Source organism: Dermochelys coriacea, chromosome 25 (genome assembly GCF_009764565.3).
Source record: "Dermochelys coriacea isolate rDerCor1 chromosome 25, rDerCor1.pri.v4, whole genome shotgun sequence".
NCBI classification, from domain to species: domain Eukaryota; kingdom Metazoa; phylum Chordata; order Testudines; family Dermochelyidae; genus Dermochelys; species Dermochelys coriacea.
Genome location: NC_050092.1, coordinates 6292131 through 6435965, shown reverse-complemented (window position 1 = coordinate 6435965; position 143835 = coordinate 6292131). Strand labels below are relative to the sequence as shown.

Here is a 143835-nt window from a genome sequence, read left to right as displayed (position 1 = left end):
CAATAGAGGTCTGTGGAAAAGAAGAGACAACTCCTCCTGTGCTCTGAGGTAGTGTAGTAGTAGGAACACTAATTGAGGTTGTTTCTTCTAATGTTGTGCGACTAGTCATTGCTGTAATTTGAACTGGAGAAGCAGTCTCTAAAAGAGAGCTGAATGTCTGTCCGATGGTAGAGGTGGCCAAAGATGTACTCCCAGTTCTAGTGCTGATCAGAGGAGGAACTGTGGTTGTCTTTTCTACTGTAGTTGTAGGAGATAGTGCTGTAGTCTTTGCTGGAGAAGTGGTGTCTAGTGGCGCTGTGGTGGACTCTGGAATAGGAGAGGTAGCTATACCTTTGTTCTCAGTTAGTGAAGATGTAAAAAAGAGAAGCATGGTTGTATCTTCAATTCTGGTTGTACTATTTATAGCTGTATTTTCAGCTTTGGAAGTCATCTGTAGAAGATAGGTGGATGTTTCTCCTACTGTAGAGGTAGTTGCAGCTGTGGTTTCAGGTTGTGAAGTGCTAAGATGGGGAAGGGTGGTTGTCCCTTCTATTGTAGTAGTACTAATTACTGGGGTAGTCTCAGTTGGGGAAGTGGTCTCTTGCGGACCTGTGGTAGTTTCTGGAACAGTTGAGGTGGTTACAGCTGTGCTCCCAGTTAGTGTAGTCATAGGAATAAGAACAGTGGTTGTCCCCTCTATTGTAGTACTACTGGTTATTGCTGTAGTTTCAGCTGCAGAAATTGACTGTAGAGGAGAGGTGGATATTTCTCCTATTGTAGATGTGGCTGCTACTGTGCTTTCAGATTGGGAAGTTACAGGGAGGAAGAGTGTGGTTGTCTCTTCAACTATAGTGTTAGTAGTTACGCTTGTCATCTCTGTTGGGGATGTGGTCTCTACAGTTATAATGCTGGTAGGAGGAGGAACTATGGTTGTCTTCTGTACTGAAGTGGTAGTAGATATTCCTGTAAACTCTCTTGGGGAAGTGGTGTCTAGACGAGAAGTGGAGGTTTCTGGAATAGTTGCGGTGGCTATGCTCCCAGGTTCTGAAGTTGTAAGAAGGAGAAACATGGTTGTCTCTTCACTTCTAGTGTTACTAGTCATTGCTGTAGTTTCAGTTGCAGAAGTTGTCTGGAAAGGAGAGGTGGAAGTTATTCCTATGGTAGAGGTGGCTGCAGCTGTGGTTTCAGGTTGTGAAGTACTAAGAAGGGGAAGGGTGTTTGTTCCTTCTGTTTGAGTAGTATTAATCATTGGTGTAGTCTCAGTGGGGGAAGTGGTCTCTAGTGTAACTGTGGTGGTTTCTGGAGCAGTTGACGTGGCTATAGCTGTGCTCCCAGGTAGTGAGGACGTACGGATAGGAACAGTGGTTGTCACCTCTATTGTAGCAGTACTAGTTATTGCTGTAGTTTCAGCTAGAGAAGTTGTCTGGAGAGGAGAAGTGGATGTTTCTGCTGTGGCAAAGCTGGATGCAGCTGTGCTTTCAGGTTGTGAAGTTGCAAGGAGGGACAGTGTGGTTGTCTCTTCAGCTCCAGTGGTACTGATTATTGTTGTCCTCTCTGTTGGGGATGTGGTCTCTACAGGAGTTGGGGACGTCTCTGGAAAAGTCAAGGTGGGTATTGCTGTGCTCCCAGGTTCTGAAGTTGTAAGAAGGGGAAGCGTGGTTGTCTCTTCACTTCGAGTGGTACCAGTCATTGCTATAGTTTCAGCTGTAGAAGTCGCCTCTAGAGGAGAGGTGGAGGTTATTTCTATGGTAGGCATGGCTGCAGTTGTGGTTTCAGGTTGTGAAGTGCTAAGAAGGGAAAGGGTGGTTGACTCTTCTATTGTAGAAGTACTAATTATTGGTGTACTCTCAGCTGGTGAAGTGGTTTTTAGTGTAACTGTAGAGGTTTCTAGAGCAGTTGATGTGGCTGCAGCTGTGCTTTCAGGTTGTGAAGTTGGAGGGAGGGAGAATGTGGTTGTTTCTTCCAGTGTATTCATACTTGTTATTATTGTCATCTTTGTTGGAGATGTGGTCTCTGCAGGAAATGTGAATGTTTCTGGTAGGGTAATGGGGACTAGCGCTGTGCTCCCAGTTATTGTGCTGGCAGGAGGAAGAACTGTAGATGTCTTTTCCACTGTAGTGGTAGTAGATATTGCTTTAGTCTCTGCTGGGGAAGTCATCTCTAGCGCAGCTGTGGACGTCTCTGGAGTAGTAGAGAAGTCTATTGCTCTGCTCCCAGGTAGAGTAGTCAAAGGTAGAAGAACTGCGGTTTTCCCCTCCATTGTAGCAGTAGTAGTTATTGCGGTAATTTCAACTACAGATGTCATCTCCAGAGGAGAGGTGGATGTTTCTCCTATTGTAGAACGGGCTAAACGTGTGTTTTCAGGTTGTGAAGTGGTGGAAAGGGGAAGTGTGGTTGTCCCCTCGATTGTCGTAGCACTCATTATTGCTGTAGTCTCAGCTGCAGAAGTGTCCTCTAGAGGAGCTGTGGAGGTCTCTGGAATAGTTGAGGTGGCTCTAGCTGTGCTCCCAGGTAGTGTAATCGGAAGAGTAAATGTAGTTGTCCCCTCTATTGTAGGAGTACTAGTCATTGCTGTAGTTGCAGCTGCAGAAGTTGTCTCCAGAGGAGAGGTGGAGGTTATTCCTATGCTAGAGGTGGCTGCAGTTGTGCTTTCAGGTTGTGAAGTTGTAGGGATGGAAAGTCTCATTGTCTCTTCATTTGTAATGGTAGTAGTTATTGCTGTCATGTTAGCGGAAGGAATGGTCTCTATAGATCTGGATGTCTTTAGAATTGTAGAGGTGGCTGCAGCTGTGGTCCTAAGAAGTGTAGTTGTAGGAAGAGGAACTGTTGTTGTCTCTTCTGCTGTAGTGCTACTAGTTATGGCTGTAGTTTCAGCTGGAGAAGTCATCTCTAGAGGAGAGGTGGATGTTTCTTCTATAGTAGAGCTGGCTGCAGCTGTGCTTTCAGGTTGTGTAATTGTACGGAGGGGAAATGTGGTTGTCTCTTCAACCATAGTGGTACTAGTTATTGCTGTAGTTTGAGGTGCAGATCTGGTCTCTACACGAGATGTGGAGGTCTCTGGTTTAGTTGAGGTGGCTACAGCTGTGCTCCCAGGTTGTGAAGTTGTAAGAAAGGGAAGTTTGGTTGTCTCTTCAATTGTAGTAGAACTAGTTATTGCTGTAGTTTCTGCTGAAGAAATCATCTCTAGAGGAGAGGGAGATGTTATTCCGATAATTGTGGTGGCTACAGCTGTGCTTTCAGGTTGTGAACTTGCAGAAAGGGAAAGGCTTGTTGTCTCTTCAGTTGTAGTGGTACTAGTTATTGCTGTCGTCTCAGCTGGAGAAACGGTTTCTGGAGGAGATGTGGATGTCTCTTCCATAGTAAAGGTGGCTACAGCTGTGCTGTGAAGTAGTGAAGTGGTAGGATGCGCAACAAGGGTTGTCCCCCCTACCATCCTGTTACTAGGCAACGCTGTAGTCTCACCTGGGAAATTGGTCTGTAGAGGAGATGTGGGCGTTTCTGCTGTTGCAGAGGTGGCTTCAACGGTCATAACAGATGTTGAACTAGGTGGCAGAGTGACTGTGGTTGGCTCTGATATGGAAGTGCTAATTAGTGCTGTGGGCTCAGCTAGGGCGGAGGCTGGACGAGCAGAAGTGGATGTCTCTACTAACATAGAGGTAGCTGAAGTTTTAGTCTCAGCTGTGGAAGTGGTCACTGAAGCTGCAGTGATGGCTTCTGTTCCTGTTGTGAGATATGTTGCTGTGGTCTCAGGTTTGTTTGGGATCATGAGAGATGCTGCTTTGATGGTACTCTCTAATGTTGTACTTTTGGTGGTGGTGGTGGTGGTTTTAATCACAGGAGTTGTCTGTGTTGTTGAGACATTATTATCTTTATTTTGTTCCAATGGCTTAACTGTTTTCTGGTAGATTATTTCAGTTATTTCATGATCTGTGTAGAGAAATGTATCCCAAGTATACTATTATATATATATATATATATATATATATATATATATATATATATATATATGTTCTTACACCACATATTGAGTGTGTATCCAAGGACCTAAATATTTTACTGAATTGGGGCCTTAGTACTTAATATTTCTATATCAAGCTTTCAAGATAGTTTTGCAAATGGGAAATAACTACCAAGAAAAATTCAGAGAATTCCTGTTTCAATACCGTATTTGTCAGTTTGTATCCCCCTTCCTCCCATATTTATTTATGTTCATTAATAACTTTCAAGAAGATCATTTAACTTCAGTTAAGCAGGCAACATTATTATAAGACACTCCCATATGTTCTATTAATTCTTTCTTTTATGTTCATATCTCCTTGTTTTCTATACCCATGGAAAGTCTATATTTTGCCACCTCTATCCCAAATAATATTCAGTTACTCTAGGTAGCATGAAACCTTCATTTTTTTATCCATAAAATATCTCCATTCTAATAGCATAAACACTAAGAAAAATGGTTTCTTTTAATATGTGACTTCAAAAGGATGACAACCCAGACTCCTCCAGCTTAAAATGGGTCTGGACTCACGGGGAAGCAAATTCTGCAATGACAAAGGATACGCAAGAGGAAAACAATGCCCCTTACTTGTCAAAGCAGTAGTGGTAGGTGAAAGCGATGTTGTGGTTGTCACAGACATGGCTGCTGTTGTCTCCCCTCTGAAAGAGACGCCCAAAGCAGTTGTGGTCTCAGCTGGGGAAGTGGTCACTGGAGCTGCGGTGATGGATTCTGCTCCTGTTGTGAAATACGTTGCCATGGTCCCAGGTTTGTTTGGGATCACAGGAGCTGCTGCTTTGGTGGTATTCTCTAATGTTGTACTTTTGGCGGTGGTGGTGGTGGTATTAAGCACAGGAGTTGTCTGTGTAGTTGTGATATTACTATCTTTATTTTGTTCCACTGGCTTAACAGTCTTCTGGTAGATTATTTCAGTTATTTCATGATCTGTGTAGAGAAATATATTTCCATTAAGGTATTTTACATAGGTGCTTATACCAGCTAGTGAGTGGAAATCCACAGAATATGCATATCAATAATATATTGTCATTGTGAAGAAAACCACACTGTTTTAGCTTAAACATTCCAACAATTTTTTCCCAGTTGTGAATTTCTTCTATGTTTATCACAATTTACATATAGAATGCAGGAGAGATTCACTGCAGAGGTAAAATATCCTGAGCATGCCTCCCAGAGCAGGCCACTCAGGTAAGTTCACCCAAAACAGCTTCGGAGGGAAAGGAGGAGGAAGAGGAGGTCCTCCCTCATAGCTTTTAGTCCAGTGGTTCGGGTCCCCACTTGGGACATGGAAGACTGACTGTTGCACTGTGGATAAATAATAAAAGAAACATTTGTGCAGGGGATCTGGGTCCTGAATCTCCCACGTCCCGGGTGAGTGCTCTAATGAAAAAGATATAGAATCACTCTTACGCATTCTCTCTCTCTCCTCCTCATAAGCTTTCATGAGCTACAGCTCACTTCTTCGGAAAGCTTATGCTCAAATAAATTTGTTAGTCTCTAAGGTGCCACAAGTCCTCCTTTTCTTTTTGCGAATACAGAGTAACACGGCTGCTACTCTGAAACCTGTTTCAATACTGTTTTTGTCCATTTGTATCCCCTTTCCTCCTATATTTATTTATGTTCATTAATAACTTTCAAGAAGATTATTTAACTTCAGTTAAGCAGACAACATTATTATAATAAGACACTCCCATATGTTCTATTTATTCTTTCTTTTATGTTCATATGTTCTATGTTCAGAAAAATGGTTTCTTTTAATATGTGACTTCAAAACGATGACAACCCAGACCTCTCCTGCTTAAAATGGGTCTGGACACATGCGAAAACAAATTCTGCGACTACAAAGAATACGCAAGATGAAAACAATGCCCTTACTTGTCAAAGCAGCTGCGGTAGGTGAAAGTGATGTTGTGATTGTCACAGCTGCTGTTGTCTCTCCTCTGATCGGTATGCCTAGAGCGGTTGTGGTCTCAGCTGGGGAAGTTGTAAAAAGGGCAGGTGTGGTTGTTCCCTGTCTTGTAGTGGAGGTGTAAGTTGTTGTGGTCTCAGCAAGGGTAATATTGATCGGAGCCGCTGTGCTTCTCTCTGCTGCTGTAGCAATGGGTGATGTTTTAGTAGTCTCAGCTAGAACAGCGGTGACAGGGGATGCTGTGAGTGTCCCCCGTTCTGTGGTGGTGCCCAAAGCCTTTGGGATCTCAGCTGAGGAACTGGTCTCCAGAGCAGATGTGGATGTTTTAGGACCTGCTGTGGTGGAAGTCAGTGTCACTGTGGTCTCACCAGAAGAAGTTACCGTAACAGCAACTGTGGATGTCTCTGCTAAAGAGGAGGTGACTGCACTTGTGGTTGCAGTGGGATAAGTGACAAGAAGGGCAGCTGTGGTTGTCTCAACTTCTGTAGAGGTGCTGGGAATTTTTGTGGTCTCAGAGGGAAAACTTGTCTCAGGACTGACCGTGGATGTCAACGGTAAAATAGAAGTGACTCCAGTTGTGGTCTCAGTGAGGGATGTGGCCACAGGGGCTGGTGTGGTGATAGCCAGAGTGGTGGGTGTTTCAACTGGGGAAGTAGTAGGAAAGGCAACTGTGGCAGTAGTTCCTGCTGTCATCTCTGAGGAACCGGTCTGTAAAGGAGATGTGAATGTTTCTGCTATGGTAGAAGTGGTTATAGCTGTGCTCTTATGGGTTGAAGAGGTGGAAAGGGCAACCGTGGTTGTCTCTATTGCTATAGTCATATTAGTTATTTCTGTAGTCTCAGGCAGGGAAGTGGACTCCCGAGCAGCTGTGGAGATCTCTCGAATAAGAGAAGAGGCTACTGTTGTGCTTTCAGGAAGAGAAGTGGTAGGAAAGGCAACTGTGCTCGTCTCTTCTAGTGTAGTGGCATTAGCTTTTGCTGCAGTCTCAGCTAGGGAAGTGGTCTCTAGAAGGGCTGTGAGGGTCTTTTGCATAACAGAAGTGGTTGAAGCAGTAATCCCAGGTAGTGAAGCAGTAGGAAACGGAACTGTGGTTGTCTCTTCTGCTGTGCTGGTACTAGATATTTCTGTAGTCTTAGCTACAGAAGTGGTCTCTACAGGAGAGGTGGAGGTCTCTGGTCTACTAGAGGTGGCTATAACTTTGCTTTCATAGGGTGAAGTTGTAGGAAGAGTAATTGTGGTTGTCTCACCTACTGCAGTTGTACCAGTTACTGCTGTAGTCTCATTTGGGGAAGAGGTCTCCAGAGCACCAGTGGAGGTCTCTGAAGTAGTAGAGGTGGCTGCCGCTGTGGTCCTAAGAAGTGCAGTGGTAGGAAGAGGAGGTGTTGTTGACTCTTCTACTCTAGTGCTACTAGTTATTGCTGTAGTTTCAGCTGCAGAAGTCATCTCTGGAGGAGAGGTGGATGTTTCTCCAGTGGTTCTGGTGGATACAACTGTGCTTTGAGGTTGTGAAATTGTAGAAATGGAAAGTGTGGTTGTCTCCTCTATTGTAGTAGCACTAATTATTGCTGTAGTCTCAGCTGGGGATGTGGTCTGTAGAAGAGCTGTGGAGGTCTCTAGAATAGTTGAGGTGGCTCTAGCTGTGCTCCCAGGTAGTGCACTTGTAGAAAGAGGTACTGCGGTTGTCCCCTCTGTTGTAGTAATACTAACTATTGCTGTAGTTTCAGCTGCAGAAGTTGTCTCTAGAGGAGAGGTGGATGTTTCTCCTTCGGTAGAGGTGGCTGCAGCTGTGCTTTCAGATAGTGAACTTGCAGAAAGGGGAAGTCTCGTTATCTCTTCAGTTGCAGAGGGACTAGTTATTGCTGTTGTCTCAGCTGGAGATATGGACTCTGCAGGGGATGTGGAGGTCTCTAGTATACTGGAGGTGGCTGCAGCTGTGCTCCCTGGTGTTGTAATGAGAGGAAGAGGAATGGTGCTTTTCTTTTCTACTGAAGTGGTGGTCATTATTGCTGTAGTCTCAGCTGTGGATGTGGTCTGTAGAGGACTCGTAGAGGTCACTGGTGTAGTAGAAGTGACTGCTGCTATGGTCTCATAGAGTGAACTGCTTGGGAGGACAATTGTGGTTCCCTCTTTGACTGTGTTAGTAGTTATTGCTGTTGTCTCCATTGGAGAAGTGGTGTCTGGAGAAAATGTGGATGTCTCTTCCCTAGCAGAGGTGGCTGCAGCTGTGCTCTGAGGTAGTGAAGTGGTAGGATGTGCAACAATGGTTGTCCCCTCTACTGTCCTGTTACCGAGCAATGCTGTAGTCTCACCTGGGAAATTGCTCTGGAGAGGAGATGTGGACGTTTCTGCTGTTGCAGAGGTGGCTGCAATGGTCATAACAGATGTTGAACTAGCAGGAAGAGCAATTGTGGTTGGCTCTGATGTGGAAGTGCTAATTAGTGCTTTGGGCTCAGCTGGGGAGGAGGTTGGACGAGGAGAAGTGGATGTCTCTGCTAACGTAGAGATAGCTGCAGTTTTAGTCTCAGCTGTGGAAGTGGTCACTGGGGTTGCGGTGATGGCTTCTACTCCTGTTGTGAGATATGTTGCTGTTGTCTCAGGTTTGTTTGGGATCATGGGAGATGCTGCTTTGGTGGTACTCTCTAATGTTGTACTTTTGGTGGTGGTGGTGGTTTTAACCACAGGAGTTGTCTGTGTTGTTGTGACATTATTATCTTTATTTTGTTCCACTGGCTTAACTGTTTTCTGGTAGATTACTTCAGTTATTTCATGATCTGTGTAGAGAAATGTATCTCGAGTATACTATATATATATAAGTTCTTATGCCACATATTGAGGACTATATATATGGATAATATATCATCAGTTTTAACATACAGAGTTTGCTTTACCTTTGAAAATTGTGACATTTTCTCTCCAGTTCTGAATTTTTTCCATCTGCATTTCTCGTTGAACATATATAAGAGAGTCATTCTATAGTTTGCTCTTCAATACTTTTTCCATTTCCTACTCTCTGGACCTCATTCTCAGTTACACTAACAAATCTATACACTACTCTTGTAGTGGTTGTAACTCTAATTTGCGCTCTCATTCATAGCTTCATAGATTGCAAGGTCAGAGATGACCACTGTGATCATCTAGTCTGACCTCCTGTAGGCCACAGAACTCCTCCAGAATAATTCCTTTTGAAATAGAGAATAACTTTTAAAAAAAAATCTAACCTTGATTTTAAAATTGGCAATGTCGTTGTAGCCACCACAGCTCTTGCTAAATTTTTCCAAAGGCTAATTATTCTCATTTTTTAAAATGTACACATTTTTTCCTGTCTGAATTTGTCTAGGTTCAGCTAACAGCTGCTGGATCTTGTGATACTTTCATTCGCTATAGAGCCCTTTATCAAATATTTGTTCCCAAGGCAGGTCCTTACAGATTGAGGGATGACTTGACCACAACCTTTTCTTTGTTAAGCTGAATAGATTTTGTACGTTGAGTCTATCATACTAAGGCATGTTTTCTAATTTTTAATCATTCTCTGGGCTTTTCTCTGACCCCTCTCCGATTTATCAACATCCTTCTTGAATTGTGGGCACCAGAACTGGACACAATATTCCAGCAACAGTTGCACTAATACAAAAGTAAAATAACCTGAGCATGCCTCCTGGACTGGGCCCCTCGGGTGCATTCACACAAAACAGTTCTTGCTGGGGAGAATAGGTGGTCCTCCCTCATGACTTTATAGCTCTGTGGTTAGGTCACTGACCGGGGATGTGGGAGACATACTGTTGTCCTCTGGATAAATAATTAAAGAGTCATCTGGGCCCAGAGACTGCATCCTGGGTCTTCCCCATCCTGGCTAGTGACTCACTCTCATGTGTGCACTTGCACTTGCGTGCTCTCAATCTTCCTATCTCTCTCTGAGTTATTTGGGCCGCAGAAAGAGAGAAAGCACACGAGAACAACTCTATAGCCTGGTGGATATTATTCTACGGAACCTCTCTCCCCTCATTCATTATATAACAGCTTAGGTATCTAACTCAGGCTTTGTGAATCTCAGTGACTTTCTAACTGCCTAAAGGTTAGGTGCTGTGACGCTCAGCCTCACCACGCCTAACTCCTTTTGTGCATTCAGACCATATTTTTTTAAGCATGAGTAGTCCCACTGACATCAGCGAGACTACGCACTTGCTTCAGTGCTTTGCTGAAAAGGGATAGACTTAATCATATGCTTAATCTTAAACACATACTCCATTTCAAGCTTACAAGCAATTACTGTAAATGAGAAAAAGGTACCAAGAAAAATTGGGACATTTGCCATTCCAATCCCTTTTTTATATCAGTTTGTATCCTCTCCCCCTCACATTATTTCTGTTAACTAAAAACCTGAAAGACTGGTTGAGTTGAGCAGACGCCTTCATTAAAATAAGATACTCCCATCTGTTCTATTTATTTTTTCTTTTAAGTTCACATTTCTCTTGTTTCCTATATATATGAAAATTCTAAATTTCACTAAAAATATATCTCAGATAATATCTGCCTGGAACCTTCGATTTTGCTGTCTTCAAAATACCTCCATTCTAACAGGATAATAACACTCAGAAACAATTTGTTTCATTAAATCGGAAAGGATAAACAAGAGGAAAATAATGCCCTTACTTGTCAATGCAGCTGTGGTAGGTGAAAGCGATGTTGTGATCATCACAGAGACGGCTGCCATTGTTTCTCCTCCGATAAGGACGCCCAGAGAGGTTGTGGTCTCAGCCGGAGAACTTGTAAAAAGGGCAGATGTGGTTGTTCCCTCTGCTCTAGTGGAGGTGAAAGTTGTTGTGGTCTCAGCAGGGGTAGTGGTGATCGGAGCCGCTGTGCTTCTCTCTGCTGCTGTAGCAATGGGTGATGTTTTAGTAGTCTCAGCTAGAACTGTGGTGACAGGGGATCCTGTGAGTGTCCCCAGTTCTGTGGTAGTGCCCAAAGATATTGGGATCTCAGATGAGGAATTGGTCTCCAGAGCAGATGTGGATGTTTTAGGACCTGCTGTGGTGGGAGTCAGTGTCACTGTGGTCTCAGCTGGAGAAGTCATCGTAACAGCAACCGTGGATGTCTCTGCTAAAGAGGAGGTGACTGCACTTGTGGTTGCAGTGGGATAAGTGACAAGAAGGGCAGCTGTGGTTGTCTCAACTTCTGTAGAGGTGCTGGGAATTCTTGTGCTCTCAGAGGGCAAAACTGTCTCAAGACGGACCATGGATATCAATGGTAAAATAGAAGTGACTCTAGTTGTGGTCTCAGTGACGGAAGTTGCCACAGGAGATGGGGTGGTGATAGCCAGAGAATTTGTAATTTCGACTGGGAAAGTACTTGGAAGGGCAACTGTGGTTTTCTCCTCCGCTGTAGTGGTTCTAGGTAATTCTGAAATCTCAGCTAGGGGAGTGGTCTCTAGAGAAGCAATAGAGGTCTGTGGAAAAGAAGAGGCAACTCCTGCTGTGCTCTGAGGTAGTGTAGTAGTAGGAAGACTAATTGTGGTTGTTTCTTCTAATGTAGTGTGACTAGTCATTGCTGTAATATGAACTGGAGAAGCAGTCTCTAAAAGAGAGCTGAATGTCTGTCCGATGGTAGAGGTGGCCAAAGATGTGCTCCCACTTATTCGGCTGGTAGGAAAAGGAACTGTGGTTGCCTTTTCTCCTCTACTGGTAGTAGATATTGCTGTAGTCTGTGCTGGAGAAGTGGTCCCTAGTGGAGCTGTAGAGGTCACTGGAAAAGTCGAGGTGCATATAGCTGTGCTCCCAGGGTGTGAAGTTGTAAGAAGGCAAAGCGTGGTTGTCTCTTCAGCTCCAGTGGTACTAGTTATTGTTGGCCTCTCTGTTGGGGATGTGATCTCTACAGGACTTGTGGAGGTGTCTAGAATAGGTGAGCTGGCTATAGCTGTACTCCCAGGTACTGTACTCACAGAAACAGGAATAGTGGTTGTCACCTCGAATAAAGAAGTTGAGGTGGCGGCAGCTGTGCTTTCAGATTGTGAAGTTGGAGGGAGGGAGAAAGTGGTTGTCTCCTCCACTCTACTCGTGGTAGTTATTATTGTCGTTTCTGTTGGGGATGTGGTATCTACAGGAGATGTGGATGTCACTGGTATAGTAGATGTAGTTACACCTGTGCTCCCAATAATATTGCTGGTAGGAGGAGGAACTGTGGTGGTCTTTTCTACTGTAGTGGTAGGAGATATTCCTGTAGACTGTACTGGGGAAGAGGTCTCTAATGTATCTGTGGTGGTTTCTGGAGCAGTTGACGTGGCTATAGCTGTGCTCCCAGTTTCTAAAGTTGTAAGAAGGGGAAGCGTGGTTGTCTCTTCACTTCTTGTGGTGCTAGTCAGTGCAGTAGTTTCAGCTGCAGAAGTTGTCTGGAAAGGAGAGGTGGGTGTTATTCCTATGGTAGAGCTGGCTGCAACTGTGGTTTCAGGTTGTGAAGTGCTAAGAAGGGGAAGGGTGGTTGACCCTTCTATTATAGAAGAACTAATCATTGGTGTAGTCTCAGCTGGGGAAGTGGTCTTTATCGTAACTGTAGTGGTTTCTGGAGCAGTTGAGGTGGCTATAGCTGTGCTCCTGGGTAGTGAGGACGTAGGGATAGGAACAGTGGTTGTCACCTCTATTGTAGGAGTACTAGTTATTGCTGTAGTTTCAGCTGCAGAAGTTGTCTGGAGAGGAGAAGTGGATGTTTCTCTTGTGCCATAGCTGGCTGCAGGTGTGCTTTCTGATTGTGAAGTTGCAAGGAGGGACAGTGTGGTTGTCTCTTCAGCTCCAGTGGTACTGGTTATTGTTGTCCTCTCTGTTGGGGATGTGGTCTCTACAGGAGTTGTGGAGGTCTCTGGTGCAGTTGACATGGTTGCAGCTGTGCTTTCAGGTTGTGAAGTTTGAGGGAGGGAGAATGTGGTTGTCTCTTCCACTCTACTTGTACTAGTTATTATTGTTGTTTCTGTTGGGGATGTGGTCTCTACAGGAGACGTGGATGTCACTGGTATAGTAGATGTGGCTACAGATGTGCTCTCAGTTATAGTGCTGATAGGAGGAGGAACGGTGGTTGTCTTTTCTACTGTAGCGGTAGTAGATATTGATGAAGACTGCACTGGGGAAGTGGTGTCTCGCAGAGCTGTGGAGGTCTCTTGTATAGCTGAGGTGGCTATAGCTGTGCTCCCAGGTAGTGAAGCTGTAAACAGGGGAAGCGTGGTTGTCTTCTCAATTGTAGTGCTAATACTTATTGTTGTAATCTCTGTTTTAGATGTGGTGTCTGTAGGAGATGTGGATGTGTAAGGTATAGTTGAGGCGTCTAAAACTGTGTTTCTAGGAACTGTGTTTGTCTCTGAAACTGTCGTTCTAGTTATTGCTGTAGGTTCTGCTACGGAAGCTGTCTTTAATGTAGTAATGTTGATCTCTGTAGTCGCCAAACTCTCTGCAGCCTGGAACTCTGGCAATACAATAAGAATAGGAGTTATTATGCTTGTAGTCTCTATTGAAAGAGAGAGACTGTAAAAAAAAAAGGAAAAATTAAAAAGTGGGGAAAAAATAAAGCTCTAGACAGCCTTCATTCTATTTTATTCAGTGGTGAACAAGTGGAAAGAGATGGAAAACAAATATTTATTATTCAAAAATAATTCAATTTTTACAAGAAAAAATACATTTAATAAAAAATCTTCCTATGTCCATTTTTCATTCAGAAAACAGGCAGTTTTAAATTTTTTAACTGAAAATTTTTTGAACAAAACATTTCAACTTGCTCTCGTTCTATAGCATTTTCCACAAAACAAACAATACATGAGAGAACTGTAATGATGAATATGGGGGATACTATATCTACAAGCAGTGAATTAAGAAAGATGGGTACTGAGAAGGTCTTGGTCACCGTATGAAACTTGTGCTTTTTATTGGAATTGTATGTTTTTCAGAATGTGCCATTAATAAAGTGGAGATATTTAATGCAAAGTTTTTTGGTAGCCTATTGGTTGCTTGGAATCTAGCAGTTATTTAAGATTAACTGATGAAATGTACTATATAAGGCTAGGTATTATTTATTATTAATTGCACTATCATTATTTATTATATATTTGTATTACATAGCACTCAAAGATAGACATGGATCAAGGTTTATGCTTATGGGGTGAAATTGCCCACCCCTACACTCTCATCTGAAAGGTCATTACATTGCTTAAGCATCATGGAAAGTCCCCCTTAAGTCCTTCAGAGAGTGGCATCTAGACTTTGAGTTGGAGTGAGGATCTGTTTAACCAATTGTGCTTATGTTTTATGGACAAGTAGAAGTTATTTTCTGGAGCCACAAACACCTGTTCACTCCATCCACTTTCTGTTCCCCTCCCCACTCAGAAGTGTTATATAATCAGACTTGAATATGACAAATGTGACAGTTGCAAAGGGTGACCATGAGTCCCATTTCTTCCTCTTGCTGCGTGAATGCCTCCGCTCAACTCCATTTTTATTGTTGTGCATTAAGATCATAATTTAAAATGCAAACAGAGAGGGTTCTCTTCAAAGATCTGTGTCATGTGTCATCATGAACCTTCTGGGCCACCACAGCTATTCAGATAAAAGGGCTGAGTCCCCATTGGAATGTTATTGTCGGAAAGGGCATCTAATAGGTGTTAACTATTTTAGATTTCAGAGTAGACTAAGACTAAGTGCTCAGCAAAAGGTTTGGGTTATCCTCTGCAGATTATTTTGTTGTGAATTTGGTGTCCAAGACAATAAGGGGACCCTTTACGACACGAGATTTAAAGTCAATTGGACTGCTCATGCACTTAAAGTTAAGCAGCTGCTTAATTGACTTGACAGATCAAGTCCAGAATGCTTAGTACACTTACAAGATCAAGCCTTTATACTACACTAGAGCTGCTACAGGAAATCTGTGGTGGAGTAGAGAATCGAACCTGGCTTTTACAAGCCCTAGGCTACCACCCTAACCCCGAGACCATCCTTCCTCTCAGGCCCTTTAACCTTCCTGCAGCTTTGTCTTTCCATCATTCAAACAGAAATGATAATTTACCACCTCTCTAAAGCACTTTGACCCCAGTTCAGCATAAGTATATGCTTAACTCTAAGCAGGCTACATTCCAATGACATCAATGGGATTTAAGCACATGCATAAGTGTTTTGCTGAATTGGGACTTTTGAGAGCTATCTAGCCATCTAATTTCCTACAGGAAAACAAGTTTTCCATAACTTCTTTCCCCCTAGAAAATGTCAGTTTGTCAAAACTGATTAAACTGTCCATGAGAAAGAACTGGTTTCAACAAATCTCCCAATTTGAAAAAAATTTGGAAAAAAATATTTCAAAATTATCAGAACATCCCATTTCGACATTTCCAAAATGCAAAGTTTTATTTTTTGAGTCAAAATGAATTTTTGTTTTGAAATTTTAGTTAATTTATACTAAAAAAAAATCAAAAATAAGAAGGTCAAAATCAAAATGAAACATTTTGCAATTATCCAAACAAAATGTGTTGATCAATCTGACCGATTTGAATTTTGGGGGGATATCTGTTCAAGAAAATTCACAAGATTTTCACTTTGTCCTATTTTAGGAGGGGGAAAATGTTGAAATCTTGAAAAAATCTCATGAGACAGGAAAACTGTTTCCTGCTCTCCTCTAGTCATTAATATCTGCTATTGCTGTAAAAACTCAGGATCCAAAACTTAGACGTAGTCAAGAAGTGATTTGTTCTGACATATAAATGACACTTGACATTTTAGGGCCTGATTTTAAAACCTGGCTTCCTGTTTTGTGCCTGCAATTCAGTGCCTCCAGATGGTAGCCGTTAGGTATCTAGCTTCTTGGTGGTCTTCACAGACATTCTGCTACTATCAGCTGTGCCTGAAATTTATGACAGTTACCACTTGAGCCCGCAAAACTGAATCTGCTGTTTGTGCAGGTGCAAAAAGGAGATCTATTGGTTTAAATGAAAGCCTTAAAGCCGAATGTAGAGATACTGTGTTAGGCTGAGTGTCGCCGCAGAATAGGGGCCCTGAACAGCACTTAGGCCTTATGCAGAGCTATGTAGGGGCAGGGGCTGCAGACAGAAGGTAGGGGAAGCCCTCCTCTACACCCCGAAATGCTATCAATTCAGGATCTTCATACCTGTTTGGCATGGAGTCTGGAATGCGGAGGAGCGGTTACTGGGCTTTTGAGTGGCTGGTAACCCTGCATACAGGACGCAGAGGAGTTGTGGCTTCATTTTGACTTCCCTGGCTTCTGGAGCAGGGGCGTATTTTTAGGACTGATTTACAGTGGGTATGTCTAGCGTACAATAATCCATGGAATTTTTGGCTGATGAATACTACAGTGGGCTGAAAGCTGTGCTTACAAGAAACAATTGTGCTGGGGAAGCAGGGAAGGCTAAGTTAGTGCTTGCAGCTGATGGTGGTATACATGTTAGCCATCCTGGGAGCCGGAGATGCCAGTCTCTTGGTACTGGCCAGCATGTTATCTGGTCACCTCCCCTAGCACTTCCTTGAGCCCAGCAGGGAGATTCTGCCCTGCTGCTTGTGACAAGGTATATGTACAAATTTAAGATGACCGCTTATCTCCTTCGCCTCTACTGACGTCACCAGTTGCGACAGAGTCTAGTCCTGCGTGTTTTAAATAACATCTGCTTTGAATGCAGTTGTCAATCAAATTGTAACTTGTCTTTGGGAAGGAGGATTAGGCCGGAATGCACAGCTTTGCACCTGCCTGCCATGCACCTCTATTCACCCAGCCCGCTGCAACCTGCACCCTGCACTCTGCCCAGGTGTTGTGCCTTCTCCCCCACTCCCCATCATGCCTGGACTGTCCTTTTTGATCCTTCCAGCCCCTCCTCCAAACTCTCCTTTTTCCACCATTACCTAAACAGCTACCCTTTAATTCTCCGTACATTGTAACCAGGATGGGTGTGCCACCCTTTCTCCTGCTCTTTCGTCTGTATCTTGTCGTTTTAGATTAATTTCTCTAGGGCAAGGCTCTGCCTTTTTACATATTTTTTTGACAAGGGTGTGGCATGCTTTGGGACACTAAAAATAACAAATACAGTAACCATAATAAAAGGACATGCCGTTACTAGGCCAGCAGGTGCAAATCTCTTGAGTATGAGCAGCAACTTCTGCTTTAGAGGGAGAAGTTAACCTTCTGTTCTGACCCAGCCAGATCTATGTGCCCTGTGTTAAAGGGCTGACTCCCGCCCTTACCTGGAACAAATTCAACATATCTACTATGTTTTTCTAAAGACCACATGAATAGGTATTCATTTCACATCTTGATTCTCTATCTGTGGTCTCCTCTACTACCATAGTATCTGCATGCCACAGAATTTTTAATGTATTTACCCTCACTGTGCAGTAGGGCAGTGCTATTAGCTCCATTTTACAGATAAAAAAGAAAAGGAGTACTTGTGGCACCTTAGAGACTAACAAATTTATTTGAGCATAAGCTTTCGTGAGCTACAGCTCACTTCATCGGATGCATTCGGTGGAAAATCTCCCCACTCTATTTTCCACCGAATGCATCCGATGAAGTGAGCTGTAGCTCACGAAAGCTTATGCTCAAATAAATTTGTTTATCTCTAAGGTGCCACAAGTACTCCTTTTCTTTTTTGTGAATACAGACTAACACAGCTGCTACTCTGAAACAGTTTATAGATAGGAAACTTAGCCCCAGGGAGACTAAGTGACTTGCCCAAGGTCACACAAGGAATCTGTGGCAGAGCTAGGAATTGAAACCAAGTCTCTGAGTAACCTCCTGCGCAGTGGACCATCCTGATTTGCTTATTACTGGCTTTAAGCAATCAGTGGTAGCAGGCTGTTTGAAAGGACCAGCTGCACTTATGCATAAGATATCATGAAACACTGAGATTCAATACTGAAATACATGACTATGAGCTTGATTTACTATGTTTGCTACGCAGCAGTATTCACACAGAACTCAATAAACTCTCAACATCTTGTCTTAGCATATACTGGGCTATGCGATGGATTTTCTGGGGTCAGTTGTTCCAACGTCCTGAGCAGGAATTTGGAGTGGATAACCCTAGCACATTATAATGCCATTTTTCATGTAAATTAAAGCTGTCTTTCTGCTGCTTGTGGGCAAATCTATCTGTGGGCTGAGATCTTTTCTGCCAAGTTTCAGCCTGGAGCAGATTTTTATAGACCAGCTATGAAACCTCTGAAGAGATCAAAACAAAAAACTACCAGGAAAGATCTAAGCCAACACCATCTTTGCAGCGTGCTATTTTAGGTTTACAGGAGTCTCTGTGTCCTTTTCAGAAACTTAGCCAGTAATATGAAATCTTACTACAGGATGGATTGCAAAACTGATAATAAAAGGCAGTTGCTGAAAACATGAAATATCAAGAGACCTTTCTAGGAAAAGAGAGACACTTTCCCAGAGGAGCATTCAAGCTTACGAGTGGTAACTGCTTAGAAAGTGCAAATAACCCAACTGGTAGCATGCACTATCAGCAGCATTGTCCACCTAATTCCTACCCACTTTACCAGCCTGGGGATATTCAGTCCCAGATTAGAGGCACCTGTGCGGCTCCATGGGCATTTGCCAAACATTTCTCTGACATTTCCTAGCATTCAGAAGGTCATGTGGAAATCCACATACCTGTTGAGTGTGCAAGGCTTGTGGCACACAAGTAGTTCATCCTTTGGCCATTTATTTTCATAATATTGGTCAGTGAGATCTCCACAGATCTGAAGATCTGCACCAGGGCATCGGGGGGATTCAGGCAGGTGAGCAAAGTGAGGAGTGGGTAGGTGGGTGGGGGTCAGAGTGAGGGCATGGTTATGTGTATTTTCCCCCTCCCTTTGTTGGTGCTATGTAGAGTCGTCTGGAAGTGTGATTCAGAGAGAAGCTATTACATTTCTGCACCCCCATCACACCTATTTAAGACAGGTCTCAGGGGCAATTGTGGCCAGTGTCTTGAATAGAGATATAGCCTTTTGTCCCTTGTGGATCCACAGGCTTTGAGGGCTAGACCTTTGCTTCCTTCCATGGGAGGTAGACAGGTTAGACAAGCCCTGCTCCTGGTGGCAGAATGTAGAGGACATTCTGCAAGGGAAAATTCACCAACTTCCCTGCCCCCTATGCAGGTTTACTTACAGTGCATGGGTGGGATCTAGTCTATTGCTGGTTAAAATCTCATCAGACACTCCCCAGTGAATACAGTATGCAATTTTATACACATGTCAGTGCAGTGCAGCTTGAATTGATGCCCAGGATATATTGCCTTTCATACACCCTTGATGCATATTGTACTAGATATCTAGGCCAGATTCTTATTTCGGTTACACCAGCAAGAAAACAGAGAGCAGTATCTCCTACTGCAAAAAATACTGTAGGGTTTTACATCTGCAAATAAAACTCAGTGTTGGAAAGACACTTTTATAATTACCTACAACGTCCTGGGTCTAAATTCTTCTTGGTCTGCTTTGTAGAACTATAGAACGGTTGGGCTGGAAGGGTCCTTGAGAGGTCATCAAGTCCAACCCGCAGGACTGAGCCAGGACCAAATAAACCTAGAGCATCCCTGGCAGGTGCTTGTCCAACCTGGTCTTAAAAGCCTTCAATAACGGGAATTCCACAACCTCCCTTGGAAGCCTGGTCCAGAGCTTAACTATCCTTATAGTTAGAAAACTTTTCCTAATATCTAACCTAAATCTTCCTTGCTGCAGACTAAGTCCATTACTTCTTACCCTACCTTCAGTGGACATGGAGAACAATTGATCAGAGTCCTCTTTATAACAGCCCTTAGCATTTTGAAGACTGTTACCAGGTTCCCCCCTCATTCGTCTTTTCTCAAGACTAAACATGCCCAGGTTTTTTAAACTTTCCTCACAGGTCCAGTTCTCTAAACCTTTGATCATTTTTATTACTCTCTTCTGAACTCTCTCCAGTTTATCCACATCTTTCCTAAAGTGTTTCCTGGACACAGTACTCCAGCTGAGGCCTCACCAGTGCTGAGTAGAGCAGGACAGTGAAGTGAGCTGTAGCTCACGAAAGCTTATGCTCTAATAAATTTGTTAGTCTCTAAGGTGCCACAAGTACTCCTTTTCTAGTTACCTCCAGTGTCTTACATACAACACTCCTGTTAATATAGGATTTCTCCTGGAGTATTAAACACACATCTAACGGAGAATATTGACTGCGATTTTCAAAGGAGTGCAGATGTGTTAGATCCTCAACTCCCATGGGATGGGGGCATCGAATGCCATTAAACTCCTTTGAAAATCCCAACTGTATGCCTGGAAACAGACTTTTTAAAATATAGCCAAAGACCAAGCTTAAAAGCATACTTATATTTCTGCTAAAAAGGCTGTCACAAATTCCCTGGTTGTTGCCCTCAAACAAAATAAGAGATGTCACATTCTCACTGTAGCCATTCTGACTGCATTAGCAGCATGACCGCAGTGTATTAGCTTAAACCTTATTCTTATGACGAGCTGAATCATAATGTATCTCTTAATTGATCTTAATCAATATAGTAGTATAATCTCCAAAAAACTAAGCATAAAGAAAAAGGGATGTAATTTTCAAAAGTGCCTAAATGACTAAGTATTTAGTGCTTTAGTCATGTTTGAAAATGAGACTTAGGGTAAAATTTTCAACATCATTTATGTGATTTAGGAGCTTAAGTCTTATTTTCAAAGGCAATTTATGGCCAGATTTTTAAAGGAATTTATGCACCTAGTGGGATTTTCAAAAGCAGCTAGGCACCTATTTGCATTTTGGTGCCTGAATGCCTTTACAAATCAGGTCCTTAGGTGCTTAAGTCCCATTTATGTCACATTTTCAAAGTGACTTAGGCATGTAAGTGATTTAGGCTCCTGATTCACTTAGATGCCTTTGATAAGTTTATCTTTAGGATCCCAAGACACTTGGGTGCTTTTAAAAAATTTACCCAGATTGAAAAATTTGTAATTGAAGATACCTTTCATTAAATCTTCAAACAAATGTAATATTTCTCAACAACGTGATTTTTCCTATATGCCATTTTTAAAAAACTTTCATCATTATAAAGATACTGAAGGATTAAATTAATGAGCAGTTCAATATACAGGTGTGTCATGGGATTTGCTAAATGAAATGCAATTAATTCAGTTCAACCTGTTATAAAATTTGTTTGCTCTTTAAATAACTTCCTTACAAAAGTTTGGAGAAGAAATTCCTCTCTATTATCCTATCAAAGTAGATGATGAAAGCTTGATTTGAGTTGTGTGCTCTAAAATGACATTGTGATAATCAAGATACAATGCCCCTTATGAAAATCCTAAGGCTAATTATTTTTAGTCAGAGGTAAATCCTGAGTAATTTCATGGAAATAAGTGGAATTACCTTTGGATTTACACTGACAAAAGAACAAAATTTGGTCCCTTGCCTGTAGTTTTTGGTAATGACAGTAATTTCATTTTTTTTCAAAAATCTAAGCCTTTAAAATATATATCCACAAATTTTGTCTCCTGTCAAAATAGTAAATAAATAAAACTTACCTGAAACACAGCATAGTACCAGGATTATACATATATTCTGCAGTTTACTCCGAGGAAAATGTAATATACAGTCCATCTCTATTTTTATGGAATTAGAGTTTTACTAATTTAGTCCAAAATTCCCTTTCTCTGTTGCTGTACTCTTTATGATAAGAGAATAACTCTGACAACTAGCAAAGAGGAGGACTCCGACAACCAAGATATAGTATTGTTAACCTATAGTATCTTGCATAATGCTTGCACTTTGAGTTTGGTGACATGACACACCCAGCTTCACCTCACAGCACGGGAGTTTTAAAATGAGAATAACATACCTTCCCGCTAGGTAAGGAAAATAAGAAACTGGTGCCTTGAAAAGGTGAATGTGCAGTATTCAAACATTAAATCATGACAGAGAATAGTGGCTAATCAACATTTTTAAGGAGGGTACAATCATACATTCATCTACTAGATATTTAAGTGCAGTGGACTCTTCTAGCTAAGACAGGCAAACTTTTGGGTGTCAGGTTTTGTGAAAGTTTCGGTTCAAATAATATAGCTTTTTATGATTATACAGAAAAATATTGTGTGATGCTATTTGGTGTAAAACTTTGAGAAAAACTATTTTAGGAAGCAATACAGGCTCCAATTCAACTGAATATTGAAGCATGTGCTTAGTTTTAAGCCTGGGAGTAGTCAGTAGATTTTTTTAAAATTCTTCTGTGCTTAAAAGTTAAGCATATGCTTAAGTGCTTACTTGGATTAGAGCCACAAAGCCACTCTAATTAAACAAAGTTAATCTTCTGAGTAATGAAAAAATAAATACAAACAATTAAAAAAACACAGTTTGGCCTTTCGATCCCTGAACATCCCCATTCATCATGGGTGTCCTGGATCCAATTACTGCCTGATTCCAACTAAAGGCCCAATGGCCGTATGATTCTCTCAGTCTCACCACTGTAACTGTGAGAAGGGGATTTTCCTGGTATCTGTCGGCTTTGGGGCTGTTTTTCAGTGGGCTGGGGGGAAGGAGAGGATGGAGACAGGGGATGTGCAGGAGTAAGTGGAATGAAGGAATGGAGCAATCAGGAAAATTAGGAACCAGAAGAATACGGGAGTGAAGAGACTGTTTAGAGATGAGGGAGATGAATGAGTGAAAAAGAGAATGTGTAGCAGAGAGGGGAATGAGGGAATGATTCAAAGAATTTGTAGAAGTAAGGGGACTACTACTAAGATCAGATACTATGACACTCAAACACCCCATGCCGCCATGTACCACTGTAAGAAGACAGCTGGATGGATGACAGTGGGTGGAGGAGTGAGATGATGCGGTGACCATATACAGCCAGATAAGCAAGGTTATTAAATGTTCAAATAACTAACCCCACAAATGGGTAAAAAGCAGCAAGCAAAGGCTGTGAGGATGTCAGGAGCTCTGTGGGGACACAGAAACCCAGACTGAAAGAGAAGCTGGCAAAACAAAACAAATTTAACTGCTGCTACCGCTAGATCCCCCAGGCAATGAAGACAAATAGGAAGGACTCTCTTAAAATCAGTGAGTTAAGAAAGTTAGCTAAGCTATGCTTGGACACAGCCGTAACTATTTAAGTTTGAGATGATCTCCATGGCTATTGATAGCTTTACCATGGTTAATCTGGTTTCTCCTCCAAATTTAGAAGAATAAATTACAGCTCAGACAATATTTGGACTCAGTTTCCCCTCTTCAGACCTCCCCTCACTACATATACTTTCACAGCCCTAATTCCCTTCTCTCTGACACTTCCCTGAGAAACTAAAGCTACTTGTCCCACATAGGCCCAGTGAAATTCACAAATTGTCTGAACCCATGCATAAGAGGCTGATTAAAGACTTTTATTAAGGCATTTGGGAAAGGTAAGGGAGTGGTACCTACATCCATTTCACTCCCAGCTCCCTATATAGGAGTTTCATTGTCCAAGACACGAGTTGGTCCCTTGCACTGTCAATTATGTCTTTATATAACCCATTCCTAGCATTACAAGGTCTGCTTGCAAACAGTTATTAGTAATGTCCCTCAGAGGGTAGGAGTCAGGGTGCATTGGTGGGAAGAATCTCTAATTACTCGGATATATTGATAGCCCAAGCATCTAATTTCTGCCCACAGATGAAATAATTCAGGTAAGAATACAAATAATGAAAAACAAAGAAGAAACTGCATGGGTATTTGCTACAAGATCCCCCCAAGCCTGGAGAGGCGTGAGAATGAAATATCTTGGACTATCTAAAAGCAAACAATGAAAAGGGTACTCATGCAGAATCTCTAAAAAAAACCACGAGAAGTTTACCTTTCAATGTTATCTAACTAAACCATATTCTTTCTCAGTTAGTAGATCTGGAATTTATCTGCTATTTAGGATTACTCACCAAATCATTTCAGCCAATAATTTTGTCATTTGCTGGCAAGAATCCAAAATCCTAAATTTGATCTCTGCTGGCTAGTTTTGATTGGACCCATAGGTCTCATGGTATTGTTTCTATTCTGTGCCTGGCTGAGTGTAGTTCTGGTGCGAATAGATACATTTCCAAGTTCAAAATTCACTTTATGCATATATTTGAGAATATTCCCATAAAAACTGCTCTTTCCACAGACCTTCCTACTTGTAAACTTGTTGGCTAGAATATTAATAGAGAGCAAACACAAAAGGGGCACCATCAAAGCCAAAGTGAATTCAATTTTATTATTAAAGCAATTAGGGGAAATTGGTGGTCTATTTACTCATTAATTTCAATGTTATTTTTCTTTAAAAGCCAGTTTCCATTGTTTTCATACAAAATTTTATGGTTCCAAATGTTTGAAAAATCATACATTTTCTTTTAATTGTTGGCCATTGGTTGGGTAACAAATAAAGCTAAAAAGAATATCAAAGAAGTTCCTACGAGGACAAACGTCATGGTTCAGAGACAGTTAGTGTCTGATTCCTGCCTGGATATGCAAGGCATGGGAGAAGCTGTAAAGAGCCTCTTTGGTCTTTCAGCAAACGCCACCAAGGTCAGAACAATCATTCAAAAAGGGCTAGATGCATGGGGAAGAAGAAAGAAAACTTGCAGGGAAATGTAAACTAGGACATCTTGTGCAAATGATCTGCAACCTATCGGCGTCCCTGCAAAAACGACAAGGTGACATAAGCCACTCCACCCAGAAGTGAACATCAAGAAGCTGACTTGCTTTCCCCAGTTACTACCATCTACAGTACACAGCATGGGCGTGTATTTCATTGGGATTCATTCACTGGGCCAGATCCTGGCCCCTCCTGCAGTGGCTTTATGCCAGTCTGCCAGCATAAAGCAAGTTGGGGTAAGTGGCTTACGTAAGTAGAACCCTGCAGGGGGAGAATCCTCCGATGACATAAGGCGAGCATAGCTGCTCTGATACTTCAGCCCTTCCAGCTGCTGGTGTAGGGGATGTAGCTAGACCAGGAGTGGGGGAACAATGTGTATAGCGGGGTTGCTGAGAGCCATTGAATCAAACTGTAAACCCTGTATATGATGGAAACCACTTCAAGCCAGGGGGTGCGGCAGCACCCATAGTTCCAGCACCTATGGCTGGGACAAGGGAATGTGGCCAGGGAAGCCAGTACTTCTGGCCAATCCCTGGCATCTAGAATGGCCTCTTGAAAGCCATTACTAACTGGTGCAATTTAGCACAGCTTCGATCCCCAGAATAAAGCAGGCATAAAGTGGACGATGAGACAACTTGCATGCTAAAAGTTAATCAGGTCTGTAAATGTTTTGCCCTATGGGGATCACAGTGCTAAGCAATTTGCCCATGCTATTTTTGAGCCAGTACTGTAGATGGCAGTAACTGTGGAAAGCAGGTCAGCCTCCTTGATGTTCACCTCTGGGTGGAGTGGCATGTGTCACCTTATCTTTTTGCAGGTACGCTGATAGGGTGCACATCATTTGTGAGCCCCGTAAAGGTCATTCAAATGTCACAAAAATTTTGCATGAGCATTGTTGACTAAGCTAGTAAATGTAGAGCTAATATCTTTCAGTTGAAATGAGCTGTGGCCTGAAATGAAAGAAATGTGGTCTTTTCTAGCCTGAAAGATTTGTGATTTCCGGGTCAGACCACCTTCATGCCAAGTAATCCTCTTTGTTGTGATATTTTCATTTTTCCAAGTATCATCCGTTATGTGTAAAGGGAATTCTTATGTTTTAGAAATTAAGAAAAAGACAGACAACCCTTGTCCAATAAATGCTGCCTGCCACAAAATAACACGCACATGCTGTAGCATGTATAACATACAATTGCCTGTAGCTATATTAAATATGGAGAGAAGTTAACAGAATCTGAAGAGTATCCTATCTAGTGTTCCTTAAATAGAAGGCTAGTGGCTGTGAAAAGGAGCCTCACAAATTAAAGTACAGATTAAATAAGAGCAGAACCTTGGAGCTTTCTTAGAGATCCAGAAAACCTCACATCTCCTGTGTGAGGAAATGGCCTTCTAGATCTCTTCTGGGAAGTGGGAAGATGTATTTGCAAGGGGGCTGGGACAATTTGTATAATGGGGGTGCTGAGAGCCATTGAACCAAACTGTAAACCTTGTATACAATGGAAATCACTTCAAGACAAGGGGTGGAAGTGCACCCCTAGCATCCCTAGTTCCAGCACCTATGTGTATGTGTGTGATTTCTTTGAGTATCTGGGGATAGGTTCAGCATGTGTAGAAACATGGAAACACAATTAGCAAAACGTGTTTGAATGTTGAAGTTGCGCCTGTTTCCCAGGGTTCACAGTGGAATGATTTTTTTTGTTTTGTTTTTTTTCTAATTTTTTTGTGAATTATTTTAAAAAATGTTCATCTTTTCAAAATTTCAGATTTCTTTTTCTCCCTACTCCTTTTTTAAAAAGACTGATTCCAGTGCATTGTATAGTGTGCAGGATTTTTTTTACCTCAACTTCTTCCCCACCAACTTCTGCACAGTTGAGGAAGTTTTGAAAAAGTTATAGAGCAGAGAAAAGCAAAAAAGAAGAAGAAAAAAGCAAGTGGGGTAACCTGGATCTCTTTCATGTGATTAAAGGCAGTGGCAAATAAAAAGGATAAAAAGCAGAAGGGAAAAATACAAAACTTTGAACAAATTTTAGCTGCTGAAAACAAAACCAAATTTCGGTTTGACATGAAACAAAATAAAAACATTTGTTTAATTAGTTTCAAATTCCCCCCCCCCCAACTGCTGGATTTTGTTGTTTTTGTTTTATTTTGCTTTGCTTTGCTTTCTAGGAAACTCCATTTTTCTGTGGGTGAAAATATTTCAGTCACAAAATGTGGACCATCCCTTTTCATCCTTAATGTGTCCTTCATAGCTCACAAAGGAGGACTGGGAAAATTATATCTCATACTTCAACTTGCTGCACTGTCACTCCCTGCCTCGATTTCTCCATTCCTCCAGAGAGTCATTAAGCAAAAGGATAGGTGTAATATAATATAAAGAACAAGCAGAAAAACACATTCAGAAACAAAGCAATTAGTCTTTCACATATCTTTGTGAATCCTGAAGGGGTATGAAATGGCACATGCAAACCTCTCCCACCCCCAGATTTTCTTCTGTTGTTCACATTTATGGCCAGTCCAAATATAGCCCCCTACCCTTCATTCTGGGAGAATCTGTTTATCATTTCTATTTCCTGCACACCCAAATCCCAAAAGACAAGCAGGAGAGTTATACACAATCCTAAGAGGTAGAACTGCAGCTAAAAGAATCAGCCAGCAAATTCCTCGCAAGGAATTGCTACCTAATTACAAACCCATTTCCACCAACTTCAAGTGCATCACCTGCTGCATGCAATGAACCTGGAATCCCTCAACACAGGAAATGAGAATCCAAAAGTGGCTTGTGTTCTTGGTCTCTTCTCTGTTAACATTTGCATTCATGCAGGCACTAGTATTGTGTAATTGAGTACACCAGTGTTTGCACCTGCAATGTATGGGCACATGTATAGAAAGATTGTAGAGAAACTGGAAAGGATCCAGAGGCAAGCGACAAAGATGATCAAAGGGATGGAATGCAAGCCATATGAGCAAGGGCTGACGGAACTGGGTATATTTAATTTGGAAAAGAGAAGATTGAGAGGGGATATGACAGCGGTCTTCAAAAACTTGAAAGGCTGCCATAAAAACAATGGAGAAAAATTGTTCTCTCTTGCCACAGAGGGCAGTACAAGAGGCAAAGGGTTCAAACGACAGTAGAGCAGATTTAGATTAAATCTCAGGAAAAGCTTCCTAACTATAAGAACAGTCGGCCAATGGAACAGACCGCCTGAGGAAGTTGTGGAAACTCCTTCACTGGAGGTTACAAAGGAGGCTAGATAGCCATCTGTCTGGATGGTTTAAACACAACAAATCCTGCATTTTGGCAGGGGGTTAGCCTAGATGACTATTCTAACCCTATGGTTCTATGATTCTATGTAAGTCTGTGCACAATTTTTAATGCGTAGAAATGAACGTCAAGCAAAGGCCCACCCCATAAGGGACAGAACTCTTCAGAAATCGTTCAATATCTGTAACTTTGACTTGGAACAAATTTGGATGTAAGTCCCGGAACACAAATATTTCATGCAGTTTTGCCAGTTTGGAAAAAAATCTTTACAGGAAATGACGAATAACATATATTGCAAACCAACTGAAAAGTAATTCACCTTGCGTTTCACTGCTTGCTGTGAAGACTCCCTCTGATTTGCTATCATTTTGTTTGGCATCGCTTTCAGGGGGCTATTAGTGACTAAATACTCCCATCTGCTGGTCTCATTGGGGAACTACATTTTCCATGCAGATGACATAAAGTTTAGTGGGAGTGATTAAGACGGGGTGGCCAACCTGACCTTGAGAAGGAGCCAGAATTTAGCAATGAACATTGCCAAAAAGCCACAGTAACATGAGCAGCCCCTCGTCAGATCCCCACCACTGCCCCCAGTGTTTCCCACTTGCCAGCAACACCGCCGATCAGCCCCTAACCCTGCGCCTCTCACCCACTGCGATCAGCTGTTTTGTGGTGTGCAGGAGGCTCGGGGGGGGGGGGGGGGGGGGGGCGAGGAGGAGGAGCAAGGGCATGGCAGACTCAGGGGAAGGGTTAGGGGCCTTGGAGGAAGGGGTGGAGTGGGGGCTGGGGCCTGGGACAGAGCCAGGGGTTGAGCAGTGAGCACCCCCCGGCACATTGGAAAGTTGGCACCTGTAGCTCCAGCCCCGGAGTTGGTGCCTAGACAAGGAGCCACATATTAACCTCTGAAGAGCTGCATGTGGCTTCGGAGCCACAGGTTGGCCACCTCTGGATTAAGATAATCCCCAGTAGTGCCGTGTGCAATCTCCCGGTTACTTCAGTGAGGCTCATCCAGGCATTAAGGTCCGCCCCGCACTGATCCTTTTACAGGGTTGACCCTGAGACTGTGTGTGATTTTATTATTATTTAATATCTGCTTCATTATTAAAGGACCAAAAGGCACCTTAAATGCTAATCCCATTTATGCTACTATGTGTCTGTGACCACATCACTGAAATCCTCTCTTTACACATCTGTAAAATGGGGATAATAATACCTAGCTACTTCCAATGGTAGGTCATGAGGACTCAGCTAAGGAGTGTTCAGTGCTTCGGGAATATAAAGAGCTATACTGACTCCCCCCTTTAATTTGATAAAAATATTGCTTTAGGCAAAGGTGGTTCTCTGGCATGTCCAGGAAGCCTGGCACACTGGATGCAAGGTATCTTCTCAATCCCCTGCACCCACAAACTACATCTCAGACCATAGAGCAGTGAGGAAAGCCTTCACAGATCTGCCTAACCGCCTCCACATCCCTCGCATAGGTGAGCATGGAATTAACATGCTTTTGACTCCACCCTCCAAAATATTGTCCAATTCAGCAGAGCAAACACAGTAGAAGAAATCTCTTACTAGTGCACACCATGCGAACTACGGGCATGATCCAGAGTTTCCTGCAAATCATACTTCTTGTCTTACCTGGGGGACTGGTGACAGAGGAAGATGTAATCAGCTCTTCTGCATTATGGGTGCCGATCGTAGTTGATATCTCAGCTACAGTACTCGTAACAGAGGAGCTTCCAGTTTTCTCAGCTGGTGAAGTAATGCTGCCAGTTCTCCTCAAAGGAATTTGGGGAACATTTGTCAGAGAATTCGCCAGTTCTGCTCTAATGGGATCTGTAACAGCGACTATGGTCCCTAGAGATAAAGGAGTAAAAAAGAAAGTTGTTAGAATATCTTGAGATTTAGCCATATAATATGAACTTCAGGCTGGAGATACGGTATATGATATCAGAATGGAATGACTCGGGCAGAAGAACGTACCGCTTTCTGATGCTGAAGTAGCTGTCTTCGTGCCATTAGCAGAGAGATCTGAGCTAACAGTGACATCAGGTGAAGTAAAAGGCACTTCCGTTGTTACAGTACTGCGTAGAATTGTTGATGTTTCTTTACTGAGGGGGTTAGTTACAGAACCAGTTGTGGCCTGGGAAGATGGGGAGCTTCCAGCCATCTCTGTGGTTTCTGCCAAAGTTCTAGGTAGGCAAGTATTTGGGCTTGTGCCTCTGCCAGTGGTGCTGCGCACCGTGTTTGTTGTCGTCTGAGATGCAGTGCTGGTGTGTGGGCCAGCAGGAGATGTCTCTGTAGCTATGATGCCTCTCTCAGGGAAAGGAGTGCTCCCTTCAGACATTGGCCTTGATCCAGCTGCTGAACAGCTGGCCATGGCTAAAGTGTCTTGGACTGAGCTTGTGGCAAGAGAGGCCCTCGTCTTCTCAGCAGTAGCACTTGTGCCCGTTCCTGTGGATTCAGTTGTTGCACTAGAAGGAAAGAATTTTGGGGTTGTCTTTGCTACTGTAGTGATTGAAGAAATAGTGCTCGTCTCACTAAGGCTTAAAGAAGTGGGCATCTCCACTGTTACACTACTGCCTTCAGAAGTGCTAGTCTCTGCTAGAGGAGAGGTAGTAGGGTTTGACATTTCCACCGTACTCTGTGCTATGGTGGCTGTGCTCCCCTCTGTAGTAGCGGGGAGAGGAGCAAAAGTGGTGGGAACAGATGTTCTTCCGGACATCTCTGTGGACCTGGCTGATGGAATTACAGGAGAGATACTTGTGGTTTCTTCTTTTGCACTACTGCTGCCCAGCGACTCAGCCGTTACCTGGGGAGTCCTGATTTTTGGGAGGACTGTGGATATTTCCGTTTCTATCGAGGAACTTACTGTGGTCGCTGTATCCCATGTCCTGGTGCTCTCTGCTGCGCTTACACCTGAGTTATCTAGCATGCTGCTCCCAACTGTTAACGTACTCTCTGTCTTGGAAGTTTTCTGAGACATGTGTGTTGTCGAAGTAGATTTACTTGTAGACCCTTTTGTGGACTCAAATGAGATAGTGTGTTGGAAGAGAACTGTGCTGGTGTCTGTTATTCTCGTAGTGTCTTCTCCAGTTGTCATCCCGCGAGGAGAACTGGTGTGTGGCACAGAGCTGGTGCTTTCTGCTGTTGTAAAGGTGTCCCTTGGACTTGCAGTACCAGAAGGGATACTGGAGAGAGGGACGGTTATGATTGTGTCTCTACTTGTTAGGGATTCCGATGTTGTGATCTCAGCTTGGCTGGAGGTCTCAGCGACAGTCGTCATCTGAGAAGGTGGCGTTGCCTTTTTCATATTGCTCTCAGTGGACAGACTTGAGAAAAAGAGGCCAGTGGTGCTCTCAGCTCCCACAGTGTTGCCCACCTTCGCTATGGTATGAAGCGGGGTACCGCTTTCGGGTGCCGAAGTGGGTCCCATTGTAGGCTTAGTGGTGAGTGTCCCAGCTGTTGTACTGCTTGGAATTGTCGATATTTCTTCAGTGACGCGGCCAGTTACAGAGCCAATCGTATTCTCAGCAGATGGGGAGCTTCCAGCCATCTCTGTGGTTTCCATTGAAGTTCTGGGTAGGGAGGCATTTGGGCTTGTGCCTCTGCCAGTAGTGCTGCGCACCGTGCTTGTTGTCATCTGAGATGGAGTGCTGGTGTGTGGCCCAGCAGGAGATGTCTCTGTAGCTACAGTGCCGGTCTCAGGGAAAGGAGTGCTCCCTTCAAATGTTGGCCTTGATCCAGCTGCTGAACTGTTAACCATGGCTGAAGTGTCTTGGACTGGGCTTGTGGAAAGAGAGGCCCTTGTCTTCTCAGCAGTTGCACTTGTGTCCGTTCCTGTGGATTCAGTTGTTGCACTAGAAGGAAAGAATTTTGGGGTTGTCTTTGCTACTGTGGTGGTTGCAGGAATAGTGCTCGTCTCACTAGGGCTAGATGTCACATTTGAAGGAGTGGTCATCTCCGCTATTACACTAGTGGCTTCAGAGGTGCTAGTCTCTGCTAGAGGGGAGGTAGTAAGGCTTGACTTTTCCAACATACTCTGAGCTACGGTGGCTGTGGTCCTCTCTGCATTTGCAGTGAGAGGAGCAAAAGTGGTGGGAACAGATGTTCTTCCGGACATCTCTGTGGACCTGCCTGATGGAATTGCAGGAGAGACAGTTGTGGTTTCTTCTTTTGCACTAGTAATGCCCAGCATTTCAGTGATTACCTGAGGAGTACTGATTTTTGGGAGAACTGTGGATATTTCCGTTTCTATCGAGGGACTTGCTGTGTTCGGTGTATTCGATGTCCTGGTGCTCTCTGCTGTGCTTACACCTGAGCTCTTTAGCATGCTGCTCCCAACTGTTAACGTACTCTCCGTCTGGGAACTTGTCTGAGACATGTGTGTGGTCGAAGTAGATTTACTTGCAGACCCATTTGTGGACTCACATGACGTAATGGGTTGGAAGGGAACTGTGCTGGTGTCTGCTATTCTAGTAGTGTCTTCTCCGGTTGTCGTCCCACGAGGAGAACTGGTGTGTGGCACAGCGCTGGTGCTTTCTGCAGTTGTAAAGGTGTCCCTTGGACTTGCAGTACCAGAAGGCTTACTGGAGAGTGGGACGGTTGTGACTGTGTCGCTATTTGTTAGGGACTCCGATGTTATGATCTCAGCTTGGCTGGAGGGCTCAGCGACAGTCGTCGTCTGAGAAGGTGGCGTTGCCTTTTCCATAGTGCCCTCACCAGATGGACTTGAGAAAAAGAGGCCAGTGGTGCTCTCAGCTCCCACAGTGTTGCCCACCTTCGCTGTAGTATGAAGCGGGCTAGCGCTTTCGGGTGCCAATGTAGGTCCCATGGTTGGCTTAGAGGTGGGTTTCCCAGCTGTTGTACTGCTTGTAACTGTCGATATTTCTTCCGTGACGCGGCCAGTTACAGAGTCAGTCGTGCTCTCAGCAGATGGGGAGCTTCCCGCCATCTCTGTGGTTTCCACCGAAGTTCTGGGTAAGGAGGCATTTGGGCTGGTGCCTCTGCCAGTGGTGCTGCGCACCGTGCTTGTTGTCGTCTGAGATGGAGTGCTGGTGTGTGGCCCAGCAGGAGATGTCTCTGTAGCTACAGTGCCAGTCTCAGGGAAAGGAGAACTCCCTTCAGATGTTGGCTTTGATCCAGCTGCTGAACTGCTGCCCATGGCTGAAATGCCTTGGACTGGGCTTGTGGCAAGAGAGGCCCTCGTCTTCTCCGCAGCTGCGCTTGTGCTCCTTTCTGTGGACACAGTTCTTGCACTAGAAGGAAAGAATTTAGGGGTTGTCTTTGCTACTGTGGTGGTTGCAGGAATAGTGCTCATCTCACTAGGGCTAGAGGATGCATTTGAAGGAGTGGGCATCTCTGCTGTTCCACTAGTGCCTTCAGAGGTGCTAGTCTCTGCTAGAGGAGAGGTAGTAAGGCTTGACTTTTCCAACATACTCTGAGCTACGGTGGCTGTGATCCTCTCTGCATTTGCAGTGAGAGGAGCAAAAGTGGTGGGAACAGATGTTCTTCCAGACATCTCTGTGGACCTGCCTGATGGAATTGCAGGAGAGATACTTGTGGTTTCTTCTTTTGCACTACTGCTGCCCAGCGACTCAGCCGTTACCTGGGGAGTCCTGATTATTGGTAGAACTGTGGATATTTCCGTTTCTATCGAGGAACTTACTGTGGTCGCTGTATCCCATGTCCCGGTACTCTCTGCTGCGCTTACACCTGAGTTCTCTAGCATGCTGCTCCCAACTGTTAACGTATTCTCTGTCTGGGAAGTTGTCTGAGACATGTGTGTTGTCGAAGTAGATTTACTTGTAGACCCTTTTGTGGACTCAGATGAGATAGTGTGTTGGAAGGGAACTGTGCTGGTGTCTGTTATTCTAGCAGTGTCTTCTCCAGTTGTCGTCCCGCGAGGAGAATTGGTGTGTTGGACAGAGCTGGTGCTTTCTGTTGTTGTAAAGGTGTCTCTTGGACTTGCAGTACCAGAAGGGATACTGGAGAGAGGGACGGTTATGATTGTGTCTATACTTGTTAGGGATTCCGATTTTGTGATCTCAGCTTGGCTGGAGGTCTCAGCGACAGTCGTCGTCTGAGAAGGTGGCGTTGCCTTTTTCATATTCCTCTCAGTGGACAGACTTGAGAAAAAGACACCAGTGGAGTTCTCAGCTCCCGCAGTGTTGCCCACCTTCGCTGTAGTATGAAGCGGGGTACCGCTTTCGGGTGCCGAGGTGGGTCCCATTGTAGGCTTAGTGGGGAGTGTCCCAGCTGTTGTACTGCTTGGAATTGTCGATATTTCTTCAGTGATGCGGCCAGTTACAGAGCCAGTCATATTCTCAGCAGATGGGGAGCTTCCAGCCATCTCTGTGGTTTCCACTGAAGTTCTGGGTAGGGAGGCATTTAGGCTTGTGCCTCTGCCAGTAGTGCTGCGCACCATGTTTGTTGTCATCTGAGATGGAGTGCTGGTGTGTGACCCAACAGGAGATGTCTCTGTAGCTACAGTGCCAGTCTCAGGGAAAGGAGTGCTCCCTTCAGACGTTGGCCTTGATCCAGCTGCTGAACTGCTGACCATGGCTGAAGTGTCTTGGACTGGGCTTGTGGAAAGAGAGGCCCTTGTCTTCTCAGCAGTTGCACTTGTGTCCATTCCTGTGGATTCAGTTGTTGCACTAGAAGGAAAGAATTTTGGGGTTGTCTTTGCTACTGTGGTGGTTGCAGGAATAGTGCTAGTCTCACTAGGGCTAGATGTCACATTTGAAGGAGTGGTCATCTCCGCTATTACACTAGTGGCTTCAGAGGTGCTAGTCTCTGCTAGAGGGGAGGTAGTAAGGCTTGACTTTTCCAACATAATCTGAGCTACGGTGGCTGTGATCCTCTCTGCATTTGCAGTAAGAGGAGCAAAAGTGGTGGGAACAGATGTTCTTCCGGACATCTCTGTGGACCTGCCTGATGGAATTGCAGGTGAGACAGTTGTGGTTTCTTCTTTTGCACTAGTAATGCCCAGCATTTCAGTGATTAACTGGGGAGTACTGATTTTTGAGAGAACTGTGGATATTTTCGTTTCTATCGAGGAACTTGCTGTGTTCGGTGTATTCGATGTCCTGGTGCTCTCTGCTGTGCTTACACCTGAGCTCTCTAGCATGCTGCTCCCAACTGTTAACGTACTCTCCGTCTGGGAACTTGTCTGAGACATGTGTGTGGTCGAAGTAGATTTACTTGCAGACCCTTTTGTGGACTCAGATGACATAATGGGTTGGAAGGGAACTGTGCTGGTGTCTGCTATTCTAGTAGTGTCTTCTCCAGTTGTCGTCCCACGAGGAGAACTGGTGTGTTGGACAGAGCTGGTGCTTTCTGCTGTTGTAAAGGTGTCCCTTGGACTTGCAGTACCAGAAGGCTTACTGGAGAGTGGGACGGTTGTGACTGTGTCGCTATTTGTTAGGGACTCCGATGTTATGATCTCAGCTTGGCTGGAGGGCTCAGCGACAGTCGTCGTCTGAGAAGGTGGCGTTGCCTTTTCCATAGTGCCCTCACCAGATGGACTTGAGAAAAAGAGGCCAGTGGTGCTCTCAGTTCCCACAGTGTTGCCCACCTTCGCTGTAGTATGAAGCGGGCTAGCGCTTTCAGGTGCCAATGTAGGTCCCATGGTTGGCTTAGAGGTGGGTTTCCCAGCTGTTGTACTGCTTGTAACTGTCGATATTTCTTCCGTGACGCGGCCAGTTACAGAGCCAGTGGTCCTCTCAGCAGATGGGGAGCTTCCCGCCATCTCTGTGGTTTCCACCGAAGTTCTGGGTAAGGAGGCATTTGGGCTGGTGCCTCTGCCAGTGGTGCTGCGCACCGTGCTTGTTGTCGTCTGAGATGGAGTGCTCGTGTGTGGCCCAGCAGGAGATGTCTCTGTAGCTACAATGCCAGTCTCAGGGAAAGGAGAACTCCCTTCAGACGTTGGCCTTGATCCAGCTGCTGAACTGCTGACCATGGCTGAAATGCCATGGACTGGGCTAGCGGCAAGAGAGACCCTCGTCTTCTCAGCAGCTGCCCTTGTGCCCGTTCCTGTGGATTCAATTGTTGCACTAGAAGGAAAGAATTTTGGGGTTGTCTTTCCTACTGTGGTCTTTGCAGGAATAGTGCTCGTATCACTAGAGCTAGATGTCACATTTGAAGGAGTGGGCATCTCTGCTGTTCCACTAGTGCCTTCAGAGGTGCTAGTCTCTGCTAGAGGAGAGGTTTTAGAGCTTGACTTTTCCACCGTACTCTGAGCTACGGTCGCTGTGCTCCCCTCGGTAGTAGCGGGGAGAGGAGCAAAAGTGGTGGGAACAGATGTTCTTCCGGATATCTCTGTGGACCTGCCTGATGAAATTGCAGGAGAGACAGTTGTGGTTTCTTCTTTTACACTACTGCTGCCCAACGACTCATCCGTTACCTGGGGAGTCCTGATTATTGGGAGAACTGTGGATATTTCCGTTTCTATCGAGGAATTTACTGTGGTCGCTGTATCCCACGTCCCGATGCTCTCTGCTGCGCTTACACCTGAGTTCTCTAGCATGCTGCTCCCAACTGTTAACGTACTCTCCGTCTGGGAAGTTGTCTGAGACATGTGTGTTGTAGAAGTAGATTTACTTGCAGACCCTTTTGTGGACTCAGATGAGATAGTGTGTTGGAAGGGAACTGTGCTGGTGTCTGTTATTCTAGTAGTGTCTTCTCCAGTTGTCGTCCCGCGAGGAGAACTGGTGTGTGGCACAGAGGTGGTGCTTTCTGCTGTTGTAAAGGTGTCCCTTGGACTTGCAGTACCAGAAGGGATACTGGAGATAGGGATGGTTATGATTCTGTCTCTACTTGTTAGGGATTCCGATGTTGTGATCTCAGCTTGGCTGGAGGTCTCAGCGACAGTCGTCGTCTGAGAAGGTGGCGTTGCCTTTTTCATATTGCTCTCAGTGGACAGACTTGAGAAAAAGAGGCCAGTGGTGCTCTCAGCTCCCACAGTGTTGCCCACCTTCGCTGTAGTATGAAGCGGGCTAGCGCTTTCGGGTGCCAATGTAGGTCCCATGGTTGGCTTAGAGGTGGGTTTCCCAGCTGTTGTACTCCTTGTAACTGTCGATATTTCTTCCGTGACGGGGCCAGTTACAGAGCCAGTGGTCCTCTCAGCAGATGGGGAGCTTCCCGCCATCTCTGTGGTTTCCACCGAAGTTCTGGGTAAGGAGGCATTTGGGCTGGTGCCTCTGCCAGTGGTGCTGCGCACCGTGCTTGTTGTCGTCTGAGATGGAGTGCTCGTGTGTGGCCCAGCAGGAGATGTCTCTGTAGCTACAATGCCAGTCTCAGGGAAAGGAGAACTCCCTTCAGATGTTGGCTTTGATCCAGCTGCTGAACTGCTGCCCATGGCTGAAATGCCTTGCACTGGGCTTGTGGCAAGAGAGGCCCTCGTCTTCTCTGCAGCTGCGCTTGTGCCCTTTTCTGTGGACACAGTTGTTGCACTAGAAGGAAAGAATTTTGGGGTTGTCTTTGCTACTGTGGTGGTTGCGGGAATAGTGTTCATCTTACTAGGGCTAGAGGATGCATTTGAAGGAGTGGGCATCTCTGTTGTTCCACTCGTGCCTTCAGAGGTGCTAGTCTCTGCTAGAGGAGAGGTAGTAAGGCTTGACTTTTCCAACATAGTCTGAGCTACGGTGGCTGTGATCCTCTCTGCATTTGCAGTGAGAGGAGCAAAAATGGTGGGAACAGATGTTCTTCCGGACATCTCTGTGGACCTGCCTGATGGAATAGCAGGAGAGACAGTTGTGGTTTCTTCTTTTGCACTAGTAATGTCCAGCATTTCAGTGATTACCTTGGGAGTACTGATTTTTGGGAGAACTGTGGATATTTCCGTTTCTATCGAGGAACTTGCTGTGTTCGGTATATTCGATGTCCTGGTGCTCTCTGCTGTGCTTACACCTGAGCTCTCTAGCATGCTGCTCCCAACTGTTAACTTATTATCCCTCTGTGAACTTGTCTGAGACATGTGTGTGGTCGAAGTAGATTTACTTGCAGATCCTTTTCTGGACTCAGATGACGTAATGGGTTGGAAGGGAACTGTGCTGGTGTCTGCTATGCTAGTAGTGTCTTCTCCAGTTCTCGTCCCACGAGGGGAACTGGTGTGTGGCACAGCGCTGGTGCTTTCTGCAGTTGTAAAGATGTTCCTTGGACTTGCAGTACCAGAAGGCTTACTGGAGAGTGGGACGGTTGTGACTGTGTCTCTATTTGTTAAGGACTCCGACGTTATGATCTCAACTTGGCTGGAGGGCTCAGCGACAGTCGTCGTCAGAGAAGGTGGCGTTGCATTTTCCATAGTGCTCTCAGCTGATGGACTTGAGAAAAAGAGGCCAGTGGTGCTCTCAGCTCCCACAGTGTTGCCCACCTTCGCTGTAGTGTGAAGCGGGGTAGCGCTTTGGGGTGCCGAGGTAGGTCCCATTGTTGGCTTAGTGGTGGGTTTCCCAGCTGTTGTACTGCTTGGAATTGTCAATATTTCTTCAGTGATGCGGCCAGTTACAGAGCCAGTGGTGCTCTCAGCAGATGAGGGGCTTCCAGGCATCTCTGTGGTTTCCACCGAAATTCTGGGTAAGGAGGCATTTGGGCTTGTGCCTCTGCCAGTGGTGCTGCGCACCGTGCTTGTTGTCGTCTGAGATGGAGTGCTCGTGTGTGGCCCAGCAGGAGATGTCTCTGTAGCTACAGTGCCAGTCTCAGGGAAAGGAGTGCTCCCTTCAGACATTGGCCTTGATCCAGCTGCTGAACTGCTGACCATGGCTGAAATGCCGTGGACTGGGCTTGCGGCAAGAGAGACCCTCGTCTTCCCCGCAGCTGCTCTTGTGCCCGTTCCTGTGGATTCAATTGTTGCACTAGAAGGAAAGAATTTTGGGGTTGTCTTTCCTACTGTGGTGTTTGCAGGAATAGTGCTCATCTCACTAGGGCTAGAGGTCGCATTTGAAGGAGTGGGCATCTCTGCTGTTCCACTAGTGCCTTCAGAGGTGCTAGTCTCTGCTAGAGGAGAGGTAGTAGAGCTTGACTTTTCCACCGTACTCTCAGCTACGGTCGCTGTGCTCCCCTCTGTAGTAGCGGAGAGAGGAGCAAAAGTGGTGGGAACAGATGTTCTTCCGGACATCTCTGTGGACCTGCCTGATGGAATTGGAGGAGAGATAGTTGTGGTTTCTTCTTTTGCACTACTGCTCCCCAGCGACTCAGCCGTTACCTGGGGAGTCCTGATTATTTGGAGAACTGTGGATATTTCCGTTTCTATGGAGGAACTTGCTGTGGTCGGTGTATTCAATGTCCTGGTGCTCTCTGCTGTGCTTACATCTGAGTTCTCTAGCATGCTGCTCCCAACCTTTAATGTACTCTCCGTCTGGGAAGTTGTCTGAGACATGTGCGTTGTCGAAGTAGATTTACTTGCAGACCGTTTAGTGGACTCAGATGACGTAGTGGGTTGGAAGAAAACTGTGCTGGTGTCTGCTATTCTATTAGTGACTTCTCCAGTTCTTGTTCCAGGAGTTGAACTGGTGTGTGGCTCAGCGCTGGTGCTTTCTGCAGTTGTAAAGGTGTCCCTTGGACTTTCAGTACCAGAAGGGATACTGGAGAGTGGGATGGTTATGATTGTGTCTCTACTTGTTAGTGATTCCGTTGTTGTGATCTGAGCTTGGCTGGAGGTCTCAGCGACAGTCGTCGTCTGAGAAGGTGGCGTTGCCTTTTTCATATTGCTCTCAGTGGACAGACTTGAGAAAAAGACACCAGTGGAATTCTCAGCTCCCGCAGTGTTGCCCACTTTCGCTGTAGTATGAAGCGGGGTAGCACTTTCGGGTGCCAAGGTGTGTCCCATTGTTGGCTTAGTGGTGGGTTTCCCAACTGTTGTACTGCTTGGAATTGTCGATATTTCTTCAGTGACGCGGCCAGTTACAGAGCCAGTCGTACTCTCAGCAGATGGGGAGCTTCCAGCCATCTCTGTGGTTTTCATCGAAGTTCTGGGTAGGGAGCCATTTGGGCTTGTGCCTCTGCCAATAGTGTTGCGCACCGTGCTTGTTGTCGTCTGAGATGGAGTGCTGGTGTGTGGCCCAGCAGGAGATGTCTCTGTAGCTACAGTGCCGGTCTCAGGGAAAGGAGTGCTCCCTTCAAATGTTGGCCTTGATCCAGCTGCTGAACTGCTAACCATGGCTGAAGTTTCTTGGACTGGGCTTGTGGCAAGAGAGGCCCTCGTCTTCTCAGCAGTTGCGCTGGTGCCCGTTCCTGTGGATTCAGTTGCTGCACTAGAAGGAAAGAATTTTGGGGTTGTCTTTGCTACTGTGGTGGTTGCAGGGATAGTGCTCGTCTCACTAGGGCTAGATGTCACATTTGAAGGAGTGGCCATCTCCGCTATTACACTAGTGGCTTCAGAGGTGCTCGTCTCTGCTAGAGGGGAGGTAGTAAGGCTTGATTTTTCCAACATACTCTGAGCTACCGTGGCTGTGGTCCTCTCTGCATTTGCAGTGAGAGGAGCAAAAGTGGTGGGAACAGATGTTCTTCCGGACATCTCTGTGGACCTGCCTGATGGAATTGCAGGAGAGACAGTTGTGGTTTCTTCTTTTGCACTAATAATGCCCAGCATTTCAGTGATTACCTGGGGAGTACTGATTTTTGGGAGAACTGTGGATATTTCTGTTTCTATCGAGGAACTTGCTGTGGTCGGTGTATTCGATGTCCTGGTGCTCTCTGCTGTGCTTACACCTGAGCTCTCTAGCACGCTGCTCCCAACTTTTAACTTACTCTCCGTCTGGCAACTTGTCTGAGACATGTGTGTTGTCGAAGTAGATTTACTTGCAGACCCTTTTATGGACTCAGATGAGATAGTGGGTTGGAAGGGAACTGTGCTGGTTTCTGCTATTCTAGTAGTGTCTTCTCCAGTTCTTGTTCCAGGAGCTGAACTGGTGTGTTTCTCAGCGCTGGTGCTTTCTGCAGTTGTAAAGGTGTCCCTTGGACTTGCAGTACCAGAAGGGATACTGGAGAGTGGGACGGTTGTGATTGTGTCTCTACTTGTTAGGGACTCCGATGTTGTGATCTGAGCTTGGCTGGAAGTCTCAGCGACAGTAGTCGTCTGAGAAGGTGACGTTGCCTTTTTCATATAGCTCTCAGCTGACGGACTTGACAAAAAGAGGCCTCTGGTTTTCTCCGCTCCGGCAGTGTTGCCCACCTTCGCTGTAGTATGAAGCGGGGTACTGCTTTCGGGTGCCGAGGTAGGTCCCATTGTTTGCATAGTGGTGAGCGTCCCAGTGGTTGTACTGCTTGCAATTGTCGATATTTCTTCAGTGACGCGGCCAGTTACAGAGCCAGTTGTGGTCTCAGAACATGGGGAGCTTCCAGCCATTTCTGTGGTTTCCTCCAAAGTTCTGGGTAGGAAGGTTTTGGGGCTTGTTCCTCTGCCAGTGGTTCTGCGCACCGTGCTTGTTGTCGTCTGAGATGAAGTGCTGGTGTGTGGCCCCGCAGGAGAGACAGTTCTGGTTTCTTCTTTTGCACTAGTGCCGCCCAGAGTTTCAGCAATTACCTGGGGAGTACTGATTTTTGCGAGAACTGTGGATATTTTTGTTTCTATCGAGGAACTTGCTGTGGTTGGTGTATTCGATTTCCTGGTGCCTTCTCCTGTGCTTACACCTGTGTTCTCTAGCATGCTGCTCCCAACTGTTAACGTACTCTCCGTCTGGGAAGTTGTCTGAGACATGTGCGTTGTCAAAGTAGATTTACTTGCAGACCGTTTAGTGGATTCAGATGACATAGTGGGTTGGATGGGAACTGTGCTGGTGTCTGCTATTCTAGTAGTGTCTTCTCCAGTTGTCGTCCCACGAGGAGAACTGGTGTGCGGCACAGCGCTGGTGCTTTCTGCAGTTGTAAAGGTGTCACTTGGACTTGCAGTACCAAAAGGCTTACTGGAGAGTATGACGGTTGTGACTGTGTCTTTACTTGTTAGGGACTCCGATCTTATAATCTCAGCTTGGCTGGAGGGCTCAACGACAGTCGTCGTCTGAGAAGGTGGCGTTGCCTTTTTCATATTGCTCTCAGTGGACAGACTTGAGAAAAAGACACCAGTGGAGTTCTCAGCTCCCGCAGTGTTGCCCACCTTCGCTGTAGTATGAAGCGGGGTAACACTTTTGGGTGCCGAGGTGGGTCCCATGGTTGGCTTAGTCGTGGTTTTCCCAGCTGTTGTACTGCTTGGAATTGTCGATATATCTTCAGTGACGCGGCCAGTTACAGAGCCAGTCATACTCTCAGCAGATGGGGAGCTTCCAGCCATCTCTGTGGTTTCCATTGAAGTTCTGGGTAGGGAGGCATTTGGGCTTGTGCCTCCGCCAGTAGTGCTGCGCACCGTGCATATTGTCGTCTGAGATGGAGTGCTCGTGTGTGACCCAGCAGGAGATATCTCTGTAGCTACAGTGCCAGTCTCAGGGAAAGGAGTGCTCCCTTCAAATGTTGGCCTTGATCCAGCTGCTGAACTGCTAACCATGGCTGAAGTTTCTTGGACTGGGCTTGTGGCAAGAGATGCCCTCGTCTTCTCAGCAGTTGCGCTTGTGCCCGTTCCTGTGGATTCAGTTGCTGCACTAGAAGGAAAGAATTTTGGGGTTGTCTTTGCTACTGTGGTGGTTGCAGGGATAGTGCTCCTCTCACTAGAGCTAGATGTCACATTTGAAGGAGTGGCCATCTCCGCTATTACACTAGTGGCTTCAGAGGTGCTCGTCTCTGCTAGAGGGGAGGTAGTAAGGCTTGATTTTTCCAACATACTCTGAGCTACGGTGGCTTTGGTCCTCTCTGCATTTGCAGTGAGAGGAGCAAAAGTGGTGGGAACAGATGTTCTTCCGGACATCTCTGTGGACCTGCCTGAAGGAATTGCAGGAGAGACAGTTATGGTTTCTTCTTTAGCACTAGTAATGCCCAGCATTTCAGTGATTACCTGTGGAGTACTGATTTTTGGGAGAACTGTGGATATTTCCGTTTCTATCGAGGAACTTGCTGTGTTCGGTGTATTCGATGTCCTGGTGCTCTCTGCTGTGCTTACACCTGAGCTCTCTAGCATGCTGCTCCCAACTGTTAACGTACTCTCGGTCTGGGAACTTGTCTGAGACATGTGTGTGGTCGAAGTAAATTTACTTGCAGACCCTTTTGTGGACTCAGATGATGTAATGGGTTGGAAGGGAACTGTGCTGGTGTCTGCTATTCTAGTAGTGTCTTCTCCAGTTGTCGTCCTACGAGGAGAACTGGTGTATGGCACAGCGCTGGTGCTTTCTGCAGTTCTAAAGGTGTCCCTTGGACTTGCAGTACCAGAAGGCTTACTGGAGAGTGGGACGGTTGTGACTGTGTCGCTATTTATGATCTCAGCTTGGCTGGAGGGCTCAGCGACAGTCGTCGTCTGAGAAGGTGGCGTTGCCTTTTCCATAGTGCCCTCACCAGATGGACTTGAGAAAAAGAGGCCAGTGGTGCTCTCAGCTCCCACAGTGTTGCCCACCTTCACTGTAGTATGAAGCGGGCTAGCGCTTTCGGGTGCGAATCTAGGTCCCATGGTTGGCTTAGAGGTGGGTTTCCCAGCTGTTGTACTGCTTGTCACTGTCGATATTTCTTCCGTGACGCGGCCAGTTACAGAGCCAGTCGTGCCTTCAGCTGATGGGGAGCTTCCCGCCATCTCTGTGGTTTCCACCGAAGTTCTGGGTAAGGAGGCATTTGGGCTGGTGCCTCTGCCAGTGGTGCTGTGCACCATGCTTGTTGTCGTCTGAGATGGAGTGCTGGTGTGTGGCCCAGCAGGAGATGTCTCTGTAGCTACAGGGCCAGTCTCAGGGAAAGGAGAACTCCCTTCAGATGTTGGCTTTGATCCAGCTGCTGAACTGCTGCCCATGGCTGAAATGCCTTGGACTGGGCTTGTGGCAAGAGAGGCCCTCGTCTTCTCCGCAGCTGCGCTTGTGCCCCTTTCTGTGGACACAGTTCTTGCACTAGAAGGAAAGAATTTAGGGGTTGTCTTTGCTACTGTGGTGGTTGCAGGAATAGTGCTCATCTCACTAGGGCTAGAGGATGCATTTGAAGGAGTGGGCATCTCTGCTGTTCCACTAGTGCCTTCAGAGGTGCTAGTCTCTGCTAGAGGAGAGGTAGTAAGGCTTGACTTTTCCAACATACTCTGAGCTACGGTGGCTGTGATCCTCTCTGCATTTGAAGTGAGAGGAGCAAAAGTGGTGGGAACAGATGTTCTTCCGGACATCTCTGTGGACCTGCCTGATGGAATTGCAGGAGAGATACTTGTGGTTTCTTCTTTTGCACTACTGCTGCCCAGCGACTCAGCCGTTACCTGGGGAGTCCTGATTATTGGGAGAACTGTGGATATTTCCGTTTCTATCGAGGAATTTACTGTGGTCGCTTTATCCCATGTCCCGATGCTCTCTGCTGCGCTTACACCTGAGTTCTCTAGCATGCTGCTCCCAACTGTTAACGTACTCTCCGTCTGGGAAGTTGTCTGAGACATGTGTGTTATAGAAGTAGATTTACTTGCAGACCCTTTTGTGGACTCAGATGAGATAGTGTGTTGGAAGGGAACTGTGCTGGTGTCTGTTATTCTAGTAGTGTCTTCTCCAGTTGTCGTCCCGCGAGGAGAACTGGTGTGTGGCACAGAGCTGGTGCTTTCTGCTGTTGTAAAGGTGTCCCTTGGACTTGCAGTACCAGAAGGGATACTGGAGATAGGGACGGTTATGATTGTGTCTCTACTTGTTAGGTATTCCGATGTTGTGATCTCAGCTTGGCTGGAGGTCTCAGCGACAGTCGTCGTCTGAGAAGGTGGCGTTGCCTTTTTCATGTTGCTCTCAGTGGACAGACTTGAGAAAAAGAGACCAGTGGAGTTCTCAGCTCCCGCAGTGTTGCCCAACTTCGCTGTAGTATGAAGCAGGGTACCGCTTTCGGGTGCCGAGGTCGGTCCCATTGTAGGCTTAGTGGTGAGTGTCCCAGCTGTTGTACTGCTTGGAATTGTCGATATTTCTTCAGTGACGTGGCCAGTTACAGAGCCAGTCGTACTCTCAGCAGATGGGGAGCTTCCAGCCATCTCTGTGGTTTCCATCGAAGTTCTGGGTAGGGAGGCATTTGGGCTTTTGCCTCTGCCAGTAGTGTTGCGCACCGTGCTTGTTGTCATCTGAGATGGAGTGCTCGTGTGTGACCAAGCAGGATATATCTCTGTAGCTACAGTGCCAGTCTCAGGGAAAGGAGTGCTCCCTTCAGACGTTGGCCTTGATCCAGCTGCTGAACTGCTGACCATGGTCGAAGTGTCTTGGACTGGGCTTATGGAAAGAGAGGCCCTTGTCTTCTCAGGAGTTGCACTTGTGCCCATTCCAGTGGATTCAGTTATTGCACTTGAAGGAAAGAATTTTGGGGTTCTCTTTGCTACTGTGGTGGTTGCAGGAATAGTGCTCGTCTCACTAGGGCTAGATGTCACATTTGAAGGAGTGGTCATCTCCGCTATTACACTAGTGGCTTCAGAGGTGCTATTCTCTGCTAGAGGAGAGGTAGTAAGGCTTGACTTTTCCAACATACTCTGAGCTACAGAGGCTGTGATCCTCTCTGCATTTGCAGTGAGAGGAGCAAAAGTGGTGGGAACAGATGTTTTTCCGGACATCTCTGTGGACCTGCCTGATGGAATTGCAGGAGAGACAGTTGTGGTTTCTTCTTTAGCACTAGTAATGCCCAGCATTTCAGTGATTAACTGGGGAGTACTGATTTTTGGGAGAACTGTGGATATTTCCGTTTCTATCGAGGAACTTGCTGTGTTCGGTGTATTCGATGTCCTGGTGCTCTCTGCTGTGCTTACACCTGAGCTCTCTAGCATGCTGCTCCCAACTGTTAACGTACTCTCGGTCTGGGAACTTGTCTGAGACATGTGTGTGGTCGAAGTAAATTTACTTGCAGACCGTTTTGTGGACTCAGATGACGTAATGGGTTGGAAGGGAACTGTGCTGGTGTCTGCTATTCTAGTAGTGTCTTCTCCAGTTGTCGTCCTACGAGGAGAACTGGTGTGTGGCACAGCGCTGGTGCGTTCTGCAGTTGTAAAGGTGTCCCTTGGACTTGCAGTACCAGAAGGCTTACTGGAGAGTGGGACGGTTGTGACTGTGTCGCTATTTGTTAGGGACTCCGATGTTATGATCTCAGCTTGGCTGGAGAGCTCAGCGACAGTCGTCGTCTGAGAAGGTGGCGTTGCCTTTGCCATATTGCTCTCAGTGGACAGACTTGAGAAAAAGAGACCAGTGGAGTTCTCAGCTCCCGCAGTGTTGCCCAACTTCGCTGTAGTATGAAGCGGGGTACCGATTTCGAGTGCCGAGGTGGGTCCCATTGTAGGCTTAGTGGTGAGTGTCCCAGCTGTTGTACTGCTTGGAATTGTCGATATTTCTTCAATGACGCGGCCAGTTACAGAGCCAGTCGTACTCTCAACAGATGGGGAGCTTCCAGCCATCTCTGTGGTTTCCATTGAAGTTCTGGGTAGGGAGGCATTTGGGCTTGTGCCTCTGCCAATAGTGCTGCGCACCGTGCTTGTTGTCGTCTGAGATGGAGTGCTGGTGTGTGGCCCAGCAGGAGATGTCTCTGTAGCTACAGTGCCGGTCTCAGGGAAAGGAGTGCTCCCTTCAAATGTTGGCCTTGATCCAGCTGCTGAACTGCTAACCATGGCTGAAGTTTTTTGGACTGGGCTTGTGGCAAGAGAGGCCCTCGTCTTCTCAGCAGTTGCGCTTGTGCCCGTTCCTGTGGATTCAGTTGCTGCACTAGAAGGAAAGAATTTTGGGGTTGTCTTTGCTACTGTGGTGGTTGCAGGGATAGTGCTCGTCTCACTAGGGCTAGATGTCACATTTGAAGGAGTGGCCATCTCCGCTATTACACTAGTGGCTTCAGAGGTGCTCGTCTCTGCTAGAGGGGAGGTAGTAAGGCTTGATTTTTCCAACATACTCTGAGCTACCGTGGCTGTGGTCCTCTCTGCATTTGCAGTGAGAGGAGCAAAAGTGGTGGGAACAGATGTTCTTCCGGACATCTCTGTGGACCTGCCTGATGGAATTGCAGGAGAGACAGTTGTGGTTTCTTCTTTTGCACTAATAATGCCCAGCATTTCAGTGATTACCTGGGGAGTACTGATTTTTGGGAGAACTGTGGATATTTCCGTTTCTATTGAGGAACTTGCTGTGGTCGGTGTATTCGATGTCCTGGTGCTCTCTGCTGTGCTTACACCTGAGCTCTCTAGCACGCTGCTCCCAACTGTTAACTTACTCTCCGTCTGTGAACTTGTCTGAGACATGTGTGTGGTCGAAGTAGATTTACTTGCAGATCCTTTTGTGGACTCAGATGACGTAATGGGTTGGAAGGGAACTGTGCTGGTGTCTGCTATTCTAGTAGTGTCTTCTCCAGTTGTCATCCTACGACGAGAACTGGTGTGTGGCACAGCGCTGGTGCTTTCTGCAGTTGTAAAGGTGTCCGTTGGACTTGCAGTACCAGAAGGCTTACTGGAGAGTGGGACGGATGTGACTGTGTCGCTATTTGTTAGGGACTCCGATGTTATAATCTCAGCTTGGCTGGAGGGCTCAGCGACAGTCGTCGTCTGAGAAGGTGGCGTTGCCTTTTCCATAGTGCCCTCACCAGATGGACTTGAGAAAAAGAGGCCAGTGGTGCTCTCAGCTCCCACAGTGTTGCCCACCTTCGCTGTAGTATGAAGCGGGATAGCGCTTTGGGGTGCCGAGGTAGGTTCCATTGTTGGCTTAGTGGTGGGTTTCCCAGCTGTTGTACGGCTTGGAATTGTCGATATCTCTTCAGTGACGCGGCCAGTTACAGAGCCAGTGGTGCTCTCAGCAGATGAGGGGCTTCCAGGCATCTCTGTGGTTTCCACCGAAATTCTGGGTAAGGACGCATTTGGGCTTGTGCCTCTGCCAGTGGTGCTGCGCACCGTGCTTGTTGTCGTCTGAGATGGAGTGCTGGTGAGTGGCCCAGCAGGAGATGTCTCTGTAGCTACAGAGCCAGTCTCAGGGAAAGGAGTGCTCCCTTCAGACATTGGCCTTGATCCAGCTGCTGAACTGCTGACCATGGCTGAAATGCCGTGGACTGTACTTGCGGCAAGAGAGACCCTCGTCTTTTCCGCAGCTGCTCTTGTGCCCGTTCCTGTGGATTCAATTGTTGCACTAGAAGGAAAGAATTTTGGGGTTGTCTTTCCTACTGTGGTGTTTGCAGGAATAGTGCTCGTCTCACTAGGGCTAGAGGTCGCATTTGAAGGAGTGGGCATCTCTGCTGTTCCACTAGTGCCTTCAGAGGTGCTAGTCTCTGCTAGAGGAGAGGTAGTAGAGCTTGACTTTTCCACCGTACTCTCAGCTACGGTCGCTGTGCTCCCCTCTGTAGTAGCGGAGAGAGGAGCAAAAGTGGTGGGAACAGATGTTCTTCCGGACATCTCTGTGGACCTGCCTGATGGAATTGGAGGAGAGATAGTTGTGGTTTCTTTTTTTGCACTACTGCTCCCCAGCGACTCAGCCGTTACCTGGGGAGTCCTGATTATTTGGAGAACTGTGACTATTTCCGTTTCTATGGAGGAACTTGCTGTGGTCGGTGTATTCAATGTCCTGGTGCTCTCTGCTGTGCTTACATCTGAGTTCTCTAGCATGCTGCTCCCAACTGTTAATGTACTCTCCGTCTGGGAAGTTGTCTGAGACATGTGCGTTGTCGAAGTAGATTTACTTGCAGACCGTTTAGTGGACTCAGATGACGTAGTGGGTTGGAAGAAAACTGTGCTGGTGTCTGCTATTCTATTAGTGACTTCTCCAGTTCTTGTTCCAGGAGTTGAACTGGTGTGTGGCTCAGCGCTGGTGCTTTCTGCAGTTGTAAAGGTGTCCCTTGGACTTTCAGTACCAGAAGGGATACTGGAGAGTGGGACGGTTATGATTGTGTCTCTACTTGTTAGGGATTCTGTTGTTGTGATCTGAGCTTGGCTGGAGGTCTCAGCGACAGTCGTCGTCTGAGAAGGTGGCGTTGCCTTTTTCATATTGCTCTCAGTGGACAGACTTGAGAAAAAGACACCTGTGGAGTTCTCAGCTCCCGCAGTGTTGCCCACTTTCGCTGTAGTATGAAGCGGGGTAGCACTTTCGGGTGCCGAGGTGTGTCCCATTGTTGGCTTAGTGGTGGGTTTCCCAACTGTTGTACTGCTTGGAATTGTCGATATTTCTTCAGTGACGTGGCCAGTTACAGAGCCAGTTGTACTCTTAGCAGATGGGGAGCTTCCAGCCAGCTCTGTGGTTTTCATCGAAGTTCTGGGTAGGGAGGCATTTGGGCTTGTGCCTCTGCCAATAGTGCTGCGCACCGTGCTTGTTGTCATCGGAGATGGAGTGCTGGTGTGTGGCCCAGCAGGAGATGTCTCTGTAGCTACAGTGCCGGTCTCAGGGAAAGGAGTGCTCCCTTCAAATGTTGGCCTTGATCCAGCTGCTGAACTGCTAACCATGGCTGAAGTTTCTTGGACTGGGCTTGTGGCAAGAGATGCCCTCGTCTTCTCAGCAGTTGCGCTTGTGCCCGTTCCTGTGGATTCAGTTGCTGCACTAGAAGGAAAGAATTTTGGGGTTGTCTTTGCTACTGTGGTGGTTGCAGGGATAGTGCTCCTCTCACTAGAGCTAGATGTCACATTTGAAGGAGTGGCCATCTCCGCTATTACACTAGTGGCTTCAGAGGTGCTCGTCTCTGCTAGAGGGGAGGTAGTAAGGCTTGATTTTTCCAACATACTCTGAGCTACGGTGGCTTTGGTCCTCTCTGCATTTGCAGTGAGAGGAGCAAAAGTGGTGGGAACAGATGTTCTTCCGGACATCTCTGTGGACCTGCCTGATGGAATTGCAGGAGAGACAGTTGTGGTTTCTTCTTTTGCACTAATAATGCCCAGCATTTCAGTGATTACCTGGGGAGTACTGATTTTTGGGAGAACTGTGGATATTTCTGTTTCTATCGAGGAACTTGCTGTGGTTGGTGTATTCGATGTCCTGGTGCTCTCTGCTGTGCTTACACCTGAGCTCTCTAGCACGCTGCTCCCAACTGTTAACTTACTCTCCGTCTGGCAACTTGTCTGAGACATGTGTGTTGTCGAAGTAGATTTACTTGCAGACCCTTTTATGGACTCAGATGAGATAGTGGGTTGGAAGGGAACTTTGCTGGTGTCTGCTATTCTAGTAGTGTCTTCTCCAGTTCTTGTTCCAGGAGCTGAACTGGTGTGTTTCTCAGCGCTGGTGCTTTCTGCAGTTGTAAAGGTGTCCCTTGGACTTGCAGTACCAGAAGGGATACTGGAGAGTGGGACGGTTGTGATTGTGTCTCTACTTGTTAGGGACTCCGATGTTGTGATCTGAGCTTGGCTGGAAGTCTCAGCGACAGTAGTCGTCTGAGAAGGTGACGTTGCCTTTTTCATATTGCTCTCAGCTGATGGACTTGACAAAAAGAGGCCTCTGATGTTCTCCGCTCCGGCAGTGTTGTCCACCTTCGCTGTAGTATGAAGCGGGGTACTGCTTTCGGGTGCCGAGGTAGGTCCCATTGTTTGCATAGTGGTAAGCGTCCCAGTGGTTGTACTGCTTGGAATTGTCGATATTTCTTCAGTGACGCGGCCAGTTACAGAGCCAGTTGTGGTCTCAGAAGATGGGGAGCTTCCAGCCATCTCTGTGGTTTCCTCCAAAGTTCTCGGTAGGGAGGTACTGGGGCTTGTTCCTCTGCCAGTGGTTCTGCGCACCGTGCTTGTTGTCGTCTGAGATGAAGTGCTGGTGTGTGGCCCCGCAGGAGAGACAGTTCTGGTTTCTTCTTTTGCAGTAGTGCCGCCCAGAGTTTCAGCAATTACCTGGGGAGTACTGATTTTTGCGAGAACTGTGGATATTTTTGTTTCTATCGAGGAACTTGCTGTGGTTTGAGTATTCGATATCCGGGTGCCTTCTCCTGTGCTTACACCTGAGTTCTCTAGCATGCTGCTCCCAACTGTTAACGTACTCTCCTTCTGGAAAGTTGTCTGAGACATGTGCGTTGTCAAAGTAGATTTACTTGCAGACCGTTTAGTGGATTCAGATGACATAGTGGGTTGGATGGGAACTGTGCTGGTGTCTGCTATTCTAGTAGTGTCTTCTCCAGTTGTCGTCCCACGAGGAGAACTGGTGTGCGGCACAGCGCTGGTGCTTTCTGCAGTTGTAAAGGTGTCACTTGGACTTACAGTACCAAAAGGCTTACTGGAGAGTGGGATGGTTGTGACTGTGTCTTTACTTGTTAGGGACTCCGATCTTATGATCTCAGATTGGCTGGAGGGCTCAACGACAGTCGTCGTCTGAGAAGGTGGCGTTGCCTTTTTCATATTGCTCTCAGTGGACAGACTTGAGAATAAGACACCAGTGGAGTTCTCAGCTCCCGCAGTGTTGCCCACCTTCGCTGTAGTATGAAGCGGGGTAGCACTTTTGGGTGCCGAGGTGGGTCCCATGGTTGGCTTAGTCGTGGGTTTCCCAGCTGTTGTACTGCTTGGAATTGTCGATATTTCTTCAGTGACGCGGCCAGTTACAGAGCCAGTCGTACTCTCAGCAGATGGGGAGCTTCCAGCCATCTCTTTGGTTTCCATCGAAGTTCTGGGTAGGGAGGCATTTGGGCTTGTGCCTCTGCCAATAGTGCTGCGCACCGTGCTTGTTGTCGTCTGAGATGGAGTGCTGGTGTGTGGCCCAGCAGGAGATGTCTCTGTAGCTACAGTGCTAGTCTCAGGGAAAGGAGTGCTCCCTTCAGACGTTGGCCTTGATCCAGCTACTGAACTGCTGACCATGGCTGAAGTGTCTTGGACTGGGCTTGTGGCAAGAGAGGCCTTCGTCTTCTCAGCAGTTGCACTTGTGCCCGTTCCTGTGGATTCAGTTGCTGCACTAGAAGGAAAGAAATTTGGGGTTGTCTTTGCTACTGTGGTGTTTGCAGAAATAGTGCTCGTCTCACCAGGGCTAGAAGTCACATTTGAAGGAGTGGTCATCTCCGCTATTACACGAGTGTCTTCAGAGGTGCTCGTCTCTGCTAGAGGGGAGGTAGTAAGGCTTGATTTTTCCAACATACTCTGAGCTACGGTGGCTGTGGTCCTCTCTTCATTTGCAGTGAGAGGAGCAAAAGTGGTGGGAACAGATGTTCTTCCGGACATCTCTGTGGACCTGCCTGATGGAATTGCAGGAGAGACAGTTGTGGTTTCTTCTTTTGCACTAGTAATGCCCAGCATTTCAGTGATTACCTGGGGAGTACTGATTTTTGGGAGAACTGTGGATATTTCTGTTTCTATAGAGGAACTTGCTGTGGTCGGTGTATTCGATGTCCTGGTGCTCTCTGCTGTACTTACACCTGAGCTCTCTAGCACGCTGCTCCCAACTGTTAACTTACTCTCCGTCTGGCAACTTGTCTGAGACATGTGTGTTGTCGAAGTAGATTTACTTGCAGACCCTTTTATGGACTCAGATGAGATAGTGGGTTGGAAGGGAACTGTGCTGGTGTCTGCTATTCTAGCAGTGTCTTCTCCAGTTCTTGTTCCAGGAGGTGAACTGGTGTGTTTCTCAGCGCTGGTGCTTTCTGCAGTTGTAAAGGTGTCCCTTGGACTTGCAGTACCAGAAGGGATACTGGAGAGTGGGACGGTTGTGATTGTGTCTCTACTTGTTAGGGATTCCGATGTTGTGGTCTGAGCTTGGCTGGAAGTCTCAGCGACAGTAGTCGTCTGAGAAGGTGACGTTGCCTTTTTCATATTGCTCTCAGCTGATGGACTTGACAAAAAGAGGCCTCTGGTGTTCTCCGCTCCGGCAGTGTTTCCCACCTTCGCTGTAGTATGAAGCAGGGTACTGCTTTCGGGTGCCGAGGTAGGTCCCATTGTTTGCGTAGTGGTGAGCGTCCCAGTGGTTGTACTGCTTGGAATTGTCGATATTTCTTCAGTGACGTGGCCAGTTACAGAGCCAGTTGTGGTCTCAGAAGATGGGGAGCTTCCAGCCATCTCTGTGGTTTCCTCCAAAGTTCTGGGTAGGGAGGTATTGGGGCTTGTTCCTCTGCCAGTGGTTCTGCGCACCGTGCTTGTTGTCGTCTGAGATGAAGTGCTGGTGTGTGGCCCCGCAGGAGAGACAGTACTGGTTTCTTCTTTTGCACTAGTGCTGCCCAGAGTTTCAGCAATTACCTGGGGAGTACTGATTTTTGCGAGAACTGTGGATATTTTCGTTTCTATCGAGGAACTTGCTGTGGTTGGTGTATTCGATTTCCTGGTGCCTTCTCCTGTGCTTATACCTGAGTTCTCTAGCATGCTGCTCCCAACTGTTAACGTACTCTCCGTCTGGGAAGTTGTCTGAGACATGTGCGTTGTCAAAATAGATTTACTTGCAGACCGTTTAGTGGATTCAGATGACATAGTGGGTTGGATGGGAACTGTGCTGGTGTCTGCTATTCTAGTAGTGTCTTCTCCAGTTGTCGTCCCACGAGTAGAACTGGTGTGTGGCACAGCGCTGGTGCTTTCTGCAGTTGTAAAGGTGTCACTTGTACTTGCAGTACCAGAAGGCTTACTGGAGAGTGGGACGGTTGTGACTGTGTCTTTACTTGTTAGGGACTCCGATCTTATGATCTTAGCTTGGCTGGAGGGCTCAACGACAGTCGTCGTCTGAGAAGGTGGCGTTGCCTTTTTCATATTGCTCTCAGTGGACAGACTTGAGAAAAAGACACCCGTGGAGTTCTCAGCTCCCGCAGTGTTGCCCACCTTCGCTGTAGTATGAAGCGGGGTAGCACTTTTGGGTGCCGAGGTGGGTTCCATGGTTGGCTTAGTCGTGGGTTTCCCAACTGTTGTACTGCTTGGAATTGTCGATATTTCTTCAGTGACGCGGCCAGTTACAGAGCCAGTCGTACTCTCAGCAGATGGGGAGCTTCCAGCCATCTCTTTGGTTTCCATCGAATTTCTGGGTAGGGAGGCATTTGGGCTTGTGCCTCTGCCAATAGTGCTGCGCACCGTGCTTGTTGTCGTCTGAGATGGAGTGCTGGTGTGTGGCCCAGCAGGAGATGTCTCTGTAGCTACAGTGCCAGTCTCAGGGAAAGGAGTGCTCCCTTCAGACGTTGGCCTTGATCCAGCTACTGAACTGCTGACCATGGCTGAAGTGTCTTGGACTGGGCTTGTGGCAAGAGAGGCCTTCGTCTTCTCAGCAGTTGCACTTGTGCCCGTTCCTGTGGATTCAGTTGCTGCACTAGAAGGAAAGAAATTTGGGGTTGTCTTTGCTACTGTGGTGTTTGCAGAAATAGTGCTCGTCTCACCAGGGCTAGAAGTCACATTTGAAGGAGTGGTCATCTCCGCTATTACACTAGTGTCTTCAGAGGTGCTCGTCTCTGCTAGAGGGGAGGTAGTAGGGTTTGACTTTTCTACTATACTCTGAGCTACGGTGGCTATGCTCCCCTCTGTAGTAGGGGAGAGAGGAGCAAAAGTGGTGGGAACAGATGTTCTTCCGGACATCACTGTGGACCTACCTGATGAAATTGCAGGAGAGACCGTTGTGGTTTCTTCTTGTACACTAGTGCTGCCCAGTGTCTCAGCCGTACCCTGGGGCGTCCTGATTTTTGGGAGAACTGTGGATATTTCCGTTTCTATCAAGGAACTTACTGTGGTCGCTGTATCCCATGTCCTGGTGCTCTCTGCTGCGCTTACACCTGAGTTCTCTCGCATGCTGCTCCCAACTGTTAACTTACTCTCCGTCTGGGAACTTGTCTGAGACATGTGTGTTTTCAAAGTAGATTTACTTGAAGACCCTTTTATGGACTCAGATGAGATAGTGGGTTGGAAGGGAACTGTGGTGGTGTCTGCTATTCTAGTAGTGTCTTCTCCAGTTCTTGTTCCAGGAGTTGAACTGGTGTGTGGCTCAGCGCTGGGGCTTTCTGCAGTTGTAAAGTTGTCCCTTGGACTTGCAGTACCAGAAGGGATACTGGAGAGTGGGACGGTTATGATTGTGTCTCTACTTTTTAGGGATTCTGTTGTTGTGATCTGAGCTTGGCTGGAGGTCTCAGCGACAGTCATCGTCTGAGAAGGTGGCGTTGCCTTTTTCATATTGCTCTCAGGGGACAGACTTGAGTAAAAGACACCAGTGGAGTTCTCAGCTCCCGCAGTGTTGCCCACCTTCGCTGTAGTATGAAGCGGGGTAGCACTTTCGGGTGCCAAGGTGTGTCCCATTGTAGGCTTAGTGATGGGTTTCCCAGCTGTTGTACTGCTTGGAATTGTCGATATTTCTTCAGTGACGCGGCCAGTTACAGAACCAGTCGTACCCTCAGCAGATGGGGAGCTTCCAGCCAGCTCTGTGGTTTCCATCGAAGTTCTGGGTAAGGAGGCATTTGGGCTTGTGCCTCTGCCAATAGTGCTGCGCACCGTGCTTGTTTTCGTCTGAGATGGAGTGCTGGTTTGTGACCCAGCAGGAGATGTCTCTGTAGCTACAGTGCCGGTCTCAGGGAAAGGAGTGCTCCCTTCAAATGTTGGCCTTGATCCAGCTGCTGAACTGCTGACCGTGGCTGAAATGTCTTGGACTGGGCTTGTGGCAAGAGAGGCCCTCATCTTCTCAGCAGTTGTGCTTCTGCCCGTTTCTGTCGACTCAGTTGTTGCACTAGAAGGAAAGAATTTTGGGGTTGTCTTTGCTACTGTGGTGGTTGCAGGAATAGTGTTCGTCTCACTAGGGCTAGATGAGAAATTTGAAGGAGTGGTCATCTCCGCTCTTACACTAGTGGCTTCAGAGGTGCTAGTCTCTGCTAGAGGGGATGTAGTAAGATTTGACTTTTCCACTATACTCTGAGCTACGGTGGCTGTGGTCCTCTCTGCATTTGCAGTGAGAGGAGCAAAAGTGGTGGGAACAGATGTTCTTCCGGACATCACTGTGGACCTGCCTGATGGAATTGCAGGAGAGACTGTTGTGGTTTCTTCTTTTGCACTAGTGCTGCCCAGTGTCTCAGCCGTTACCTGGGGAGTCCTGATTTTTGGGAGAACTGTGGATATTTCCGTTTCTATCAAGGAACTTACTGTGGTCGCTGTATCCGATGTCTTGGTGCTCTCTGCTGTGCTTACACCTGAGCTCTCTAGCGCGCTGCTCCCAACTGTTAACGTACTCTCCGTCTGGGAAGTTGTCTGAGATATGTGTGTAGTCGAAGTAGATTTACTTGCCGACCCTTTTGTGGACTCAGATGAGAGAGTGGGTTGGAAGGGAACTGTGCTGGTGTCTGCTATTCTAGTAGTGTCTTCTCCAGTAGTCTTTCTACGAGGTGAACTGGTGTGTGGCACAGCGCTGGTGCTTTCTGTAGTTGTAAAGATGTCCCTTGGACTTGCAGTACTGGAAGGGTTACTGGAGAGTGGGACAGTTGTGACTGTGTCTCTTCTTGTTAGGGACTCCGATGTTGTGATCTCAGCTTGGCTGGAGGTCTCAGCGGTAGTCGTCGTCTGAGAAGGTGGTGTTGCCTTTTCCATAGTGCTTTCATCAGATGGACTTGAGAAAAAGGGGTCGGTGGTGCTCTCAGCTCCTGCAGTGTTGCCCACCTTCGCTGTAGTATGAAGCGGGGTACCGCTTTCGGGTGCCGAGGTAGGTCCCATTGTTTGCATAGTGGTGAGTGTCCCATTGGTTGTACTGCTTGGAATTGTCGATATTTCTTCCTGGATGCGGCCAGTTACAGAGCCAGTTGTGGTCTCAGAAGATGGGGAGCTTCCAGTCATCTGTGTGGTTTCCGCCGAAGTTTTGGGTAGGGAGGTATTTGGGCTTGTGCCTCTGCCAGTTGTTCTGCGCACCGTGCTTGTTGTCGTCTGTGATGGAGTGCTGGTGTGTGGCCCCGCAGGAGAGACAGTTCTGGTTTCTTCTTTTGCAGTAGTGCTGCCCAGCGTTTCAGTGACACTCGTCATCTGAGAAGGTGGTATTTCCATTTCTGACGCCCTCTCAGCTGATGGACTTGTTAAAAAGAAGCCAGTGGTATTCTCATCTCCTGCAGTGGTGTTCACCTTAAGTGTAGTGTCAAGTGTGTTAGGGCTTGACTTCTCCACTGTTCTTATGCCTGTGGTTTCTTTCCTTGTGACTGGAATATCTGTGGTCAGGTCAAAAGTGGTGGGAACAGATTTACTCTCATATATGTTTTTGGAGTTATCTTCTGTAGTGACAATAGATGCAGTTGTGGCTTTGCCTGTGGAGAAACACAGTTCAGAATTTATTCTTTCTGCTCTGTGTGGCTAAATCTTAGTCTATAGGATAATAGTATTTGTGCAAATTTTAATTTGGAAATATTTCCCCTGAGAACTCTGCTGTCACTAAAATAATTGCGAATAACAAGTAACGTGACCATCAGCACTGCATACTTTCTGCATTTTTTCAGCTGGTCAATTATCTTTTGTACCCTTGTATTAACCTCTGGAAATCAGAAAGATATTATGTCTACCTGTTCAATAGTACTAGAAACCCTAAGGTTGGACCAATAGAAATTCTTTTTGAGCTGGTCAGAATTCGAAGACCTAGTCCTGAAACTATTTTTATTATCAGAACTTTGAAATCCCTGCAAATACTAACTTTACTTATATCTTCTACATTTTGCTCTCTCTCTCTCTCCTACTCCGCTGTACACCCATCAAGGCCAGCCATAATTTGTCATCATTTTCTAATTATCAAATTGGAGACTCAGACCTTCTCACTGAGGTTATCAAAGCAATCCCCGGGATTTAGACTCATAACGTCCTTTGATTTTAATGGAATTTTAAATTCCCCTAGTATTTTTGAAATCTCCGTTTAGGTTTATTACAGTGCATTTTTATTTTCAGTTTTAAGTGCAAATCCTTCAGGTATGATTAACATTTTCTTGTGGGCAGATTGACAAATCAGTTTTGTCTACTTCGCCTTGAGAAACAAAACATTCAAATACAACAACCAGTTCCCTGAACTATGCAAACTTCTTCTATGCGATAACATACCTGACTCTATGTACAATACTGCATTGTACAGTACAATGTGTTCATACTTTGGAATCAGCATAAACCTGCATATTTACATGCTTTTTCTGCAAAGGAGGCTGAGCTTTTGTTCACAATAACTTAATTTTAATAAGTGCCTAGAACAGAGGCTGACTATTCCCTGCCTCTTCCCCTGAGCGCGCCGCGTTCCCACTCCTCCCCTCTCTCTCACGGAGCTTGTTATGCCGTGAAACAGCTGCTTTGCGGCAGCAAGCGCTGGGAGGAGAAGTGGGGACGCAGTGTGCTCAGGGGAGGAGGCGGAGGTGAGGTGGGGTGGAGCGGGGAGGGGAGTTTTGCTGCCAGTGGGTGCAGAGCACCCACCAATTTTTTCCTGTGGGTGCTCCAGCCCCTGAGCACCCATGGAGTCGGTGCCTATGGGTAAGATTCTGTTCTTGCTGTGCTGCGCCTTTAAGCAAAACAGGTTCGCCTGTTTGTATGGGGTTAGGGTTGTGAGACTATTCAAGATGGAGGACCTATCTTCTCACTTTCATTTGTGTAGATCAGGAGAAAGGCCATCGAAGTCAATGGAGTAACTTCAGGTAAAACTGATCAGAGAAAAATGAAACTTTGAGGATCTGACAGAATCATTCATAATGACAATGACTACTCATTGTACCAGGGAAAGAGAAAGATGATAATCTATGACATAAAGATTCATAGATTCATAGATACTAAGGTCAGAAGGGACCATTCTGATCATCTATGGTGGTTGGGGCATTCACTTAGGATGTGGGAGACCCGATTTCAAATCAGTGCTCCAATGAGTATTTTTATTATTCATTGAGAAAGACCCATACCAGAATATCCCATAGCCCAGTGGCTAGGACACTATTCCTTCTCCACCTTGGGCAGAGGGAGAGCTAGACCTAGATCTCCCACATTTCAGGAGACTACTCTAATCACCGGGATGAAGGTCACAAGGGAGGTGCACCCTCCTCCCCTCCATAGCATTGTGTAAAATATGCCTGAGATTGAAACAAAAAATTTCAGATTGGGTCAAAATGAAACTTTTTGTTTCAACCTGACTTGAAATTTTTTAACTTTTCAATTCACTGAAAAAAAATGGAAAGTGTTGGTTTTGGTTTGACCTGAAATTAAACATTTTTATTTTTTAAATTGAATTGCCAGAGAACTGAAAAATCCATTATTCGCCCAGTTCTGCTCTTAAATCCCAATCCCAGCTCTGCTGCTGACTCAGCAGGTGGCCTTAGGCAGGTCCCTTCACCTTCCTGTGTCTCTGTTTCCCCATCTTTCAAACAGAGTTAATAATCTTTACCTCCTAGCCAGGGGGGTTATAAGGATTAATTAGCTAATGTCTGTAAAACACTTTGAAGACATAAAGTGCTAGTTAAATTGTAAGGATGAGTGGTATTGGCTCCCTGAACACATTGGTTTCTGTATCCCATAGTTCCCAAGCAATATTTTTATTATTAATGCTTCCAGTTACACCACTGATAAACCCTTCTTGAACTTTTATGAATCTTGAGGAAAATTTTCAAAGAGTCCTAAGTGACTTAGAAGCCTAAATCTCACTAAGAGTCAGATTTTTAAAGGTATTTAAGTGTCAAAAGATGCAGATAAATGCCTAATGGGATTTTCAAAAGCACCTAGTCACCTAAAATCTGGCCCTCAGCCGTCTTGCAGGTTTTATCCCTCTTCTTTATCCAAGCCAACAATTGAAGTGTTCTGTTCTCACACATATAACTTACTCTTACTAACCTTCCTCATTCCTTACTCGCCCCACTCTGTCTCTATTAAAACCACCAGCACCATATGTAACTAACACAGCTTCACCATATTCATTTGCCAGTTCCTCAACGTATTCATTTGTTTGTATTTCCTGTCCCCTTCGCCTGTTCTTTGTCTGCTTTGTGTCCTTCAGATTGTAAGCACTACCAGCGTAGGGATTGTCTCCTATCATGTTCGTACAATGCCCAACCCCATTTGGGGCCTGTGAGTACAACTATAACAAAGGGATTTGGACACCCAATTCCCCTGAAAATTAATGGAAATTAGACATCCAAACCCACTAAGCAGCTTTGAAAATCTCAGTCTTAATGTTTACTACAATTAATACCTTACTCCAACATACACCAAAATGGATCTTTTTGTCATTATCTAGAGAGGAAACCTGAAAGATTAATAACATTGTTTACTAATGAAACACCTGTATTTGTGTATCAATATGGTCATAGAATCATATAAATGTCAGACTGGAAATGACCTTGAGAGGTTATCAAGTTGAGCCCCCTGCACTGAAGCAGGATCAAGTAAACCTAGACCATCCCTTACAAGTGTTTGTCCAATTCTTAAAAACCTCCAGTGATGGGGATTTCACAACCTCCCTTGGAAGCCTGGTCCAGAGCTTAACTATCCTTAAAAAGTTTTTCCTAACCTAAATCTCCCTTGCTGCAGAATAAGCCCATCACTTCTTCTCCAGGTCCACTAAAGGCAGGACAACAATTGATCAGAGTCCTCTTTATAACAGCTCTTAGCATATCTGAAGGCAGTTATCAGGTCTTCCTCCCCCTCCCTCCCCCACAGTCTTCTGTTCTTAAGACTAAACATACCCAGTTTTTTCAATTTTTCCTCAGAGGTCAGGTTTTCTAAACCATTTATCATTTTTCTTGCTCTCTGGAATCTCTCCAATTTGTCCACATCTTTCCTACAGTGCGGTGCCCAGAACTGGACACCGTACTCCAGCTGAGGCCTCACTAGTGCCGAGCAGAGTGGGACAGTTATCTCCCGTGTCTTACATACAATCATTCTGTTAATACACCACATAATTATATTAGCCTTTTCTGCAACAGCATCACATTGCTGACTTATATTCAATTTGAGACCCACTATAAACTCCAGATCCTTTTCTCTCCTGTTATTCCCCCTTTTGTAGTTGTGGATTTGATTTTTCCTTAAGTGAAGTACTTTGCACTTATCTTTATTGAATTTCATCTTGTTGAATTCAGACCAATGCTCCAATTTGTTAAAGTTGTTTTGAATTCTAATCCTGTCCTCTAAAGTCCTTGCAACCCCTCCCAGTTTAGTTCATTTGCAAAATTGATAAGCATACTCTCCGCTCCATTATCCAAGTCGTTAATGAAGTCATGTCCGTCCTCTTGGTTCCAATGAACCGGAAATAGCAGGAACATATCACATATTACTTGTTACCCACCCACTGGTGAACTGACGTATGTCACAAGCCTGAGCCTTTTTCCAGTGACAAGGAATGTTGCTATCAAAACTGAGACATTGCTATATGAAAAGCTGTGCTAAGCAAATAGCACATGTCCCAACCACAAGGCACAGTGAATTCTATGGGAGAGATTAACAGCACTGATTAGGCCTAAGTACAGTAGAGGCAGGTGATGTGCAAGCTTCTCATCCACACAGCTCTCCCAAGCACCGCAAGCCTGATCTACAGAGCTTTGCTCGTATGCCGTCCCTGAGTCCTCACAAAGCTGTCTATGAACCTGAATGCAGACCCTCAGCACTCCTTGCCATTCCTTTACTGACTCTTCCACGCTGCTTCGTCAACGTACCTCGTTCGTGATGGACAGAAACCCTTACTATTACAGTGCTAGGTTCTCCAGTCAAATCTACCAGTGCTTCTAAAACCTGGCCGAGTGTTCTGATCCTGAGCTCAGTCTAGCTCTGACAGTAGGTCTGTAGAGGGGTGGTTACCTGCTCCGGCCCTGATAGGGCTGAGGCCAGCCCTGGGAAAGGGCTGGGGCTGTGGGGAAAAGCCCAGGCTGATGAATGAAGCAGCCGCAGCTGTGGCCAGCTCAATCAGGCCCAGCTGGCCCCAATAAGAGGCTAAGTATCAGAGGGGTAGCCGTGTTAGTCTGCATCTGTAAAAGCGGTAAAGAGTCCTGTGGCCCCTTATAGACTAACGGACGCATTGAGGCTGTGAGCCAGGAGCCCAGTCAGTCTTCCTCTTCCTCTGCCCGTAGAGGGAGAAGAGCCTGGCTGCAAGGTGCCGAGCAGGACACCTAGATTGGAGCAGGGCTGGGGAAGAGCCAGAGGAGCTGGGAGCTCTGGCCTGGAAAGCCTCAGGCTGCACGCCTGACTACAGGCCGAACAGGTGCAGAGGGGCGGAGGCAGCAGGTCCAAAACCCCCTTGCCTGTGATGAGTGGCGAATACACTGCAGTCTGCCCCTGATACAAGGGGCTAAGTGGGGACTTGCAGTAGCCCAGACTGAGGCGAGGTGGGATTAGAGGGTGGGGGTCCCCCTGGGTGGGGAGACCCAGAACCCGAGAGTGTGCGGGTTCTGCCAGGGGGGCAGCACCCCAGAGAAAGGGGCACCAGGTCCTGGGAGGGACATGGGGGCCGGCGGTAAGGTGAATCACCGGCCTGCAGAGGGCGCTCCGGTGGCTGGACGAGCTAATTCCTGACGACTACCAGCAGGAGGCGCCGAAGGGGTGAGTCCGAACCTTTACAAGGTCACAATCTCAACCTATTAGCAATCCTTGCTGTTCCAGTCCTGGACCCTTGGCATAGTTCTGCCAATGCCCCTGGATTCTGACTGGCATTATTCGTCCCCTTTACACTATTCTCCTAGCCCTGACCTCAGACTGGCTGTCAGGCCTAGTTGTGTGTGGTGGTTTTGAGATGGGATGTATGTAGGAAGAGAAACCATCACACTCACCTGGAGGAATTTTGCAGAAAGGGCCATTTGCTGATTTACCCACCCAATCTTTCACTATGAAATAATACATGCAGCATTTTATTTGCACGACTGAAATAATCCATGTGAATTAAAACATGGGGGAAAAACATCTTTTTCTGAACACAAAGCACTGGCAATATACAAAAACAAATATTTATGCATCCCATACTAGTGGGAATTAAAACGAGTCTAACTTGTGCATAGACTAAATAAACTAAAATCACTGGCTATATTAGCAATATAGCAGACTATTTCTATATAAATAGACTGAACACCTGTACTAACAGGATGATCAGCTATAAACATAATAATGCAGACACCCCTTTTAGTTGGTGCAAAGAGAAAATTCAATAGGAGCAGCATAGCACATTTATTATTTGTATTTCTGATGGATGAGCATGCACAGCCCTCTCCTGCTTTGATTTATTGCTCTGAATTACGTGATTATCCTTTGAGAGTGAGACATTACAAAGTTCTGTCCACAGCAGCTTTAGCTTTTCTTTTTTTCCTTCTTTTGCTCTCTCTCTTTCTCTATCTCCCTCTTCCCAATTCCCTGCTATAATAAATGTTCACTAGAAAAATGCCTCTGCTATTTTGCACCTTAATCTAGTATCTCTACGTTGCATGCACATTTATAGGAAAATAAATATTCGGAGACTTTGTGAAAAATCTCAGCACACTCCCCCACTTCATATTGCACTTCATATTCCCAGCCTGTTAAAAAAGCCTCTTCCAAACTTTATTATACACACTTACTTTATCCTTTCAAAGTTCTATAATTAAAATATAAAGACTCAGAACTTCTTACCTGTTCCACATGTGTGGAAATAAAGTGCCAAGATTATAAATATGTCCCGCAGAAAATATTGCACAGAGTGAAGTTTCCAATCCATCTTTGTAGCCTGAGATTATTTCTCCTGATGATCCGCTGCTTCAGTCTCCTTGTGACTCTGCTCCCTCTGAGAGCAGGTTCCAAATGTTGTTGAATTAACTCAGGTAACACAAGCATGTTGCTCTGTTAGCTTAGAGACTGACACACCTTAATGTGCTGACTAGTGTAATAAGCCTGTCTTTACCTGGGCAAGAAGCCTGTGGGCCAAAAGGCTTGATTTTACAATATTACAAAAATGCAGATATGCTTATGCATCTGTTCAAAACTTCCTACAAGGACCAAATCCCATAACTATCATCCTGCTATTTATTGTGCATGCAAATACAATCGGAGACAGCAGTGATAAAAGAGCCTGTGGCCCAGCAATAAATAAAGGTGGTTATTTGTTCTGGCTGAAATTCATCCATGAGCACAAGGACCATGGTAAGCCTCCCAGTGCAATGTAGCCATCCTGGTTCTGCAATGAAGGGGCTGAGTGGCTGTGATGGTTCCACATAACCTTGCACTTTGGTGAACAGTAGGCAGGTTCGGGGAACGATGGGACAGAAGAGTAGCCACTGGGTCCGTCACTACACAGACCTAGTGGTCACAACCGCTTGCATATGGGATGTGGAGAGAATTTGGATTTGGAGAAGCAGATGCAGAGAGGTGGCTCCATACCCTGTCTTCTGCTTAAGGCCAAAATCCACATTGTTGCATCTAAGAAAATCCATTTATTTTGGCTTTGTGCAGATTTGGCACCGCTGCAAAACCTTGTAGTGGTCACTGAAACATGGTGCAATTTAGGGCTGCTCTGGGCCTGGACCTGGAGTTTCACCAGCCGCTGAACAGGGGAACCACAAGTTGCCTCCGCTCTGTCTCTGTACTGGCAGCGCAGGGGTGAATCTGCAGGAATATTCCACTGAACGTAGCAACATTTCCAACAGATTTCCAATGCCTCTGCCTCGGATGGAGTTGACTCCGCACACCTCTGGGCCAGTATATTTCAAGTGGGACTGAGGTACCCATACAGACTTGTCCTGTAGCCTAATGATTGGCTGCCAGTCCTGGAAAATATGCAATATTGTGCAGTAGTTTGGCGATGTGCAAAAATGTCTCCTGGGACTAGAATGAGAACCACAAACTCATTAGGTAATAAAGAAATACCTTTGATTAAGTACATTGGACATTGATTAAGTGAAATTAACCCTATCATCCTACTTAAAGCCAATGTTTAAATATTTCAGAACACAGATGGATTCTTACACAGAGATCTCAATAAATTGCTAATCTGGAAAATTTAATTTAGGCTTGAGTAAAGACTGGGAGTGGATGTGTCATTACACAAAATAAAACTATTTCCCCACGTTTATTTCCCCCCCTACTGTTCCTCACACGTTCTTGTCAACTGCTGGAAATGGCCCACCTTGATTATCACTACAAAAGGTTTACCCCCCGCTCTCCTGCTGGTAATAACTCACCTTACCTGATCACTCTTGTTACAGTGTGTATGGTAACACCCATTGTTTCATGTTCTCTGTGTATATAAAATCTCCCCACTGTATTTTCCACTACATGCATCCAGTGAAGTGAGCTGTAGCTCACAAAAGCTTATGCTCAAATAATAAATAATAAAGTCTCTAAAGTGCCACAAGTACTCCCTTTTCTTTTTGTGTTTATCTTTATGGATGAAAAATGTTCCTAGTATACTTAACAGAGAATAATATTTGTCACAGGGGGTCAGATTCTTCCCTATTTTGAGACCTGATCCCGTGGTACAACGTGACTATTAAGGTATTATAACAGGCCACAGAAGAATCAGCCCATGTATGAGGCATGGCTAGGACTTCTTTTTGCCCCAGTGATCCGCAGCGGCATAGTCTCGTCGGACCAATGGCAATCAATGTAATGTACAGCAGTCCTAAAGCTGCTGTAAGTTATAGAATAATAGAATATTAGGGTTGGAAGAGACCTCAGGAGGCCATCTAGTCAATCCCCTGCTCAAAGCAGGACCAGCCAACTTTAATTCCTCAACTAAATCATCTCAGCCAGGGCGTCAAGCTGAGCCTTAAAAACCTCTAAGAATGGAGAGTCCACCACCTCCTTAGGTAACCCATTCCAGTGCTTCACCACCTTCCTAGTGAAATAGTTTTTCCTAATATCCAACCTAGACGTCCCGCACTGCAACCTGAGACCACTGTTCCTTGTTCTGTCATCTGCCACCACTGAGAACAGCCGAGCTCCATCCTCTTTGGAACCCCCCTTCAGGTAGGAACCCCCCGCCTTATGCTGAGGGCTGGCTCAGTGCACTGCTAGTTCAGAATCAACAGAGCACAAAAGGGGCTTAAAACCACCTGGGCAGCCCCTTCAGGCATTTCACTCTGTGCTCCTCAGCTTCGGCTGGAAATCTAGCCCAGAATCTGTGCATCAGCCTTGCTTACATCAAAATTATCTGCTTCTGCCTGACCACTGTAAGTGTCTATATAGCCTTCCAGTGAGCTCCATATGGAGCCTACACTGTGTGTATAAACTGCTAAATGAAATGAGGTGATGGATTTTCTGTTTCTCTTTCCAGCTGAGGCCATCCCACATCTCAGTAAACACACAGGTATAGAGTAACAAGTAACAAAGAATAATACGAGATGAATTGAAAGCTGAAGGATAATTTAAGTAATCTAATGTGCAGGGTGTTCGTTCTTCAGAACTTCCTCATACTTACCAAATTAATCTGCATCGGTCAAAAAAAATAACCCTGCATGGCCATGGGACTTTTTGGAGTTTCACTTTATCACAGCAATACAACTTTGAGGCAAGGGAAGGGGAAAGAGGCTAAGATTGTGCATAGCCTGATGCAAAACCAAGGGCCACCCGCTCCATCTGATAGCTCATTAATCCCTAGGAAATGCCCTGCACCAAGGTTGTGACCAAACGTGAAGACAGCACTAGACCCCATGTCTCCTTGTCTCTCTAGGGCTGTGCAATAAAACCGAGCATCAGCAGCATTTGGAAAGCCTCCTTTCCCAAGACCTCAGTAGATTCATAAAAGGAATAGAAGGAATAGACATGACAGTGGCCAGTGAGAACATCCACAGTTACATTAGCTAGGATTTTTATTTTAGAAGTGATGCGAACCCTCCTGTTTCAGGGCATACACCAGTCTCTGGCTGAAGTAATTAGGAAGAAAACTCCCCTGTGGGCAGGTTGTTCCATAATTGTCCACCTGAGAGTTTCATGCACCTTCCTCTGAAGTAGACAGTGGTGGCCGCTGTCTGAGACTTAGGTCTGCTCCAGTGCGGCAAATCTTAGGCTCCTCTAATTAATGCCTAGCAATTTCGTTGCCTCATAACCGAGTATGTACATACCCCTGTTGCCTTACTTAGGCAGTCAGGCTCAGGTACATTTTCTAGGCAGCTTGTGTTTCATTGCAGATGCTCTTGCCATTTGGGTGAGGCTGGTAAATAGTGCGGGTCAAGGTCAATTGGAGCAGCTGGAGGAAGTCAGGGAGGGGCAGTAGAAGGACACCAGTGCAATCTTCTCCCCCAAAAAGACAATGGGGGAAGTCAGGGCAACTTGAGAAAGTGCAAAGAATCAACATCAAGGTCAATGGGTGCATTAGATTTTCAAAAAATTCTAAAATTATATCGCAAGGGGATTTATTAGATTAAAAATAGAAGAGGCCTGATTTTCCACGGCTCTGTGCTCGCTGCCGTGATTTACTCCAGTGCAAAGTGGGTGTGAACTCTACCAGATCAGGAGGTACTGCTTTGCACTCACTTTGCCCTGGTGAATAATGACAACACAAGGGGCAAGGCAATAGAGAACCAGACCCATAATTGTGAACATGACAGCATCCCTTTAAGTGAGTTACTTGGTCAGGTTGTTCCCTCTCTGCAACACTGGAGGCATAATGGCTTTACATTTACAGTGTGGGTTCTGGGAAGTGCCAGCAGTTGTCAATATACAACAGTAACCTATAGGATATATGTGTTTTGCTGCTGCAGATCATGGTAAAAGGCTTACACTCTGAGGAATAGTACCTAACCCATGTTTTTTAACAGCTGGGCTGATGAGTAAGCCTCAAAATATTAATAAGCTTGTCTCTAAAGGGCATCATTTTCTTTACACCAGTTGGACATCTCAAGTGCAATTTTAAAGGTCTGAGGCCTGCATCTCATTTACACTGAAGTCCATGTACACCACTCTGGAAACGGAAAGGGATCTTTGTGAAAATGAGAATGAGGCTCTTATGCTGTCAAATGCTTTTAAAATAGCCAGCATTGCATCGATACAGTTCTTTTCCTCCAGGTGTCCTGAAATATTCTTTATAAACATTCATTCATTCTCATATGACACCTGTGAGGTAGGGCCAATGTTAATATCCCCACATTACACATGCGGAAGCTGAGGGCCAGTGAGTTAAATGACTTAGCCCAAGGCCCACACAGTAGCAGAACTGTGTAAGGTGGAAGCACAACCTGAAATCTCCTGATTCTTAGCTCTCAGCTTTTACGACTAATAATTACCACCACTCAAAGACACCATTGTTAGCCTCTCCCATATGGCTCCTTAAAAGTAGTATTTCTTTCCCTTTTAATTTTAGTCTTTCCCATTTCAGAAACACAGACTGGGGTTCTTTTTCAATACACAGTTGACAAGAACGTCTGAGGAACAGTGGGGGGGTGAGGTGGGGGATAAACATGGGGAAATAGTTTTACTTTGTGTAATGACCCATCCACTCCCAGTCTCTATTCAAGCCTAAGTTAATTGCTGGAAATGGCCCACCTTGATTATCACTACAAAAGGTTTCCCCCTCCTCCCCCCCACTCTCCTGCTGGTAATAGCTCACCTTAAGTAATCACTCTGGTTACAGTGTGTATGGTAACACCCATTGTTTCATGTTCTCTATGTATATTAATCTCCCCACTGTATTTTCCATTGAATGCATCCGATGAAGTGAGCTGTAGCTCACAAAAGCTTATGCTCAAATAAATTTGTTAGTCTCTAAGGTGCCACAAGTACTCCTTTTCTTTTTGCGAATACAGACTAACACGGCTGCTACTCTGAAACCTGCATTAATTAAGTTAGCATAATAGAGTTGAAAGCTAGAAGAGACCACCGGATCACCTAATCTGAGCTCTCGTATATCCCGGGCTACTAACACCACCCAGCACCCACACATTAAACCCAACAACCAAAATTAGACCAAAATATTACAGGCTACAGGAGACTAAACTATTATGTGCCAGGGGTAGAGGATACAAGGGACCAAGGTGCACCAATGCCAGAGGCCCCTGAAATGACAAGAAATTGATTGAGATATACCCAGATAATCCTAGCAAGTGACTTGAACTCCATGCTGCAGAGCAAGACAAAAACCAACGATGGTCATGGCGGGAAATTCCTTCCCAATCCCACATATGGCGATCAGTTAGATCTTGAGCATGTGAGCAAGAACCAGCCACCCAAATATTTGAGAGAATGTTCTGTACCGCCTCAGAGCACTGGTCCACCCTGCCCCATGTCCCATCTCCATCTGTGGCCATCCCTGATGCTTCAGAGGATGGAGACAAAAAACAAACAAACCCAGAATACATTGTGGGGGGTGGAAGGGGAAAATATCTTCCTGGCCACTGCAGGTGACTGCTGAAACCTTGAAGCATGGACTTTTAGGAACATAAAACATAAACTGGAAGGAACCTCCAAGGCTGCCAAGTCCTGCCCCCCACCAACACAAGCAACTGTGTCATACCATTGCATTCATATTTTTGTCCAGCGCTCTCTTAAAACTCATTAAGTTGTTTGCCCCCCGCTCCTCTGATGGTTAGAAACCTTCTAATTTGCAGCCTGCATTTGTTCATGGCCATTTTGTACCCACTTTTCTTGTGCCAGCATTGTCCTTTTGTTTCAATAGCTCTTCACCCTCTGTGATGTTTAACCCCAAAGTATTTAGAGAAAGCTATCATATCTCCTCTCCGCCTTCTTTTTGCTAGGCTAAACAAGCCATGCTCTTCCAGTCTTCTCTCATCAGACAGACCCTCCTGTTCACGAAAGATGTTTCTTTGTAATAAACTTCATTAAGGGTTTTCGTTAATGTTGGCTAATCCAAATTTCTGATAATTGGAATTTATCTGTTCAGTTTGATATTGTTGAAAAAAGGGGAAATATTAGAAATATGGCTATATGCTATTTACATTTTTGTGTGCTGCTTGTTTCCTCAAAGGCATGCTAAAATGCACACTTGATTTTTCCAGTAGTGTAGAATGGTCATATTTTTCTTTAACTCAGTATCAAAATTAAGAATTGGCTTTTGTGAGGATTTCGGTTTCACTTTAAGCATGTGCATAAAATTTACTGAAGTGGAGTCCTGAAAGGCTTCACTGAATCAGAGCCTTAGCCCTCTCTGAACAGGGATGGTCTTTGTTTTTTTTCTGTACAGTGCCCAGCACCGTGGGGCTCGGATACGTGACTGGGGCTCCTACATGCTACCGTTATGCAAATTAATAATGATTAATATTACTATTTTAAACTATTCCATTTGAGCAGATTTTTTTTAAAAGCAAGAAATACTTTGTACCCCAAAATTAGAATTGAAGTAGGCATGTGGAAAGCAGCCTATACTCATGATTCCATCTAATCCCCTCCCTCCCTCCACCCTTCATGCCTTCCCAATCAGTGAAGAGAGCACCTTGGATGGAGCCCCAGTGCTTCTCCTGGTACCTGGAGCTGAGATCTGGGTATACCTGACCCTATGCAAGAGCAGGTGAAATCCTTGCTCCCTCCCATTCCCTGCATGTCTGTGCTAGGGCTAATAATAACTAAGCCCTAAGTGAATATGTTAATTTTTTTAAACCCTATAAGCAACCTTTCCTGCTCCCACAAGTTGGGCTCCCTGGTACAAGCCCCATGTAATACTAGGCGCAGCTAGGCTGGCTAAAGATTAGGCAGAGTGCTGTGCTTCTGATCAAATTTGTGCTAGAATACAACCTTGGGTGCTTTGTTGAGTACAGTGATGTCAATGCGACTTCAGAATATTCGGAAAATTAAACATGTGCTGAAGTGTTTTGCTGAATCAGGACCTGAATATCTGGTTACAAAGCTGCTCAAAGATATATAGGTATTAGCCTAGAAACTGATGACATTTAATGATCTTTCCCAACAGTGATAAACCAGTTGCATGCAGACGAGAGAATTAGTAGGGTTTTTTCCTTAAATACATAAATTCAGTCTGCAACTTTAGCTCAGGACAAACCATAAGGTCAGATTGCTATAAGGAAAAATGTCCTAAATGCACTGTAAGAAAAGAGTAAAATAGCTCTGTGACTATAGGATAAAGTTATGGCTTTAAATACCTATTGGTACCTGGCTCTTGAATGCAGTGCTAAGAGGCAATGTGCCAAGGTACAGATTGGGTGAGACATTCTGAAGTGTCATTGGCTGATTTTAACATCACCACCTGGATTAGGTTTTATGTTGGAAAATATTTTTCAAGAATTCTGGGATATAAAACTAGGTTTTTATTGAAGTTGTTTGGAAACAATATAACCTGGAAGAGAAAAGCTTGAGAAATTTGTATGTAATCACTAGAACCCCTGAATATAAAATATAGCCTTATTATAGGTACAGTTTGGAAATATTCCATTTCTCTTGGCTACCAAAAAGCTCAGACACCCAGTGTAAGCTTCAATTTTGTTAAATCCATCTTATATTATTAATTTTCTTAAAGTATTTTTCATTTTCTTCCAACTTTCCTCCCTTTTTATTCTGATTGAAAAATTAACCTTGAAGATATTGGTATAGAATAGTAAATAGTTGCCACAATTTAGAATATTAAGTGTGATATCACTTTATCTAATGAATTATCCTGATATAGTTCATAACATCATCTTCCAGCTTGTGACATTTCCCACTGTATTAATATATTGGATCCTTACAGTTTGTGGCAACAAAATATAAAATATTCAAGATTATATAAATGTACACAATACCAATTTTATGATTATTCTGTACCTGACAAGGGCGCTGTAGAAAATTAAATTCTATTCTGTAATACAATTTGGAAGGAAAACTGAGAGAGTGCATGCTATCAAGATAACAGGTGCATAGTAATTGTACAGAGCAATCTTCTTCACACAACAGTGGTGCCATTAGACATGGATTGAAGCTCCATGGTAGGTGCTTCTAGTACATCTTTATGGAAATTCCTTAAGATATACAATCTAAAGTAAGCTATGTCAATAAATGACTAGGCAATGGAACGGAATGGCAGTGGAAAACTGGACATTGACATTTACAATGAAACTTGTTTTAAGCAACCACTCAAGGGACTAATAAACATGGCTTAGCAAAGGTGATCTAATAACAGGAGGGCGGAGTTGTACTGAGCATTGTGATGGGGTCAAACCAGACGGCTGTAGGAGAGTGGTCGAAGGCAGGAATATTAGCCCCAGGATAAGCAGGTCCCTTTTCCCCTGGTAACTGAACAGGAGTTACTGCAAGTTAATTAGGACACCTGGGGCCAATCAAGGGCCTTCCAGAACCTGTTAAAAGCCTCCCCTCCAGTCAGATAGGTGCACGCAACAGGAGATGTGGAGAGCAGCTATGCTACTGGAGAGCTGGACTGTGCAGACACAGACAAACGCCAGGAGGGAGACCTCGCAGGTATAGAGATGAAGACCAGGGGAAACCCTGCCCAACCAGGTGTACAGCCCTTCTGGACCCCAGAGGTTTGGGGAAAGAGACCCCGCCAGAGGGGAGAGACTGAACTGGCTGTCTGGCCTGCCACCACTACACCTGGAGAAGCAACCAAAAACTAAGGGGTTCCCCTCCCACTCCTCTCCCAGGAAGGCCGGGAGGAACCCCTGCTCCAACAAGGTGGAGACAGTAAACCCAGGGACATGGGGAAATCCCCAGGGAGAAAGGAATTCCCCAGCCCACCGCTAAGAGGAAGCGTGGAACCCACCGAGGCGGAGAAGGAGCTCTGCCACAGTATGTTTAAAGATATTTTGTGGTAAAATCTTAAAACAGAAAGTTGCCTAATAAAGGTGGTTTCTTGGACAAGTTTCACTGAACTTGTTTCAGGAGTGTGCTGGTAGAAGCCACTGTGTAAGGTTTGTGTTGCCATCTTGGATGGAATGGGATATTAATGCCCACCTTTCTAGGAGATTCAGCAATATGAACACGTGTTTGAGAAATGTTGAGAAAAAGGCAAACTTCTTGGTGAAACTCAAACTTCCCCACTAAATATAACTTGGCTTCCTTTTGTGTTTTTCCCTTCAAAGACAGACCCTTTGGTGTTAACCAGCTCAGATTTAGGAGCCACGGCATTATGGGTGTCGGAGGCTTCATTTTGCTTTTTTCTGATCTTCTCTATTTTGTCCCATCCCTCTAGGTCCCCTCCTGACTGACCAGACAGATACCACCCTGTCAGAAGGACAGCCTGCCTCACTGCTCTTCCTTGATAGCCTAAGAATCAAGAGAAAACCTGAAACTCGAGTCTGGAGTCTCCATATGACAGAAATCACATCTTGATTATGAACTTGATACTGCTCCATTAACGTTAATGGAAGCTTCGCCGTCGACCTTAGTGCACATAAGATCAGCCCTAACTAAATATATTTCATATTTACTAGAATGTATATGAAATAAACAACATACAGGACACTTACCATTTACAGATATGTCACTTTTACTGCAGTTTGGGTGGCTTCTTTAGTTGAAGATGCAGAAGGGCTGGCTTTTAAAGCAGCAGCCATATTAACGACTCCTGTTGTAATATGTGATACACATTCTCTTTACTGTTGTATATCTTTGCGTACATCAGCTGTCATCAAATCTTCTCTGCTTGGAGGTACTGTTTCAGGGATTGATTCTTCACTTTTATCTAAACTCCCTCCTGGGATGGTTGTAGCTGTGCTTCTGATTTCTGGAACTGGGGGGCTGGTGAATCTCTGTACATTTTAAAAGTGTTAGTCAGAGGTGCTGGTACTAAGGGTGCTGTGGGGGCTGCCACACTCCCTGGATTGAAGTGGTTTCCATCATATACAAGGTTTCCAGTCTGGTTCCATGGCTTTCAGCACCCCCACAATACAACTTGTTCCAGGCCCCTTGTTTTAGTAATGCGTTCATGAAAAGGTTTTGACTTCTCCACTAGCACTGGTGGTAGGAATAGCGGGAAATGGTTTTATTAGGTGTTGTCTCATTTTTACTTGAGTATGGTTAGGATGGGCGTAGTGTGGAGACGGATAAAACCTTTTTGGTGTAGCCCTTGTTTAGTCAGCTGGTGGAGACAAGTGGTTACACCTGAAGCTAGGCTTCCTGTGGTGGTGGCACTTTTTAACACTGGTGTAGTGCTTACGTTTTCTGTGGCTGATACATCCCAATTGCTGCTTCCTTCTGAAGTAATTATCCCAGGATCAGGAGTTGACGACTTTGCTGTGGTCATCATTTCATCTCTGCGGATCTCTCCTTGAACTGCTTATGAAATCAATTGATTTTTTTTTTTTTTGCTTTGCATTCTGCTATCTGAAAAATGATCTGAGTTTTTGAAATACAGATTTCAGTAGCATTGGAATTCAAATAGTTTGACGTGTGAGATGGTATGAGAACTGGCAAAGAGTCCTGTGGCACCTTCTAGACTAACAGACGTACTGGAGCATAAGCTTTCGTGGGTGAATACCCACTTCGTCGGATGCATGTAGTGGAAATTTCCAGAGACAGGTATAAATATGTAAGCAAGAATCAGGCTAGGAATAACGAGATTAGTTCAATCAGGGAGGATGAGGCCCTCTTCTAGCAGCTGAGGTATGAACACCAAGGGAGGAGAAACTGCTTTTGTAGTTGGCGAGCCATTCACAGTCTTTGTTTAATCCTGAACTGATGATGTCAAGTTTGCAAATGAACAGAAGCTCAGCAGTTTCTCTTTGAGGTCTGGTCCTGAAGTTGGTATGAAAACAGACACTCTTCCTCTGGCCTAGAATCCATAAAATATCAGGATTGGAAGGGACCTGCTCATCTAATTCAATCCCCTGCTCAAAGCAGGACCCATCCCCAATTTTTGCCCCAGATCCCTAAATGGCCCCCTCAAGGATTGAGCTCACAACCCTGGGTTTAGCAGGCCAATGCTCAAGCCACTGAGCTATCCCTCCCCCCATAAGCAGCCTGTGTCAGTGGCACCATTTAGAGCTGCCTGGCAATAACTCTACATTATTTAACTGGGTCCCTGATGTCCCTCACCCTCTCTCCTGCACTGAACATAGTTTTGGTCCCTGTATGTTGATGGGTTTAGCCCAACCAAGAATTAAATTCATATCTGCAAATTTCACATTCCACGCTGGCTTCAGTTCTATTCAGTTCACTTGGGGATTGCAGGGGGTTGGACTAGATGACCTCCTGAGGTCCCTTCCAACCCTGATATTCTATGATTCTATTATTCTATTTCTAGGTCCTGGATCTTATTTGTAAAGGTTCAAGTGGGCTAGCACCAATGCCACGTCAAAGGCCAGCTCACTCTCCCAGCTCTGTCACCGCAGCTGCATGCATTGATTTTATGGCTGGTGGAATCCAGATTCAAATGTCCAGGGGCTGGGTGTTCTTAGTTGGAGGTCTTTGGCTGTGGAATTTGCTATGACGAATGACAATGGTGTTAAAATCTTGCAATCTTCAGGATGCAATGAACAATTTATGTCGAAAAGATGGAACCCTTTTGATTGACCTCTGTATAAGGGTCTGATTCACCTTCCAGAGAGTTTTTTCACTGACTAAGAGCAAGACTGGAACCTCAGAGTGCACTACCATTCGAAACTCAGGTGCATTGAAAGAGCTGTGTGAAGGCAACTTTTTTGGTGCTGGCCTACCCTATGCTTGGATCAGTCAGCATTAATACGGTCTCACTTTCAAGGGCATTAAAATAATCCACAAAGATGTTATTCAAATAATGCACACCTCTAGTGCACAGTCAGGATTCCAATTTCCTGTAGTCCTTCATAATTTGACTCTTATCTCCAAACATACACCAGCAAATCTTGTGACCCACTTTCTGCCCTTCTCGTACTATTCAGAGCCCATGCCCAAACCAATTTCTTCTGCACAGCTCATTCACAACTGACTTGTGGATCAATTTAATGTAGAAAACTTTGCTGTCTCTTCATAAAAAGGGCTGTTCAGTTTGAATCAGAGAAATCCCATTCCCTCTCCCTTTCTTGGGACTGCTAAATGAGACTTGCACTTCTTGTCATTCCTGGTTCTTATGATAGATCTGAGTTCAGTCATTCTAAAGTCTAGAAAATTAAAAATGAGCCACCATGCTTGTTGTTTAGCTTTTGCTTTGTTTCCTATCTTCACTTTCCTATTATTCTTGTATTGCATTTAGCCAAAAATAAATTGGAATCATAGGGCCAGAGTGTCCCTTATGTGGGATTTACCCAGGGAGGAAACAGAAAACACCTCAAGATTTCTCTTGCATCATTCACTGAGGGGGAAGAGGTAGTGGAGGGAGACAATTTCCCCCTTTGGGAATGAGCAGGGGAGATGACCCTCAAACTAGCAGGTCTGTATGAATTTCAGTGATTCCACGGAGGCTAGGATGACATTCCTCTCCAGCACCTTTCAGTGCTGCCACTTGCTACCTCCAAAAGCCCCCTGAGAGGTAGTTTCGACCTACTTAGGGGAAACTTGACTAAGTTAATGCTGATAGCGGCACATGACTTATAGGAGAGGCTGAGGGAACTGGGCTCGTTTAGTCTGCAGAAGAGAAGAGTGAGGGGGGATTTGATAGTAGCCTTCAATTACCTGAAGAGGGATCCAAAGAGGATGGAGCTCGGCTGTTCTCAGTGGTGGCAGATGACAGAGCAAGAAGCAATGGTTTCAAGTTGCAGTGGGAGAGGTCTAGGTTGGATATTAGGAAAAAATATTTCACTAGGAGGGTGGTGAAGCACTGGAATGGGTTCCCTAGGGAGGTGGTGGAACCTCTATCCTTCGAAGTTTTTAAGGCCCATCTTGACAAAGCCCTGGCTGGGATGATTTAGTTGGGATCAGTCCTGCTTTGAGCAAGGGATTGGACTAGATGACCTCCTGAGGGCTCTTCCAACCCCAATCTTCTATGATTAACTTTCTTGTAAAAGGCCAAAGGAGTTGAGGGGAGGTGGTGAGGATATTGCAGAAGATAGCTGGCTCTTTTGGAGTGAGGGTGGCTCAGCCCATGTCAGATCTGTCAGGTTCTCATCCCTTCTGCTCACATTGGCAGAGGGTCCAATGGTTAGAAATGTGAAGCCAGATTCTGCTGTCAGTTACATCACTTTTGTTTACATCAGAGTGGTTGCATGGGTGTAACTGAGGGCATTGTTTGGCCCATGTCATGTTATTGTTCATGTTCTATTTACAGAAATAAAGATTGATTAGCTATAATCTCAAACTCAACGTTTCTTCCTTTTCAGTCACAGAATAAATCTTTGTCCTTACCTTTCAACTGATGGCTTTTCTAGAAGGTTGTAAAGAACAACTCCCAGTTATTATTGCTCTTGGTTGTGGCTTGTCTAGCACCTGTATTTACACTAAAACTGGTTGTGATAGTGTCAGAGAATAGTAGTGTCTCTTACCAACATTTGGAAATCCAAATGTGCTGTAATTAAAGGACCAACATTCTATCAGCACAAATTGGTGACCTAAAAATCATCAAACAAACACAACAATATTTTTCTGGAGAGGAAATGGAAATTTCTATTCATCTAAGGGATAATATGTTTATTACTGCAATATCTGATCACCAGAATTTGCACTGGGCTATCTATTTAGCACATATATGTTCCACATCACCTGTTCCACAGTATATCTAGGAGAATGTAGTGAATAATGGATAAGAACTAATCAAACCATTCTGGCAAAGTCAGCCACTTAATGGGTGTGTGTTTATATATATATATATATATATATATATATATATATATATATATATATATATATATCATCAGTCTTTCAAAATTATAATTAGAAAATATCAAATATATTTTATTTGCCCATAAAAAAGCTACCTTTTCTAAGTGATGGATGACTAGAGTTTGTCCAAGAGTGTGTGTGTGTGAGTGTGTGTACATAGATGTATAAATGTCACTACGGGGCAGAGTTAAGGTTGTCTGTCTGACCTAAATGTGAATTTCCATACCTTAACATGTTTGGGTTTCTTTTAAGTTTAATCTTAACTTTGAATTTCCTGGGTTTATAATGCTTGCGTTTAGTTACCCTAAATTACTGATATATACTCTCAGACTTAATTTCATTTTTAACATAGCTTTTGTCTGGAGATATAGATAGATATAGATATGCATCCCCACTAGATGTAGGTATAGACTACACTAGACTTACTAGCTTCAAAATGTATATTACTTGCATAAATGCACACTGCTAGGCAATATTTCCATCTCATGGCTACCTCCGATTTTTAGGCATAGAGAACTTGGGAGACACAATTCTACAGTAGAAGAAATAAATAAATAGGTTTGAAATGTTGCACATTTTTGGTTGTGTTCGATTGTAAGCTCTTCAAGGCTGGAAGTAATATCAGTTTTGAAGAGACCTATCCGATATGCAGAAACAAACTGTGATGATGACCGTTTTTACACATGACTGATGCAGCACAAGTTGACATGCCCACTGTGGTTTTAGTCCTCACCCTTTAATCCTATTAGTGAGATTTCTTTGCCTTTGCAAAATAATCAAGAGCCCAGGTAGCCATCCTGCTACTTTTACAATGAAACAAATGATAACTAATGTTATTAGTTTTGTTCAGGGGTAAGCAACCTATGGCATGCATGCCGAAGGCAGCATGTAAGCTGATTTCCAGTGGCACTCACACTGCTCGGGTCCTGGCCACCGGTCCGGGGGGCTCTGCATTTTAATTTAATTTTAAATGAAGCTTCTTAATATTTTAAAAACCTTATTTACTTTACATACAAAAATAGTTTAGGTTTCAGAGTAGCAGCCGTGTTAGTCTGTATTCGCAAAAAGAAAAGGAGTACTTGTGGCACCTTAGAGACTAACAAATTTATTAGAGCATAAGCTTTCGTGAGCTACAGCTCACTTCATCGGATGCATTTAGTTTAGTTATATACTATAGACTTATAGAAAGAGAGCTTCTAAAAACATTAAAATGTATTACTGGCACATGAAACCTTAAATTAGAGTGAATAAATGAAGTCTCAGCACGCCACTTCTGAAAGGTTGTCGATCCATGGTATAGTTACCCAGGAAAGAATACGGTCAAATACACAACAACAATGGAATAATAACTGATCCCATTAGCAGTTAGAGATATGGCAAAAAGAAACAAAAACCCTAAGGTTTGGGTCAGGCAGCAACTCTGAATTTGAGGGTTTTGCCTGGCTAGATACAGAATGTCTCCCACTACACCCAGATACCTTCAGAGGTGACTGCATCAATGGCAATAACGTGAAGGGCTGCCACACTGACTGCTCCACTGAATGTTGCTCTTATAGACAAAGAAAAAAGCTTCCTGTAAATGTCCTCCAGCCGTTGATTTGACAATCATTTCTAAGCTTTAATTTATTATGATGCAGGCTCATGTTGTATTATTTCCTTCCAAACATTGCATGATCTCATTTCTGCCCAGGCTTTTGCCTATATGTGATTAAAGCACCCAAACAGCAACGGTAAAGGTTCCAGGCATACAAATACATATTAGGTAGGGCTTTCTTTGGATATTTTTTTGTTACAGCAAATTCTGTTATGTTACTAGGAGTAACTTCATTGCCCAGGACTCAGACAATTTGTAAAAATATATATATATACAAAACACTTTACAAAAGCAATGCACATGCTTTGTATTCCTATAAACAAAAATAATCATTCAACTGAAATTGTGAATACATCGAAAATAACAGTATCATAGAAAAATATAATAATGTGACAGCACAGGATACATTTTACAGTTTTAAAACATTCACTTAATATTTCTTTGAAATATGTATACAATATAACGATCTGATTAAGGTGGTTGTTTAAATTAATTTTGGGGGGTGTAAGATGTCTATGGTGGCTTATTTTTATAATTTAATGTAGCAATTTCTGTTTTTAAGTGTTTAAATGTCTACAAAGCCTTACCTGTAGGTTAATAAAGTGGTGGTGTTTTTTTATATGACCAACTGTGTAATACTGATTACATTTCTGAAAAAGACCTAGTTATGTTTCAGTAAAATTTCATTTGTTTCCTATAAATAGTAAAGCCTTCTTCGCTGGTAAGAAATAAGGATGGAGAAACTAGTCTGAGTCAAATAAGAACAGACTCAGAACTTGATCCAAAACGCTAACCATTTTTGAGGTCCCAAAAATATATTTTAAGTAATTTTTGTCTGTTTCACTTTAAACTTTTCATCCACCTCTCCACTACTTCCTGGTAATGGCCAGGAAGTAAATGTCAAGTTGCCAAGCTGTTCTCACTTGATTTCTGGCCTGATTTATTGATCAAAATGGCACAGATAAGCATCTGGAACTTTTAGAATTGTTTGGGGTTTGCCCATTAGTCATTAGTTAGAAGTTACAACTGTCACTCAATAATGTAATTATGAGGTCTGTTTGGTGCCCGCCGCCATGCAACTGCCAGATAGGGACCCATTGTTTGTTCATTTATTCAATCACAAATTTGAGAGTAGAGAAAATGTATGACTCTTAAGGAAATTGCTAAGACTGAGAACAAACCTCTATTGTCTTTATGGATGGTTAAGTATGAGGCAGACGAAACCTCTACCTCTATATGATCCAAAGTTAAAGGCTTCATAATGCAAGACTGCCCATTTCTTTCGGATACCATCACAGTTTTAAGCTATGTTTTCTCACTTACAGTCAATATTGTCCATTCCAACAAACTGGATTGGGGACAGATCTCATAGAGTTTCCAATGGTCTCTAGATGAGAGTATTTCCAGTGGTGAGAGTACTACAATGTTAACTTCTCCTCTGTGTTAGGGAGCTTATTCCTTCACCCGCTTACTTCTCTGGTCCTTCTCGCATGAACAGAGAGCAACAATACCCGAAGTCAAAAGGTGCAAATAATTCGATGTTTATTGGGGTGAATTTCCAGCAAGCATGATTCCAGTTTCCTTCCTTAATGTCCCCCTTCCCAGCTCTGACACCCCAGAGCCTTACCTGTGACCCTGTTCCCCTTCCCCTCCCTTAGCAAAACATGATTCCAATTTCCCCATCCCCATTCCCTGTTCCCATTTCCCACCCTTACTTCCTGATTGACTGCAGACTATATAGTAAAACTTGAGCTCCGCTTAGCTATACCTTAACCAATCATTTTACTGAAATTTAAATAACCAATCCTAACATATTGTAACATAATTATTTAACCAATTATATCCACCACCTTAATTAGTTTACACCCAGCAAAATTAATTATACAGCCAAACTCATATGCTAGTCCTAGTCAGACATCTCAAAGTGATGACAAACGTGTGGTAAACCTGCATAATGTGAGTGGCAAGGACATAACTGAAATCAGTCTGTGTATAGGTGGAGATGTGCAGGGAAGATGGGTGGAGGCCTTTCTAATCAATCAAGAAGTTATGGGTGGGAGGAGTAAGTCTTTCCTTGATCTCCGAACACACATTGCATTTGTGCTGGCACTGTTAATAATGATGTTCCTTTGAGAGGACGCTATTTGGCTCCAAAAGCATCCATGGTGAGGACTTTGATACAATACAGGCCTATCTAGTCGGAGGCAGACAGTATTGCTTGTAACTCCCCACGTGGTATGTCTCTGTGCATACACATGCCTGTTGCAAAGTATGAATTCTTATCATAAGACACTTACTCTTTTGCTTGAAAACCCATGCACTGTGTGTGCAGCAATGATCTCTCCTGAGAAATGATCAAGTTCTCCCAAAATACAGTATTAGATAAAGTGCTTATATGAATACAGAATGACTAAAAATGTAACTAATGTGAAGAATCAGTAGAGCAGCCCTTAATCAGCAGAGGACAATACGATGTATCTGCTAAGAATAAATCTTCTGCTTTTCTTCTCTTTCCTGGGCGAAGCATTATTGGCCATCAGGAAGGGAAGGTTCCAGGACATTTGAGAGGAGAATGACACAGAGACAGGGTGTCTGGGGGCCCTGGGAGGTGCATGGCAGTTGTTGTTTAGTAAAGCAGCTGTAGGGGACCCATCAGGTGCTTTAAGGCCCAGCAGCTGAAGCTCCTCTAAAGACCTGGCACACTACCAGGAACAAAGCTGGATGACCACGGTGCTTCAGGGACCACTCCAAGGTGGGAGAAATCAGGTGACGATGACACTATTCACTAAATAACTGGGCACCAAAGGGAATGGATGATGGAATCTGGATTCCTTCCTCTCTGGGCTGCTGATTCAATGCCAGACCAGTAGCTTCAGTCTCCTTTTACTCGCACTCTCTGGACTTCAGTGGAGTTACTCCCTGTCAAACTGGTGTTAGAGAAAATCCAGCATGAGGTCAGCAGGCTTGTGATCATTGTGAATTCCTTTTTCTTCTTGTCACAAGAAGTATCTTCTCCTCTTGAGGGCCAGAACAGCTTGGGTGTGAAACTGGGAATCTGTAGGATTCCTTTCTGTGAATATGCCCAGTGTCTAGGACACCAAGTCGCCATTTTATTTTTTATTTTATTTTTTTTAAAGAAAAAGTCGAGCTTCTCACCTTCTTGACCACTTTTGGGAGGGTCAGAAAACACAAGTAGTTGAGTTGGGGCCCAATTCATTACTTCCCAGCAGCCCTTTACTCCAGATCTGCCAACAGAAAAGGGCCCATGAAGCCAGTCATTGTGGCCCCTGGGGAATTCTCCTGCCAATTCCCCAGGTGCAAGGGTCAGGCCAGAGGTATTGTCATGGAAATGTGACTGTGGGCAGTGAGGTTACAGGGCCATTTTGGCTCTCTTCCAGCTACCTGTATATGCTACCAAGGGCTCCACATTTAGCACCTGCCTCTAGGACCTCATTTAAAGGGATTCCTCAGTGGAGAGTGGGCTCTATCTGCATTAACTTTCCCTTACTGTTTCCACTGGTTATAGGGTGAGAAGATGTGTATTCTGCCCGTGGCCCACCTTATTACCACTCATGGAGCCCTAGACCACAGAGAGCTGTTGTCAGTGCCCAAGGGAAAGGAGGGTGGTACCTTGGAGGCATGATTCCAAAGGCACAGTCTAACCTTCAATTTCTTGCCTTTCCAGGTTTATTTCCTTTCTTGTAAAACTACAGCATTCTAACAAGGCTTATTAAGTTTGTAAATATATTAAAATTACTTATGTTCTTTTCACTTAAAGACTTATCTGACCAAGTTCAGCTCTGAGATTTATGAAATTCACATAAATTTGAAATTCCCTGCAGCTTCTAAAAGTTCTTCAAGACAGGTATCTCAGCCTTCATAAACTGCAATGGTTTGACTGTGGACTTTAGAAAGGCTAAGCAATTTTCTGAAGATTGTGATTAGTTTTACAGTTATTCACTGCAGTCTCAGAAAATTACTCAAAGGAATTCTTTTTTCATGGAAGAGCGATTGAAAAAAATTGTTTCTAGTTTAATACATCAAGCAGATTCTGAAATATGGCCTTCCAAGATTCCAAGATAAATAAATACATAAATAATCATGAGGTTACTAAGTGAAAAGCTTCATTATTTAAACTCTCACATCTTCCAAATAAGTCTGCTAAAATCTGAAACTTTCAAAGAAAATGTTCTCATTGGTAAGGATACCACAAATGAGAAATTTGAGGCAGAAATTGTATTTTTGGTGTTGGGGGAGAGGGGAGTTCATGGGCATAGTAAAACTGAGTCTTACAATGGAAAGGTAAAAAGAAAAGGAGTACTTGTGGCACCTTAGAGACTAACAAATTTATTAGAGCATAAGCTTTTATGAGCTACAGCTCAAGCTTATGCTCTAATAAATTTGTTAGTCTCTAAGGTGCCAAAGTACTCCTTTTCTTTTTGCAAATACAGACTAACACGGCTGCTACTCTGAAACCAATGGAAAGGTAGCTGCTCTATAATATGTAAAATTTAATATTCATTAAGCTGTCTGCATTCATAATAAATTAATCTGCAGCACTATTAATTTCAATAATCTAATATTATTTTAGGTAATGCTTGTGGTAATTTTGGAATTTTCTTTAGCAACATTGACTTAAAATACTGATGAATTAAAAATCTGGATTGAGATATTTCAATCAAACTATTTAACAAAAATCCCAGTTCTTAACTCAGAGATTGTGGATTTTTTAAATCTCACCCTCTACTATCTGTGCAAACCCAGTCTTCAAAACTTTCCTAAAACTTTCAAAACTTTTCGAACAGCTGCAGAGAAAGGAGTATTATTCGAAGTTGTAAGCTTTGGGAAATAAATTCATACTTTATTTAAAACAAGCCAAAAAACAAAACAAAAACATGTTAATGAGCAACACATTAATGTCAGTTTCGTAAACTGTTAACACATATGAGATATTTATTTATACAATGTTCAGCATTTCCCCAAAATCTTCAAGTCTTTCCCACAGAGCTTTATACAATGCCATTATTTTCTGGCAGATTCTGCCAACACTCAACTCCTGTCTTGAAGGGTCCTGCCTGGCTCCACGTTCCAGGCATTGTGACATGGCACATAGGGTCGCAGTGCACTCAAGTTTGGCCCAGCCACCCCACCATTGTGACAGAGGGGCCACTAGGCCAAATTTCAATGAGCGATATTGCAACCTAGTGCAAAGGGTCACAACACCACTCAGGATTCAGGGCCCTCTCAAACAGGATTCAGGGCCCTCTCAAATTGCCCCTTTTGCTGTCTCTGTGCTGCCCACCCTGGAGCTCTGGCCATTATAATCCATTTTAGTACTAACAGCACCAACAGCCATAAATGGCTTATTAGGTATTCATAGAATATTAGGGTTGTAAGAGACCTCAGGAGGTCAATGTTTTCTCCTGTCCATTCATTTTGTGGAAATGATACAGCTGTTGCTAATAATGATTTCTCTGAATAGTACAGATTACATTTTTACTGGTAATTCATACATCGCAACCAATCTATGGTAGACTTTGGTCAATGGTACTTATCCTAGTCTAACACAAATGGTTATCAAACTTAGGCCAAGACTGCTCCCATAGACTATCTCTCTGCAATCTTGGAAGACTTAATACAACATGGTTTTTACTCTTCACGTCAGTCTCTAGTGGGCAGAGCACAGAGCTAGAAGTCAGGGCTCCTGGGTTCTCTTATTGATTTGTCTAACTTGCTTTGCAAGCTTGGGCAAATCATTTTAACATATCTAGTCATAAATGCACCTCTCCTATGAGTGCAGAAATACGCTACCTACTTCACAAGGATGTGAAAATTGGTTAAAAGTTCATGAAGTGATGTGAGATCCTCAGAGAAAAGATGATGTATGAATGTTTTCAGCAATGGGACCGCCAGCATTTCGAATAGATTTCACCGTAGGAGAGGCAGTGGGGTCCAGTGGCTAGAGCATTATACTGGATTCTATCACTATACCAGGGTTCTCAGTTCTGCTACTGTTTTACTGCATGCCCTTGGCAAGACACTCCCACCTCTTTGTGCCTTTGTTTTCGGTCCCGTTGTTTGTCTGTCTTGGGTATTTAGATTGTAAGTGGGAACTCTCTTACTATGTATTTGTACAATGCCTAGAACAAAGGGCCCCCAAACTCAGCTGGGACCCTAGGAGCTACTACCACAACAATAGTGGAAATATTCATGATATTCAGCCTGCATTTTCCCTTGATTAATTTCATCCCATTACTCTTAGTTATATGGCACGTTCTCCCATTGGCATAATGACTCCACCTCTGCGAGAGGCGGATGCTATGTTGATGGAAGAGCATTTCCCCCTGACATTGCAAGGTGTGGACAGCGCTTAAGTCAATGTAACTTACATCGCTCAGGGGGGGTGTCTTTTTCTCACCCTGAGCAATGTAATTTACATAGACTTAAGTGGTAGTGTGGTCCAGCAATAAGACTTGATAAATCCAGGCTGCTTTTATCTGCCAGCCAGCTTAACTAACGATTTAACTGTTAAGCAATGAGAAATCTCAGGACGGAACTCATGCATGAAGTTCATATCTGAATGTTATCATCTGTATGGATTCCCCAATTTACCCCCATCCCTCAAAAAAACCACCCACCAACACCCCACCACCACAATCACCACTCACTCACAGATCAGAAACCGCATTACAGTCCCTCTGGTTTCAGCAAACTGCTGGATGCAACTCTTTGTGAAGCCTTCACCAACACTACTTGCTCAGCATTAAGTGCCACAAACCCAGCACTGAGTTGGCTTCAGATTTTAATACCCTTTGCCATGGACATGGTCAACAGGAGAAGACCCGTGATGGGTCTGCCCCAGACTGAATTTTTTGGAAAGTTTCTGTCAAGATTCTTCAGCCATTTCCAAGAATGAGGCTAGTGAAAAAGCACTTTGGGCTGCTGGTGTTAAAAATGTTGGCTAACCACTTCTTTGAGAAGCTCGAGTGCTCCCCGGCTTTGGGGCAGGGACTTGACATTTGGCTGGCGGGGGTGGCCTCTGTGGCAGGAATGTGCCCTTTGCCACCTTCTGAAAATGCACCCAACTTTGGCCACGTGCTAAGCCTCTGAAAAAAAAATCAGAGACCATACATGCGCAGCAGAGATTTGCTATAACTGAGCTTTTAGCTGCAAAAGAGTTCATCTGCACTGAGTATGCTCCACGCGCAGCCAAATTTTCCTGCTATTGCAGCTGTGGCTTGTTGTGGTCTGTTGAGGTCTGGGGCCAGACAGTGGAACTGAAAGCAAGGAGACAGACTCTCCTGTGCTCCCGTTGCCCTTGCTGCTGGGCTCAGGCAATATGGATGAGGAGGATGCCTAATCTGAATGCAGAGGGGACAAGAGCCAGACCTGGGGGATGGGGAACAGATTGGGACAAGAAATCCTTGGGGTGGGAAACTGAGATTTGGAGTTGGGGTGTGGGAGACCGGGACTGACTAGGCATGGAGACTGGGACTGGGAGCTGAAGGTGGTCGGGGCAGAGGGTTGGGAGCTAGCAGATCAGGGGCTAGTGGGGTAGCCTATGGAAAAATAGGTTTCAGAGTAGCAGCCGTGTTAGTCTGTATTCGCAAAAAGAAAAGGAGTACGTGTGGCACCTTAGAGACTAACAAATTTATTAGAGCATGAGCTTTCGTGAGCTACAGCTCAAATGCATCCGATGAAGTGAGCTGTAGCTCACGAAAGCTTATGCTCAAATAAATTTGTTAGTCTCTAAGGTGCCACAAGTACTCCTTTTCTTTATGGAAAAATAGTAAGTGATCAGGCAATTCAGCCCTGTTTCATAATGTATATGCACAAGGGAACTGAATTAAGGTTGCACAAGGCAACCATAATTCCGGCATTTCCTAACTTTTTAGTGCTTGACTTTGCAACCTAATACTATTCTTTTAATCCAGAAGCTTTTTTGTATACTATGAACTCTATTGCTGTCCGTAGTATCTGATACACTACTTAGTTCAGAGACTACACTGTACCCGAAAACCTAAGGCCAGACCGCTTCCACCAAAGCAGTTAATCAGATGAAAAAGAGGACGATTTATGAATGCACATTTATCAGTGAGAATATTCAATGCCTTTGATCAGAGCTCTGCCACAGAAACAAGTAAATGAGCCAGATGAGATGTCCAGATCCTTTGCAACTCAGCTTGTGCACATACACACACTTAGTTGGCATGAATAGGACAAGAGGAACTTTAAGCTGGCTATAAGTAGGCAGTAAATCTTACTGTCACAGTTGTCAGGTTTCAGAGTAGCAGTTGTGTACTTCTCTTTCTGGCAATGACCCCAGAATCAAAGAAACAGACACCCAGCAGAGCCGGCATAGTTAATAACAGGCGTATGTTTATTAAGGCATGGAATTCAGAGAGGGGGTGACGCTTTGCCTTGCCCATAGCTGCCCAGAAGCAACCGTCTGCATTCTCACAGAGCTAGAGGGCACCAACTCCATGGGTGCTCCAGGGCTGGAGCACCCAAGGGGAAAATGTGGTGGGTGCAGAGCACCCACCAGCAGCTCCCCGCCCCACCTCTGGCCCCAGCTCACCTCACCTCCGCTCAGCCTCCTCCCCTGAACGTGCCACCCCGCTCTGCTTCTCTGCCCCGTGCCCCCGGCTTCCCGCGAATCAGCTGTTAGCGCGGGAAGCCGGGGCGGGCTGAGAAGCAGGCGGCAGCTTCCCGCTCAGGCCCAGGGAGGCAAAGGTGAGCTGGGGTGGGGGGGGGGGGTGCGAGGAGGGCCACCCGTGCTGCAGCAGGTAACCCGGGGGGGGGGGCAGGGGAACTGCTCCCCACCCCAGCTCATCTCCGCCACCCTCGGCCTGAGCGGGAAGCCGCTGCCTGCTTCTCAGCCCTCCCCGGCTTCCCACCGAACAGCTGATTCATGGGGAGCTGGCGGGTCATGGAGAAGCAGCGCGGGGCGGCGCGTTCAGGGGTGGAGGCGGAGCAGAGGTAAGGTGAGCTGGGGCTGGGCGTGGGGCGGGGAGCTGCCAGTGGAGGCTCTGCACCCACCAAATTTTCCCCGTCGGTGCTCCAGCCCCGGAGCAGCCACGGAGTCGGCATCTAAGGCACCACTTTTGATGTGATCAGTGGGGGGAGCAGCCGGAGGGACCTGCCAGATGCTTCCTGGGAGCTACTCACCTCACCCCCCAGCAGGTCCCTCTGGCTCTTAGGGGTGGGGTGGGGTGGGCACCCACTACAGTGGCCCACAAGACCCTCCTGCCCAGTTCTGGGGGCAGTCAGGGGACAGGGGAGGGGGGGTGGATGGGGCAGGGGTTGGGGGGGCATCAAGGAATGCGGGGGGTTGGATGGGGCAGGAGTCCCGAGGGGCAACAACCCCCTTGTGGGGTGAGGAGGGAATCGGTTGTTAAGATTTTGGCAGCTCATCGCTGGCCAACGTGGCCAATGGCCGGATGAATAGGTTCTCCAACATATAGACATTCCCTGCAGAACCAGCACAGAGCTACCTCAGTGCCTGCCATCCCACAAGACACCACTGGTGTATTGCATAGCCCCAAGCCACTGCGCAGGTCAGATGGTTGTGTTCCCCTAATTGCATGTTAGGAGACATTTCTCCTTACTGTTGCAGGGTCTTAATTATCATGGACAAGTTGTTGGAGGAAGGTGGTTCCTTCGGCCCAATTCATTATTGCCCCACATCTTGCATGGTCATTTCCACCACTATGAAGGGAATGTGTGTTTTGTGTACATTTTGTGTGTGCGTTTGTGAAGTATTTCAGTTGAAGGAAGCCAGTCTTTATCCTTGTCAATTCAGCTCCTTTCATCAACACTAGAGTTAATTTCCAAATGTAACCAGAGAAAAACTTGGAATCTGGCTGCCCCTGCACTTATAAATTCCATCGCTAATTAGGGCTTGATCCATTGGTCTTGAATCGGAGTTGGTGATTCTCAGTACTTCTGAGGTTCCAGCACTTGATGAGTCAGCATTAGATTAAATATTAACCACCAAATAAGTGAATCAGAAATGTGCACCCCAGTGGCTAGACCCCAAGCAAGGAATAAAGAGTGTTGCAATCTGACTGCATGTTCATACAGGCCCGTGCTGGAGCCACTTTAAAATGTTAGTGAATAGTTCAAGAGGGACTCACAATTGAAGCTTCTGTTTGTACAGATTAATAGGTTTGTGGCTTAACAGTCAACAAAGTGGAGTTTTGTTCACCCCTCCCATAAAAAAGCCACAATTGTCACTTCCTCAAAACAGTGATAAATCTTGTCTTCGTTAATGGAAGTTAATTCCATCCAGCAATGGCACTGAGTTTTATTAATATATCCTGTGAATCAAAGAAAATACATCGTAAAGCATAGTGCCTATCATCTTTTCAAAAAAATCAAGTGCTGGGTACAATTTGTAATCAGACCCTTTGATTCTGTCTTAGAGCTGGGAAATGAACTGATCTCACTAATCCTGCTGGCCAGAGAAGAAAATTTACAAGGAGTTTAAATAGTTATTCACATAGCTTATTCATTAATGCACTGTACTGGGTTATTGGTTCACTGGCTTACCCAAGAAATTGGAGAAAAAAATTGTTTTAGCTTACCCGAAACAGATATTGGTTGCATTTTTCAGCAAAATATTTAGTTTGAACGTAACTTAAAAAAAAAAACTAAAATAGAAGTCAAATTTGAACAAAGCGTTGCTTTGATATTTTTCAGTTCAAAACATTTCATTTTGAAAATGTTGAAATGAAATGTTTTGATTTTTTCAGATTCCCACTCCCCCAGTGAAAAATATGGCAAATTCAAGAGTTTGTCTTCAAAAAAATAAAATAAAATTGAAGTAAAATTCAAAACAAAAAGCTGTTTCTATTTGAAAAAAAAATCAAAACATTTTGTTTCAAAAATGTCAAATCAAAATGTTTTTATTTTGTTTTTGGACTGAAACAAGTCAATGAATTCAATACAAATTCACAACGTATTTTGATTGAGCCTAATCTGTATTTTCCAGCAAAAGAAAGTTGCCATTGAAATTTTTCACCCAGCTCTATTAATGAATAAGCTTCCCACCAATGGACATGTATTCAAATCTCATCTGAAGTTATGTAGTGTGAGCCTTGTCCCTATCACAGAATCATTGGCAGTCTGTGCTTTAGAGATACATAAGATCAGAATGAGAAGGGGGTATTTTATAACAGGACAAAGGTACATTTATCAGAATTGCCTGGGGGTCTTGGACTAGAATCAATGATTTAGATAATGGCATAGAGAGGACACTTATAAAGTTTGCAGATGATACCAAGCTGGGATGGGTTGCAAGTGCTTTGGAAGACAGGATTAAAATTCAAAATGATCTGGACAAACTGGAGAAATGGTCAGAAGTAAACAGGATGAAATTCAAGAAGGACAAATGCACTTAGAAAGGAACAATCCATTGCACATATACAAAATGGGCGATGACTGCCTAGGAAGGATTACTGAGGAAAGGGATTTCGGGGTGATAGTGGATCACAAGCTACTGTGATTTTAAACTCAGGACAGACAGCTGCAAGGAGGGGGTGAGAAAACAGTCCCAGAAGGCTAAAAGGCCCTCCTCCCTGTCAACTGAGGAGGGGTGACTACAGGTCAATCAGGTTCACCTGAGAAGAGGGTTATCAGAGATCAGTTAGGATCAGCTGGGAGGGAATTACCTGAGCTCAGTTAGGATCAGCTGATTCCAACTAAGGGCTGCCTGAGACCTTTTTAAACCCTCCCCTGTTGAGAGAGAAGGAGTCATGCTGCCAGTAGGTTAGGAGCAGCAAGACAGTAAGCCTCACTGGGGGGAAGGCTGCAGTCCCTGCCATAAGGGAGAAAAACAAGCCCAAAAGACAGGTTTCAGAGTAGCAGCCCTGTTAGTCTGTATTCGCAAAAAGAAAAGGAGTACTTATGGCACCTTAGAGACTAACAAATTTATTTGAGCATAAGCTTTTGTGAGCTACAGTTCAAATAAATTTGTTAGTCTCTAAGGTGCCACAAGCCCAAAAGACTGGCAGAGAGAAGGAACGGACTGCCCCTGTGCAACCAAGAGGGACTATTTTACCCAAGCCCATCTTGCCAAGGCTAAAAACAGCAGAGGCTGGTGAGACCGAGAAGGTGCCTTGCCACACTACAGATGAGTGAACAGTGTAATGCTGTTGCAAAAAAAGCAAATATAATTCTGGGATGTATTAGCAAGAGTGGTGTAAGCTAGACACGAGAAGTAATTCTTCTGCTCTATCCATGTTGATTAGGCTTCAACTGGAGTATTGTGTCCAGTTCTGGGTGCCACATTTCAGGAAAGATGTGGACAAATTGGAGAAAGACCAGAGGAGAGCAACAAAAATGATGAAAAGTTTGGAAAACATGACCTATGAGGAAATATTGAAAAAATTGAGTTTGTTTAGTCTGGAGAAGAGAAGACTGAGGGAGAACATGAGAATAGTTTTCAGGTACATAAAAGGTTGTTACAAAGAGGAGGGAGAAACATTGTTTTCCTTAACCTCTGAGGTTAGGACAAAAAGCAATGGGCTTAAATCGCAGCAAGGGCAGTTTAGTTTGGACGTGAGAAAAAACTTCTTAACTGTCAGGGTGGTTAAGCACTGGAATAAATTGCCTGGGGAGGTTGTGGAATCTCCATCATTAGAGATTTTTAAGGGCAGGTTTGACAAACACCTGTCAGGGATGGTCTAGATAATATTTAGTCCTGCCTATGAGTCAGGTCCCTTGCAGTTCTACGATTCTATGATTCTAGAATAGCAGTGGGAGCCAGAGGTCTGAGAGGAAGTGTGTCCAATGAGCTTTTTATATGGGCAATTTCCTAAGTTCTTGCCAGCCCTAGACTGGGCTCAAGCAAATGCATGAAATTTTCATGCATTAAATTCACTCACACTGTGATTTTAGAAGTGAATAATAAATTCTAATTCCTAATGTATCATTAATTAACTATGTTCATTACATTTCATACATCTTAGAAAACATGCTTTGGATGAACTATTTGGTCCCCCCATCCTTTCCTCAATACCATGTTGTAGTAATATAGCCAGTGCTCCCCCATCACCATTCCACGATAGGCGCCAGTTGCCAGTGCAGTAACATGGGGTTTGCAACTTTTATAATGGTGCGACTAGGGTCGTTCTGGACCTGGAATTTCCATTTGGTGGGAAATTCCACTATTTTGAAGTTTGTTTTCATTCTGAATTGGAACAAAAATGTCCAATTTCAAAATATCCAGGGAAACAAAGTTTTTGGAAAAAAACATTGTTACAGGTTAATTAAAATGTTCTGTTTAGATAAACGTGAAACGTGGTGGTGTGATTTCAATGTCTAAATGTTCAGTTATCATTTATAATAGAAAATAAATGTCAAAGCAAAGAAGTCATTTTCAAATGAAAAATCAAAATGTTCTGCTTCAAAAAATGTGGAAAGGCAACGTTTCAGTCTCATTAACACACTTTATTTTGATTTTTTTCCAAAACAAAATTCCTTCCAAAGCACATGCTCCTGCAGAAAGCTTTGATTTAGAAGAAATGGCATTTTCGGATGGAAAAACACGTTGTCAATAAATTTGCGACCAGTTTTATACATAATCTCATATACATTTGTTCACAGTTAAGTCCTCCTCAATTGCTTCTCTGAATATTTTGCCGGTGTTTACATGCCACTTCAGTGGAGGGACCATAGGAATCACTACAATGGTTTTTGGGGCTTCTGAGGAACAACACGTGCCATTGATTAAGCAAATTAACATAACCAGAAACCTAGAGACAGGGACTGGGTCTATGATAAATGCCAGTGACTCCTTTGGAGATGGAGGTCTACAATTTTGAGAACCAGTGCAGTAAAACACACAGAGACAATTGCTTTCACCATCCCCCCTAAGGCATTGGGGGGAGGGATAGCTCAGTGGTTTGAGCATTGGCCTGCTGAGCCCAGGGTTGTGAGTTCAATCCTTGAGGGGGCCATTTAGAGATTTGGGTCAAAAATTGGGGATTGGTCCTGCTTTGAGCAGGGGGTTGGACTTGATGACCTCCTGAGGTCTCTTTCAATCCTGATATTCTATGATTCTATGAACTGAAAACACAGTGTTATATCAAACAGAAGATAGATGTTACATCTGAGGATGGCCCTTACAGCATGAATTGGTGAAAACTAGACTAGCATTTGAAGGAGGATCAAGGAGAATATTCTCTAGTCTGTAGCTTATGGGATTGCCTGCTTGCTTGCCTATATATCTTTTCTTATAGGTTTCTTATTTTCTTATGGTTTTGATGGTTTGTTTTATTATAATAGGTTTATAAGTTTAAATTAAAGTAATTTGGCTGTAACGCAAGGGACCTACAGGTGACATCCTGTATGTTGAGCTAAGGCAAAGTTAGCATATATTTGTCTGGGATCTTTCACCTAGATAGACAGGGATGAGTTAAAGAATAAGGTCCATATATGGCTGCAACCTTTAACATAGATAGATAAAGGACGCATTGAAGCAGGTTGGCATAGAGGGCTTTCCTAAGTTCATATCCTCTGTAAACAGGTACACCTCAAGGAAAGAACTGAAATAACAAGGAGGACAAAAATAACAAATGTCAGAATGATTGAATGTCACTTAATATGCATGTATATGTCATCAATATGTCCAAACATACCAGCCTATGGAGGAAGTGTCACATTTTGGTGGGCGAGGAAACTAAGTTTGGACATAGAAGGGGGACTCAAGCACCCATGACCTATAAGAGGGGTGACCCACCATGCCAAGCAAGTTGTTTATCTGGGCTTCAAAAGGTTGCTTTCAAAGTTTTCTAAGCTCCAAGCTTCTTAGTTCTTTGTTTTACTAGTCTATTAGTTTGTGAGTTCTTAATTTTAAGGTTTAAGTCATTTAGTTCAGTAAAACTCTAAGTTAGCTCCAATAGCTCTTAGCCAGGGCCGACTCTAGGCACCAGCAAACCAAGCATGTGCTTGAGGTGGCATATTTTCAGGGGCGGCATTCGGGCCATCCTTTTTTTTTTTTTTTGCATGGGGCAGCAAAAGGACTGGGACGCTCAGGCTGGGGGCCTCCCCGCAGTGCGCAAGGAGCCACCTGCAGGTGCCGAAGGGCGGCCGCCCCCCAACGCCTCAGCCGGGGCTGGGCGAAGCAGCCCGAGCCACCCAGGGGCTGCGGCAGGGCGGCCAGGAGCAGCAGCGGGGCCATAGAGGGGACTGGTGCCCAGGGCGCTGCCGTGCGGGGCCTGCGTCCCGCTCTCTGGGGCTCCCCTCCCTCTGCGGCTGCCCTGCCCTGGCTCCTCAGCCCCCTGCCGGGGCGTTCCCCCCAGCTCTGCCCTCCCGGGTACCGGCTGGTCCTGGAGGTGGGAGCCCCAGCTGGAGGGACCCTGGGCTGAGGGAGCCCCGCTGCTTACCCCGACCCTGCCAGCACTGGACTAGCTGAAGGCGAGGGGGAGCGGATGGAGTCAACCCAGTGTTGGGGCGGGGGGGGGGAAGAAAGCCCAAGGCTGGGGTGGCACACGGGTGCGGGGGGGAGCCCAGGGCTGGGGTGGGGGGCAGCCAAACATTGTTTAGCTTGGGGCAGCAAAAAACCTAGAGCCGGCCCTGCTCTTAGCTCTAGCTTCTTTTAAGCGCTGCACCTCCTACTCAAGAATTGAGGAACCTGGACCTGAATTCTTTTGGCATGCCAGAGGTGAGGATGGTCCTCTCTCACCAGGTCATCAAGGAAGGGTGTGAGTATACTAATCAAAAGCTTTATAGTGCATAATATCACATGTATCTCTAGAATAATATTACTGAATTTGTAACTCTGATTATTTTACCATTTGATTACTATTTGATTATAATTCCATTTATCTCAATAAAAGTCTTTAAGACTATATTTGTCTCAGTGAGCATCCTGTCATACCCCCAAGGATCATTTGCAAACTCTGTGTAGCCTGATTCTGGGACAAGAGCCTTATTATCTTCTGATCAGATTAATTGGTAAGCCTATAACCCATACTATCCAAATTAATAATGTTAACCTCCTAAAAAAAAAATGTTAACCTCAGGCAACAAGTCCACTGCAAAAAAAAAGACACCACACAAGCTTCCCTTGCATGTCTCATCTCCACACAGTGCCAGAGCCTTGTCCTGGAGAAAAATCACCACTAGGGCTAGAGATGAATTCTGTCTCCATGGTCCATCCAGTCCTTTGTCCTGATTCAATACGAGTTTAAGCCACAAAATTCACTTCTAGACTCTCCAACATTTAGGGTTGTTTAGATCTGTGGTTTTGGTTAAGCCCATTTTACAGATAAGGACTAGCTGCCAAATTCGGATGGCTGGATTCCGAGCCCCTCTTAAAATTCAGAATTCTTCCGATATAGAGTTTACTTGGCCCCATTTCTAATGCTGATGAATAGCATTTACAATAGTGTTTATTGTGAGGTCACTTACCCACTAGGACCAACAACAAGATAGCAGTAATGCAGTTACTATCCTGGGCCAGATTTGACCAGGAAGAGAAGGGCTCTAGACCAATTTACAAGCCCTCTGAACCATTCAGTTTTCTCCATGACTTCTTTCTGAGTCCTAGCCCTTTCTCTAGTGAAAAGACAGGTTTGTGCTAGGTCCTTTCCCTTTTCATCCACCCTCCTTTTCCCTCTTTGCCTTTTTATTCTGCATGCACCTTTTGGCATCATTCTGCCAGTGCCTAGTTTCTGGGTCATAGGAAATAGCACAAAAGGCTCCTGTCACTCAGTGAATGGCTTTTTGCCAGTAGAAACCCAGCAATGTATGAATGAGCACTCGCTATTTTTAGCCTGTTTTGTTTGATTGCTGCGTAATGAACCTGGCTGATTTGGGGAGCTCCCATGCTTCTATGCTGTATTTCTGACTGATTTACTCTAAGGTGGGCGAATGTTTTCCAAGAGGAGAAGATGAAAGACAAGACGGCGGCCACTAGGAGTGACGGAGCGTGTTATGGCGAGAAAGGTTTCAAAGTAGCTGCCGTGTTAGTCTGTATTCACAAAAAAGAAAAGGAGTACTTGTGGCACCTTAGAGACTAACAAATTTATTTGAGCATAAGCTTTCATGAACTACAGCTCACTTCATCGGATGCATTCAGTAGAAAATACAGTGGGGAGATTTATATACACACACACAGAGAACATGAAACAATGGGTTTATCATACACAGTGTAGGGAGAGTGATCACTTAAGATGAGCTATTACCAGTGGGGGGGGGGGAAGGAGGAAAACTTTTTATGGTGATAATCAAGGTGGGCCATTTCCAGCAGTTAACAAGAACGTCTGAGGAACAGTAGGGGGTGGGGTGGGGGGAGAAATAACATGGGGAAATAGTTTTATTTTATGTAATGACTCATCCACTCCCAGTCTCTATTCAAGCCTAAGTTGTTTGTATCCAGTTTGCAAATTAATTCCAATTCAGCAGTCTCTCATTGGAGTCTGGATTCTTTTACGTAGAGACTGTCCAGTTTGACCAATGTACATGGCAGAGGGGCATTGCTGGCACATGATGGCATATATCACATTGGTAGACGCGCAGGTGAACGAGCCTCTGATAGTGTGGCTGATGTGATTAGGCCCTATGAAACAGATTGACAGAGCCAGAAGAGTACCCAGAAGTCACCTACTACAGGACAGGCCCAACAAAGAAAATAACAGAACGCCACTAGCCATCACCTTCAGCCCCCAACTAAAACCTCTCCAACGCATCATCAAGGATCTACAACCTATTCTGAAGGACGACCCATCACTCTCACAGATCTTGGGAGACAGGCCAGTCCTTGCTTACAGACAGCCCCCCCACCTGAAGCAAATACTCACCAGCAACCACACACCACACAACAGAACCACTAACCCAGGAACCTATCCTTGCAACAAAGCCCGTTGCCAACTCTGTCCACATATCTATTCAGGGGACACCATCATAGGGCCTAATCACATCAGCCACACTATCAGAGGCTCGTTCACCTGCGCATCTACCAATGTGATATATGCCATCATGTGCCAGCAATGCCCCTCTGCCATGTACATTGGTCAAACTGGACAGTCTCTACGTAAAAGAATAAATGGACACAAATCAGACGTCAAGAATTATAACATTCAAAAACCAGTCGGAGAACACTTCAATCTCTCCGGTCAAACGATTACAGACCTGAGAGTGGCTATCCTTCAGCAAAAAAACTTCAAAAACAGACTCCAACGAGAGACTGCTGAATTGGAATTAATTTGCAAACTGGATACAATTAACTTAGGCTTGAATAGAGACTGGGAGTGGATGAGTCATTACATAAAGTAAAACTATTTCCCCATGTTATTTCTCCCCCCACCCCACCCCCTACTGTTCCTCAGACGTCCTTGTTAACTGCTGGAAATGGCCCACCTTGATTATCACCAAAATAGGTTTTCCTCCTTTTCCCCCGCCCCTTCCTGCTGGTAATAGCTCATCTTAAGTGATCACTCTCCTTACAGTGTGCATGATAAACCCATTGTTTCATGTTTTCTGTGTGTGTGTGTGTGTGTATATAAATCTCCCCACTGTATTTTCCAACTAATGCATCCGATGAAGTGAGCTGTAGCTCACGAAAGTTTATGCTCAGATAAATTTGTTAGTCTCTAAGGTGCCACAAGTACTCCTTTTCTTTTTTGGCGAGAAAGCAATGATGAACCATGATATGTGCTGAAGACTCACTGCTGTGCTAGAGAATCAACAGCACCAGGGGCATGAAAGCTGTTCAGTCAAGTCCCCATTCAATCTCCCCAACCCCGATTAGATTGGGGGGGGCAGAAAGGGGCAAGCGCCATGAATATTGAGATCCATTCTGCCCTCTTTGACCATCACGTAAACTTGGGGGCAGTAAAGGCAGCAGCAACTGGGGAGCTGGCCTTGGAAGATAGAGACTCCCCTTGCAGCAGCCACCAGAGAACTGGAAGCATTGGGGGAGCTCCACTGCGGGTAGCTGAGGAGAAGAGGGGGAAAAAGCAGCTCTAAATCATCTCTCTACTCTTCCAATCCTGGATTGGCTGGGGGGCCAAAATGATACCTGGGTTATCTTTGCACCATCATAAACTACCCCAAAGCTACACATGCTGCTGTCTCTGGGGAGGTAATTTTTATTGTTTGTCAAGTAGAGACTAGTGGCTATAAGGTGCTACGTACAGTAAATGGTCAGTATGATTGTGTTTTACATGTGAAGGGTCTAATTATAGTTATCTGCATGATGTAAAAACCCCACTGCTGTATCTTATTCTGATTGGAGGTCCGAGGACTGACGTCACCTAAGTATGGTGGGAACAAAGCTCTTGCTGATCCGTAGAACTGCTGGGAGGCTCCAAGGAGACAGTGGAATACTCCCTGAATGGCCATTTCCTGGCCTTAGTTGAAATCTCCTTACAGGGAGGAAGTAGTACTGGGAGGGTGGGAAGCAAAGCAGCCTAGGCCTGAAATGAAATTTACATCGGTTAGATTGCACATGTAAACTGGCTGCTTACGATGAATTCCACATGGTTTGCAGGAGGCCCTTTATTCACCACGGATTATACTGACAATCTTCAAATATGACAGGATGTGGAGGAAAACATCAAAAATGTTCATATTAAAATTTTATGTTTTGCATATCAAGAATATTTACCAAGGATTCCAGAACCAATACTGCAATGACTTTATTTGGAGTTCGGGAGTGCAAGATGAGATTCATTGCATGGGGGGAGTTAAGCATAAGTTATGCTTATGAATGTAATTGCAAAATAAAAAACCCTGTGAGTAGTCTCACTCCCTGTCCCTGCCCTGCTAAGAAAACTTTGGTTATATTTGAGCCTTCAGAATAGAAGCGCACTGTACTGCATCTGGTTGGCTAGCCACATCCCCTTCCAATCAAGTAACAAAACAGCAGAATAAACAATCAAGGGCCCGGATGCTTGGCCACTGATACAGCTGTTTTGTGCAAAAGGCCCGTGGCTTCTTACAGCTCCCATTGTCCTGGAACAGTGAACTGTGGCCACTGGATGCTGCAGGGGGCAGTGCCTGCGGACGGTCAACATAAACAAAATATCTCGTGGCCGCCAGCGGATTACCCTGATGGGCTGCATGCCGAAGTTTGCCAACCCCTGTACTGTATTTTAAAAAAACCTTATTTTCCTTAACTGTGCTGGCCATAGATTTCTCTGTGAGTCCCTATGCTTCCCTTATCAATTTTCTACAATTTCTAACTTCTTTGATTTATATTCATTACTTTTAACTTTCCCTCTCTTCCATTTCTAAGATACTATTTATTATTATTATGTATAGCTGCCTTGTTAGAAGTGCTAGTGACAATGTAGGATTCAAGCCTGTATTTTTGCCTGAGATAGAATTTTAGGTCCTGTTTGCCCATTTGATTCTTGATATACTTATATTCTTACTAATATGTGTAAACAAAGGGCAAAGATACTGTATGTTGCTTCTGCCTGGCCAGATGGGTTTGTTAGTATAATGGGAACAGATAAGAGCAGTTGAAGTGTTACTGGGCATAGTGGGAGTATTATATATGAGCGCACACTTGAAGACTTCCTCAACTCCTATCTCAAGGCAAGGTCAAGCAACCAGTAGAGAGGGGCAAGTGGGAATTGGAGGGAAGGTATGAAACACTAAAAGGTCAAAGAAATGCCTGTCCCTGACTGTAGTACAACCTCACTTCTTACCCCTCCCATGGGATACAAAAGAGGTGGGACGAAGACCCAAGACTCACGACCTCCCAAAATGGAACATGGCCATAAATTGTAAGGGGCGGGACTGAGGGCATGCATTGCGGGTATAATTATGCCTGCTCAGGAGGTGGGAGAACGGGACACTGGGAAACAAGGCTCTGCAGCATCAGAGTTATGGACATGCTTGCTGGAAACTAACCCCAATAAACATCACATTGCCAGCAACTTGGACTTTTGGTCTTCTGCTTTCTGTCTGCATGACAAGAACCAGGGGAGAGGGTGAAGGGAAAACCCTCTGACATGCCTCTACTTCCCCACTAAATCAGGTTTTTAACCTGATTGATTTTAATCTTCCATGATTGTGGCTTTTGGGGGCACCTAGTCAAGTGTTCTTAAATGATTCCCAATTATCATTCACATTTTTCTGATTAAATTCTTCCTCTCAGCTGATTTGGCTGATAGATGTTCACGGCTGTGTGAAATTGGCCCTGCCAAAGCACCAAGTATATCTATCTCTTTCTCTAGAGATATCTCCCCAGGGTCAGCATATCAGAGAATACCACCCCCAAAGACAACAGCACACAGAGGGATATTGATCCCATGGAGAGCAGCCTGCTGGGGACATATACTTAGATATAGATATAAGCACCAAGTAAAATTAAATAGACAGATAGATAGACAGATAGATAGATAGATAAGCACCAAGTTATATATCAGGTTTTTAACCTGATTGATTTTAATCTTCCTTGATTGTGGCTTTTGGGGGCACCTAGTCAAGTGTTCTTAAATGATTCCCAATTATCATTCACATTTTTCTGATTAAATTCTTCCTCTCAGCTGATTTGGCTGATAGATGTTCACGGCTGTGTGAAATTGGCCCTGCCAAAGCACCAAGTATATCTATCTCTTTCTCTAGAGATATCTCCCCAGGGTCAGCATATCAGAGAATACCACCCCCAAAGACAACAGCACACAGAGGGATATTGATCCCATGGAGAGCAGCCTGCTGGGGACATATACTTAGATATAGATATAAGCACCAAGTAAAATTAAATAGACAGATAGATAGACAGATAGATAGATAGATAAGCACCAAGTTATATATCAGGTTTTTAACCTGATTGATTTTAATCTTCCTTGATTGTGGCTTTTGGGGGCACCTAGTCAAGTGTTCTTAAATGATTCCCAATTATCATTCACATTTTTCTGATTAAATTCTTCCTCTCAGCTGATTTGGCTGATAGATGTTCACGGCTGTGTGAAATTGGCCCTGCCAAAGCACCAAGTATATCTATCTCTTTCTCTAGAGATATCTCCCCAGGGTCAGCATATCAGAGAATACCACCCCCAAAGACAACAGCACACAGAGGGATATTGATCCCATGGAGAGCAGCCTGCTGGGGACATATACTTAGATATAGATATAAGCACCAAGTAAAATTAAATAGACAGATAGATAGACAGATAGATAGATAGATAAGCACCAAGTTATATGTATATATGTCCATAAGCTACCATTAATTTTTAGTTCTGTGATCAGTTCCTCCTTATCTGTTAAGATAACGTCTAGTACAGAATTTCCACATGTTGAAGGCAACACTTTTTGAGTTGGGAAATTGTTACTTATAACGTTTAGAAATTGCAAGAATATTTTACTACTGCCAGCATGAGAGTTCCAGCATATATCACTCAAATTGAAATCCCTCTTGATCATATTTTTTTTTCTTTACACATTATAGTTAGGTGCATACCGAACTGGTCATCCTGTTCCTAAGGATGATTTGGAGGTCTGTTGCAAGCGCCAGCTAACACCCCATCTTATGCTTTATCTGTTAGGACACTGATCCATAAGCATTCAAGATCACTGTCTTGAGATCACCAAGTTCTCAGTGACTCGGAAATAGGTAATACTTGAGGCAAGATGACCCTGGGGAGGTCAGCACGTAAGTTCCCTCTAAGCTTCACGGCCACGCAGCAGGCTATAAAGGGCCCCTCAGGCGGGGAGAGGTGCCCCTCCCCTGGCCCAGCTCCACCTCCCCGGAGCTGCTTCGGCTGGGGAAAGGCACCTCTCCCCCAGCCCCAAGCTGCTGTGGTGAGAGAGGGCTGGGGGGAGTCCTTTCTCCCCGCGACAGCCCTGGGGAAGCCTGCACCTCAAACCCCTCATCCCCGGCCCCACCCCAGAGCCCTCACCCCCTACACCCCAACCCTCTGCCCTAGTGCAGACCACTTCTTAAACTGTGCTATCCCCTAGCAGAACTCCCAGGAGAAGAAAGATCACAGTAGCTTTCTGCCTCTGCAGCAGACATTCGTACCCCATGGACCTGAACCTATTGCTAGTGGAAGCTTTTTCGGCCCAAATTCCCTTTTACTGTAGGTAACAGTGTAGGCAACAGAGGGAAAAAGTGAGCGGTAATGAGACAGCTAAAAACATTGTGTGAGGAATCTGCTCAACAGTTCTAGGTCTAGTAAGGTTTGGCCAAACTTAAAGTGTCCCTTTCCGATCAGAATATTGATATACGGCTTGCATGCAACCAAGTCATGCAAGATTGGTCACCATAGCATAAAGACATACAGTCCTCAAATAGTACAGTCCAGCGAAGCACATAATGCAGCATCACTGAATGCCCCTTGTGATACACCCAAACAGGATTAAAATACCAGTCATTGAAAAAAGTCATGTAATGCATCTGTCCAACTACTTTTTTGGCCACTGTTGGAAGACAGGACGCTGGGCTAGATGGACCTTTGGTCTGACCCACTATGGCCGTTCTTATGTTAACAGCTTGTTCCATGACAGTGGAATGGGGTGTTTGTTCCAAAAGTCCAGGAAACAAAGCAAGCTAGACGGGACAGCTTCAATAGCACAACTGGCAGAGAAAAATGTAATATTGAAGCTGGTTTGATGTTGACTTCTTTCAGCAGCAACCAAAAGTGAGAGGGTAGTTCAGTAAGGTGCCAAAACACAGTGCCGCTTGTGGTAGTGATTGTGCATGCGTGAAATGTGCACATCTGCCCCGGGGATTGAATTAAAACCATACTAAATACATTCCCATAAGGTACTGAAGGAATTAATATATTTTATATCTAGGCATTTATAAAGTTCCCATCATTGTGGTATCTGGGTATGACCAATGTATATGTTCTATATTCATATAAAATCTAGGATAGTGCCTTTGTTCTGAAAGATCCCAAAGGCTGCACAGCTCTTGTGAAATCAAACCATGTCACAATGGAAGTTTTTGATTGCTGAACAGTTTGGAAAATGTGACCCTTATATCAGTGCCTGCATGGGAGATGAGCTCTTTTTTGAAAATCTGACTCCATTTGTGGATGCTAAATACTTGAAAACCTGACCTTGAACTCTGTTGAAAATCTAGCACTGAAACCACCACATATCTATTCAGGGGACACCATCATAGGGCCTAATCACATCAGCCACACTATCGGAGGCTCATTCACCTGCACATCTACAAATGTGATATATGCCATCATGTGCCAGCAATTCCACTCTGCCATTTACATTGGTCAAACTGGACAGTCTCTACATAAAAGAATAAATGGACACAAATCAGATGTCAAGAATTATAACATTCAAAAACCAGTTGGAGAACACTTCAATCTCTTTGGTCACTCGATTACAGACCTAAAAGTTGCAATTCTTCAACAAAAAAACTTCAAAAACAGACTCCAATGAGAGACTGCTGAATTGGAATTAATTTGCAAACTGGATACAATTAGCTTAGGCTTGAATAGAGACTGGGAGTGGATGGGTCATTACACAAAGTAAAACTATTTCCCCATGTTTATTCCCCCCCTCCACCCTCCACTGTTCCTCAGACATTCTTGTCAACTGCTGGAAATGGCCCACCTTGATCATCACTACAAAAGGTTCCCCCCACTCCTCCTGCTGGTAATAGCTCACCTTAAGTGATCACTCTCGATACAGTGTGTATGGTAACACCCATTGTTTCATGTTCTCTGTGTATATAAATCTCCCCACTGTATTTTCCACTGAATGCATCCGATGAAGTGAGCTGTAGCTCACAAAAGCTTACGCTCAAATAAATTTGTTAGTCTCTAAGATGCCACAAGTACTCTTTTTCTTATTTCTACAACATAATTCTAGAAATGCAGTTATACTGGATCCCTGCATGTCTCAGGGTCTGAAAACACTTGACCTTTACTTGAATGCCTCACAAAACAGCCTAGGAATACAGTATAACCTCATGCCTCCGGTGTCTATTGTTGCTTAATTGCAATGAGCTATAAATGTCTCTCGTTGTCAACTCTGGTTTGTTTTTATCATCCATTGGTCTTTCCACCCCGCCTGGCTCCCTTCACCATTCACTGGTTAACCACTTGATAGCTGAATAGTTGGGAGTCGTTGATTTCAAATCCAAGATCAGGGCTTGGATTTTAACCTTTCCAGAATTCAGAAGTATTTAGATCTGGGATTTGGTTTCATCCCATTATCAAGACAGGGACCATTTGCAAAATTGGGAGCCAGTTTCAGGTTCTGACTCACCCTCCTGCCGGAAGTTTAGAGGAATTCATACTTTGGGTTTTAGAGCAAGTCAAAGGATTTCAAGGGTGTTTCCACTGCTAGCTAACATCCTTTAAATATAACACAAAAGTACATTGTACAAAGAGTACATGATGCATGACTTGCCTTCACCTCAGATGCCAGTTGCAATGGAATGCACCAGCAAAAGGGTTAATTTAATCTGTGGAATTGTGTCCCTGCAGAATTCTGGCCTATTCCCCCCACTCATTTCCAATACATGCCCTTTGGACTCTTAGATACAGGATATATTTCTGTTGTTTGCAAACTGAGAGGAAAGGGGGAAAAGAGAGAGAGAGAGAGAGAGAGAGAACAACCAAACTGGCACTTAGCTGAACAATGCAGCATTCCTCCTTTTAGTAATGCAGCTATGTAAATATATTCATACTCACGTATTGTGTAAAATTCAACCTTTCGAAATGCCCTTTTGCAGAGAATAGACACACATAGTTTACGAGTATCTGCCTTTGACCGTCAATGTATCAAACTGGATTTAGAAAATTGATACCCTTTATAAAGTGTTTGTGTCTCTGCAAAGTTTACAGCTAGGTTTCCCAGAAAAGGAACAGAGCAAAGGAACCTCTGTGTGAGGCAATTGCCTCCTCTGTAGGGCTTGGGAAAGAGCAGGGAGGAATAGGGCTGGGAAGCTAAGCCAGCAATTTAAGGACCTGTTTTAGTAGCAGTTTAGGGTTGGGGATGCAGGAAAGTGTGGAAGGGTGTGTAGTGTGTGTGCAAGCTGGAAAGAAGATTCTGGAAGTGTGGCAGTGGGTCAGTTACAGACTGGCAGTTAGTCGAGGATATCACAGAGATGGACGGGGTCAGGGAGGACACTTTTTGGAAGGGCAGGGCAGTCAGTGTGGGGGAGATAAAGTAACAGTTAGTCAGGGGTGTCACAGGGAATAGGAGGGAAGAGAAAGTTTGGGAAGACTGGGGCAGTGAGGCAGATTGTCAGTTAGGGGTATCATAGCATCCCGGGGCAATTGGGAGAGAAAGTTCTGGGGGGGCAGTTAATGAGGGGAACTAGGGTAGCAATTAGAGATACCCTAGGGGTCAGGAAGAGCAGGACAAGTCATGAGGGAGAATCAGACTGCTTGGCAGCTAATCAGTGATTCTGTAGCAAACCGATAACTGAGTGGCATTAACTCTGTTTTATCTGATACCCTTTTTACAAGGGCCACGGGCTTCTAGCACTTCCCTGTGTGTATCTATGCTCACAATAAACACTCACCAGGACATTTCACTCAGGGACTGTAGGTTTCCCGGACATTTCCGTTATCAGTTTCTATGCTTAATAAGCAGTCAAGGGTCTGATTTGTCCAGAGGGGGAAGCCCAGCAGTGTATGGAGCTACATGAGCTTTCAAATCAGTCTGTATCAGTAAAGGCTTCCAGCAACATATTTTTCATACTGCATAGGGTTAGCACAGCACAGACACTTACATAATAGAAACTTTATTCCTATCTTTACTTCACTGCTTTGGAGCTACCTTAATTCCATAGGACAACACTTCTAAGTTCAAAATAACATACAACTAAATGGATAGATAAAAGATTCTGAAATTCTTGACAAAGTCACTTGTTATTTATAGCTTACTTCAGTCCTCAGCCATTTTTTAGGGACACGGCTGTTGTGACACAACTCACTCGAGCCTGATTATGTTATGCCTACAGCTGGTTGCTATTTGGATTGGTGACATTTGTAATGCTGATTATCTGTGATCATTCTGCACTTGATATCTCGCTGACATTGCTGCGACCTGCAATGATTCTGCTAGTATTTTATAGACTCTCTGTTTCCCTTATCTACTTACCCCTGTATTGGTATTTTATTATCTAAATATGAAATTAGTTTTGCTTCAGACTTCTATAAAGTTTCCTTATTGTCTATGTCTTGACCTAGTATTGCATTGTGCTCCATTATCTAATTTAAGGGGTACAATTTTGCCATCAATATTTAGTCCTATTTGTCATTCTGAAATAGTTTTCTCTGAACATCACTGTGCCTACACAGAGATTTGAATCAGTGATCTGAGAAGTCTTAGCTTTCACAGTGACATGCACTTTTGTTCCTCTATCCCTCCCGCCCCTCGCATTGCATTTTTGGAATATTTGACCAAATGTTGGGAAATTTCTTGTTTCCTGTTCTCAGCCACATCTAGTGCATAAGAACATAAGAAAGGCCATACTGGGTCAGACCAAAGGTCCATCAAGCCCAATATCCTGTCTTCTGACAGTGGCCAATGCCAGGTGCCCCCAGAGGTAATGAACAGAACAGGTAGTTATCAAGTGATCCATCCCCTGTCACCCATTCCCAGCTTCCAGCAAACAGAGGCTAGGGACACCATCCCTGCCCATGCTGGCTAATAGCCATTGATGGACTTATCCTCCATGAACTTATCTAGTTCTTTTTTGAACCCTGTAATAGTCTTGGCCTTCCCAACATCCTCTGCCAAGGAGTTCCACAGGTTGAGTGTGCGTTGTGTGAAAAAATACGTTCTTTTGTTTGTTTTAAATCTGCTGCCTATTAATTTCATTTGGTGACTCCTTGTTCTTATGTTATGAGAAGGAGTAAATAACACTTCCTTATTTACTTTCTCCACACCAGTCATGATTTTATAGACCTTTATCATATCCCCCCTTAGTTGTCTCTTTTCCAAGCTGAAAAGCCCTCATTTATCTATCCTCACATTGCAGCTGTTCCATACCCCAATCATTCTTGTGAGCCTTTACTGAAGCTTTTCCAATTCCAAATATCCTTTTTGAGATGAGGTGACCACATCTGCATGCAGTATTCAAGATGCTCACGAAAGCTTATGCTCAAATAAATTTGTTAGTCTCTAAGGTGCCACAAGTACTCCTTTTCTTTTTGTGAATACAGACTAACACTGCTCCTACTCTGAAACCTGTCAGTATGCAAGATGTGAGCATACCATGGATTTATATAAAGGCAATATGATATTTTCTGTCTTATTATCTATCCCTTTCCTAACGATTCCCAACATTCTGTTTGCTTTTTTGACTGATGCCGCACATTGAGTGGATGTTTTCAGAGAACTATCCACGATGCCAAGATCTTTCTTGAGTGATAACAGTTAATTTAGACCCCATAATTTTATATGTCTAGTTGGGATTATGTTTTCCAATGTGCATTACTTTACATTTATCAACACTGAATTTCATCTGCCATTTTGTTGCCCAGTCACCCAGTTTTGAGAGATCCTTTAGTAGCTCTTTGCAGTCTGCCTAGGACTTAACTATCTTGAGTAGTTTTGTATCATCTGCAAATTTTGCCACCTCACTGTTTACCCCTTTTTCCAGATCATTTATGAATATGTTGAATAGAATTGGTCCCAGTACAGACCCCTGGCACCACTATTTACCTCTCTCCATTTTGCAAACTGACCATTTATTCCTACCCTTTGTTTCCTATCTTTTAACCAGTTACAAATCCATGAGAGGACCTTCCCTCTCATCCCATGACAGTTTACTTTTCTTAAGAGCTTTTGGTGAAGAACCTTGTCCAAGGCTTTCTGAAAATCTAAGTATAGAATATCCACTGGATCCCCCTTTTCCACATGCTTGTTGATCCCCTCAAAGAATTCTAGTAGATTGGTGAGGCATGATTTCCCTTTACAAAAACCATGTTGACTCTTCCCCAACAAATCATGTTCATCTATGTGTCTGATAATTCTGTTCTTTACTATATTTTCAACCAGTTTGCATGATACTGAAGTCAGGCTTACCAGCCTGTAATTGCCAGGATCACCTCTGGAGCCTTTTTTTTAAAATTGGCATCACATTCGCTATCCTCCAGTCATCTCGTACAGAAGCTGATTTAAATGATAGGTTACATACCACAGTTAGCAGTTCTGCAATTTCACATTTGAGTTCCTTCAAAACTCTTGGGTGAATAACATCTTGTCCTGGTGACATGGGTGGTGGATTTTGATTGAAATGTGACTATATGGACTATTTATGCATTCTCTACTATGTCACTTAATGTTGAAATATGCATTGCATTAGTATTGCTGGCTCTGCAAATGGCTATAGCTCAGGTTATGTTCAATCAGCTTCTCACAGCAGTCTTTGTTTTACAGTATATTTTGTATTCAACATACAAGCCTAACTTTTATTAATTTCCCCCAACACATTTTCATCAACTTGTTCATATTGTCCTTCATCAAAACCATCTCTTCTATGCACAACTTTATTTTCTGCAACACACTACTGCATTCACTTCATCTGCTGCTACAACGGTGAATTTATATAAAGGAACAACACCTAGGCAACATTTAATAAGCTGATAATATATTTTGCTAACTCTGAATGTTTGAATGGTGGGATGTGAGGTTAGGATATGGAGACTGTGCTGTATGTTGCATGAAAAGTAATTTCAGATATATATGCAGTAAGGCCTTAGATTGATTTCTGACTGGTTTTTGGGTGTGAACATCTTCTACACTATTAGGAGTGGAAGGCATTGCTCTATATCAGGAGCAAAGGAATTGCCTCTAAATTTGCAATAATTACTAGAATTCCACATATGACCACCATGGCATGATGCTTTGGGCAGTTGTTATATCACATTCCTCAAACATCACCCCCAATGGGGCTGAGGCTATGGTAATATTGATTTCATTGGGTTACATCCTAAGCAAGGCTACGAATCTGTCATGGATATTTTTAGTAAAAGTCAGGGACAGGTCAGCAACAATAATGCAAAATTCATGGAAGCACCTTGACCAGTCTCTGACTTTTACTAAAAATACCCATGACAAAATGGGGGTGCTTAGGCAGCTGCAGGCAGACTGAGAGCTCCAGGGTCTGCTTGCGGCTCCGAGCTCCAGGGGTCCCCCCTGCCACCCGCAGTGGCTGGGAGCTCCTGGGGTCCCCCCTGCTGCCCACAGTGGCCCTAAGCTCCAGGGGCTCCCTCTGCCACCGGCAGAGGCAGAGGGCTTTGGGAGTCCCCCCTGCCACCCATGGTAGCCGGGAGCAGTGGGGTCCCTCCTGCCGCCTGGGGTGGCTGGGAGCTCCAGGGGTTCCCCCTGCCGCCCATGGAGGTGGAAAGCTCTGGGCAATCCCCCTGCGGCCCATGGAGGCAGAGAGCTCTGGGGGTTCCCCCCGCTGCCTGTGGAACCGGAGAGCTCTGGGGGTCCCCATGGCAGTGGGGAGCAGCAGGGTCCCCCGTGCCGCCCACTGTGGCAGGATGCTGCGGGGGTCCTCCTTGCTGCCTCCCTGACTAAATTGCAGCTTTAATCATAAGGACTTCTCCCATTAAGAAATTGGCAGAGCAAGATCCTGGTTCATGTTCACATGCAAACATGGTGGCAAAAATGAATAGAGACTACAATTATTCCTATTCATGAGTCTTATCATAAGTAGCAACCATAGGTAATTAGAGGACTGTCCTCACCGTAAATCCTACCAGTCCCACAGGTTTTGGTTCTTTGTCTTGTGTTCCACATAAGTGATAATTTCACAAAAGGAAAATTACTACTGCTCCCATGGTGGCAGTCAAGCAGGGGACAGGCTGGGCTTTGAAGAGATTCTAACTGGATCTACCTGGTTTGGTACTTAAAGGAAGACTTATTGACAGCTATGTAGATATTCTTAAGAGAAAGAAGGAAAACCCAAGATAAACCAGTTTATGACTTAGACATCTTTTGTATGTTTACATGTAAAGAAACCCTGGCAGACTGATTAGCAAAACCAGCAGGGAGAGTTATGCAAGAGAAGGAAAATGAGAAGAAAATTTAACATTTGAAAACAACCGCATCAACTAGAAAACAATGATGGAGGAGGACTTAAGGATTAAGGGAAACCCAGTAATAAACAGAGAAAATATTCAACCTTCTGTCAGCCATAAAAGCCACTGGGAAACCAATCAGCTGAGCGGTCTGAAAAGTCCCTGGTGTAGAGTGGTGTACTACACCTTAAAAGGTACAAAGCACAGATCTAAACCTAGTTTCACTCTTCACACAGAAACTTCATCTTGGGGATGCAGAGTACAGATGTTTTAAGAGGAAAGAACACAACCAGTCAATGTAGACAGTAGCTTAGCCAACTAAGGACAAAATTAGGGGAAGGGTAGACTAGCATAACTGTGTACAATCATATGAAAAATATAAACACCAAGGAGGGGACACATGGTTTAGGAGTATCATAATGGCATAATCTCTCCTCTGTTTTTTCCACCAAATGCATCCGATGAAGTGAGCTGTAGCTCACGAAAGCTTATGCTCTAATAAATTTGTTAGTCTCTAAGGTGCCACAAGTACTCCTTTTCTTTTTGTCAGAATAGTGTAGACTTGCCCTGAGACTACAAATCACTCATCAGGATTTCTGGTGGTTTCCCACTCACAAAGAACACCGGGCTGGGAAGAGGGTCCTGCAGAATCATGATTTAGTCACTGTATTAGAGGTAAGGACTGTATCCACCTGAAATCCTGTACAGGGGTTAAAAATGTCTTCCTTATACCCTGTGTGTGGGAATTGGCTATATTGCAAACATAAGAACATAAGAACGGACATACTGGGTCAGACCAAAGGTCCACCTAGCCCAGTTTCCTGTCTTCTGACAGTGGCCAGTGCCAGGTGCCCCAGAGGGAATGAACAGAACAGGTAATCATCAAGTGATACAGTCCCATGCAAAAATGCATGGCTTAATGTACCAGTATAGCTCCACCAGTCCCACTGCTGGAAGAAGCTGTAGTGGAGACAGGATGTGAGTGTTTTTAGACAAAATAATTGGGTCGTGATTTTGGCAGCAAAAATGCAGCCTTTCCTGGGACAACTTTCTTAGTAACCCAGACAGTGGTGGGTTGGCTTATGGTCCAAAGCAGGGAGTTGATGTCCTTAATACGTTTTTATCCTAGCTAGTATAACTGCAGATAGTTTAATTTCACACAAATGTCTAATCCTTTTGTTGAAATTCCGCTAAGCTCTTGGCCTCAACATCTTGTGGCAATGAGTTCCTCATGTTAAATACATCTCATGTAGAAAATTATTTCCTCTTAACTTTAATTAAAGTGCATACATACATAAAGTTTGTTGCCTTTTAATTATGTTTAGTTTCCTTTGTGCTCATATTACTAGGGACAGAGAGTAAATAGGTGGACTTGATTTACCTTCTCTAAACCATTCATTATTGTTATTTCTAGCATATCCCACATGATTAATCTCTTCTCTAAAAATGAAGTATTCCTAGCAATCTCTCCTCAGATGGAAATCATTCCAAGACCCTTGTCATTTTCTATTTCTGATTTATACTTTCTAAGATAAGATGACCAGAACTGAACATAATATTTAAGGTGGGAATGTGCCATCACTTTCTATAATTAATGGCATGATAATATTTTCAGCATTACGGCTCATTTTCACATACAATCTAATGTCTTACAGGTCACTGAGCATGTGTTCGTAATGAGATCTCTACAATGATGCTTGGGTCTTACAGCAGATTTAGGACCCATCAATGTCTATGAGTAGTTCAAACTTTTTCTTCTAATGGGTATCACCTTGTCCTTGTCTACATTTACCTTTATCTGCCATCATAGAATCATAGAATATCAGGATTGGAAGAGACCTCAGGAGGTCATCTAGTCCAATCCCCTGCTCAGAGCAGGATCAACACCAACTAAATCATCCTGCTCAAATAAATTTGTTAGTCTCTAAGGTGCCACAAGTACTCCTTTTTTTTTTGCGAAACTAACTAACGACTAACACGGCTGCTACTCTGAAATAAATCATCCCAGCCACGGTTTTGTCAAGCTGGGCCTTAAAAACCTCTAAGGATGGAGATTCCACCGCCTCCCTAGGGAACCCATTCCAGGGTTTTACCACCCTCATGTTGCACAGGTAAATAGTGTCATGACCTGCCCCTTCCTTGGCTCATACCTTATTCAGCACTGGGGTGTCTCTAGGGTACTAGAACAGCCTCTTTATTGGGCAGTCGTGGCTGTTTTTCTTAACTCTATTTTGAGGGCCCTGCCGATCTCTTTAAAACCTCCCGACTGACCACATCTCTGACTCCTGGGTTTGACAAAACACTACATTTTTATTTAACCCGTGTAAACATAACATAGCCAACATACTAGTGTTCAGTAACCTTCCTAGTTCCTAGTGCAATAGGGCCAGTCTCATCTTATAAGAGCCCAGCAGTTCTTCCCCTCATGACCCCCTGTGAGCCTGCTCCCTCCCTCACAGGAGCCAACTAACAATCCTTCAAATTCACACTCCCGCTCCCCCCTCCAAAATCTGAACAAGCAGTCTGAGTAGTGCTTCCATACAGGGATCCCAGCCTCTGTGTCTCCATGCACCCAGCACCATGTGGTCCTTTTGCCCTTTGTCCCACAACATACCCCATCATACAATTTTGCTTGTCATTTCTCCTATGACAGCATCTCAGATCAAACCATTTTCAAATCAACATAGTTCCTCCCCCACACGTAGCTTTGTTAGGTCCTTGGAAATTCCTCAAAATCCTCTCTAGTCTTGACAAACCTAAATACTTTTCAGAGTAGCAGCCGTGTTAGTCTGTATTCGCGAAAAGAAAAGGAGTACTTGTGGCACCTTAGAGACTAACAAATTTATTAAAGCATAAGCTTTCGTGAGCTACAGCTCACTTCATCGGATGCCAATGAAGTGAGCTGTAGCTCACGAAAGCTTATGCTCTAATAAATTTGTTAGTCTCTAAGGTGCCACAAGTACTCCTAAAAACTTTTGAATTCCATAAATGTTATGCCATTCACTGTTTACCCTCTCTTCCAGATCATTACTAAATAATCCTGCCTCTTGTTCGTACTCTTGGGGGATACAGCTATCAACCTTGCTGTGCTGAAAATTGACCATTTATTCCTACTCTTTGCTTTTAAACATTTAACAAGCTTCTCATCCATGACGGAACTCTACCTCTCACTCCATAGCTTCTTAGCCATTCATGCTGCTTTGACCCCAGCATGCTTATCTACCTCTGTATTTTCATGACCACTTTCCCTAGCAAAAAAAAGAAATACACACAGCCTGATTTTTATCTTTGTGGCAGGTACTCAAACCATCCTAGGGATGGGACATTTTCTGCGTGACTCTTCCAATACAGACACATCTGATGCATGTGATTCATTCTCGGGTCATCTGATTTATTTATTTTGCTGCAGTGGAAGGCTTCTGATACTGCATACATTAAAATAAAATCAAGAAACAAACACTGCAACTGAATGGTTTGCATTCTCCTGATATTCCTCATCAGGCTTAAGAATTTGCAGTGAATGCATCAAGTTTGAACTTGCCAGACAGTAGGAGATTACTGCAGCTCCAGGCGTGTGCTTGTTGATTTTGTTTAGTCAATGTCAGTCTCTATGTATCTTTGGGGTAGCTTCAGGTTCCAAACTCATCTCTCTCACAGTCATCTCTTGTTTTTCTCAGGGAGGAAGAACTGAGTTCATGGCAGGTTAAAATGTAGTAACAAGATCAGATGGCAGTGACACACAGGTGAGCGTGAAATCATTTCTAGAAACCAAGACTCCAATTCTGACTCTGGGCATAAGTGAACATGCATTTGGTGTCCACAGCATGGTCCTTATACGTACGCATCACAAAATCATCCTGATAATTGACTTCGGGCTGGAATGGAAGGGCAGGCAAAGGGTCAAGAATATGGTTAATCAGCATATTTCGTCATCTGGAGACCCAGGACAGGGATAGCAGAGGTGCTGTAGGCCTGGATTTAGCTGCTTTGGCAGAACTGGGAGGAAACAAGGGCAAGACTCACTACCACAAGATGCTGCTGCTAAAGACTGAGATGTAAAGAAGATGGAGAAAAGTTGTTCTCTTTTGCCACAGAGGGCAGGACAAGAGGCCCTCGGTTCAAATGACAACAGAGCAGATTTAGATTAAATGTCAGGAAAAACTTCCTAACTGTAAGAACAGTAGGACAATGGAACAGACTGCTGCAGGAGGTCATAGAAGCTCTTTTCTGGAGGTTTTCAAAAGGAGGCTGGATAGTCACCTGTCTTGGATGGTATAGACACCACAAATCCTGCATCTTGGCAGGGGTTAGACTAGATGTCCCTTGTGGTCTATTGTAACCCTATGGGTCTATGATTCTAAGACTGAGCTGTACTGGCAGAGCAGTGTTTGCAGAAAGTCCAGTAAGTGGAACTATCCACTACAACATACACTTTCGGAAACTCACATTTGCAGGAGACTTGTGGTGTCTGTCTTTAGACAAATGTGTTTCTAAATGAGGGGGAGGAGTTGCAGCAACTAAATGTTAAGCTGCAGGGACTGATCTATCCAGCCCTTTTTTAAAGCAACTTTTTCCTTTTCATAATGGACCGTGAGCCTTTGTTAAATTCTTAGGAGAACATGGCTTTGAGCAGGGGGTTGGACTAGATGACCTCCTGACGTCTCTTCCAACCCTAATCTTCTATGATTCTGTGACAGACTAGAAGTGTCAGAAAATGAATGGGCAAGGAATGAAGTGGAGACAATTATATGAGGCATCATGTATATTTCCTGCTGCCCCTTCCCTGCCTCTGCCAGCCATGAGTGGGAGGTGTCACCTTTAAACCTAAATCTGCACCAGTTTTCACCTTGATCACCTTGATCAATCGGTCCTTCAGCCCTCATATAGATTGTGCCGATCAGAACACGTCTTCCATTCTTCTCTTATCCTGGCCTTCCTTCTCCATGTGCCGCCATGCCTTTTTGCAATGAAATCTTCTCATCAATTTGGAGGTCGGCCAAGCGGTCATTTCAGTTCCTGTGGGTACCACTCGGCAACAGCTGCAGTCCATCGATTGTCAGTGAGCCTAGCTATATGCCTGGCCCATCACATTTTATTGCTTTCAACAACGACATCCTGCTCTCCACTCTGCTGCCTGATCTCTTCACTGGGGAGTTGGTCGCGGATTGAAATCCCCAGAATTCTTCGTTATCCTCTTTGTGACAGACAATTGTTGCTCCTCTATTTTTGTCAGCACCGTGTTTTGCTGCTGTACAACATTGCCGGCAGTACTATTGAGTTGAAGAGGTTGGCATGTGTTGCCTTCTTGATTTTTCCTTGGAGGACATCCTTGATAGAACTAAATATATGCCAACTAGCTTTCTTTCTTCATGAGAGTTCAGCTTGTTAATTTTTTGACCCAAATAAACATATTGTTCAGATTCTTCTATTTGTTCTCCCTTAACTATTATTTGGATTTTGGGCAAGGCATCAGACCGCATAAATTTCATTTTAGAATGGTTCATTTTCAGTCCGACTTGGCTGCTTTTTGTGGCAAGTTCCTGCAGCATTTTCTGTAGTTTGATAGTGTTTTCGGCAATCGACATGATATCATCCGCAAATCTGAGGTGGTTTAACTGCTCTCCATTGATGCTGATTCCACCCTTCCAGTACATCTGCCTCATTACCATTTCAAGACAGGCTGTGAAGCATTATGTTGAAACCATGTCTCCTTGTTTCACACCTTTTTTGACTAGGATGCAAAGGGGAGTGTTGAACAGTTATATCCGTAGTGCAGTCAGAGTTTGCTTCCTTTAGTAGGTTTCAGAGTAGCAGCCGTGTTAGTCTGTATCCGCAAAAAGAAAAGGAGTACTTGTGGCACCTTAGAGACTAACAAATGTATTTGAGCATAAGCTTTCGTGAGCTACAGCTCACTTCATCGGATGCATTCAGTGGAAAATACAGTGGGGAGATTTATATACACAGAGAACATGAAACAGTGGGTGTTACCATACACGCTATAACAAGAGTGGTCAGGTAAGGTGAGTTATTACCAGCAGGAGAGCGGGGGAGGACGGGACAGACCTTTTGTAGTGATAATCAAGGTGGGCCATTTCCAACAGTTCATAAATTCATAGATTCATAGATACTAAGGTCAGAAGGGACCATTCTGATCATCTAGTCCGACCTCCTGCACAGCGCAGGCCACAGAATCTCACCCACCCACTCCTATGAAAAACCTCACCTATGTCTGAGCTATTGAAGTCCTTAAATCGTGGTTTAAAGACTTCAAGGAGCAGAGAATCCTCCCTCAAGTGACCCGTGCCCCATGCTACAGAGGAAGGCGAAAAACCTCCAGGGCCTCTTCCAATCTGCCCTGGAGGAAAATTCCTTCCCGACCCCAAATATGGCAATCAGCTAAATCCTGAGCATATGGGCAAGATTCACCAGCCAGATACCCAGGAAAGAATTTTCTATAGTAACTCAGATCCCATCCATCTAATATCCCATCTCAGGGGATTAGGCCTATTTACCCTGAATATTTAAAAATCAATTACTTACCAAAATCCCATTATCCCATTATACCGTCTCCTCCATAAACTTATCAAGTACAATCTTAAAACCAGATAGATCTTTTGCCCCCACTGCTTCCCTTGGAAGGCTATTCCAAAACTTCACTCCTCTGATGGTTAGAAACCTTCATCTAATTTCAAGTCTAAACTTCCTGGTGGCCAGTTTATACCCATTTGTTCTTGTGTCCACATTGGTGCTGAGTGTAAATAATTCCTCTCCCTCTCCTGTATTTATCCCTCTGATATATTTATAGAGACCAATCTTATCTCCCCTCAACCTTCTTTTAGTTAGGCTAAACAAGCCAAGCTCCTTAAGTCTCCTTTCATAAGACAAGTTTTCCATTCCTCAGATCATCCTAGTAGCCCTTCTCTGTATCTGCTCCAGTTTAAATTCATCCTTTTTAAACATGGGAGACCAGAACTGCACCCAGTTCCTTTCAGTTGACACGAACGTCTGAGGAACCGTGTGTGTGGGGGGTGGGGAATAAAGATGTAGTTTGATGTAGTTTGTGTCAATGCTCTGCTCTGCAAGAGCTTTCAGCACTGCATTGATCTCTGACCTTAAATTGTATGACTCCAATGTCAAGAAAAGTGTATTAAAAACAAAATGGAGACACGCAAATTGGGCCTGGTAGCCTATTCTTGTGAGGTTATATTGTGAGATTCTCTGCTTCCAGTTTGGCCAAAATATCACAAAATCTACTCTTATCCTGTAAAACTACCCTGTACATTAGCTGGGATAAATTACTTTGTTCTGATTATTATCAGGCTACAAGGTTTCTTTATTCAAAATTACCCACTGAAGAATAACAATGGCCAAATTCATCCATAGTGTAAATCCATTTGCTTTAGAGGATTGACACCAGAGAAGAATTTGGTACCCCAAAGTGTTTTCTGGTTAAAATAACATTGAGGATTCTAGTTTGCCTGAGTCTAAACAATTGAATCTGATATGATTAGGTCATCTTTTTGATGGGCTAATTTAATTATGTATATTTAAAAAAGCTTTTCTCTGCAGCTGACAAACTTTATATTTCTGTTGAGTCAGGCACATGAAGGTACAGATATAGACAGTATCGTTTATGTGGGATTTCATACTTCATTTGATCATACTATGAATAGACTTGGCAGAATGATTTTTTTTTAATTAAGCATTTTTTTCTATTTTTATCTATATATTTTCACAGTTGTGGGAAATTGGGGTGAGGTCACAACAGCAGGAGCCAGACAATAATCGAATGACAGTAAAGTTGAGGTTCAACAAGTTAAAGCTTTGTCACTGTTACAACACAAATTGTCAACATCAAATGCAACATATACACAGTACATATCTTTAAATCACACTGTAAGTTCTCAAGCAGCGGTTTTCTTTCTTTGCCGTTCTGTAAATTTAGTTGGTTTGTGTGTGTGCAGTGAAATTGACGTTACATACAAAAAATCGAATCCTTCCAAGCCTGAGTTCATTAATGAATATTTCGATTGATTGTAGGGACACGAGAAAGAATAAAAATTTGACCACTTGTGGAGGGCACATTCTGTGCCCCCGTGCCCCTGGGACTGGAGACGCTGACTTTCCTTTTCCCATGGCCCTGGGGACAGCCTGGAGAACTCATGTTTAAAAGCGGAGCTTGTTCCTTCCTTTTGGCACCAAGAACATCTTAGTCAGAAAAGGCCAAAGTGAAAGTTTAGGGGAAGGATCTTAGATAAATCGTATGTGAATTTCACTCCAAGGGACAGAATTTAAGATGTTGAAAGCTTTGGTGTGGTTAGGGATCTTGTTTCACATTGATTGTTATAACCTAAAGCCCAGGGCTTGGGAAACTGTTTCTGTTTCACAAATTGTTATTGTTCTATGAACTTTGGGCCTTCCGTGGCTTTTGAAAGTGGGAGATTGACAGACTTTAACTCGAGCCCAGGCACAGAGCCATCTCCTCCACCCAGCATGCTGCACCTCCATCCGGACTTGCAGCATTCCTCTTAGGCCAGCCCTGGGCCCCTCCTGGGTAGACAATGCAAACCGAGCCTAATTGCACTTTGGTTCGAACATAAGAATCGCTATATCAGATAAAACCTCAGGTATTGCTAATCTCATAGCCTGCAACTGCTTACCAAACAAGCAAAGCACTGGTCCTGCAGTCTGAAACTAGAATCAGAGTATTTGTCCATCTAGTGCAGTACTCTATCTCCAAGCACTGACGTTTCAAAGAAAGTGGAAACATCTATAATTTACCTGAGAGACAAGGTGGGGGAGGAAATATATTTTATTGGACCAACTTCTGTTGGGGACAGAGACAAGCTTTGAACTTCACAGAGCTCCTTCTCAGGTGTGGGAAAGGTACTCCGCGTGTCACAGCTAAATACAAGGTTGAACAATTTAATTTAGTGTAAGTTGTTCCACCTTGTATTTAGCTGGGACACTCTGATGACCTTTCCCAGTCCTGAAGAAGAACTCTGTGCAGCTCAAAAGCTTGTCTCTCTCTGACCAACAGACATTGGTCCAATAAAAGACATTACCTCACCTACCATGCCTCTCATCCTGGAACTGACATAGCTACAACACTGCATATCATTTCCTTGGTCAATTATGCAATGCTACAGTTGTGGGAAATAATTCCTTCTTGATCCCTGCAAGTGATCATCTTATACCCTGAAACATGATACTTGACCACGCTCATTGTAGCTTGCATAACTATAAATGTTGCTAGAGTTCAGGACATTTTTATTTCCATGTTGATTATTTATACTAACTTCATAGCAGAGGTAGGCTGCAAGAATTATGCATCCAGATTTTTCCCAACATTTAGTGGGGTTCTGATACATGTTTTGGGTTCAAGTCCATCTCTAATTCACACTAATTCACCAGTTGTTATAAAGAATGGTATTAGCATGGGTGGTGATATGCAAATAGGCTGATTAATATTCAGCCAGGTCTGCTTCTGTTGATGCTTGTGTAAAGCCCTTTGTGAACTCCAGGAGGTGGAGTACCTATGCCGACCTACACCCCAGTGCAGCCCTGTAAGTGTACAGAAGCCCTCAGAGAGTGAACTAACTCCTTGGGGGATAACAAAGGGTTCTCCCATTAAATCTGACCTCTGAGTGTTGATAAAAGATCAATCTGTAACAGGAGCTGGCCTTCCCCCAGTAAAACCAAAAAGAGTGTGTGCTAATATATATCCAAAATCCCCCCGCCCCAGCTTCCTGGGATGCTGTATTAATCTCCACACCCAGCTATTTGGGCCCTAATGCCTCCTGTTAGGATTTCTAACTTGTCTCTGTGAGTTTCCTGCCACCTTTCCAGGGAAGGTCTGGAGTTACATATGAGGCTATTGGGTAAGTTGGCCGGGTACCAAAAACCACCTGCCAAACACACCCAACTTCTTAACCCCTGCTGGCCCTGGATACATTCCTGCAGTAGACACAAAGGTAACAGGTTTCATTTCTAGGAACTAATGCATGGTGGGGTACTTGGTGGATTCTCACTCTGAACCCTGGAGGGCCATTTTACTTTGTCACAAAATCATTAAAGTCCGAGCAACAATTTAAAAGTAGATCTGCTGAGAGCATAATAAAATGACCAAAGTCAACTTCAAAAGTCCTCTCCTCCAGCTAGGCTCTGGCACACTCCCTCAGCAAAAGCTTGGGCAAAAGATGAACTTTGTGTAGTTATTATCTTGGGTAAATGGAATGATCGACCTTGGATGAAACTGCACTAAAATGGTATGGCAGCTAAATGCTACTCAAGGCACCTAACTCCTGGGAACTTGGTGGTGATTAGGAATTTGAAGGTTACGATATAGTGTTAACATTTAAAGTGGAAGATCAAGAGGTCCCATCAATGCCCTGAGTGGGTATAAGCAAACAAATCTCAGTCTTACGAAAGCTCACGCTCCTTTGTATTCAGTCTCTTCCCATCATGCCTGCACAAGACACGCTGTACCCGTTGCAAACAACTGCAGACTGTTTGCAGATTCGTAACCTGAGGCGCTGGGCTTGCCATAATGGTGACTCCTAATAACTACCGCTGTAGAATGTCCCAAGTCACAAAGTTGAGATCCAGATCTGGAGCCAAACATCCTCACCTCTCAGGGCAACCTGCTTCCTGATATGTCTGACGTGCAGGTTCGTTGCTGTCATTGTGGAACAGAAAACAGGTGTGAAGTATGGTGGCTTTGTATTGTGATCTTAGTTTCTGATAGCACCCAGAGGCCTTCAAAGATGCGATGTTTCATGCCCCATTCGTCTGATGGCAGACACCCCAATCCGGACCCGGCTCATGCCACACTCCACCCTTTGCAGTACACTGTGGCCTGTGCGTGAATGGTGCTTGCCACATGTGCAGGTCAGCTGAGTGGTGCTGACCTGAATGCACTGCCAGATGTTATCTCCCAGCAGTGGACACGGCAGCACACAGCTGAGACACCTGCCATGTTGCTAAGGGTCTGTGTTGTTTTCTGGGTCTGTGTCATGGGGTCCACTCTTCCCCTCCTGGTTGCTCTGGAATTAGCTCTTTCCAGGCCCAAAGCCCCCTTCTGACACTCATTTGTGTGCCCTGCCATTCCCCATGACTCAGGATGCTCCCTCTTTATGGCTTGGCCCTCAGGCCAGGTCACTGTATATTTTCCTCTTCTGGGGTATCAAAGTCGCTCCATACACACGGTCTCTGGTTCACTACCCAGATTATGCCACCTCCCCAGTGACTGGTTCGGGGAACCCAGACCAACTCTCTACTGCAGGTTGCAGCTCAGGGACCCTCTGATCAGCAACCAAGGTCTACAACATCTTAAACCTTGCTGGCCTCTCCCTGAGCCTTTTCCTGTACCCTCTCCCCTAGGTTTCCCTCCTTCTCTCTCTAATGTCTAGAGGGTGGCTGCAGCCTCCCTCACTGCAGCCGCCTTCTGCTCCCAGCTGCCTGGCTTTATCCTAGCCCCACCTGGTCCTTCTCAGCTGGGCTCCATCATCATTTGTGGATTACTTTGACCACCTAATTCCCCTCAGCTGTGGCACATCTGGTTAATTGGCCTCTTCTCCACCTCATTAACCCCTTCTAGGCTAGTGTGGGGTGAACACCCCATCAGAGTCTGGAACAATGTTATTCTCATGCTGGAATTTTGGGGATTGAGTGTCATAGCCTGGCTGAGGCAGATCCAGGGAATATGGATCAGGCTCTGATCCTGATTCAAAATGCTGCATTGCTTTACACAGTTTAATACATACCAAGGATGCTTTTGGGCTCCATAACCAAGGTCAGCCTCTGTTCTGCTAGTGTGAGATGCCAGAATGGCCCCACTCATTTTGGTGTGCCAGCACTCAGCCTCTGGTACCATGGTCTACAACGTGCAGCAGCCAGACCGTGTTCTTGCTGCATGGGGGCCTTCAGCATGATTCAGGGCCCTGCCAGTCTCCCAGGGGGAACAGTGCCCAGGATCTTGCCTGCACTTCAGGAGATCCAGATCACTCATTTCTAATACATCTGGTGCAGCAAGGACCACAGCAGTGACAGCTCTGATCTGCACCCAGCTGACTCTGGATCAGTTCAGAAAAGGTCTCTGGTCTCTAAGTACTGCTATGGACTATGCTGTTCTCTGCTCTCAAGGGGAGATGGGACACAAAGAGTTTTGATGCATCGGGTCTCAGTCCCCAGGACTAGCCATGCTAATCTCCTCACCCCAGCCCCAAGTGGTCAACAGGCTGCCTTCTGTCACAATGACCACCATTTCCCTACAGCACTTGCACGTGGAAATGAGGCTGCCCCTAGTAAAGAGGACTGCTGTCTCCCATTGCTTCCAATGGAAAGGACGCCAGGCTGCCCTCAGAGAAGATGGCCACCTCCTATTCCCTATGGTGAGGCCACTGCACAATTGACTGTCCACCTGGCTAATGTCCCCCTGACTGGGTATCTGAACTTTCTGACCGAGGGAAGGGTTTGAACATGTCATTGGGGCTTTGATTCTCTTGGGGACAGGCTTGAAGTACCGTGAGCTCCTAGAGGCAGGCCATGATGTTTGTACGGTATACAGTGCAATGAGGCCCTGGTGTTGAGTGGTGTCTCGGTGCGACTGTAATTTAGGGAGCACAGCCGGTGTTCAGTGTGAGCTGACTTCTGAGGCCACGTTCAGTGTTCAAGCATACGAAGACAGAGAGCTAAAACAGTGCAACATTCAAGCTTTATTCCTTCCTCGGCATATACAGCCCTTGCTCATCAAGCCTGTCCTGAAACGAGAGTTCTCTGAGATCCATAGCATACTATCATACTGGAACACCTTCTCTTGGGAAGTGGTCTCCTGCTGTTGCAATTCATACGTAGACTTAAGGGATGCGAGGACATTTTAAACCTTTGCCATAAGAGCATAATTATCCTGCCTGCATCTGCAGACCCCAGACTTAAAAACAAAATGAAAACTAATCTGTTGTGAAGGGCATACCACAGGGAGTATCCGAATGGAGGAGGTGAGACTACCTTGTCATGTTGCGATCAAAGACGGTTTCAAAACCCAGTCCCTGAGCTCCCATGTGTATATAAAATATATCCCCGTTGCAACTGACTTTGGTGAGAATTACTCTGCTGAGTGTGGGAGCTGTCTTTTCCCACCAGCCCTGAGAGCTTTACCTTCTCCCAAAAACAAAGACCTGGATTTAGCTTAGTGACACCACTTGAAAGGAGGAAGAAAATGGCTTCATCTGATAAGATAAAATAAAGTGCTGTTTTTATTAAAAGTTCTTCATCTTTGATAACCACAAACAATTGCTGGCGGGAGCCCAGCATGTCTGACTGGCTCTTTTTGGGGAGAGAGTGGGAGCGAGTAGATGTTCATCAAATGTACAGGGACCAAATGAACTTGGCCACTAGCTGTTACTGTGCTTGTTTGTTTCTTTGCCCTGCTATGAGAGCTTTGGGCGTTATGATGAATGGATTGAAAACTCTGTCTTGTTTCTCTAAGGTTAAGGGATTGACAAATCAAAGACCGACTTAGAAATGTAAAGGGAGCTGCCAGATCAGATTACGCCAGGGGCTTTTCTAATCCAGTATCCTGCCTCTGACAGTCACCAGTATCAGATGTTACAGAGGAAAGTACAAGTAACCCCGTAATGGACAATGAAGAAGAACTTGCCCATAGGGGACATTTCTTCCTCAATGTGATCCATTAGAAGTTGGCTTTTCCCTGAAACTGGGAACAGCCCAATCCCCTGAAAAGCGTGAGATTTTTGTAAATCCTCACAGTGGGCTCGAGTGTCGGAGTTCAGGGAGTGGACAGGGCTGTCGGCACACCCACATTTGGGGCTTGCATCTTTAGGTCGGTAGGCCCGCTTGTGTTTGAAGTCAAGTATGTGCGTAAGCGCTTCACTGGAGCAGGGCAGGGGTGCTCAGCACACCCAGCACTTGGAAGGTGACAGCTGTAACTCTGGGTCACTTAGCGCTCCAGGGCTTTGTCTTCGAGAGTGACTGTGATATTGCCCGCTAGTGGCTGGTGTGTAGGACGGGCTACTGCTGCCCCCTGTAACAGAGTCCCTATCACTCTCCATAATGCTCATTCATTGCCTTAGGAGGGCCAGCAGCGTATGCTGTTCAGCCCTTCTCCCAAGGGAGACAGAAAGGGAATGGGAGGAGCGTGGGGACAGGAAGCTATTTAGGCACAGAGGAGAGGAGGAGAGAAAAGGTAAAAACAGGACAAAAAGGTGACAATATGTCGCAAGGGAAAGGCCGTAGGAGAAAGGAAACATGTCCTGGATATAGAGAGAAGGCTTCAGCGAAACCAAAACATGAAGAGAAAAATAAATACGAAATGAGCCACCTTTTCTTGCCTGGGAAGGGAAGGAAAAGAGGTGATAAGCTTACGTAGGAGTGGGAGCCCCAGTCTGTGCCAGAAACTCCAGCAGGCCCTTCCCCATTCACTCCTGCCTCTGTCGAAAACCTACCAGGGCTTGGGTAGCAATTGCCTCTTTTGAAAATTCAGTCCCAGTGAAACGTGAGCCACAAAAGAGCCAGCAGAGGGCAGCGAAAGACAGAGGGAAAAAGAGCAGCTAACGCAGAGCTAGAGCCGGATTTCCGTGTCTCCTGACACCAGGGGTGAAGATTAAGAAGCAGGTGCAGGGCAGTTTGGTGGAGGCTGAGCACATCTGCCTTTAGCCTGTGCTGGGGTTTTTAATCAGGCAGCTGCTGCCACAAACAGAAGCAGTTGCTCTCTCTGCCCCCTTTGAAGTCCACATCTCCTGCTAGCAGGGCAGGGAGCCACAGCCTTTGAAGGCAACAGGCCACATAAGTGATCTTTTAAAAGCATGTGGCCAAATGCTCCCTTCCAAAGGTGCCAGTGGGCTGTGTGACAGGAGTGCTTCCCTTTAAAGGGAGTCAGTGCAGCATCACTAAAACCACCGTATCCAAAATACAATTGAACAATGAACAAATCATGAACAAATCTACTCCATGTCCCAGACCGCTCAGAGCTGTCAGTTTCACCTCATCCCTAAGAGGGGAGGGACTGTTATCGACTGGGCTTGGAGGGGTGTTAGCTCTGGATTTATTTTTGGATGAGTTTTCCCTTTGTCCCGCCCCTACCTTCCACACCACCTCCAAAATAAAAAATAAATGCCAGCATAATCTCAAAACCAGAGACAGTACATGGCTCCGCACCAAGTCAAAAATTATCCCTGGATTCCACTGAAACTAACTATAATCTGTAAAATGGGGCTAATGAACCATACTGACCTCATCTGTAAAATACTCTGAGATCTACTGATGAAAAGCACTATGTAAGAACAAGGTTTATTATTATTTATTGATTGAATTTGCACAGATTTCCCCTTACTGACAAACAACCAGGTTTTCTTTCATTTACATTATCAACTTTCTGTTCAATTGGCAGTATATAAGTTGTTCTTGGCATATTGGCTAAAATCAGATTGAGGCTCAATTGAATACCTGATGCATGTTCTTTCTAATCATTGGACTTTTCTGCACTGTACCTAGTTACCTGTGCTTTTAAGGGTTAGATCCTACAAGATGCTGTGCATTCTGTCCTCGATCCAGCAAAGCATGTGATTAAGCACATATGTAGCCTTTTAAAAGCAATGGACTACTCACTTAGATGAAGTGAGCTGTAGCTCACGAAAGCTTATGCTCAAATAAATTTGTTAGACTCTAAGGTGCCAGAAGTCCTCCTTTTCGCGAATACAAACTAACACGGCTGCTACTCTGACACCTGTCACTTAGGTACAGTCTCTACATCTGTATTCCAGATGTAGCTACCTATCGCCACAGTTCTTTAATAATAATAATAATTAATAATAAACCTCCTTGAATTCAAACATTTAAAAAAATAAAATGTCAAAAACCAGAAGCCCAAAGCATAGCTGGCTAAAGCACCTTATAAGTGCATCACTTACTAGTGTGAAGCTTCAAGACACGTTGTGGAATTCCTGCTGAACAGGAGTAGAAGGGGAATTTGTCTGACAGTGTAATCCTCAAAGACTGTTATGAACTCAGTTGCCTCCAGCAGTCTCTTACATTGTTGTCAGGTTTATAGGCTCCTTGCACCTGCCAGAAATTCCCTCTCTGAAAAGGTTACGTGCAATCGCCCATGGCCCTGCTGTGACAGACAGCAAGCAAGAAAAAATGAATCAGTCTGAAGTACTGATGGCCCCTATCACCATGGTGTCTGAGCATCTCACTCTCACATCTCGCTCTTTTAATGTCAGTAGCCTCACATCACCCCAGTAAGGTAGGACAGTGCTATTACCCCATTGTACAGATGGGGAAAGGAGGCCCAGAGAACCTGACTTGCACAAGATAACCCAGAATGTTTGGGATTGGGTCGGAATGAACCTGGGTCTCCCACAGCCTAGGTGAGTACACTAACTGCTGCACCATCCTTCCTCTGCTCCTTTCCATCGTCTTCTGCTCAACGGGGCAGGAGGGAATCCTCGCTACCACCATCATTGACTGTATTTGCCCTTCGAGCAATGGAAGTGAGGGTTACAGTAAGGAAGAGTGTAGCTCCCATTCCCTTGCGGGAAACGGAGGGGCTTAGGTAAGAAGTGCTCCCTCCCCCGTTCCTCCTTGGCTGGTGTGGTGAGAGCTCTCCCTTCCTGGTTCTGTCTACCCATCCCTCATGGCTCCAGCTTGAGCCTGAACATCTTCTGGGCAATTTTATACCCCACAGCCCCAGCCCCGGGAACCCAAATCAGCTGACCCAAGCTGTGCCGCAGGTCTTTTATCATAGTGTAGACGTGTCCACCGAAGCATTAATGACTAAGGACAAGAGAACCAGTTTGGATTAAGCAAGAATTGACCTCAAACCATTATCGAAAGATTTAATTAATTCCTGGAGAGGCGTGGGGCCCATCAGTGGTGTACAATTCTCTGGCAGCTCGGAAGGGCTGCGCACACTGATTTGTTGTTGTAGGGTCACTTAGGATGGCTGCAAACATGCACACACACTTGCTACGGGCTCCTGGGTGAGGGCTGCGCACCTCACTTGTTAGTGTAGTAACCCAGGAGTGCAGAGCGGCACGAGAGCTGTTCAGGGAGCATCGCTGATGAGCCTGGAGCCTCACAAACTCAAAGTGGTTTGTTACTGTAGGGTTGCTCAGTAGTGCTGGGCACCTGTGGACTTGTTTTCCTAGGGCTGCTCATGAGGACAGAGCTGCACCTCGATTTTGGCTGTAGAGATGCCCATGAGGTATGAGCTGTCTAGACCCTTTTGAACCAATGCTGAAGCATTGTTACATCAGTCAGTCAAAAGCACAATAAAGGACGTCAAGGGCGTTGCAGATGGACCCCAGACCTCGAACTTCCTGCTTTGCCATACACCTTAGGCTTAGTCTACACCCCTGGTTCTCAAACTTTTTTCTTTTGCAGACCACCTGAAAATTGCTGAGGATTTCGGGGGACCCCTTAATAATCTTTCCAAATGTTGTTTGTACCATTAGCTAACTATTGTCAAGCGCTTTGGATAAAAGCGCTACACATAAAAAACCTTAATAATAGTTAAGGGTTTTTTTGTTCTACAAATAAAAGCACACAACTCATATTTTAATATTAGTAGTCTTGCCTTTCTAATGCAGTGGATGTGCCCTCTCTCCCCTGCCGCAGCAGCCCCCAAGCTGGGGCTGGGAAGGAGGACGTTCTCTCCCTGGCAGCCGCAGCCCTGGAGCTGGGGAAAGTCGCCTCTTTCTCTGGCCACCGCAGCCCTGCATATCCTAAATTCCCCCCACCCCCCTTCTCACCCCACTACCCCCTCCTACCTGTCCCCTATTCCCTTCCAAGGCCACCACCTCACCTTATATGTGCGTCTTCTCCAGGGTCCAGGCACCTAATTAGTGGAGCCACGCCTGCACGGCTCCACTAATTAGGTGGGTGGCCCTTCATTCTCTCGTGTGCGGCCATCCAGGTGTGCATCTTAGAGGGAACTATCTGCAGACCACCTGAATGGAGCTCACACACCACTGGGGGTCCAAGGACCACAGTTTGAGAACCTCTGGTCTACACTACAAAGTTAGGTCGACCCAGCTACCTCGCTCAGGGTCTGAAAAATCCACACCCCTGAGCGGTAGAGGAAGCCCACCTAAGCCGCAGCATAGACAGCGCTAGGTTGATGGAAGAATTCTTCTGCCAAACTAGCTACCGCCTCTTGGGGAAGTGGATTTCCTACACTGACAGGGGAACCCCTCCTGTCGGTGTAGGTGGGGCCTACGCTTGAAACCCTGCAGCTGTGCCATTGTAGCTTTTCAAGTGTAGACAAGCCTTTATTCATGGTTACTGGGAAAGATTTACACCGGAAACCAGCTTTTCAGATGGGGAGGGGATGAGCTTAATGAGAAATCTGATCCTGAAACACCATTACTGTCAACACAACCCCCCATACAAACACATTAAATGTTTGCATTACCCTTGGCAGGATTGGGGCCTGAATGAGCAGCACAATCCAGCCAGTGGGCTTTCAGGGGTATTGCCTTTCCTGTTCCAGCGCTGGTTACATATGTCACATGATACTCTTTCTGCTTCTACTTCGATGGCTCTCAAACCCCCAAAGAACATAAATCCTTCTGCCACTAAGACTCATGTGAATACATATTCTCATGAGCCTTGGCCATCGTTTCCCTTTTTACAAACGTTCTTGCGAAGAAGGTTTCCTTTGCACAAATTGTTTGCAAAGTAAGTAAAAGGGCTCCTGGATCCTGTCAAAGCAAATGCACATTTTTTTAATTTGGATGGATCTTTGCGAGTGCTCTTTCACAGCATTCTCCCCGTGGTCGTTCACACCTCAGCTATTCTCCCTTTGCCGGGAGCAGGACAAATTCTCCTCTTTACATTCTGCTCGTTCCTGATCTCGCTTTCTTATCCATGTTTTTCAAAACAGAACAATAGTAAGGCGGTCAATCCCCAGTTTTGATCACCTCATCACAGTCTTCTCTGAAGTACACAATGATTAAATCCCCATCAGCTAGTTGGTCTAGCTGAAATACAATTCCTGGAATAGAACCTTATCAGAAGATCTAAGTCTCCTGCTTTGAAGATACAGTACAATGGCACAATGACTCTATTGAGGTTACTGTACAAATGGCTTCCCGAAATTACAAAACTAAAATGTCCGTGAGAGAGAGAAGTAAAAACCTCCATGGAAAGGAGAAATGATGGCTGTCCAGATGCGATTTGAACAGGGATGGAGAGCTGGTGAAGCAAAGAGAAAATTGATGTCTCATCTCTGCCAAGGCTCTCACCCAAGTATTATAGAATCGACTCATTTCTCCAGTGGACTTTATCTCTCAATTAACTTCCTGGTTTCAATGTCCCTTCTTCTCTGGAGGCAAAGCCGGGAGAGATCCCTCCAGACGATAAGGGGCTACTGTTCTAGCCTGTCACAATCCCAGCTGGGGCAGTTCTCACCAGAGCTAGTCAGGAACAGAATGTTGGCATTGTTCTCTTGTTACTGTAAATTAAGGTCTGCTTGTTGTACCCATCTCAGGGCTACCCTCCCTTAAAAGCAGGTGATTCATACATAAATCAAACAGTCCTAATATCTAACCTAAATCTCCTTGCTGCAGTGTAAGCCCGTTACTTTTTGTCCTACCTTCAGTGGACATGGAGAACAAATTGATCGCTGTCCTCTTTGTAACAGCCCCTCACGTATTGGAAGTCCCCATCCAGTGGTCTTTTCTCAAGACTAAACATGCCCAGTTTTTGAACCTTTCCTCCTATTGTTTTTGACATGGAGCCAGGGTGTCACATTTTTCATGTTGGCTTGGAACCATCCATGACTCTTGATCAATGTCATATGAACACATTTCACTGAGATTGTGAAATACTGCCAGGCCAACCTCAGCCCTGGGCTGCATTGGGGTGGGGGCAGGGGTGGAGGGAGAGAGAGCGAGAACAGCTCAGTCTTCCCTATGTGGCCTTAGACAAGTCACTTAGGGTGGGATTCACAAAGCAACTTAGGCACCTAAATGCCAGGGTTTAAAGTCCGTGTGCACAGCACCAAACTCCCGTGTGGCTGGCATCATCACTTGGTGCCCAGCTTTCCACTGGAAAAGTTTCCATAGGCACCTAAGTTTTAGACCCTGACAGATGCAAACTGCTGCCTCCCTCTAGGCAGCCAGACACCTATTTCCCGCCTAAACCCCAGGGTGTTTCACACACTGGGGGAAGATAGACATTCTGCTGCCTAAGTCATGTGCATATCTAACACTGAGAGACCCCGGTCATCGGTGGGAGGGATCGAAACGGGGGCCTCTAGAGCTTAAAGCGTGAGCCTCTACCACATGAGCTAAAAAGCCAACTCCCTGTTAGCTAAGGCTGAAGAGCAGACTCAATCTCTCTCTCTCTCTAAGTGGTCTCAGTGCCACTAGATGGGACAGAACATCACCCCTAGAAGATGTGTGGGTTACACATAGCCCTCTCAAAATGATGGTGAGAGGTGGTAGTGGTGGTGTCCACTTTATAACTTTTAGCCCACTGAGTAGAGCACTCACCTGGGATGTGGGAGACCCAGGTTGATAGGCTTATAGATTCCAAGGCCAGAAGGGACCGTTGTGATCATCTGCTCTGACTTCCTGTATAGGACAGGCCAGAGAACTTCCCCCAAATAATTCCTACAACAGATCATTTAGAAAAATATCCAGTCTAGATTTTAAAATTGCCAGTGATGGAAAATCCACCCTATCCCTGGATAAACTGTTCCAAGGGTTAATGACCCTCACTGTTAAAAATGTACACCTTATTTCCAGTCTCAATTTGTCTAGTTTCAGCTCCCAGCCATTGGATTGTGTTAGATCTTTTTCGGCTAGATTGAAGTGCCCATTAGTAAATATTTCTTCCCCATGTTGGTACTTATAGTCTCTAATCAAGTTACCCCCCTTAGCCTTCTTTGTTAAGCTAAGTAGATTGAGTTCCTTGACTCTGTCACTAAAAGGCAGGTTTTCTAATCCTTCAGTCATTCTCATAGCTCTTTTCAGAACCCTCTCCTATTTATCAACATCCTTCTTGAACTGGATAGCAGAACTGGACACAGGTTCCCGCAGCGGTCGCACCAGTGCCAAATCCGGAGGTAAAATAACCTCTCCGCTCCTACTCAAGATTCCCCTGTTTATACATCCAAGGGTTGCATTAGCCCTTTTGGCCATATCATCACACTGGAAGCTCACGTCCAGCTTGATTAGCCACGAAGGCCCCCAAATCTGTTTCTGAGTCATTGCTTCCCAGGATAGTCTCCCATCATGCAAGTATGGCCAACATTCTTTGTTCCTAGAGGTATCCATTTACATTTAGCCATATTAAAACTCATACTCTTTGCTTGCACCCTTCTAGATTGTAGTAGTGTAAGGGACTGCGGAAGACTTTGTTACGGCCTAGCCAGGGAACTTCCACTTTCTCAAGCCGAGAGGTTACTGTGGGATGTAGATAGCTGTTTCGTTATTGTGGGATATAGATAGTTCTTGAAGGACACAGCTGCTTTGCATGGGCCTTCACCAGGTAGCAAAAAGCCCCCCTTTAAAAAGTACCTAATTCTATATTCATGAGCTGTTTTTGTGTAATGCTTATTAATGCTGACTGTCTGCCCCTCCATTGGACTCCGTCCCAGGCAAAGCTCCGGTGTGCTGGGTTCCCCGCCTCTGTAACTGCAACGTTTGGAGTCCCCGTTGCAGGTGGGTCACTAACCTTCAGTAAAGCCAATAACTCACAGCTGTGTGTAAGCCTCGTTTTTCTCAGAGTACTCCTGCCAGACCTGTGGTGCTTCGGGCACCTTGGCCCAGAACAAGTAGTGACCAGTACTGTTCATTATTTACCACTTCCCCAATTTTTGTGACATCTGCAAACATTATCAGGGATATTTTATGTTTTCCTCCGGGTCATTGATAAAAATGTTAAATAGCGTATGGCCAAGAACCAATCCCACTGGAAATACACCCACATGCTGATGATCGTTTTGAGACATATCAGTTAACCAGCTTTTAATCTGTTTATTGTATGCCATGTTACTGTTGTTTTATTCTAGTTTTTTTAATCAGAATGTCATGTGGTACCAACTCAAGTGCCTTCCAAAAGTCTACGTATACTACATCAACACTAGTACTGATGCATCCGATGAAGTGAGCTGTAGCTCACAAAAGCTTATGCTCAAATAAATTTATTAGTCTCTAAGGTGCCACAAGTACTCCTTTTCTTTTTGCGAATACAGACTAACACGGCTGCTACCCTGAAACTAGTACCTTTATTATTCAAACTTGTAATCACATAAAAAAAATCAAGTTAGTTTGACAGGATCTATTTTCCATAAACTCTTGTTGATTGGCATTAATTATATTACCCTCCTTTAATTCTTTATTAATTAGTCCCTTATGAGCCGCTCCATTATCTTGCTTGGGATTGATGTCAAATTGATAGGCCTATAATTACCCCGGTCATCCCATTTATCCTATTTGGCTTTCTTCCAGTCTTCTAGAACTTCCCCAGTGTTCCAAGATGTATTGAAAATCAACATTAACAGTCCCGCAAACTCCTTGCCAGCTCTTTTAAAACTGTTTAATCTCTTTACCCCAAATACAGAACAGAAATTATTTTGAACACTCTTGTCTTTTCTGCATTATTATTGATGATTCTGATAATAACCATTTCTGTCTGGTGATGGACCAATACCATTTTCATGATCCATTTTGTTCCTATGATATTCAAAAAAACTCCTTATTGGCCTTAACTCTGCTGGCCATACATTTCTCCTTGTATCTCTTTGCTTCCCTTATCAGTTTTTTACAATTTCTACCTTCGGATTTATATTCATTGTGATCAACTTCTCCTTTCTTCTATTTGTTATAAAGTTGGGTTTTTTTATGATTTACAGCTGACTTCACTTTTCCTCTAAACCAGGTCTTCTTTTTTAACCAATATGTCTGCCTTCCTCGATTGTGGCTTTTGAGCATCCATTGAAGTGTTCTTAAACCATTCTCAATTATCACCCCATTTTTCTGATTAAATTCTTCCACCCAGCTGATTTAGCTCATAATTGTTCACAGCTTTGTGAAATTAGCTTTTTTAAAGCACCAAGTATATATATATATCACCGGTCTAGACTTTATTCTATTTGCAAGGGAACATTAGGGTCACCAGCAGCCACCCACTCCAGACCCAGCTCCTATCCTGTGTTGCTTCTCGGGCCCCAGGCAGGCAGCAATCCTTGGTAAATCTCTTGGGGATCCTCAGATATAATGTTATGTTAAATTACTCAGGTGCCAGAGCTTATATCGTCCCCTGCCCTGCCCTTAGGAGACTATTCCACAGGCTGGCAGATCCTTCACCCACCCAGAAATGGTTCCATTTTTCCCATACTCAGTCTCCAAACTTCTGAAATATGGAACCGCCTCGGCACACCTTGAGGATACGGACTTCTGCAAAAAGAGCAAAGAACAGCTGGGCTCATTGACCATGAATTAAAAACCAGAGGCAGCTGAGTCTCCCATTCCGTGACAGCTGCACACATGCTTCAAAGCTCTCCCCAGCATTACAAGGATAGAATTATGTTGCCCGCGCTTGGCAGCCACCTTAGTCCTGGCACAACTGTTTATCCCTTTCCTGGCAGAGCTGATTAGCAGACCCCACCCCCCCGCAGCCTCTCTGCAGGAGGCCAGCTCTGTTAATTCACCTGGTGAGCACAGGGATGCCTTCAGGAGCTGCCCTTATGCCTAGATGAGGTTGCTGCCCATGCTCTGTCACTGCCTGGGTGGGCGGTTGCTTTGGTTTTCACTGAATACAGATTTCTGAACGTACATAACACTGAGTGCTGGTAAAAGGTGACACATAGCAGCCCTGGAGCTGGAAGCCCTCTGGATCCCAGGCAGTTGCTGGAAAAGCTGCCCACTCACCTTGTGCTTCACCTCTAATCAGAAAGACCCTCTTGGGGTACATCTGCCTTGCAACTGGAGCAGTGGTTGCAGTTCAGGGAGGCATACCCAGGCTAGCTTTTAACTAGCACTGCTAAAAATACCTGTGAAACAGAGGCTAGCTGCTGTAGATCCCAGGCTGGCTTGAAGCCCACACCAGCACATCTTCTCTGGCCATGCGAGCACAAGGATGCCTGCAGAAGCTGCCATCATGTCTCCGACTGGAGGGTACACCTACCCATAAAGGGGGTGGAGAAGCCGAGTTGCTGTTGCCCACTCAGTCAGCCTCTCTAGTGAGGTCTCTCTCTCCCATCCATGCCACCACTCTATCCCCTCTCAAAGGTGTTATACCAGCTATGAGAACTTGCCCTGGCTCCTGCTGTTCCCTTGGCAGGATTTGGGACTAGTGGTGGAGTATTTGCCAATGAAGGACAAAATTCCAGTGCTGAATTGCATGGATCTGGTAGGGAAGGGGGGGTGGGGTGAGAGGAGGAGTGGCTTCAGCCCCCCTAACCCCCCATTGTCACAGAAATCTGGAAGAACAGCAGAATAGAGACTAACGCTCCTTGAGTGCTAGCCAGGAGGCCTGGCCAGTGCAAGGCTAGTGCCTATTAAGTCTTTGGCAGTGGAGGATTGGATGCACGCTCACCCATTTTACACTAACTATCTAGGCAGTGTGGCCTAGTGGGTAAGGCACTGCCCTGGGACTCAGGAGACATGTATTCCATTCACGGCTGTGCCACTGGCCTGCTGAGTGATCTTGGGCAAGCCACTTCCCCTCCCTGTGACTCGGTTTTCCCATCTGTAAAATTGTGACTAAGGAGACATGCCTCCTTTGTAAAACACTTGGAAAGCCAGGGCTGAAAAGAGCTAGGTGTTACTACTATCCTTCTATGGACTTGTATGGCCCATTACTGTAGCATGGGAGCATCTGCACAGCAATGAGCTGTTCCCCAGAGCTGATTGCATCCAATACCCCATAAAACACTGCCCGGGCAAGAAGGCTCCACTTGGCCCTCACCCTCCCTTCCTGTCCCTATCTCATGCTAGCATTTGGCTCCAGGTTTCTACTGCAGAATGAATTTGGTGGCTTGGTTGAATGAACCACACCAACCTCCCCCCAGAATGGTTAAATTTGGTCTTGTTTCTCTCCTAGCTGGCCCATCCAATAAGCTGCCCCTCCCATCCCGGGAGGTTTCCCGGGAACTTGTTTTGTTAAAGGATGAAATAAGGCCAGACAAGTTTTCTCTCTTCCTCTTCGTTCCCTGCTTCAGTGGGTCTCCTGGCTAAATTAAATTCAGCCTCACAATCAGCTGAGCCCAGAGGCCAATTAAAGAAACATAATGAGCCCGGATTTTTTATTTTGTTTAGCCATTAGTCGGAGGCAGACGCAGATGCTCATCTAGTTGTTTTTTAAAACCGGCATGACTCAAGCCTTTCTATGGGAAAGCCAATATAATAAACTAAGCCTCCAGCCTACGCTTTCAGGTGCAGCTGCCCAAGGGCGCAAAGGAGCTAGGACACAAGCTGAGAGACCGGGGGCCGGCTTGGGTTTATTCATTGTTTTCCGTTCGAATTCTGATGAAGAACTTTGCAACGGTCACGTGTGTTGCACTATTATCTATTTAGTAGCTGGCAGTGACAGCAGCACGGACACATGAGAAACATGAAATCTACATCGGGGAAGGAAGATAACGGGCAGCAGTTTGGAGAACACACTGAGAGAGGAGCTAAAAACGGACCAGCGTGTTTAACCCTTTGGAGACTGCGGACTAGAGGCAGATGTACCAGAAAGGGTTCGGAGCTTGGGTGCAGTTCTAATCCCCAACCAAAATTCCAGGAGCGTGAGCAGTTCAGGAGGTGTAGATATGCTCCCCAGAAATTTTAAACCAATAGGTGAATCATAGAATATCAGGGTTGGAAGGGACCTCAGGAGGTCATCTAGTCCAACCCCCTGCTCAAAGCAGGACCAATCCCCAACTAAATCATCCCAGCCAGGGCTTTGTCAAGCCGGGCCTTAAAAACTTCTAAGGAAGGAGATTCCACCACCTCCCTAGGTAACGCATTCCAGTGTTTCACCACCCTCCTAGTGAAAAAGTTTTTCCTAATATCCAACCTAAACCTCCCCCACTGCAACTTGAGACCATTACTCCTTGTTCTGTCATCTGGTACCACTGAGAACAGTCTAGATCCATCCTCTTTGGAACCCCCTTTCAGGTAGTTGAAAGCAGCTATCAAATCCCCCCTCATTCTTCTCTTCTGCAGACTAAACAATCCCAGTTCCCTCAGCCTCTCCTCATAAGTCATGTGTTGCAGTCCCCTAATCATTTTTGTTGCCCTTCGCTGGACATTTTCCAATTTTTCCACATCCTTCTTGTAGTGTGGGGCCCAAAACTGGACACAGTACTCCAGATGAGGCCTCACCAAATGTCGAATAGAGGGGAATGATCATGTCCCTCGATCTGCTGGCAATGCCCCTACTAATACAGCCCAAAATGCCGTTGGCCTTCTTGGCAGCAAGGGCACATTGTTGACTCCTATCCAGCTTCTCATCCACTGTAACCCCTATGTCCTTTTCTGCAGAACTGCTGCCGAGTCATTCGGTCCCTAGTCTGTAGCGGTGCATGGGATTCTTCCGTCCTAAGTGCAGGTCTCTGCACTTGTCCTTGTTGAACCTCATCAGATTTCTTTTGGCCCAATCCTTTAATTTGTCTAGGTCCCTCTGTATCCTATCCCTACTGTCCAGCGTATCTACCTCTCCTCCCAGTTTAGAGTCATCTGCAAACTTGCTGAGGGTGCAATCCACACAATCCTCCAGATTATTTATGAAGATATTGAACAAAACTGGCCCGAGGACCGACCCTTGGGGCACTCCACTTGATACCGCCTGCCGACTAGACATGGAGCCATTGATCACTACCCACTGAGCCCGACAATCTAGCCAACTTTCTATCCACCTTATAGTCCATTCATCCAGCCCATACTTCTTTAACTTGCTGGCAAGAATACTGTGGGAGACCGTGTCAAAAGCTTTGCTAAAGTCAAGGAAAAACATGTCCACTGCTTTCCCCTCATCCACAGAGCCAGTTATCTTGTTGTAGAAGGCAGTTAGATTAGTCAGGCATGACTTGCCCTTGGTGAATCTATGCTGACTGTTCCTGATCACTTTCTTCTCCTCTAAGTGCTTCAGAATTGACTCCTTGAGGACCTGCTCCATGATTTTTCCAGGGACTGAGGTGAGGCTGACTGGCCTGTAGTTCTCAGGATCCTCCTTCTTCCCTTTTTTAAAGATGGGCACTACATTAGCCTTTTTCCAGTCGTCCGGGACTTCCCCCAATCGCCATGAGTTTTCAAAGATAATGGCCAATGGCTCTGCAATCACATCCGCCAACTCCTTTAGCACTCTCGAATTCAGCGCATCCGGCCCAATGGATTTGTGCTCATCCAGCTTTTCTAAATAGTCCCGAACCACTTCTTTCTCCACAAAGGGCTGGTCACCTCCTCCCCAGGCTGTGCTGCCCAGTGCAGTAGTCTGGGAGCTGACCTTGTTCATGAAGACAGAGGCAAAAAAAGCATTGAGTACATTAGCTTTTTCCACATCCTCTGTCACTAGGTTGCCTCCCTCATTCAGTAAGGGGCCCACACTTTCCTTGACTTTCTTCTTGTTGCTAACGTACCTGAAGAAACCCTTCTTGTTACTCTTAACATCTCTTGCTAGCTGCAACTCCCAGTGTGATTTGGCCTTCCTGATTTCACTCCTGCATGCCCGAGCAATATTTTTATACTCTTCCCTGGTCATTTGTCCAATCTTTCACTTCTTGTAAGCTTCTTTTTTGTGTTTAAGATCAGCAAGGATTTCACTGTGAAGCCAAGCTGGTCGCCTGCCATATTTACTATTCTTTCTACACATCGGGATGGTTTTTCCCTGTAACCTCAATAAGGATTCTTTAAAATATAGCCAGCTCTCCTGGACTCTTTTCCCCCTCATGTTATTCTCCCAGGGGATCCTGCCCATCAGTTCCCTGAGGGAGTCAAAGTCTGCTTTTCTGAAGTCCAGGGTCCGTATTCTGCTGCTCTCCTTTCTTCTCTGTGTCAGGATCCTGAACTCGACCATCTCATGGTCACTGCCTCCCAGGTTCCCATCCATTTTTGCTTCCTCTACTAATTCTTCCTGGTTTGTGAGCCTCAGGTCAAGAAGAGCTCTGCCCCTAGTTGGTTCCTCCAGCACTTGCACCAGGAAATTGTCCCCTACACATTCCAAAATCTTCCTGGATTGTCTGTGCACCGCTGTATTGCTCTCCCAGCAGCTATCAGGGTGATTGAAGTCTCCCATGAGAACCAGGGCCTGTGATCTAGTAACTTCCCCTGGGGCCAACTGGCTGTATTTGAACCACTTCAGCCTTGAAACTAGGCTACAAACTCATGAAAACACACGCGCCTTCTTTCTTTCTCTCTCTCCCCTCTTTCCAGTAATTCCTGCTTGCGGGGCCTGATGAGCCCAATGGTATTTGAGAAGAAGGATGGTCTTACGCTTAAGGCACTGGATGGCGACTTGGACCATCTGGACTCCATTCCCAACTCTGCTCCAGCTGTCCCTGGCTGCGTGTGTGCACAGCACCTAATGCGGTGGGGCTTCTAGGTAATAACAGCAACAGTTGAGCATGCTTCAGAATAGCAGCCGTGTTAGTCTGTATTCGCAAAAAGAAAAGGAGGACTTGTGGCACTGTTCTGGGCCAAGGTGTTCGAAGCACCACAGGCCTGGCAAAAATGAGGCTTACACATAGCTGTGAGTTATTGGCTTTACTGAAGGTTAGACACACCCGCAACGGGGACTCCAGGCATTGCAGTCATGGAGGTGGGGAACCCAGCACACCGGAGCTCTGCCTGGGACGGATTCTGATGGAGGAGCAGACGGGGAGACTAGGCCACGGCCGCAAAGGCAGCAAAAATACAAGCCAAGAAGGCAAATAAGGCCAATAAGTAGGCCTTGGACAAGATGGGCGGCCCAACCCCGTAACGTGGAGAGCCAGGACCAAAGCCAGGCGTCCCCTTGCTGTTGGCAGATCCCTTCCGCCAACTGATGGAGTCGTTGTAAATTGGCTTCAACGGAGGGCCCGGCATCGGTTACATTAAAGCAACACAAGCCAGCAAACTCCTGGCACAGGTGGCCATGTAGGAGTAGCAAATAATCAATAGCTAGCCTATTTTGCAGCATTCCCTGGCGTACCTCGCCCAACTCGTGTGAAAGGAGTCCGAGCACTGTAGAGGTCAGGTTGATGGCTTTCGCCACAGTACACGCAAGGTGTCCCACCACATGATAATTATGCACCACCAACCCAGGAAGGCCAATCAACGAAAAAGCAAGGGCCACAGCCTCGGCCTTGGAAAATAAGGTTACATCAGCTCTGCAGGTGGAGTCAAGAGGGATGGTATCTCTCCAGTGGCGAGCGGGGACTTGTGAAGGATGTGGAAAGATGAGGGGGGCCACACAGCCAAGGGTACAGGGGTCCCCTGAACTATTGGCTGGGATGTAGGTGTAAGTGGTCCTGCCACATAAGAGAAACCATCCTGTGCGCAATTTCATATGCCCGTATGCAAATGAAACATCAGTACTTTCATTACAGATGAAGTCCACATTGGTATGATTTGCCTCAACGTGCCTGGCATTTACAAAGAACATACAAGAGAAGGCAACAGTTACATTGGCAAGACGAAACAAATACATAGACACGTCTAGATTGTATTGTGCAGGACCCAAGGCATACAGATCCGTATATGTAATAGTTTTGTCAATTGTCTTTAGTAAGGAATAGTGCTGGACAAGGGTCAGTGCTGTGCAGACACCGATGAAACAAGTTTCCATCACGGCACCCACGGCATACGTACGCGGTAAACAAAACGACGTCGCATTAACAGCACTGTGGGCTAACACCAACCAGGTATTCACGGAGGAGGTGGCAGCTCCTTCAATGGTGATTCTCATAAGGAGCGCCGCAACAAACCGGAGAGTGAGACCATGAGGGGATAGTCTTCCCCTTCCAGGAGTATGTATGCCCATTCTTCCCCAGCAGTGAGGACTACAGCGGCTTGCGATTCCCGCTGCGGTACCATCTACCACATGTTAGTCAATACGTGCCACTCGGTCTCGCTCGGGGCGCTGGTTTCTAGACCTACAGGAGGTAAAGGAAACAGGTTACACAGGGCCTCCCCTCGTTCCCATTGCAATGGCTCTGTTGCAACATTAGTGCAAGAAAGGGTGCCCAACGAGCAATCCGAACTTAACCAATATGGGGGATAAAATTGTAAGCCTGAAGCCAACGGTGTGATAAAAAATAAGCATGGTGGATCACATTGGAGCTGCAATTGGGCAGGCCATGGGTTCACCTCCTGTCCAGGCTGCAGGGTATAAGGGTGTGGCATGTACAAGGTAACTAAGCCTTGCGCGGGGTCAGTCACACCCGGCACCTGTATGAGATTTACCCGTAGGTGGGCAGGTACGGCAGGGGGAAAGACCAGATGCTGGAAGGGTGTTTGGCCACCCAGTGAGCGATTGTTGAGTAGCCAGACAGCCTGTTCCAGCACCCCAGACCACCCACGGAGCGTATGGGTGGGAGTGAGACGGTAGATCTGATCCTTCAAGAGCCCGTTCAGGCGCTCAATAAGGCCACTCGCTGTAGGTGTATACGGAAGATGGTAGTGCCAGTCCACTGCCACGTCTGCGGCCCAGGTCCGTACGGCCTGGGCCATAAAGTGGGTTCCCTGGTCGCTCTGTAGAGTGCGTGGAGTTCCATAGCGGGAGCACAGTTGCTGTAGCACAGCCAACGTAGTGGCTGAGGCTGCGGTGGCTCTGGGATATACAAACAACAGGCCAGTATATGTATCCACAGCTGTAAAGGCATACTGCCAGCGTCGCTCTTGAGGCAAGGGACCAATATAGTCCACTTGCCCATCCTGACAGGGACCTGCAGCCCGAGAAATTCTGCCGGTTGGTCCCGGGAGGGCAATGGGCACCAAGTGGGAGCAAACCGGACAACTGGCACGAACCGTTCGACAGGCCACCAAGGGTAGGGAGGCGCCTTGGCGGAGGGCTGTGATTTGCATTGCTCGGGCTCCTCGATGGCCTTCCTCCACATGGTACCGTTCCGCTAGCTGCAAGATCTCCCCCCACGCCATGGCATCAGCTGCCGCATTCCAGTGGGCCTCAGAGGTTTTAGCCTTTGTGTGGGCGTCTACATGTCGCACAGCCAGAGGGGCACGTCGGGCATAGTGCAGGAGATGCTGCCAGAGCGCCGTTCCCCACAGGGGCCGGCCTGCGAGTTCCCAACTCTTCACCTCCCATGCAGTTATCCAGGTCTGGAGGCCCTTGTATAATACCCAGCTGTCCGTATATAGGTAAACCCGTGGTGGGACACCCTCAATCGCTAGTGTGGCGGCCTGCAATTTGGCCCACTGGCTGGAGCCGGCCGTTTCCCAAGACATTGCCGTGACATCTGCATAGAGGGCATAGGCTATGGCCCGCCATTGCCAGGCTCCCTGCGCCGTATAGGAGGCTGACCCGTCCGTGAACCATGCATATTCCTGCTCCTCGGTGGACAATTGGTCCACCGAGGGGGCCTCCTCTATTGGAGAGGCGGGCCCGGGGTCTTCCACTGGGGGCAGCTCCTCCGTGAGAGAGGGCACATGCTCAAACGTGACGGCCCCCAGTAACAGGGCATGTGGGGTAGAAAGGGAGGGCCGGCCCAGCAGCATGCGCTGTTGCAAGTAATGCTTCCACTTAAAGTGGGTTGCGATCTGTGCAACCCCTGTCTGCGTTTGGGCCGATTCTGCCCGTACCCAGTGCCCCAGGGGAATGGGTGTGTGCACGATGACAGGGCTGGGGCCCGTTATGCGCTCGGTATCCTGCAACGTCCAGACTACTGCCAGGATCTGCTTTTACAGGGGGGTGTATCCGGGTTCAGCCCCCTTCAACATACGGGACCAGAACCCAATCGGTTCCTTTTGCTGGGCCCCTATCTGCTGCCATAGCCCCCAAGAGGCCACATCTGCCACCGTGGTGACCTCAAGCTCGAAGGGGACCCCAGGCTGTGGAGCGTGGAGCCAAGCAGGAGTGAGCAGGGCCTCTTTACACAGGTCAAAAGCAATTTGATGGTCCTGCTGCCATTACCAGGGTGCCACCTTTCGTACCAAGGCCTGCAAAGGCCGCATGAGGAAGGCTAAATGGGGAATGAAGGCACGCCAGAATCCAAGTAGACCAAGGAAGGCTTGCAACTCTTTCTTCGTCTGGGGTGGGGGATAACCCTGCACCGTTTGTTGCACCTTCCAAGGAATTTGCCGATCTGGTCCCGCCCACATAATAGCTAGGTAGACTACTGTCTGAGTCCCTGTATTTTCTGCGGGTTCAGAGTCCATCCGCGCGCCTCCAAGCCAGTAATGACTGCGTGTAATGCATCTGCCACCAGTTCACGGGAGGGGCCAGATACCATCACTTCATCAATGTAACGATAACAGTGGGTCGCATCTGGCAGCCATATTCGGGCAAGGTCGGCACTCACCAACTGGTGGCAAATAGTTGGGGAGTGCTTCTAGCCCTGCGGCAGAACACAGAAGGTATATTGGCGGGCCTGCCACGAAAATGCAAACTGCTCCTGACTCTCAGGGGCGATGGCGATGGAGAAAAAGGCATGCCAGGGTAAGGCAGCTGCCGCAATGTGCTCGATCAGGGTCACCATATCCGGCACGACAGCTGTCAGCGGAGGGGTGACCCTATTCAACTCATGATAGTCTACCGTCATATGCCAGGTTCCATCCGGTTTCCACACTAGCCAAAGGGGGCTATTGTACGGGCTTAAGGTGGGCCGAATTATCTTGGTCTCTAACAGCGCGCTGATCATCTGGGTGATCTCCTTCTCCCCTCCAGGGAGGCGATATTGTCGTTTAGATACTACAGCAGTTGGGAGAGGCAACACCACGAGCTCCCAATGGGGGGAGCCCCAAAGGATTGTCAATGCCCGTACCTCCCGTACCCGAGGCGCACTTACATACCGGGGATGTCCGAACGCAAAGAGGCCATACTGGGTATCCACAGAGCGACCCCGCAGGACATCGATGCCCAGTATGTATTCTCCAATAGCGGCCACCCAGACTGTGGCCCGGAACGGGGGAGCCTTCCCCAGGGTCAGAGTGACAGTAACCTCATACGTCGGGGTCTCCACTCCTCCGAGGCCTTTTACGACAGTTGCTCGGCCCTGGGTCTGCGTGGAGTGCAAGGTGGTGACCTCAGCGCCCGCATCTATCAATGCCAACACGTGTTGGACTCCTCCCCTTGGCCAGTGAATCACTAGGGGAACATAGGGGCGTTGGTCCCCCACCTCCCTCCTTTGTGTGGCTGCCGCGACACACGGAACGGAAGACCTGCCACGCTCTCAATATGGGCATGGCAGTTTCCACTCGGCTGGCGGAGCAGAGGGCTCCGCTGGCTTGGTTCGCTCCACAATCTTCTCCCCTTTTCCTCCGGCACTACGTTTGGTAGGGGGTAGCTGCATCCACCACTTATATAAATCTGCCATTGGCTTTCCATTGATTTCCTCACGAGAGACACCAGCTTGCAAGAGATCTAGCTACAAGATCTCCCGGGGCACCCACAACTCCCCTTTCTCCTGTCCCCCGCCTTGCTGCCCCTTTGCAGCCCATATGGCTCTTGGCCTAGCGCCCGCCAAGGCGGCCTCCAATTGCATAAGGGTGGCTGCCAAGTCTCCCCCGAGCCCATTCTCTGCCATAACAACTGCGAGGAGGGAAGGTTTTAACTCATCAGGGGCCAGGCGTAACACTGTGGCTTTAATCGATTTTGTCACCGTTAAATCATCCGGTCCCAGCTCCCCGCCTGTGGAGACAGCCCAGGCCATTCCCAATTGATGGAGGGCCTGCACCCCTTCCGGAACAGTCTTCCAGGGGCACGCCTGTGTCTCCAATTCCCCCACCGAGGGGTAGGCTGCCTCCACTGCAGCCGCCAGCCAGCAGTACAACGAGGGGCTTTCGACGTCTTGTCCCCCAGCCTGCAGCCGCGGCGCATTCACCAATTGTGCACGTACCTGAGAGTCTTGTGATAGGACGCCCAACAGTTGAAAGTCATAAGAAAGCAACAAAACCGTGTTACTTGCATTGTCCCAGGCCCTCACGAGCCACTGCAGGAC

At 45.3% G+C, this 143835-nt stretch overlaps 3 protein-coding genes across 3 annotated transcripts; all 3 read right to left on the bottom strand.

Annotated features, from left to right (window-relative positions):
* Positions 1–11309: 11309 nt before the first annotated feature.
* On the bottom strand, positions 11310–17128 carry LOC122457511 (mucin-5AC-like). Its single transcript, XM_043502885.1, has 3 exons — positions 17111–17128; positions 11836–13449; positions 11310–11324 (listed from the first exon to the last, which is right to left on the bottom strand). Exons 1-3 carry the CDS (start codon positions 17126–17128, stop codon positions 11310–11312), a joined length of 1647 nt encoding a protein of 548 aa, XP_043358820.1.
* Positions 17129–29596: 12468 nt separating this feature from the next.
* LOC122457510 (mucin-19-like) lies at positions 29597–43466 on the bottom strand. The gene is made up of 3 exons (XM_043502884.1): positions 39387–43466; positions 30621–38516; positions 29597–29605 (listed from the first exon to the last, which is right to left on the bottom strand). Exons 1-3 carry the CDS (start codon positions 43464–43466, stop codon positions 29597–29599), a joined length of 11985 nt encoding a protein of 3994 aa, XP_043358819.1.
* A 94-nt stretch (positions 43467–43560) lies between these two features.
* Positions 43561–142054, bottom strand: LOC122457509 (mucin-17-like). Its single transcript, XM_043502883.1, has 5 exons — positions 141830–142054; positions 141020–141571; positions 140242–140413; positions 44046–56875; positions 43561–43695 (listed from the first exon to the last, which is right to left on the bottom strand). The coding sequence occupies exons 1-5, from the start codon at positions 142052–142054 to the stop codon at positions 43561–43563; spliced, it is 13914 nt and encodes a 4637-aa protein (XP_043358818.1).
* Between the last annotated feature and the right edge of the window lie 1781 nt (positions 142055–143835).

Coding starts and splice junctions, on each gene's coding strand:
- LOC122457509 (XM_043502883.1), bottom strand. CDS start 142,054: ATGGACTCTGAACCCGCAGAAAATACAGGGACTCAGACAGTAGTCTAC. Junction 141,572..141,829: donor TGCGGCCTTTGCAGGCCTTG/GTACGAAAGGTG, acceptor CTGTAAAAGCAG/ATCCTGGCAGTAGTCTGGAC. Junction 140,414..141,019: donor ACCTATATACGGACAGCTGG/GTATTATACAAG, acceptor CGCACTCTACAG/AGCGACCAGGGAACCCACTT.
- LOC122457510 (XM_043502884.1), bottom strand. CDS start 43,466: ATGGTGCACAGCACCACTGGCAGAGGCACCAGCCCAAATGCCTCCTTA. Junction 38,517..39,386: donor AGACCTCCAGCCAAGCTCAG/ATCACAACAACG, acceptor AGCCCAGTCCAC/GGCATTTCAGCCATGGTCAG.